Source organism: Mobula birostris, chromosome 8 (assembly GCF_030028105.1).
Source record: "Mobula birostris isolate sMobBir1 chromosome 8, sMobBir1.hap1, whole genome shotgun sequence".
NCBI lineage: Eukaryota > Metazoa > Chordata > Chondrichthyes > Myliobatiformes > Myliobatidae > Mobula > Mobula birostris.
This window is the reverse complement of record NC_092377.1, coordinates 142734453-142859226: the sequence shown is the minus strand read 5'-3', so window position 1 is coordinate 142859226 and position 124774 is coordinate 142734453. Positions and strand designations below refer to the sequence as shown.

General features: G+C 41.9%; 1 protein-coding gene across 1 annotated transcript; it reads right to left on the bottom strand.

Moving 5' to 3' along the window:
- Positions 1 to 39040: 39040 nt before the first annotated feature.
- On the bottom strand, positions 39041 to 80620 carry LOC140202079 (scavenger receptor cysteine-rich type 1 protein M130-like). The gene is made up of 8 exons (XM_072266940.1): positions 80539 to 80620; positions 78702 to 79001; positions 71489 to 71521; positions 70570 to 70869; positions 55222 to 55407; positions 44881 to 45195; positions 43393 to 43707; positions 39041 to 39315 (listed from the first exon to the last, which is right to left on the bottom strand). The coding sequence occupies exons 1-8, from the start codon at positions 80618 to 80620 to the stop codon at positions 39041 to 39043; spliced, it is 1806 nt and encodes a 601-aa protein (XP_072123041.1).
- Positions 80621 to 124774: the final 44154 nt, after the last annotated feature.

The window sequence follows — 124774 nt, the reverse complement described above, 5'->3', positions numbered from 1 at the left end:
CTGACATGACAAGGCTATGCAACTGTGTTTTGCGTTAATTCACACACAACTAAAAATTAACTGTTCTTAATTTGTTCATGAGGTCGTTACGTCTTCTGACATCTTGATGGAAGCTGATTGCACAGTAATTTTATGATTCTAATTGTCATCCTTTTAAAGCATCATGGTCATTTACTGCAAGAAACGTTTGGATCAGCACTGAGAATTATTGGATTAACCTGCATCTGAAAATGGGGCATAGGCTTATGTTGCTACATCCAGAACGGAGTCAGCGACACTTGGCAGCAACGTCTGTCTTCTTGATACAGTTTGATGTGTTGAACGGTGTGCCAGGGTGGAAGGCCGCACTCCCCCACCCCACCCCCACCCGAGAAGCGGACACTCTGTTTGGCCACAGCTGATGTTAGAAAGACCTTAGTCATTGTCAACACAGGTAAAGCTGACGGGCCTGTCAACGTCCCTTATCGGATGCTGAAGGACTGTGCGGCCCAGGGGGCAGATGTCCTGACTACAGCTTTCACATCTCTCTGAAACAGTTCACTATATCTGCACACTTAAAGGCCCAACCAAAATCCCAGATACCGCCAGTAAGCTGTTTACAGACTATCATCCAGTTGCACTGAACTAAATATTAATGAAGTGCTTTAAGCAGCTGGTCACGAGCTGTATGAAATCCTGTCTTCTCACTGTATTGGACATCTACGAGTTTACATATTGCCCGAATCAGGACAGCAATAATAAAACAGTCTCTGACTTCTACTGACTCCTGTCCCACCTGAAGAACAGTGCCTTATGCTTCAGAGTGGTGTTTATCGAATTCTGTTCAGCAATCAATCAATCATTCCGAAGAAACTGCTGGGGAACTTTTGACATTTGGCCTCCAGAGCTCCTCCTGTGACTGGATTTATCCTACCCAGGCATCTTACAGTCTGCAAGCCTCAGACAAGAGATAAAAGTACCTACTAGCACCACCTTGCTTTGCTTGCAACTGTCTGCTATTTCTCTACAAAGACGCCACTCTAAATCTCACTTACATCTGGAAAATCCAGAAAATAATCACACTAACCCAGTCATACCTTTTTTCAAATTATTTCTCATTTGCACACATATACCCTTCGTTGTCGAGCCCTCCCAGCACTGCTGTCTGAGCGCTACCATGGCATTTTCCGAGATGAATGGTGCTGAACCTCCCCCTTTAATATGTCACATTTCGTCATATCTAAAACAACGGAACCAGAGAATACCTATTATCTACTTTCCTCACAACAACAGCACCAACTGTCCCAGTGCTGTCTCGCCCAACACACTACATTTCTAGTTTGAATCTCCCGGGGCATCAGTAGCAAAAATTTCCTGTAATATTATTGGACCCGCACCAGTTTAGTTGCAAACCGTACCGCTTCCATAAATCCCACCACCCCTAGAAGAAGTGAAATGGGCTTGACTGGCTGAGGGAGTCAGACGTCAGTCACACAGAAATTTCCAGACTTTCAGTCGATTTGTTATGTTCTGGAATCTGTTCTTTTCTTCTGAAATGGCACCCGGCTAGTCATCTCAGAAACATCTGAGACATTGTACAGGTATCATATGTTATTGGAGGAATTCTTGAATGTGAAACACCTGCAGAAATGGTTGAAAATATCAGTGATATGTTACGGACCCGCAAGTTTCGTTTACTGTGGACTGTCACTTTAAAAGAGTGCTTCAGTGAAGTAGGACTATGATATTGTTCACTGACTGACTCGCAGCTTGTTTAGCTTTAAAACAAGGACACAGACAGTCACAGTGAGAAGTCAGACGACAAGGAGAGAGAGAGAGGAGCGAATCTGGAAAAGGGTAGCAACTCCAGCTTGTCGGAGCTGGGGATTTGGAACTCTGCTGTACCCAAATGGGTGGGTTGATTATCGATCCAGTGCACATCGAATGTGTGGCTGTCACTTCGTATAATCCATAAGAGTGGATTAAAGAATGTCCTGTGGGACCTCTCGAAGTTATCCCTTGCCTGGGTATGTTATGTGTAAGCCCTTGAAGACGACATCCCTGTGACAGGTCACTCTGGTGGTAATTCGTATGTAGATTTGGAACAGCTCGATAGAGGATCTTCGATAACTGATATTTATTAATTACTATCGTGGAACCTGTGGAATTCGACATAATTGCCTTCTGTCTACATTTACCCCGGATTACAAATACCTCTCTCTCTTACCACTTATTCTGTGGATGAACTGAACTTTCATACTTTACCATCTCAAGACGTTAAGCCTTGTTCCCCCGAGCACAATAGTTTGGGTATTATGTTAACACACACACATACACATAACACTGTTAACTTTTGCTTAACTTGGTTAAGTTGCTATATTATAAGTAGATACTAATAAAGAAAGTGGGTTTAACATCAAAGCCAGACTCCAGTGTGAACTCTATTGCTGCTGTTTTTTTTTTTTTTTTAAATTTCTAAAACGTTACAGTTCGTAACAGATGTGTGTAGAGATAAGATGGATTTAGTCCTAGTTGGAGGGCAGTAAACAAGTGGTTCTTATATAATGAGTTTGACTGCGTCAAATCAATGAGCAGAAGAATGATGAGAGGCTACGATTTCATTTAGGGCTACGTCTGAAGATTTAAATACTGTGCAGCAGACTTTCTCATTTGGGCTGCACCTAATCAATAGAATTTGGAAATTTGGAGCGGCCATTGTCTGAGTGGACCAATGTTGCAGTGGATTTAGCTCATCTGGTTTTGATGCGATCCAGGTTTGGCAAGGTAAGTATCTGATAAATGTCTTCTTCTTCTTTATTCATCATTACTCGTCTGATAGGTTATACTTAGTTCAGCAAGAATCGTTCCAAGAAAAGGGCTTTGTTCTGTGCGTGACATTTGAGATGTATTTATCTCCCGCAAAATGCAGTTGCAACAGGTGCTCTGGGCTGCAGCTACAATAAGAACATTTTAAGGAACTGGAACTGCAGCTCGACTCATACAGGAGACTGACCAATGGAGAGATCAAAGCTACAGGAGGGTAGTCATCCCGAGTTGGTAGGATGTAGATAGCTGCGTGACTTCAAGAGAAGGAAGGAAAATGGGCATAAAATGCAGAGTACCTCTGTAGCCGTTCCACTCACCAACAATTTGGATAACATTGAGGGAAAGGGCGAACAAACAGGTGGGGGTGGGGGGGGTCATGTGCTATTGAGGTTGAAAATATGATGACTTATGAAATGAATCTCTGGATGTTGAACTGGCACGGGAGAAGGTGGGGGAGGCAGAAGTTCAGATTTCTGGATAATTGGGATCACTTCAGAGGAAGGGAAGACTAGTACAAAATAACGAGTAACATCTCCATTCAATAACAATGCGGACAGATTTTATCAAACTGATTGGGGAGATAAAAATAACTTATTGGAGGAATGGGGACTTGACTGATAGGGCTAAGGATTGAGTCATTGTTTTCCAATCCGATGCCAAGTCTAGTGAAACCATAAGCAACGCAAGGCTGATGATTGAACCAAACGGCAGTCAACTAGAAGAGTGGCAATGTGGATAGGGGACAAAATCGAAAAGGGCAAGGAATACAGGACAAATGTGTAGTACTTGAACGGACGTAATATACAGAATAAGATAAATCAACGTATAGTACAGTTATGGAATGGGATGTATGACACTGAGGGCATCACTGAATCGTGGCTGAAGAAGAATACTGCTGGGAGATTAACTTCCAAGGATACACATTGTATCAAAGGACAGCCAAGTAGACTAATGAATTCCGGTGGCTCCACTGGTAAAAAAAAAACATGAAACTAAATCATTTGAAAGCGGTGGCATAGTATCACAAGTTATAGAGTCATTGTGGATTGAGTTAAGAAACTGCAAGTAGAAAAAGACGCTGATGGGAGATGTATGCAGACCTCCGAAATGTAGGAAACGTGTGGTATAGAATTATAATGGGAGATGGAAAGCATTTCAAAAGAGCAATGCTATGACTGCAATGGGGTATTTCAATATGCTGGTAGTTTGGCAAAATCCCAAGAGAAAAAAAAATACAGAATGCCTCTTAGGTGTTTTTTAAGGACAGTCCGTGAATGAGGGGGGGGGGGGGGGGTCAGCAATTTGGGATTGGGTGTTGAACACCGAACTGGAGATGATTAGAGAGCATTAGGTACAAAAATCCGAATGATACAGTAAACACATATGAAAGAAATCATATGCAGTTTGAAAAGTTATATGCCCATGGTATTTCAAGAAAGATACTAGCATGGACAGAGAATTGGCTAATTGGTAGGATGTAAAGTAATAGTCTAAAGAACACGTTTTCTGGTTGGCTGCCAGTGACTACAGGCGTTCCACAGGGGTCTATATGGGACCACTGCTTTTTACATTATATGTCAATTGCAAGAAGGAATTGATGGCTCTGCTGTCAACATTTCGTACGATATGAAGACGGGTGAAGAGGAGGTAGAGTTGAGGATACAGAGACGCTACAGAAGGACTTAAACAGACCAGGAGAATGGGCAAATTAACGGCCGATGGAATTCAGTGTCAGAAAAAGCATGGTCATACACTTTGATCGAGGGGAAAAAGCACAAAGAATATTTGTTGAATGGAAAGAAAATGAAAATCTGAGGTACACAGCAAATTCTGAGTCTTCATGCAGGATTGCTGAAAGGTCAATTCACAGGGCGTGTCGGTGATGATAAAGACAAATACAATATTATCATTCATTGACAAAGGGCTGGAATATATAAACAGGGACCTGGTATTCAGGCTGTAGAAGGCGCTGGTAAGGTCTCACTTAGAATATCGTGAACATTCCTGGGCACTCTTTCTGAGAAAGGACGTACTGACATTAGATGGGTTTAAAGGTGATGAACAAAATTCATTGTGGGTTGTAAAGACTCATCTTATGGGGAGTGTTTGACGGCCTGTGCTCATTGGCCTCTCCTCGCTCTCTCCTTCCCCCCTCTCCTTCTCTCTCTCTCTCTCTCTCTCTCTCTCTCTCTCTCTCTCTCTCTCTCTCTCTCTCTCTCTCTCTCTCTCTCTCTCTCTCTCTCTCTCTCTCACCCTCCCCCTTCCTCACTCTCTCCCCTCTCTCTCTGACCATTCCCTTCTCCAGACTTCTTGATTCCACTTATTTTTTCCGTAATCTGCTGATGACAACTTTATTTTTCAGTTTCACTCTACTGTGCCAGATGGCAACTTGCCAGAACTTATGGCAAAACATAAGAAGGTCTATGATAATAGTATGAATCTCTGGTTCATATTGGAATTCTCGAGGAAACAGTGAGGTGTTCTTTCAATGTCCCTGATTCGGCTTGCCTTTCGGACATAAAGTTAACACATTAATAAGATGATATATGTATTTAATTTGCTTGAAACTTCGCGGAACAATGCAAAAATGAAACACCGACTGCCAACAAACATAACAAAATGAAACGCGAAAAAGCCATAAATCTATTCATCTGAACACCTGGGAAATCTTTAACAACTGTTAGGGATACTGGAAAGGCAAACAGAGGGAAATTGCTTTTAATAATAATCGATAAAAATATCTGTGGTCTTTCTTGTCGATGTATATTCTGACATTCTTCTCCATTTCTCCAGATGTATTTGCATTCAATGAAACAAAGATGTTTTCTTCCAAGTAATAAAACAAGAGTCAATCCAAGTATACACAAACATTTCTTCAACTGGTAATTTTGCAACAGAAGAAATCAAGACGAATATCTGCATGCTCATCTTCCTTGACAGATGAAAGGATAGCTAATCGATATAAGTCAGAATAGTTCCATTCTCTTCAAGACTTGCATTAGCATATGGGATCGTGGAGTTTATGCTAATCTACCTGAGAATGAAAACAAAGTTGACATATTATGCTGGCTAAGAGTGGACTGGAAATAAATAACATTTCAAATATTAGTTGGCCTTTTCCATTTCATTGACGAAATTGTAAAGTATTGTCTATCCTCAGTGAAAGGATTAGTCTTCTGCAACTAAATAGACGTAACATTTAAAATGAAATTGGCGACGACAAACTATTGAAGATCAACGGCAGTGATTTCATCAGCAGCACGGATTTAATGCATCACCTCTGTATAGGAGGAACAGTTGCTGGGGAGAGATGAACGGAAACAGTTACAATCTCTGGAAGTATCGTGTATGCAGAGAAACAGGCGTGAACGATATAAAATCATAGAGTCACGTGTTTCGGATAAGACACCGAGATGACAAATTTGTCTGCGTGAGAACAAAACTGCTCCTGAACCACTTTCCCAGGACGTGTTTTTTTTTTTTTTTGAGAAATATCAATAGAGATAGCATTTGTTGAAATCATAAGCAAATCATAAGCCGGTGAATAATTTGTTAACCTAAAGTTTTGGTTACTACGGATATGAAGGCGACTGAATGTACCATCATTTTCGTGGTCAGCTTGGGAAACTGTGAGCATCTTCAGATTGCCGGTACGGCGGCCATCCGGACCAGAGCATTAGGGGAATCAATCGTTTTACTTTCAGCACCGGGAACCAGATCTAGAAGGAAAAATAAATGAAATCGATATTCCCGAAACCACATGCTGAACAGCGCACCCTGCTGCACGTGAGATATTGCTTTTGTTCTGTGTATGATGGGCATTTCAATGAAGATTGGATGTTTATCTGTGCTCTGGCTATGATCAACGTATTGCGCACAAACACCACGCTCTTATTATTCCAAAACCTCCACATGGAAATGAGCAAAATGTAAGGAATAATGAAATAACATTTCATCAATTACACACCTGGCTACAGAATTTTTTTTTTTGTCACACACATCAATAAACTTAAATCTCTCACAGAAGTACCAGGTCTCAGATCAATTAACGTTCGGCATGCCTGTATAACTTCCTTGGTAAGTTTATATTCGCCACCAGCGTGAAGTAGAGGGAGAATATAAAAACAGAAACAAAACATGTACCAACCGGGAACACAGGGGTTTCCTTCACTACGTTCCAGTCCATGAGCGGTGCCGTTAAAAGGGTCGCTGGTGTAATAGTCGATTTGACTGATAGAATCAATTGAACCAGAACCTGGAAGTCAATGAAAGGGATCGCTGATGGAAAGATATATTTTACATTTCGAACAGAATTCAGAAACTGTACCTCATCTCACTGATCATACCATAGAGTATGGTGGACATTTAAAAGCAGATACGGGCACTGCTACCAGCAACTTCAGCTCTGCATTGTAGCAGAACCAGCATCAGTTTTCTATCCATCACTCTCATTTCTTTACCCGTATCATAACCCTCAATATAGCAATAGGAATGTCTGCTAGATAATGAAATCGAATACACACGTTCCATGTCAGCTGAAACCACACCCTCAGCAAATTCTGAGTGAAAAAAAAATATCTTCGCTTTCTCCTTAAACAGTTCATCTTTCACTCTTACCACATTAACTTTAGTTCTCGTCTCAACCAACCTCAATGGGAACTGCCTGATCGCACTTACCCTATACACTGGCTTAGTTTGGAATCATCATCCTCCTCATCATTATTATCGTCATTTTCTACCGTGTCGAATGACATGGGCGATCATGGTCTTATTCAGTACCACGACTGTTCTTGGCATTTTTTCTTCTTCTGATGTTTTTTGTCTTTGCCTTTTTCTGCACTGTGTCTTTATAAGAAGGTTACCCTAGCCATTATCAATACTCCTCAGGGATTTTCCGCTTGGCATCAGTGGCAGAATATAACCAGGGCTTGTGATATGCAGCTGCTGTTTATACGACCATCTACCACCTGCTCCCATGGCTTCTCGTTTCTGCTACTGGGGAGTTGCGGAGCGGGGAGGGGCGGTGGACTCCACTGGGTAGGTGCTACACTTTGCCCAAGGGGGTCTTGCACGCTAGCGGAGGGACGGAGTGCCTAACACCTTCATTGTTAGAGACTTATCTCCATCCTTTTATATCTCTGTTAAATCTCCCTCATTTTTAAACATTCCAGGAAATGAGGAACTAACTTGTTTAATCTTTTCCTATACCTCAATTCCTACAAGTGTTTTGCAATTTGTTTCTGCACTCTTTCAATCTCCTTGACATCTTTCGTGAAGGGAGGTGTAGAAACCTGCACATAATACTCCGAATTAGGACTCAATAACTGCTTACATAAATTCAAAACATCACCCCATCTCCTGTACTTAGCACTTTGATTTATGAAGTCCAGTGTCCCACAAGCTTTCTTTTCGACCTAATCTACCTGTGACGCCTCTTTCACAGAAGAATGCATCTGTTTTCCCGGATCCCTCTGCCCTACAGCACTGCTGGATGATTCACCACTCATGGTGTAAGTCCTGCCAAAGTGCAACACCTCACATTTGTCTGTATCATTCCATATACCATTCACAGCCCATTTTTCCATCTGCTCAGGAACTGCTACATGCTTTGAAAGTGTTCCTTGCTGTTCACTACACCCCAATTCTTGCTGAAATCCACAGATTTGCTAATCCATTCGACTAAACTATCATCGAGATCATCAATATCTATGACAAACAGCAACGTACCCAGCAACGACCTATATGGCACACCACTGGACAAAGAAGTAATCAGAGAAGTAATCTCTTATGACCAGTTCATGGGTTTTCCCGTGAAGTCAATGGTTATTCAAAATTACCACCGCATGTTGACTGCCAAGATGTCTCAGGGAAGACCTTGTCAGGGCTTCGGAATTTATTGACTCTAGGCAGCAAACGCATGCTGCTATGTGATATAATACCTCAAGTTGGATTAGCTTAACATCCACAAAACCCTTCTATGTCGGGAGTAAATAATGATGCAAAACAAAATCATTTAAGACCTCCGCCTCCCTCTGGGCTCCATATGAACACTCTGATCTTTCAGAGGATAAATTTTGTCCCTTGCTACACCGTTGCTCTTACCATACCTGTAAAGGTCTTTGGATTCGCTTTCAACTTTACTACTTGAGCAACCTCGTGCCTTCATTTAGTCCTCCTGATTTCCTTCTGGTGTGCTCTCTCGTATTTCTTATACATCTCGAGTAACTCATTTGCTTCATCCTGATAATTTCTGTTATGCATCTCTTTCTTCTTAACCATGGCCTGAAATGCTCTCGAAAAAAAAAGTTTCCTAAACTTGTATTTTCGCCTTTTATTCTGATAGCAACATACAAACACTATACTCGTCAGCATTTCACTTTTGAAGGCTTTGCACTTAAAAAAAAAAAAAAAAAAAACTGCTCCTTTGCCAGGAAACAGCGTGTCCCATTCCACACTTTCCCGTTCCTATTTGATACCATCAAATTTGGTCTTTCTCCAATTTAGAATCTCAACTGGAGGACCAGATCTACCCTTCTCCACAATTATCTTGAAACTAGTGACATAATGAGCACTAGATGCAAAATTCTAAGGTCTTCCCTGGCATACACTTCTGCCACTTGCTCTGTCTCATTCCTTAACAGGAGACTTAATATCGTTATCTTTCTATATGGGACTTCAATGCACTGATTAGGGAAGCTCTCATGAACACATTTGATAAACTCTGTCCGATCCAGCCCTCTACAGTATGGGAATCTCAGTCAATATGTGGAAAATATAAATCACCTGTCATCACTTCTTAGGTGTCATGCAACGGCCTGTGATTTCTTCAGAAATGTGCCCCTCTAAATCCCGCAGACTGTTGGGTAGTCTGTAAAATTGTCCTACAAGTTGACATTCCTTTTGTATTCCACAGTTCCACCCACAACACCTCAGTAGATGTCCTCTGTAGTCCGAATATTCTCCCTGAGAGATATCGCTCACGCTTAATTATGTTCAAGACAACGGAACCCGAGAATTTGAGCTGCCAGATCTGCCCCTACTTTTTTTTTTCTAAGAACAATGGCAAATTGAAGGACGGAAGCGTGAGAAGACAAAATTCACTTTGGTTGGCTTCAGGCTTCAATTTGCGCAATTTAGTGTTTCGAACAGCAGTTCGGATTGATCGGCAGACGATATTAAAATAAGGCGGATATGGTTAAGCCTTCGACAGTGTCAGGAAAAAAAAAAGTTGATCATAGGGTGAATTGCTCTGAATTACACATATTTCAATGCGAGTAGTATCGTAGGAAAGGCAGATTAGCTTTCTCCATGGATTGGCACATGGTATTATGGCATTGTAGCCATTCGTAAGACTTAGTTGAGGGGGCAAGACTGATTCCATAGCATCAAATGGGTCAGACCGGGAACAATTAGAAGAAGAGGGCTGGCTTTACTAGTCAGAGAAAATGTCACGGTAGTGCTGTCATGACAGATTGGTGAACTAGTCTCATGGGGCGTTAGTGATGGAACTGAGAAGCAGATAATGTATGGCCATATTAATGGGACTATGTTTTAGACTACCCGACTGGAATTAGAGGAACAAAATTGTACAGACATTGGACAATGCCGCCAGAAACATCAGGCCATTAGAGAAGGTGATTTTAACTTCCCACAGATTGACCAGGATTCCTATACTTTAAAAGGACTAGAAGAGATAGAGATTGTCAATTGCGTTCAGGAAGGCTTCCTTCATCAGTGCTTAGAAGTCCCAGTGATAGAGTGTGCGATACATGATCTTTGATTACAGAAAGAAGCAGGGTAGCTGATGGAAGTTTGTGTATCAAGAAGGACCTGGCCTGTATGGACTGGGAAAGGCTGTTTTCTGACAAAGATGTACTTGGTCACTAGAAAGACTTCAAAAGTGAAAATTTGAGAATACAAAGTTTTTATGTGCATGCCGGAATAAATGAACTTGGAAACCTACCCCTTCAAGGGGTATTTAGGCTGTTTCTGAGGGATATTGAGAGAAAAAAAAAGAGGTGTTTCACAGGAAAAGGGTGATTAGAGCAAATTAAGTATTTGTGGTGTGTAATAAATTGAAGACAACACTGAACAATGAAAAATAAGTACGAAAAGAAGGTATGAATTTTCCCAAGCAGACAATGTGAAAGGTCATCCTAAGGCATTTAACGGATATGTTAAGAAAAAAAAAAAAGATTGGTCCTCTGGAAGATAAGATTGGCAATCCATGCATAGCACCAAAAGAGATCGTGGAGCTGTCAATTGAGTTTTATCACCCGTAGTTAGAAAGGAGACGAACACAGAATCTATCGAAGTGAGGAAAAACTGCATCGATTTCGTGGAATATATACAGATTACAAAGGAGGGGTCATTTGTTATCTTGAATGTATATTAGCGTTGATTCACCTTACAGCCTGAACATGTGTTCCCTCTGACTATATGGGAGACAAGTTAAGAAACTGCAGGAGCCCGAGCAGAGATATTTAAATAGACAGGTGAGGTACCGGCTTGGAAGATAGCTACTGTTGATCCACTGCTCGTAAATGCTGTAAAGATAAACCAGGAAATTATAGGACAGTGAGCTTCACATAAGTAGCGAGAAAGTTATTGCAAGGTATTCTGAGGGACCCGATATCAGAGCATAGGCATGGACAGATTAGGCATAGTCTTCATGGCTTTGCGTGTTGTAAGACAAGTCTAACCTACCTTAAAGAGATTTTCGAAGACTTTACCAGGAAATTCAATGAAGGCAAGGCAGTGAATGAATTAGAAAGACATTTGGCAAACTCCTGTATGGGGGTTTGATCAAGATGGTTCAGCTGCATGGCATTCAAGAGAAGGTGGTAAACTGATTTTGACGTTAGATTTCTGGGAGAAGCCAGCGTGGCCGAAGATTGTTGGTTGTCTGACTGGAGGTCTATTACGAGTAGAATGCCTCAGGGATCAGTGCTGGACCTGTTCCTATTTGTCATCTCTATCAATGATCTGGTTGAAAATGTGGTTAACTGCCTCAGCAAATTTGCAGATGACAATAAGTTTGGAGTGCGGCAGCAGCGAGGAAGATTATCAGAAATTCCAGCGAGATCTGGCCCAGCTGTAAAAAAATGGGATGCCAAATGGTAGATTGGTTCCAAGTGCAGACGAGCGAGGTGTTGAAATTCGGTAGGAACAACCAGGCATATCTTACACAGTGATCGGTAGAGCATAAAGGAGTACTGTAGAACAAAGACAGCTAGGAATACAGGTACAAATTGCATTTAAAGTGGCGTCGCAGGTGGAGCTTTTGGCACATTGGCCGTCATAAATCAAAGTATTGTGTACAGTATATGGGCAGATATGTAGAAGGAGCAGAAGAGTTTGATGATACCTGAATTGAAATATTGTGTGCAGTTGTGTTCATATACCTGCAGGAAACATCTAAATAAGATTGAGTGGGTACAGAGAAGATTTACAAGGACATTGGCGGGATTGGAGGCCCTGCTTTGTAAGGGAAAATCGGATAGTTTCGGATGTTATTCCTTGGAATGTGGAATATTGCGTGGACTTTTAATAAGACTTGTACAGTATTATGGAAGGTATAGAGAGGGTAAATGTAAGCAGGCCTTTCGACATAGGTTGGGACTTCAACTAGAGAGCATGGGTTAAGTGTGAAAGGTAAAATATGTAAGGGGAACATGAAGGGAACCGTTTTCACTCAGAAGATCCTGAATGCGTGAAATGATCTGTCAGGGTAAGTGATGAACACATTAAGCCTTTAAGATAAGATTGGATATGTATGTGGATGGTGGAATTATAGACGGTTATGGGTCAGTGCAGATAGACGGGAAAAGGCAGTTTAAACGGTTCGGCACGGACTAGATGTGCCGATCGGCTGATTCTCTGCTGTACGTTTCTATGACAATGACTACTGCAACCATGTCTCACTGAAGGCTGCAATGTCACCATCCCACATGCTCACCCACGATCAAAGCTCTTACACCCTCACTGCAATGATCCTTGCATTTAAGTATAAGCAACTGAGAATATTAGTCTCACCTTACTCATATTTTCGATTTGCTGACTTTGCATATTGGCTTTACAACTTCTACCTGCAGCTACTCCACGCTCTACACGTGTGCCCTTGTTCCCATTCCCCTGCAACTGTGGTTTAAACTACAACCACCAACATCTGACCGCGCCCCTCCGTTCAGCAAAAGCAAACATTCCATGAACGTGCCACGGGCAGCAATCCTGTGATTAAAATCATGGAGACCATATCCTTCAACCTAGCATGCGACTCCAAGAGCTCACTTTGTTGGAGCACATTGCGCTTTGTACCAATATTTTTGATGCTGACGTGTAACATGATGTCTGGCTGTTTACCCTCCCACCTAAGAGTGCTTCGACCATGATCCCTGAAGTCCTTGACCCTGGCACCTCTGACGAACATACCTTCCCTTAATTTCATTCTCGTAGACACACCGTCCTTTCTGCTCGCCTAACCAATGAGTCGCCTATCGCTACAGCTCGTCTCTTCACTCCCTTTCCATTCTGAGTGAAACAGACCTGACCATTTTGGCTTTCTTCCGCAAGGATATCCCCCAACATTACCCGAAGGGGTACTCCTTTTGTTCATGGGAACAGCAACAGGGGACTCTGCACTGCTCTTCCCCCGAAGCCTGTTAATTGTGTCCTGAAACTTGGGTGTGATTACCTCCTTGATAGTCTTATCGATCCTCCCCTCAGCCTTCTCAATAATCACCTGGTTGGAGCTCTAATTCCTTACCAAGCTCTGTAGTAAGCTGTACCTCTTTCAGGTGTAGTCATCAGGGACAATGGATGTCTCTCTGCCTTCCCCTATCCCGCAACATGAGACTTGCCCTGTCTTGTCTAGCCTAATCACTGCTCCAACTGTGCAATTAAAAAAGGCAGAACGTTTCAAAAAAAAAAAAATATATATATACGTACACGCTCCACATCTCTTGGCCAAAAACTGTAGGAGATAAAGTTGAACTCCTCACTCTAGTCCCACTCACACATGTTATCATGGTACATTCTATAACTAGTTATATCTGAATTTTAATTTCAACCTGGAGGTATGCTTTGTTATCTTTTCGTGGTATTTGTTGATCTCCAATACCTTGTGGATGGAAGAAGTGGATATCGCTTGAGAAGTCAATGACAATCTGTAAAACACACCTGAATCTCCTGTATTATCCAACTTCTTGATGTGAGGAATAGTCTCAATCTCTTCATAAATTGCTTGGTAAAAGATATCGGCTGAGTCTCCGCCTCTTAACACTGCACCTGTCGAAGTGCGAGGATGGGATATCAAGTTCATTTACAAGTTTCTACTTGAAGAATAACCCCTTTGCCATTTAAATTAAAAATGGGAAATAAATCATATGCTACTGCTGATGCACGAGAGTTAGAGGATCCTCTCGACAATGTTCATATGTGCAAACATGTGCAGATTACAGTAAAATCAGAAAGATTGGATGCAGAGTATATCTGCATGCATAGAAATAATTGCTGATTGTCCTTCCACTGTAGTTATAGTCATAGTCATAGTCATAGTCATACTTTATTGATCCAGGGGGAAATTAGTTTTCGTTACAGTTCACCATAAATAATTAAATAGTAATAAACCCATAAATACATTATACATTACATTGTTATACAGTTATACGTTACATTGGAACTGATGACACGTTTATCTTTTTCCCAAGGCCGTGTTATTATTGGTTACCATACGGACATCATCCATATAGTAACCAATAACAACACGGCCTTGGGAAAAAGAGCAGTCATTGCTCATACCAAGATATGAAATATTATTCTGAAAGATAATAAAGCACACAAATTGATTCTTACCTCTTCTTGCTGACTGTATCTTTATTATCAACTTCACGGCAAAAAACTCAGCCACGAGTATGATCCCAAGGGTAATGCAGACAGCAACGAATACTTAAATGCAAATTTAGTAGAAAAATTTAAAAACTGGACCTACATTTTTTTGGGTGCTGACATTTACAAAGTGTAATAGTTAAATTTAAGCGCTGAGATAAATCTGCATAATGCCAAATTACCCGTAGAATATGAAATGCAGACAGATGATAAATGTTTCGTGGAAAGCTCCGGAGGTGAATAATAATATGGGTTGTTATGACGTTGGAGAAAACACAAGTGGCTGCATTTTCCAGTCATCCGGTGCGGATATGCCCCAAGTGCTGAGTGAGAGACACTGACTCAGGTCGATAGTTCACAGACTTTAATGCGAACAATGTTTGAAGGGGAAAGAAAACAATAAATGCTAGGCCAAACAGGGCTGTTAACTAAACACTCAAATGGAAAATGAAGCCTACACTACGGCTGAAAAGAACAACTAAGTATAAAATGAATACCGCGAGTCTTCAGAGACAGTTGACTCGACAGTCCAATTTCTCAGGCTGGGGGAATGTAGATAATGAAGGGTAGCTATGTTCTAGGTTCTGGACTTGACAAAAATTACGACGGAACGATGGAATTAAATACTACCACAATTAAATAATTAGCTGGCATATTGACGAGCGCAATTGCCGAATCAGCCGCACTGCCAAATCTGTGGTTGTGACATTTCCATTGTAATAAGAAAGAAACGCACACAACAAGCCCAAGGATATTTGGAGAGAAAAAAAAAAACGCGCTATTTTTTGTAAAAGAGGATTTTATCCTCGAAAGAATGTGCACTGATCCAAGTTTGCCTATGACTTTCTATCTTTCATAACCATCCCAATCTCCCTCCAACCACAACAACCATCCTTTGTTGCAACTGGACATGTACTGAAAGTACGGAAAGCAACATAGTGGACTTGCAAAAGTAAGCTTCAACGGAAAACACACCATATGGGCCAGAAGAATTTCCACTTTTACCTCATCTGATCGACTGCTGGCTGCCCCTACTACAAGTTATAGGATGGTTTGTATGCTGTTTCCAAACATGTGGTTATGGCAACTTGAGCTTCCAAACTATGTTGGAAACTGGTCTAAAGTCGTTCCAGCTATGCCGATCCGCGTTATCAGGCCGCATCTTATTTATATCCTAATTAGAGTAAGTGGCAAAAAGATGTCCTTGATCACTCGCCCAATTTCATAATTATCTCCGAAGGCGATGTGCATTCTCTCCTGGCAAAAGTAAATCACAGCCCTTCAGGATAAACATGCTTGAAGCAAACTCAAGGTGAATTCCATGATGCATTGCTGTGTAATCCTGGATTTGAGCTCTTCGAAATATCTTTGAGACAAGCCAGTTTTGGCAAAAGGCTCGATGACTTCAAGGATCACCAGCAACCCTCTCGCCAATGCACCACTGGGTCTGAAGTACACATACAGTATGTGTAAGGTCTCCGGTTATTCTGGTGGAAAATATACGAATGGCATATTGCTCGGAATAGCATTCATACTCAAATTCTGTTGTTTTTTTTTTACAATGGGATAAGGGAGGATCCAGCTATGTCGACTGGGACCAGTCAATATGTTGGGACGGTTAAGGAACAGTGGAAGACTTTGAAAGAGAGTTTTCACGGTGCTTAACAAAGTATATTCCATTTTAAAGCAAGAGGAGGAAGGGTAAGGAGAGTCTGTCTTGGATAACTAAAAAGAAGAAGGCATCAAATTGAAAGCTTGTACAAAAAAGTCCGGTTTGGTCGCCGGCTGCTCGACCATGGTTTTCTGTCGGGCGCTGGACGCTCAGAGAGACCCGGCGGGGGCCATGGTCGAGTGGTCAGCGACTTGGCCGGCACCCCCACCGGACTTATTCTGGTGAGGAGGGTGTGAGGACACCCAGCAGGACTGAAAACAACAGGACCTGACAAAGAGCGGGTGAACTCCTTGTGAGCCAACGGCCATCTTCCATGGAAGAGATTAAAGCCTCAGAACGTAACTGCGAATTGCAGGCTATTTACCTAGTTAGAGGAGACATGATGAACTTGGACGCTCCACCGTGGGCCTGGACCTGCCCGGGTCCTCCGTCCAGGAAAAGGCCGAGTTCGAAAAGGCAGCCGCGGCTGGAGGCCGACACGGCCTCGGGCTCGAATTTGGCGAGGATAGCGGTGGGCGTTGCCAAGGCGGCCAGCGAGAACAAACTGGAGAGAAATCTGAGCACGGGGCTGTCGTGGGATCGAAGCAGATGGTGGTTCATAGGCACCAACCCCGGATTCGGGACTGCACCCACTGACTGACCACTGACATATAAAGTTGCCAACAGTAGTGGGAAACTGGAAGATCGGGAACCACTGATCGAGCAATAAAGAGAGGGAAACTAGGTATGAAAATAAACTACCACAAAATATAAAAACGGATAGTAAAAAAAAATTATTATAAAAAGCGGAAAAAAATTGGCCAAACTGAACGCAGATCCCTGAAGGACAAGAAGGGGAAATTGATATCGGGTAATGAAGAAATGGCCGAGTCTTTGAATGACTAATTTGTTTCGGTCTTCACGATGGAGGACATATCTACATGCCAAAGAGAGAAGTTATGGATGCGTTTAGAGGTAAGGACCTCGATACGATAGCTATCACTAAAAAGGTAGGGCTAAGAAGACTTGTGGTGCCGAAGATAGATGCGCTTGTCCTGATGGAATGCATCGTAGAGTACCAAAAGAAATGGCAGAAGTTACAGTAGAAGCTTTGGTGACAATTTACCAAAATTTCTGGATTCTCGACAGATCCCGGCGGATTGGAAGACGGCATATGTAACGCCAGAGTTCAATAAAGGATATAGGCAAAAGGCAGGTAATTATAGTTCAGTGATTGAACAGCTGTAGGTTGGAAAATGCTTGAGCAATCATTAAATAAGAAACAGCAAGGCACCTGAAAAGAAATGGATCTATAAGGCAGAAAAAGAATAGCTTCATCAAATGCAGGTCCTGTTTGACAAACTTACTGTAGTTCTTTCAGGATATAATGGCTGCAGTGGATAGACAAGAACAGATGGACGTTATTTAGTTGAATTTTCAGAAGGCGCTCAATAAGGTGCCTGGAGTTGGGTGATGTTTTTAATAGATAGAGGAATAACTAAGCAATAGAATGCAGACAATTAGGAGAAATGTGTGGTACTCTGAATGGCAAACAGTAATGAGTGGCGTGTTGCAGGGATCGGCGATGGGCCCGCAAATGTTCAAGATATACATTATGAACTGGAAGAGGAGACTGAGTGTAGTGTATCTATATTTGGTGTTGATAATAAATTGAGTTAAAAAGCAAATTGTGCAGAAGATACGGAGAGCCTGCAGAGAAATATAGATAGGTTAAGCGAGTGGGCAAGGTTCTGACAGATGGAATACAATGTTGGTAGTTGCAAGGCCATCCACGTTGGATAGAAAATGAAAGTGCACATTATTATTTGAATGGGAAAAAATGCAGCATGCTGCTGTGCAGAGGGACTTGGGAGTGCTTGAGCATAAATCACTAAAAGTTCGTTTGCAGGTGTGGCACACTGTCACGAACACAAATGGATGTGAGGCTTCATCTGTAGAGGGAATGAATTTAAGAATATAGAGTTCACGCTGCAACCAGAGAGTTATGAATCTGTGAAATTATCTGCCGAATGAAGCAGTGCAGGCTACCACAGTAAATATATTCAAAACAGGATTTCATAGCATTTTACACGGAAGGGAAATTAAGGGTTATGGGGAAAATGCAGGTAGGTGGAGATGAGTCCATGGACAAATCAGCCATGATCTTATTAAACGGCGGGGCAGGCCCATGGGCCAGATGACTTACTCCTGCTCCTATTTCTTATGCTCTTATGTCATTGTGCTCTCTGTTGCCCATAAGTACTGCACTGCAGTTTTGTGGGCAAAATACATTATGAAAACAATGACATTCTTCAACGTGTTGTATGGAATGGAGTGAAAGCAGAAGATACTTGTAAGATCTAGATTCACCACCAATATTAACCCACAAAGAGCAGCCCAAAACAACACTCTTGGGTAATATGCTTGCAACACAGTCTGACTGCAGACCGTATTTGCCATGAAAATTAAATCAGAGTAACTATTCGGAGATGGAAAGACATACAACAAATATTCAGTTCTTCCTGCACGGGCGCACGCTGACGAAAAGGTGAACATTATGGAACTCAAATTCGAATTGTTTTATTGTCGTCACTTGTACCAACATACAGTACATTGAAATTCGTGTTTTGCATTTTGCGCATAGAGCACAGGCCATTAGATGGCGAGGTGAACAAACTAATACAATAATAGAATTCAGAATAAACTGCAACAGCTACAGGGAAAATGAGGGTAATAAACAAAAGAGGGCAAGATCATAACGAAGTGAAATGTAGGGTCAAGAGTACATTATGTTGTTTCGGATATCTTTTTTAAATAGATTATACGATCTGCTGAGGAAACAGAGGCATTGTTAAGCTTCCTGAGACGTGGTATCCACGTAATTGGAACAGGGTACACTGCTGGTGACGTTTGCTGTTTGGAACTCAAAGTTTTCACCGGTTCATGCTCAGTATTGATGAAGTAAACAAGAATATGCGGACCGGTGGAAAAGTTTGCTGCATATACACGATGCCACTTAACGTCCTTTTCTACTTCCTGTATATTGGCTCACTGTTATCATGATATGGCCTACTAAGATGATATCATCCACAGACTTGTGGATGGAGTGAGAGCAGAAGATGGTCACGCAGACGTTGAATGTTCAAGGAAAGAATAGGGGCAGAGGACCCAATCTTGTGAGTATCGCTGGTTAGATTGCAGTCTGTTGATCGGCAGGTCACGGATCTAGCCGCAGAGGGAGGGATTATACAATTGTCTCCGGAATATGGTGATGGGTTTGCATGGAATTACAACACTGATACACAAGATAAACCATATGTGACTCATCTATATGACACCGATACTAACTTCCAAAGCTGAAAATGTTTCCGCATTGACATATCAATGAACTGACTGCTTATATTTATTCTTCAAATCAGAGATAATATTAGTTTACAGCACATCATGTGAATCAATTATTACTACTTGATCAAAGATCAGCAATGCTCCATCAAATGTGTAATCGTAATTCTTCAAAGTTTCAATACTAACACCTTTTCACAGTCCTTTCTGAATTGTTAATAATGGGACAATGACCCCAATGACCACATCCGCTAATCTCCTCAAAACATTTAACTAGAGTTGGATATATTATTTTTAAGCATTTTGCAACATCCTGGTTCAAATAATTGATGAAGCAATAAGGATTACAGCCAGTATATGAAACACTCAATGCGGCCTTTGTAATTGACAAATTGTAACAAAAGAACATCACTGCTATCACTCTAAATTAGAACTGGAATAATAACTTTTTTAAAAATTGCTTTAAAATCAAATACCTGAGTCGGTGGCAATAGCGGAACGACTGGCCATTTCTGTGAAGACAATTATTGGACACATTTTTAGGATTTTATTTTTCAGTGGTTCGTAATTCCGAAATCCTAATTCAACAGATCAGTTGAATAGAACATAAAATTTGCACAATAATACCTACCAGAACAAACAACAAAGACATCTTCCTTGTGATCACAGTCATGTTGACCGAGTGGAGAGGAAGAACAACTGGACAAATGAGTTTCACTCCCTTTGCATTTCACTTCATCCAGCCAGATATCACCGACGCTCTGAATAATTTCATCCGGCACTTGTGTCCAAAGGGCAGAGCCACAGCCCAAGTCCCTGCAGACGACACTGGCATCGGCCAGATCCCAGGAATCATCACATACAGTTCCCCAAGTATTATTGAACAGTATCTCCAACCTTCCTGAACAATTGGCAGTGCTGCCAAAAAGACGCAACTGCAATTCTTAGTGAAATAAGAAAACAATTATAATGTATCACTCACAACTTTGAAACCAACTTTACACTGATAATGCAACTTGTAGCATGGAACAGCTGCTAACCTTGAGAAACAGGTATATTTCGTGAATCGCAGGACTTTACGCTACAACTCTCCGGTATTCCAGCTTCTGATAATAAGAGAGAAAATAATACCGGTTTATTTTTAACACCTGCGCTTAAAATGCAAATCATAAGGTAATGTATTTCTTCTGCTACCTTCACATACGACTCCTGCATCCTCCCTGTGGTCACAGTTGTGTTTCCCCCACGGATCAGCACGACACTGCCAAAAGGTCGACTCGTACGAAGAACATTTTAACTCGTCCAGCCATATTAGACCAGATCCTTTTCCATATGTACTGGAGTCATGTTTAATAGATATCAGGGGTCCGCATTTCATTTGCTTACAGATCAAATTCGCAGCATTACTATCCAGTGTCTCGGAACAAACTGTTCCCCACGTCCCATTGTACCGCACTTCCACTCTGCCTTCACATCGCCGACCTCCATTCATCAGGCATATTTCTTTGTGTTCTGAGAACAAGGCAGTTAAAGCAAAAGTCATCACAATGATCCCATACAGCAACAAATTTAAATTACTTTTGTAAAACAGAAAATTAAATGCGATATATATCAGCAATACATAAAAAAATATAAATCCCGGGAAACACTCATAACAGAATTGAAAGTATGGAAGGATAATCAAATCAGGAATAAGATAGAGAAGTATTCCAATAAAATTGTGGAATATGGAGAAGGGAAAGTGTTCTGTTGGTTATATTGTGTGACGTTTTCGGGGAATTGTGAAGGATCATGTACTGAATCCGGGTACTGTTTCCCTGGAAGAAGAGGAACAAGATTTTGTTTGAGCATGATAAGGTAAGTGAGGCGAGAGCTAGAAATAAATGGACGGAAATAAACAATAAAGGTCCATTGAGAAGTTTATAAATAACGATCAAAGGTACAGCTTTTCGTCGGATCGCCCCCTCAGTGTATCATCTGTCCATTCCCCAGACCCCATCTATTAAATTGCAGACCGCTTTGTAATGCCAGGCATGAGATGTGACTACTATCTTCCCTCCTTCATGGACTCAAACAGTCTCCTAATTTTAAGCAAAGATTCTGCTACACTTCTTCGAATCTGTATATCTTGCGATATTATTGTGTGTGTTCACTATTTGGTCTCACGTTAGCAGCTTGTTCGCTCTGATCAGCATCTGCCTTCAATTCGCAAAACTGTCGCTGAGGTGAGCTTTTGGTTCCTTATTAACAACGCCGATCTGCTCCTACTCTTTTTTTGGACCCCGTGCCGTCCGTTAGTTCAACAATCAAATGCAACAGAAGATGGAGAAACAATGCCTTAACTTTATTCGATATTTCATTTATTGATCAAGAAACAACATCGTAGTGTCCAGACATAGGTACTTACATGTTGGCATCTAACTGTATAAGAACTGATCCTTCATCTTTCCTATTTTTGCTTCATTTTTAAAATTTAACACCGGAGCTATTAGCTTAATGCTTTTTTCCGAACCAGCCAACCATAATCAATACCGCCGCTGTCCCTGAGGATTTTGTACGTTCTCCTCGTGACCACCTGCTTTGCTGTGGCTGCCCCAAATTCGCTCCACATTACAGGGCATAATATATACTTGCCGAATGTCTATAGCTCACAATCTTACTATAAGCAACACATCGGGTAAAAGAACATGGCATAATCCGATCTGGTTACTCGAACTGCTATATTAATTTATACGTCTTCACGCTATCAGTGGGTTGCCATTGCTCCAAACACCAACCCCTTTATCTTCTTTGCTACTCAAAACTGTATGGCCCTTCTCTATTGTAGACCTGATGAAGGTACTTGGACGCAAAATATTAATTGTTTTACTACCTAGTTGCAGAAGGAAACATTACACAGACAATCCTTTGCTAATACTCCATCTGGGTCCAAAATTGTTTCCCACATTTTCAAACTGAAAACTGACATACCGCACGGCAGAAGATCAGCAAGGTGGAAGTAGCCTTACCGGAACACTTAACTGTCACATCTTCTTTATGGGTGCAGTCATGTTGGCCCCATGGAGCTGAAGGACATTCCCAAAGATGCGATTCATTACCCGAACAATTTACTTCATCCAACCAAACTACTCCGGTACCTTGACCACAGTAATCAAGAATTGTTTTATCCTCCAAAGCATATCCACAACCCAGTTGCTTGCAGACCACATTAGCATCAACCAGATCCCAGGAGTCATCACAAACTGTTCCCCAGGATCCGTCATAATACATCTCCAGTCTTCCTGCACATGCATCATCACTTCCAAACAGCCTTAATTTCAAGTGGCCTGTTGAACAGAAATGTATGAGTTTATTCTTTCCATAATAAATTGATCTAGTCACATCGTTCGAATTTCTGCAAGTTTTTCAGAAATCATATTTTGAAAATAGTTGTACAATAATATCACCAATTATTTAATGCTACCGATATGCAAGTACCATTTTTAAAGACAAAAGCAACAAAAAGGTTGGAAGAATCAAATATGTCATAGAGCGCGGTTCTGAGTTTTCCACAAAGGCAGGAAACCAGACAATGATTTATATCTGAAGCAGGTAATTGAAGTCCACGTTTGTGCCCAACAGAAAATAAAGCCGGTCATTGAATCTGCCAGGTGCTGTTTTCTTTGGCAACGGCACTGTTTTCAGGACTATACATCAATCATGCTATCAAGTATTCGCTATTGTGTTCTGGAGTTCCATATCTTTTTTGCTGGATATTTTCACTGTGTGTCGCATATTCACCTACTCAAAGGATTCCTTGCAGCTTGAAGGGTTTTGTCCCCTTCCTGGGCAATGGAAAGATCAGTGGATCAGATGGTAGGAGAATGATTTTCTTACACTGTCGCTCGAGACGAAAACCCCCCGGCTGCCCAATTAGAATGACTTTCGGGACAATGTGAAATTGTGGGATAATCCATTTGTCCCTATTGCCAGCATCTGATAAGAAATTGATGAACATGTACATGTGCCTTCCGATGTATGTCATCCTCACTGTCACACGAGTTTCGTCCTTATTTAAAATGCGACAATATAATCTTGTGGATGGTGATGCATCTTTGTCGCCTGCATTTTTCTACCAGCCTGTCTCATTATTCGTACTGATAGGGTATTGGTTTAAAACCCACTGATTAATGAATGCGAATGGATGACATTACCAGTGAAGAGAATTGACATCAAGCAACAGAGCAACCGTAACATATGGATATTGGGTGTTATGAAATGCACGTTTGATTGTCAGATGTTAAGCTGTAGATCACACTTCCGCAGAAATGGACTGGGAAATGAATGTCACGTTTGAATGACCAAATCATCACAAACTACTTCACCTGACTATTCCTCTGATGTAGTATTTATTTATAATGGGAACAACGGTTAAACATAATTATCATTCCCAAAGACTAGCACACACAATTGTGTTCACCTTCTATGGAAATCTCAATATTTCTATCAGTTACACTGAGACTTCACCAAGTTGCAGTTGGAAATGTTTTGCAGAATTATTTTTTTTCATCTGCAAAATAGTATGAAATATAGTTCTAAGTTTCAATCTTACACCATCTCCCCCCCCCCCCATCTATTCTGTCGTCACCTCTGTTCAAATTCTGGACTGGACAATGTCAAATTACTGTACTGCCATGTATTCATGAATTTCCAAGGATTCTGGTTTAAATGTTGCAACAAGAATCCATTCAAAACAAATCTACGGTTCGACAGTACAGGGATGTTTCATTAGCACGGAAAGCATCGTACATCATTCTCATCGAAGACCAGAAATCGTGAGTTCAGCATGATACGTTCAGATATATGGATGCGTTTTTGTTTGTTTCTTCATCATGGGGTGATAAGCACTGTGATGATACAAAATGGAAAATTGCCATTCATCCTGCCATGTCTGTGCTCACAGAAACCAATCCACCTGCACTCACCTCAACTCTCACTCCATTTTCCGTCTCACATTGCCATTAACTTGGCCAGGCCTCCATTCTACTCTTGCTAATTTTCACGGTGGTCAGATTATAAAGTGTGAATTAATCTGTCTATCTGGATGCCGTTGATATGTATTGCACAGAAAAGCAAGAACAGTGCCCTGTAAAAACCGGGTGGAAGCAGGGAATACATGGAAATTCTACCAACCAAGGACTCTTTCAGTTTAAGTCCTTTACTTTAATTGCCATTATCCTTCATATTTATGCAAAATAAATGTAGGATGCACTGATTTAAGATGCCCATATTTTCTCTATTCTGTCATCAGTTTTTTAAATTCAATTTTTTATTATTTATTCTTATTTTACAAAGCTGCTCAGCATATCACAGAGCAGATACAGTACAGCATATTTACAAAGCCATCCCATGACAGGAAAATAAATAAAACTTAGAGACAGAAAGAAATTTTAATTTAAGTTTAAATTAGATGGCGGCGCATCGCAGCTTGCAGCAACCACTTCGGTGAATGATATCTGTTATCTGTCAAGTAGGGTGCAGTGCACAATCCTGATTTGATGGAGACAGACGTGAGATTACGGAGCAACATCTGTGAAATTTCTGAAATGCCTGCTTGCTGCCGCTGCTACTGTGTGATCCAGAATCTTCGGAGGGGAAGGCCCCGAGTCCTCGGCTTTGCTTGTAGCTCGGCGGCCGGGGAGGAGTCGAAGCGCTCGGCAGAGATGGAGCTCAGTGCTCGGTGTCGGAGGGCTGGACGGAGGCTCGAGGTTGTAGGACGGACTCAGAGTCCGCTGCGGTCGGGTGCTTCCAATGCATCAGCAAGTTTTGCGGCGCTTGGAGTTCATGGCAGGGATTGTTTCTCCCTTCTACCGTCTGCGTGAGATGATGGTGTTATCGGGACTTGACACTTTTTTTTCCGTGCCCATGGTCTGATCTTTATCAAATTACGGTATCGCTCTGCACTGTTGTAACTATATGTTATAATTATGTGGTTTTGTCAATTTTAGTCTTGGTTTGTCCTGTGATTCTGTGATATCTGTCTGGAGGAACATTGTATCATTTTTAATGCATGCATTTCTAAATGGCACTAAATGAGGACTGAGTGTCCTCATAATCTAATCCAATCTAATCTAATTAACATACAACCAAAATTGGTCCCACGCATCTTGCACTTTTCCCTCACTGTTAATTCTTCCCAACATGTGTTCATATGATGAAATCTTAATCATTTCCTCAGTCCATTCTTCACAGTGGTACATCTGTTTTTTTTTTTCAGTATTGCAATATAATTCTTGCAACTGTGATGACACCCACCTTTAAAATAGTAAATTTGTCATTGTTTACATGAGGTATCATTGTCCTATCACTCAAGAGGCAAACCTGTGGGAATTCTGTCATCATTAATTAAGTCTAATAAGAACACAACGTCCAATTAAAGAGGCGTAAAATTAATTCACCATGCACCTTAAGACTGTTCCTCTACAAAACACAATTATGGGTCATCTATACAATCCGCAACACTTCTTCTATTCCTGTTCTCTTTAACCCTCAGTTCAAACATCCAATTACCTCCACATGAAACATTTATGTACTTCACGATAAATATCTAAGACCATAAGACCACAAGATAAAGGAACAGAAGTCGTCCATTCGGCCCATCGAGTCTGCTCCGCCATTTTATCATGAGCTGATCCATTCTCCCATTCAGTCCCACTCCACGCCTTATCCCCATAACCTTTGATGCCCTGGCTACTCAGATACCTATGAAACTCTGCCTTAAATACACCCAATGACTTGGCCTCCACTGCCGCCCGTGGCAACAAGTTCCGTAGATTTACCACCCTCTGGGTAAAAAAAATATCTTCGCGTCTCTGTTCTGAATAGGCGCCCTTCAATCCTTAATTCATGCCCTCTTGTTCTAGACTGCACCATCATGGGAAACAACTTTGCCACACCCACTCTGTCCATGCCTTTCAACATTCGAAATGTTTCTATGAGCTGACACCTCATTCTTCCAAACTACAAGAAATACAGTCCAAGAGCAGGCAAACGTTCCTCATATGTTAACCCTCTCATTCCCGGAATCATTCTAGTGAATTTTCTCTGTACCCTCTCCAACGTCAGCACATCCTTTCTTAAATAAGGAGACCAAAACTGCCTGCAGTACTCAATGTGATGTCTCACCAGCCTCTTATCGAGCCTCAACATCACATCCCTGCTCCTATACTCTATTCCTCTAGAAATGAAGGCCAACATTGCATTCGCCTTCTTCACCACCGACACAACCTGGAGGTTAACCTTAAGAGTATCTTGTACGAGGACTCCCAAGTCCCGTTGCATCTCAGAACTTTGAATTCTCTTCCCATTTATATAATAGTCTGCCCGTTTGTTTTGTTCTGCCAAAGTGCATAACCATACATTTTCCAACATTGTATTTCACTTGCCACTTATTTGCCCATTCTTCCAATCTATCCAAGTCTCTCTGCAGACTCTGTTTCCTCAGCACTAGCGGCCCCTCCACCTGTCTTCGTATCCTCAGCAAACCTAACCACAAAGCCATTTATTCCATAATCCAATTCGTTGATGTACAATGTCAAAATAAGCGGCCCCAAAACGAACCCCTTTAGAACACCACTGGTTACCGGCAGCCAACCAGAATAGGATACCTTTATTCCCACTCTCTGTTTGCTGCCAATCAGCCAACGCTCTATCCACGTATGTAAGTTTTCCGTAATTCCATGGGCTCTTATCTTGTTAAGTTGCCTCATGTGTGGCACCTTGTCAAAGGCCTTCTGAAAATACAAATATACCACATCCATTGCATTTCCCTTGTCTAGCCTACTTGTAATTCCCTCAAGAAACTGTAATAGGTTTGTCAGGCAGGATTTTCCTTTCAAGGAATCCATGCTGAGCTCTGCCTATCTTGTCACATGCCTCCAGGTACTCTGTAACCTCATCCCTGACAATCGACTCCAACAACTTCCCAACCACCGATGTCAAGCTAACAGGTCTATAATTTCCTTCTTGCTTCCTTGCCCCCTTCTTAAATAGCGGAGTGACATTTGCAATCTTCCAGTCCTCCGGAACCATGCCAGAATCTATTGACTTTTGAAAGATCATCACTAATGCCTCTGCAATCTCCACAGCTACTTTCTTTAGAACACGAGGGTGCATTCCATCTGGTCCGGGAGATTTATCTAACTTTAGTCTATTCAGCTTCCTGAGTACTTTCTCTGTCGTAATTGTGACTGCGCACACTTCTCTTCCCTGCCACTCTTGAGTGTCCGGTATACTGCTGATGTCTTCCTCAGTGAAGACTGATGCAAAATACTCGTTCAGTTCCTCCACCATCTCCTTATCTCCCATTCCAATTCCTCCAGCATAATTTTCTATCAGTCCTATATCTACTTTCATCTGTCATTTATTTTTTATACACGTGAAGAGGATTTTAGTATCCTCTTTGATATTATTTGCTTGCTTCCTTTCATAGTTAAGCTTTTCCCTCTTAATGAACTTCTTCGTTTCCTTTTGTGAGCTTTTAAAAACTTCCCACTACTCTGTCTTCTCATTAATTTTTGCTTCCTTGTATGTCCTCTCCTTTGCTTTAACTTTGGCTTTGACTTCTCTTGTCAGCCACAGTTGCATCCTTTTTCCATTTGAAAAATCTTCTTTTTTGGAATATACCTGTGTTGCACCTTCCTCACTTCTCACAAAAACTGCAGCCACTGCTGCTTTGCCGTGCTTCCCGCCAGTGTCACTTTCCAATCAACTTTGGCCAGTTCCTCTCTCATGCCACTATAATTCCCTTTACTCCACTGAAATATCGACGCATCAGATTTCGGCTTCACTTTTTCAAATTTCACAGTGAACTCAATTATGCAATTATCACTGCCTCCAAAGGGTTCCTTCACCTCAATCTCCCTAATCACCTCCGGTTCATTACACAATACCCAATTCAGTACCGCCGATCCCTGAATGGGCTCAACAACAAGCTGTTCTAAAAAGCCATCTCGCAGACATTCTACAAATTATCTCTCTTTAGATCCAGCGCCAACCTGATTTTCCCAATCCACTCGCATGTTAAAATCCCCCACAATTATCATAACACTGCCTTTCAGACAAACCTTTTCTATTACATGTTGTAATTGAGTAGTCTACATCACTGCAGCTGTTTGGAGGCCTCTATATAACTGCCACCAGGGTCTTTTTACCCCTGCGATTTCTTAGCTCAACGCATAAAGATTCTACACCTTCCGATTCTATGTCACCTCTTTCTAATGAATTAATTCCATTTCTTACGAATAAAGCCACGCTTCCGCCTCTGCCTACCTTCCTATCCTTCCGATACACCTTGTATCTTTGGACGTTCAGCTCCCAGAGACATGTATCCTTTAGTCACGTCTCATTGATGGCCACAATATCATACCTGCCAGTCTGTAGCTGTACGACAAGATCATCCACCTTATTCCTTATGCTGCGTGCATTTAAGTATAACAGCTTAAGACCAGTATTTGGTACCCTTCTCTTTGATTTCACTGCAACTTTATCGCAGTGTAACTCATCCCAATGGCTACAAATTTGCCCCATCACCCGCCTGTCTTTCCTGACATCTTTACTGCTCACTATCTTAGATTTATTTCTGTTTTCCCTTCCTCCGCTCTATCATTCCGGTTCCCATTCCCCTGCCAAATTAGTTTAAACCCTCCCTAACAGCTCTATTAAACCTTCCCGCCAGGATATTGGTCCCCTTCGGGTTCAGGTGTAACCTGCCCTTTTTGAACAGGTCATACATCCCCCAGAAGAGATCCCAATGATTCAAGAATACGAAGCCCTGCCCCCTGCACCAGTCTCTCTGCCACGCATTCAACTGCCTGATCCTACAATTATTGCCCTCCGTAGCAAGTGGCCCAGGTAGCAATCCCGTGATTACTACCTTGGAGGTCCTGCTTCTCAGCTTCCTTCCTAACTCGCAGAAATCTCTCTTCAGCACCTCCTCCCTTATCCTTTCTATGTCATTGGTACCAGCATCTAGCAATACCACTGGCTTCTCGTCCTTTCCCTTCAGAATATTCTGGAGCCGATTCGAGACACTCCGTACCCTGGCACCTGGGAGGCAACACACCATGCGGGTATCTCTATCAGGCTCACAGAATCTCCTGTCTGCTCCCCTGACTATGGAATCCCCTATGAGTACCACATTCCTCTTCTCACTCCTTCCCTCCTGCACAACAGCGCCAGGCTCAGTGGCAGAGACCCGGTTACCGTGGGAGTCCCCTGTCAGGTCAGCCCCCTGCACAGCATCCAGAACAAGATTTTTTTTTTTTTTTTTTTTTTTTGCTGAGAGGGACCGTCACAGCTGTGCTCTCCACTATCCGGCCATTTTCCTTCCCTCCCCTGACAATCAGCATGTATTCTGACCCCTGTAGCCTAGGGATGACTACCTCTATGTAGCTCCTATCAATCACCTCTTCACTTTCCCTGATTAGCAGTAGGTCATCAAGCTGCAGCTCCAGATCCCTAACACGGTCTCCGAGGAGCTTCATCTCGGTGCACTTGGCGAAGATGTGACCATCAGGGAGGCTGCAGCTCTCCCGGGATTCCCACATCTGACATCCTGAACAAAGCACTAACACTGCAGGCATGCTATCTAATTCTACAGGAATCAAACAGTAAAAATACGTCTTCTCACCCACTTACCTCGCCAAACAGACGGACTTTTTAAACTGTTAGCTGTGTGAGCCCTGCTGTTTCTGTCTGTCCGGACCGATTCGCCAAGGGCGGGAAAAAGAGTTTGTGTCTCGCTCTCGCCTCTTCCCGTTATCTAATCACATTGACTCCTTCAGCCTGTGTATCCGTGAAATCTAGGCATTACTACCTTATTATAGGAGAATTTATCTGAGCCCAGAAATAATTCACTGATCCATATCTTTTAGCCATGTACACTGATCTATGATTCTTATCAGTGAAAATTAAACTACAATGACCGTGGTTGGCTCCCACTGGATATTCTATATTTGCATAAGTCACGGCATTTTACATCTCCAAGAAAATTTCAATCAGTACAGCCAGTTTGTACAGATTGTTATTGGACTACCCAGGAAAAAAGATATTGTACAGATTTATTCCACTGTTATGAAGAAGTTGTTGAAATATAAATTTTAAGCTGTCGCCTTTTCAGTCACTAGTTCAAATAAGCAAACTTTACAGAGTGTAAATTGTACAAATCTGACTCTTTTATGGAGGGCTTCTTATTGTTCCCCGAGGAACAATGATGTCTACGTTCTCAGTTCTGACGCAATTTGCATACTCTGTCCGATCTATTATGGAATCAAAGGCTCATGGAGATTCGTAGCATAGAATAAGGCTCTTCGGCCCATCTAATAGTAGCCTAACTATTATTTTCTGAGGTCACATCGAATTGTATTCGGACTATTTCCCTCCATACCCCTCCCATCCACATATGTATTCAAATTTCTCTTAAATGCTAAAATCAAACCCCAATCAACCATGGGCAGTTCTTTTGACAGTGTCAGTCCCTTCTGCGAAGATACCCCTCCGTGTCTACTTACATATTTCTCCGTTTTACCGTTAAACTCTTGCATATAGTTTTAGTCTCACACAATTTCAGTGTGAACATACTGCTTTCATTTAGGCTATCTATAATCGTCGTAAATTTGTTTGGTTTTACAAAATCACTTGCCATTGTCCAGAGCTCCAGACCCTGAAGTTCTGACGTATTCAACGTTTCCCTAAAACTCTTCAAGTTCTGGTAACATTATTGTAAATTTTCTCTGCACTCTTACAGTCTTATTAATATGTTTCCTGTAAGCAGGTGAGCAGAAAAAGACATAATACTGCAAATCATTACTCATAAATGTCTTAACTCATCAACATTCTGATCACCTGATCACCATCCTAGCTAATGAGTTAGGATGAATATCGAGATCCTAACCGGCCTCAACGACCGGTTGCAGTCTTCAGCGTGGAAATGCTCGGGCACCGGCCTGCAGACCTGGTCCAATGCGTTATCCAGTGCTTCATTCGACTGTCGGAGAAGGAGGGGCAGGCAGAGAAACGGCAGCCCGGCGTTGCCGATGCCTGTGCTATGCAGACCGAGTCCAATGGCAATAACGGTGACACCGAAACCAGGAGTAAGTCGGACTTAGAAGAACTGGTTGTTCAGAAATTGAACAGAAGAGTGTAATAGATACATGGAAACATAAAAGTCGACAGGACATTGCAAACTCTTTGGCCCACAATGTTGTGCCGACCATGAAACCGACTCTGGAAACTGCCAAGAATTTCTTAACTCATAGCGCTCTATTTCGTGAAGCTTCATGTACCTGTCTAAGAGTCTTTTAAAAGACGCTATTATATCAGCCTCTACCAGTATCACTGGGAGTTCATTCCACACATCCACCACTGTCTGTGTGAAAAATTACCTCTGACATCCCCCTTCTACCTACTTCCAAGCACCGTAAAACTATACCTCCTCATGTCGCCATTTCAGCCCTGGGAAAAAGCCTCTGGCTATCCACACGATGAACGCTTCTCATTATCTCATTACCTCATACGCCTCTATGAGGTCATTTCAAATCCTCCGTCGGTCCAAGGAGAAAAGGATTCAAAAGGATTCAAAAAACTTTATTGTCATTCTAACCATATATCAGTTCTGCAGGGCAGAATGAGACAGCGTTTCTCAGGGTAAGTGCAATCATAATACAACAAATGCCAACCCTAAATAATAAACATAGCAATATATAGTAAAGCACAACGGCCACATGTCAGTTAAATCAGTTATAAGTGTCCAGTGCAAGTTAAAAGTGTCCAAAGCAGAGTCAGGTGGAGCAGCTATTTAGCAGTCTGACTGCCTGTGGGAAGAAGCTGTTTAGTAGCCTTGTGGTTTTAGTTTTGATGCTCCTGTAACGTTTGCCTGATGGCAGAAGAACAAACAGATCATGGAGAGGGTGTGAGGGGTCTTTAATGATGTACCGTGTCTTCTGGAGGCATCAACTCTGAAAGAGGTCTTGGACAGAAGGTAGGGAGACCCCAATAACCTTCCCTGCTCCCCTAACCACCCTCTGCAAGGCTTTTTTTTGTCGACAGCACTGCAGCTGGAGTACCAGGTTGTGATACAAAAGGTCAGCATACTCTCAATCACGCCTCTGTAGAATGTAGTTAAGATGTTAGTGGAGAGTGATGCTTGTTTAAGCTTCCTCAGAAAGTGCAATCTCTACTGGATCCGTTTCACAATCCCAGTGGTGTTCCTAGACCAACTGAGATTGTCCGAGATCTGCACCCCAAGGAACTTGATGCTTTCCACCCTCTTCACTGTGGAGCCGCTGATGCTGAGGGGTTGTGCTCAGGCTGAGACCGTCTGAAATCGACGATCATCTCCTTGGTTTTGGTGACATTAAGCATCAAGTTGTTATCCCTGCACCAGCTCTCTAGGTGTTTGACCTCTTTCTTGTATATAGATTCATCATTTTTGCTGATGAGCCCCACCACTGTGGGATAGTCTGCAAATTTAATGATCAGGTTCTCCTTGAATCTGGCTGCACAGTCATCTGTTAACAGTGTAAACAGCAATGGGCTGAGCACACAGCCTTGTGGGGATCCAGTGCTCAGTGTGATGGAGTCCGAGATGTTCCTGCCAAAACGGACTGACTGTGGTCTCTCTGTCAAGAAATCCAGAATCTATCGACAAATGGCTGTGCTAAGGCCAAGCAGCGACAGTTTCTCCAACTTGTCTCTGCAGGATGATGGTATTGAACGCTGAACTGAAATCAATGTGCAGGATTCTGGCATAAGTGTCTTTGTTGTCCAAGTGAGAGAGAACTGCGTGCAGTGTGGTGGATATTGCGTCCTCCGTACAGCGATTTGGACGATAAGCAAACTGTAGGGTATCCAATGATGAGGGGAGGCTGGCTGTGATATGAGGCTTGACAAGCCGTTCAAAACATTTCATCACTATGGAGCTCAGGGCAAGGGACGGTAAAAGGCTCCTTCATTCAATTTATTCTCATAAGGCAAGCTCTCCAATCCAGGCAAATTTTTTGTAAATTCCCGCTGCACACTCTCGAAAGTATGAATATCCTTCCTATAATGAAGTGACGAGAACTGAACACAGTACTCTAAGTTCTTACATATCTGTAACATTACCTCACGGCTTTTGAATTCAATCTCACGGTCGCTGAGGGCAGCACACCATAGGATGTCTAAACAACACTGTCCACTTGCGCAGCAGCTTTGAATGTCCCACCTCTGATCCTCCATACTGCCAATAGTCTTACCATTAATACTATATTCTGTCTTCAAATTTGACCAACCAAAATGAACCACTTCAAGCTTATCTGGGTTGAAGTCTATCCGTCATTTCTCAGCCCTGTTATGCATCATATTTATGTCAAACTGTAACCTCTGACAACCTCCCAGACTATCCAGAACACTCCCAACTTGTGTGTCGTCAGCAAACCTTCCAACCCACCCCTCTAATTCATCAACTCGGTCATTTATGAAAATCACAAAGGGGAGGGGTCCCAGAACAGATTACTGCGGAACACCACTGGCACTGTCCTCCATGCAGAAAACGAACCATCTACAACCACCCTTTGCCTTCTCTGGGTAAGCCTTTTCTCGATCCACAAATAAATATCCCCTTGGATCCCATGCCTCATTACATTCTGAATGCGTCTCACATGGGGAAGCTTATCAAATGCCTCACTAAATCCATATACACAACACCCATTTCTCGACCTTCATCAGTCTGTATTGTTACATCCACTTTCAATCAGGTTCGTCGTAAGACATGACCTGTCCTCGACAAAGCTATGCTGACTATCCTTAATCAGATTATGTCTCTCCAAATGCTCATAAATTTGCCTCTCAGGATCTTCTCCAATAACTTGCCTACGCTGACGTAAGACTCACTTGTCTATAATTTCCTGGGTTATCTCTGCCACCTTTATTACACAAGGGAACAACGTTTGTAACCTTCCAATCATCTGGTTCTTCTCCGGTCCCTATTGATGATTCAATGATCATCGCCAGAGGCTCAAACACTGCTGCACGAAGTAGCCTAGGTATTATCTCGTTCGGTGCATAAGACTATAAGACATAGAGCAGAATCCTGGGTGATCATAGTTTTCTCCTCCTCAACCCTAGTTCCTGGCCTTCTCCTCGTAACAGTTGATTCCATGTCCAATCATGAATCCATCAATCTCTGCCTGAAATGCAATGAGCGACCTGGCCTCCACAGCAGCATGTGGCAACAAATTCCACAAATTCACAACCCTTTGGCTAAAGAAACGTCTCCATATCTCTGTTTTGAATGCCTCCCCCGCCCCTCTATCCTAAGGCTGTGCCCTCCTCTCCTAGACTCTCCAACCATGGGAAAGATTCTTTCCACATCTACTCTGTCTTGGCCTTTCAACATTCGAAAGGTTTCAATGAGATCCCCCCTCATCCTTCTGAATTCAAGCGAGTACAGACGGAAAGCCATCAAACGCTCCTCGTATGATAAATCTTTCATTCCTGAAATCATAATTGTGAACATCCTCTGGACCCTCCACAATGCCGGCACGTTTTTTGAAAGATGAAGTGCCCAATACTATTCACAATACTCAAGGTTAGGCCTCACCAGTGTCTTATGAAGCCTCAGCAAACATCCTTGCTCTTGTATTCTAGACAGCTTGAAATGAGTGCTAACATGGAATTTGGCTTCCTTATCACCAATGCAAGTTTACCTTCAGGCTGTTCTGCGCAATGTCTCCCAAGTCCCTCTGCATCTCAGATTCCGGGATTTTCTGCCTATTTAGAAAACATTCCACACATTGAGTTTTACTATCAATGTGCTGGGTTATGCATTTTCCAGCATTTATTTCATTTGCCACTTTCTTGCTCATTCTCGTTAATTGCCTAAGTCCTCCTGCATCCTATCTGGTTCCCCACCACTACCTGCCCCTCCACCAATATTTGCATCATCTGCAAACTTGGCAACCGAGCGATCTATTCCCTCATCTAAATTATTTATATACAGCATAAAAATAAGTGGTCCCAACACCGACTCCTGCAGAACACTACTAGTCACTGGCAACCAAACAGAAAAGGATCCTGCTATTCCCATTCGCTGCCTCCTATCAATCAGCCAATGCTCAAACCATCTTATTAAATTTCCTGTAATACTATGGGGTTCTTAACTTGGTAAGAAGCCTCATCTGTGGCACATTGCCAAAGGCCTTCTGAAAGTCCAAATAAAGAACGTCCACTGCATCACCTTTATCTATCCTACTTGCAATCTCCTGAAAGAATTCCAACAGGTTCCTCAGATAGTATTGTCCCTGAAGTAAACCATTCACCTTTGTAATATCTTATCATCTGTCACCAAGTACTACATCACCTTATCCGTAACAATTGTCTCTAACATCTTCCCAAACACTGAGGTCAGGCTAACTGGTCTATAATTTCCTTTCTGCTGCCTTCCTCCTTTGTTAAAGTGTGGAGTGACATTTGCAGTTTTCCAGTCCTCTGGCACCATGCCAGAGACCAATGATTTCTGAAAGATTATTTCTAATGCCACCACAATACCTAACGCTACCGCTTTCAGAACACTTGGATGCAGTTCATCTGCTCCGGGTGACTTATGTACTTCTGCGTATTTCGGCTTTTACAACACCTTCTGTCTTGTAATAGTAACTACACCCACTTCTCTTCCTTCACACATTACAACGTCACGTATACTGCCAGTGTCCTGCACCATGAAGACTGATGCAAAATACTCATTTGGGTCATTAGCCATCACCTTGTCCCCCGCTATTATTACCTCTGCCTCATTTTCTGCGGTCTTATATCCATTCTCATTTATTTTATTTTCAACATACTTGAAAAACCGTTTACTATCCACTTTGGTATTATTTGCGAGCTTGGTTTCACATTTCCTCTATTCCCTTCTCATGGTTTTTTAGTTGCTCTTTGCAGGTTTTTAAATGCTTCTCAATCCTCTATCTTCCCAGTAATTTGTGCTTTGTTGTATGGCATTTGTTTTGCTTTTACAATAGCTTTGACTTCCCTTGTTAGCCATGGTTGTACTATTTCATATGAATATTTCTTCACTTTTGGAATGCATGTGTCCTGCACCTTCTCATTTTCCCCAGAAACGCATACCATTGCCGCTCTGCTGACATCTCTGCCAGCAGCTGCTTACAGTTTACTTTGGCCAAGTACTCTCTCATACCACTGTAATTTCCCTTACTCTACAGAAATACTGCTACTTCGGACTTTACTTTCTCCTTAACAAATTTGAAGCTGAAGTAATCATATTGTGATCTCTGGTTCCAAAGAGTTCTTTTACATTTAGCTTTCTAATCGCCTCTGGTTCATTACATAATACCCAATACAGTATAGCTGATCCCCTAGTAGGCTCAATGAGAAACTGCTCTAAAAAAAGCTATCTCTTAAGCATTCAACAAACTCACTCTCCTGAGATCTATTACCAATCTGATTTTCCCAATCGAATTGTATGTTAAAATCTGCTATGACTACAACGTATTGCCCTTTTAACTGGCCTTTCCTATTCCCTGTTGTAACCCATGGTCCACCTCCCAGCTACTATTGGGACAACTGTATATAACTGCCATCCCCTTTACCCTTGCACTTTTTCAACTCAACCCACAAGGATTTAATACCGTCCAATCCTATGTCTTTCTACTTATTTGTCGCCATTCTTTACCAGTAGAGCCACACGAACCTCTCTGCCTACCTTTCTACTTTTTCGACATAACGTGTAACATTGGACATTTATTACTATTTATAAATATTACTATTTATTATTTATGGTGCAACTGTAACGAAAACCAATTTCCCCCTGGAATCAATAAAGTATGACTATGACTATGACTATGATTCTTCCGAAATATAATCATCCACGATCCAGTGATGGCCACAACATCATACCTGGAAATCTGTGGTATTGCAACAAGATCATCCAGCTTATTTCTTATAGTATGCACATTTAGATACAACACCTTGAGTACTGTGTGACTTATCTATCTTGGAACATTCCAAATGCCCCGGGATAACGTCTTTCTTAATATCCATAAAATCAAGCATTTCCCTCCGCTGCAAGTCATCTCCATATTTGCGAAGGTCCTTTTAAATCGTGAATACTGAAGCAAAGTATTCATTAACTACCGACACTACCTCGTCCGGCTCTGTGTACATGTTTCACTATCGCTTTTGATTGGTCCTATTTTTACACGGCTCATCCCCTTGTTTTTCACATACTTGTGGAACACATGGGGGTTTCCCTTAAATCTGCTCGGAAAGGGCTTCTCATCCCCGCTTCTAGCTCTCCTAATTTCATTCTTGAGCTTCTTCTTGGCACCTTGCAATTTTTTACAGTTCTAACAGTCCTTAATTTTGTCTTAAGGGGGCGCTGGTGTGGGACCCAAATGCAAGACACAGGCACTGAAGTACTATGAAACGGACTAGGAGTGTGAAGAAGGCAAGCGAAGTCGGGAGGAAACGATGCTCGACATGGACACAGCCACTGGACGAGACAAGGTCACCGGGACTGGGCTAGGACTTGACTGGGAGCGTAGGACCTGGGCAAGGAACTTGAAACTTGGAACCAGGAGTTGAACTCCGAACCAGAGACTGGACAGGAACCCGGAACATGGGTCTTGACTCGGGCTTGGAATCCGGATCCAGACGAGGACTATGGACTAGGAACAGACGAGACACAAAAATAGTACAGGGAATACGAAGCCATGACATGGACTGGACGAGGCTTGGACGAGGAGAGGTTCTTGGCCGTGACAAAGGACTCCAGGACGGGACGAGAAATTCCCAGCACAGGACAAGGTACTCCAGCACTGGGCTGGGCGTGGAACTCCGGACTCAGCGGGCTCGGCTCTTGACTCTTGGACTGGACGAGGTACTCCTGGACGGTACGTGGCTTCAGGACCCAGCTTGGCTTGGCTTGGCTCTTGGTTACTTAGCAGGGCTTAGCCTTTTGACAGGTCTTGGCTCGGCTTCTGGATACCTGCGTAGGTTCGGCCGTTGGTCTGGGCTCTTGGATACTTGGCTGGGCTCTGTAATTGGACTGGGTTTAGCTGGCTATCGAGTACTTGGCGGGGCTCGGAGCCGGGAATCCTTCTTGGGGCTCGGGGCCGGGACTCCTTCTTGGGGCTAGGAGACACCGCAATCCTTCCAGGACGCGGGGCCGGACCCTTTCCAGGACGCGGGGCGGGACCCATTCCAGGACGCGGGGCGGGACTCTTTCCAGGACGCGGGACCGGACACTGTCCAGGACGCGGGGCCGGACACTGTCCAGGACGCGGGGCCGGACCCCTTCCTGGACGCGGGGCCGGACCCTTTTCAGGACGCCGGGCCGGGGTGGCCGCCGAGGGGACTTGCCCGGTTAACAGCCGAGGGGACTTGCTGTTGGAACCGCCGAGGGGACTTGCCGTGGTAACCGCCGATGGGACTTGCCGTGGTAACCGCCGAGCTAAATGCCGAGGTAACTTGCCGTGGTAACTGCCGAGTAACTTGCCGTGGTGAATCCCGAGGTAACTTGCCGTGGCAAATGTCAGGGATACAGAAGGAAGGGAACAGAGGGGAACAGTCCAACAGCGAAAGGCTGAATCCTGAAGCTATTTATGAAGTCTGCCCAAACGAGAAATAGCTGCCTCAACAGAAACTGGGAAAACCGGAAAAACTGGAATAAGGAACGATGGACCGTACCATGAACCGGAATACGGCTTCACGGACCGGAGCATGACAAACTTCTTGAAACTTTCGTAAGCTCTTCTTTTTTTTTTTTTCTTAACTACATTTTCTACATCCTTTGTAGACCATAGTTGTTTTCTTGTTACCTTATCATCCTTTTCGTGCCTCAATGGAACATAACAATGCAGAAAGCCATGAAAAATTTCCCTGAACATTTGTTCCACGTCTTCCGTGCATTTCCTTGAGAACGTCTCTTCCCAATTTATCTTACCAAGTTCCTGCCTAAGAGCATCATACTTCCTCCTTCCCCAATTAAATGTTTTCCCAAGTTGTCTATTCCTATGCTTCTCTAGCATCACGGTAAAGGAAATCGAGCTGTGAACACTACCTCCAAAATAGTCTCCCACCGAGAGATCGGACATTTAACCATGTTGATTTCCCAGTACCGGATCAGGAACATCCTCTCCTCCAGTGGATTATCTATATAGTTCGTCAGAAAACCTTCCTGAACACAGCTAACAAACTCCATCCTGTCTAAACCCCTTGTGCTCAGGAGGTGCTAGTCAATATCAGGAGAGATAAAATCACCATTCGCAACAACCCTATTATTACTGTACCATTCCATTAACTACCTCTCTATCTGCTCCTCGATGTTTCTGTTAATACTGGGGGGAGCTGTATAAAAAAAATAAACACCCAGTAGAGTTATTAACCCCTCCTGTTTCTGTCTACCACTCACAATGACTCATTGGGCAATCTCTCCAAGATTTCTCCTTTTCTGCAGTCGTGCTACTATCCTTGATTAGTAGTACCTCTCTCCTAACTATTTTGCCCCCCTCCCTGTCTTTTTCTAAAAAAAAAACATCTAAAACCTGGCACACTCAGCAGCCATTTCTGCACCTGGAACATCCAAGTTTCTCTCATGTCCACAACATCATAGTTCCACATATTGATCCATGCTCTACGTTCGTCCGCCTTGCGTTAAAATTGAATCATCTCGAACCACCTAGATGAATATTTCTTTACTCTGTCACCTGCCTATCCATTCTCATAAACTCACTACATGCTGTCACTATTTGTGCACCAGCTGCCTCATCCTCTGCCTCTTCACTTCGGTTCCCACCCCTTGTCTGAGTTTACAGTTTGTGCGAAAGCATTTAATCCAGATGTAGACGATGAGGATGATATGGAACTCAGGGTGGTTTATCCAAAAACAGTGATCAGCGATCCATATTACAGGAAACCTGCAAGGGTATTATTCTGTCTGAAATATCGTGGCTGTGGTAGAAAGACTCGAGGAGTGGTAGACTCCATAGATACATTGAAAATAAATCTACTTTCAATCTTCCAATCCTTTTTATCCGATGTTAATATAACATTGCAACGGCCAAAATCATTTATGAAAGGCACAGTGCCCAAATCAATTTTATGACCCTATGTGACTCTGACACCACTTTCAAGAAATTCCGGATCTGTATTCCCAGATGACTCGTTCTAAGGCACTCCTCGTCGTCCCGCGTTCACTATGCTAGTCCTACCCTGGTTTTCCTACAAACGCTTAGCCCTTCAAACCATTCTGCAATAAATTCCATCTGTCATTGTTGTCCATTTTTTTCCAGCTGCTCTAAATTCTTCTGTAAGTTTCGATGGCTTCCTTCAATATCCGCTGATCCTCAAACCGTAAATTTGCAAATCGAATTACTACATTATTATTCAGATTGTTGATTTATATACGGCAAGCAACAGCGGTTCCACCCCTGATTCCTGTGGCGCAACACTAACCGCAGGCCTCCAGTCAGAGAGACAACAACCTATTGTCATTTTCTGCCTTCTCTCTCGAACATAATGACACATCCAATTTACTACATCACCCCAAATGTCGAGAGAATCAACTACCTTGATGAATTCACATGCAAATTTTATCAATTGCCTTGCTAAAGTCCCTATTGCGCATATTCACTGTCTTGCTCTCATCAACTTTCCTGGTAACCTCTCACTTTGGTTACACAAGACCTGCCCCGCAGACAGAGATGTTGACTACTAAACAGGCCAGGTCTATTCAATGATTTATATATCTGGTCCCTTGGAACACCTTTCAATAATGTAGACAGACCGAACGGTCTAAAATTTGCTGGCTTTTTCTCATAGCCGTTTTCAAACAAAGGAGCAAAATTAACTGTTAATAATTGAACATATCTTTACCCCAGTTGAGCATAAGTGCTGTTTTCAATTTCATTGTTCAATCGGCAGTTTTCATTTCACGTCCTCAATGGGTGACACACTATATATGAATTCAAGGGAAATATCAATAGGACAGCTGCATTCAGTGTGAAGCCTGGACTGACTGATCAAGCCAGATAGGCATCAGCTGCTGGTATAAAATGAGGTTGTATGTTTTCAATTGTATTTTATTTTGTCTTGTTCTTTCTGTACCTGTCACACCCTGCGTACTGCACTGGAATAAAACTGCTGTTGCAGGGATATACCAACGTCGTTTAAGCAGGTATGAGAAAGAAAAATAGACTGCATTTGGCAAGACAATTGCAGCTGATTTTCCCTGTCAATTTGCCATTTGTACATAGTTCACATTCCCTTATAATACACTTTTATATTCAACATATTTATGCACCCAACTATACTTTTTTTTAATAACAACAATTTCATCTGCATGCAAGTCGCCAATGACCTGTCCTGCACTACAGTAAGACTACAGTCTAGACAAACCTTCAGAATTTATCAAAAAAAACTCATTTTGATTCAGGATTAATACGACAATGCGAATTTGTTCCCACATCGCCTGTGATATACACTGATGCACTAACAAAAAAGTTCATTTGAAAACATCAGTGCGCACGGACACAGATAACCTAAACTCGCTGATGTACTTAGCCGTCAGATCCACCAACAATTAATGGATAAAGTGTGATAACGCTTAGCATCGCATTTGCCCCTTTATCTGATTATCTCATCCATTATATAACAGATCGCAAATGATCCAGTGCCTCAGTAGCACTGCATTATGCTGCTCCTAACTCGGATCATCTGATTTTGAAACGCATTTGCTTTATTTACTTGTCTGACTTCAATATCTGAGTTTTCTTTTCCTTCCCTTCCAGTTGTGCAATTTCTTCACTCAGCATTTCCCCTGCATCAGTCTGAAATGTGGCCGACTACCTAGTATTGACAACTCATCAGAGATTTACCATGCTTCAGTATTTTTTAAAAAAGTCATATTTTGACATATTCCAGCGAGCTCCAACATGCATTCTCCTGACTTTGATACTTCAGCAGTCGTAATTGTGATTAATCAACAGTTCTCTAAAGTTCACAATATCTTGCTCCTCGCACCACCACTTTGCAAGCTCTCATTCCCTGAATTACTCCAGTGTTTACTTAGATGCTTGACATCCGATTTCAATTTCAAGGTGTGTTTCCTATTATTAGATATCACTTGAAAGCTCTGCGAAAGATCAGATAAATGTCGTAGCAATGGGTGATTCAATCTATGGTAACGGATTAATCAAGTTCCCCTCATTCTGTCGCACTGCAGGGCACACACGTTCGGCACACAGTCCAGTGGTGAATGAAAGTGCGAAATCGTGCACTCGGCATCGGAAGCTGATACTCACAAATACAGTGAAGCAGATTAAATGCCAAATCTGTACGAATTTTGCATTTTCTTGCCCGAAAGTTGTGGCTTTCATCTCGACTTAGGACTTTATTCACCTCCCAAAGTTCTGTATTGTAAAAACCCTCTGATATCCAAATAAATTGTAGAGCCTGCGCGGCGGTGCTCCAGATGGATTTGTGTGGGTGTGTAGTGAGGTGTAGTTGTAGTACAAATTGGAAACCCTGAAAAAGGGGAGTTGATTGTCACTGCCAACATGACCAGTTATCCAAATACATATTTGTATAACGCAATGACTATGCATTTCTCCATTTATTATTAATCGCAAACACCAGTTGAGATATTTCCATGGCCACCTTTTAACAACCTTTACCTGAACACAGGACTCCAACGCCTGGGATGTCAGAGGAGGACCTTTTCGACACGGAGCTCTTGCAGTTTCGGAGATGCGACTCGTTTCCTTCACATTGAACTTCGGTCACCAACACGGGCCGTTCATTCTCTCTATAGTTTGAGAAGTTGTAGGCAGATATCGCGAAGCCGCAATGCAGTTGTCTGCAGACAACATTTGTTTCATTTATTGTCCAAAATTTATCATGCACTCTACGCCAGGTACCATTAACATACACCTCTACTCGGCCATCGCACCGGCTTCCCCCATCATTCAGTCTGAAGGACCAATTTTCATCTACCATATCGAAAAAAACGGTAAAAAAAAAAGTTAACAACAATCCAAAGGATTCTACACATTTTCAGCCATTAAATGGAAAGTATGTTTTATACATGAATTTCCCACATTTTACTTAGAATGCGAGAGATATCAGAAACGCCATCGGTCAAAATTAGAGCTATAAGAACTATTTCTGTAGTTTATGGCAGAAAAATATACTGAAGACATGTGACAGACTGGTTAAACTTTGAATGCACTGATAAACTCCGAATGTATTAGATATTCAAAGAATTTACCGACTCTTCTCTATTGACGAGGGAGGGTCTTTCGGAAGTTTATTTACTTTTTGTTACCTAAGAGCAAAGCCAAGCATCCCAGAAGCGATTTGCTACTTCTCCCTGTGTTGTGTTAGGTTGGGGTGGGGTGTAAGGAAAAATCACACAGATAAAACTTTGCCACGAATTTTCTCTTTGAAAGGAAGCGGAATAAGATGTGAATCGATAGATGTGTACGGGATGGCAAGAGCGTTCTGTCGTGCCGATAGACAGAGAATTTTCACAATGGACGAAATAGCGAATAAAAGCAGGGCGAATTTTAATGTAATTGGATAAACGCATAGCGGGACTGAGGGAGTTAAATCCTTGACACACAGAGTGGCGTGTGCGTGTGTGTGGAACGGCCGGCTACCCGTGTTGATAGAGACCGATACTCAGGGACATTTAAGAAACTCTTAGATAGCCACATGGATGATAGAAAAATAAACGTACGTTCGTACAGCAAGGAACGATTGTACTAATTTTAGAGTAGGTTAAATGAAGTCGGGAAATATCGTGGGCCGAAGGGAGAGTGCCGTGCCGCACTGTTCTATGTTCTACGAAATAATATCGGATTTTCTTCTTACTTAGCTTGTTTAAAAGCGTCGTCCCTTTTGCATTACCTGTCATCACCCTTTCAAACATAATCCGAAAAAAATCACTCTGTTCTAAAGTTTTGTCTATTTGTAATACAACGGAAATAACCTCATGGACTATCATTGGGAAACAAGGAAACGCCAATCATCTTAATCAAATCACAGTCATGCATGGTCGCCACTAAACGACAGATATGTTAAATTGGTTAAAAGTTCACCGTTGTGAATATCTCTACGACCAAATAAAAATTTGTTTCAGTCATACATTCATTGTGACTTACCAGTGCAGATAAGACTGGCGTCATTACCATGTGAGCAGCTAATCTGACCCCAGGCTGAGACTGGGCAATCTGCTAATCGGGATTCGTTTCCCTGACAGCGGTAGTTGTCCTTCCACATCGGCCCTTTTCCTTCGCCAAAGTAAGCACTCTTGGGAGTTGCTTTTACTGCACCGCACTGTAACTGTTCGCAGACCACGGTTGCATCTTCCAGACGGAAGTACTCATCACAAAGTGTCCCCCACTGGTCTCCATGCTGGACTTCCACACGGCCAGAGCATCTGTTCTCCCCGCCAACCAGTCGTGGTCCATCCTTCCCTGTTTTAGTAATAATTGAAGACAGTTAATTACTCCCAATAACAAAGCAGGGGAAACTAATACAACAAAGCAAGTGCTTCATGTTTGACCAACTGCAGGGCTGGAACGCCTTCCAACTGTGACCGTGCAGTATAAGTGAACGAAAGGTAATGCACTGAATGCAGCCATGATTTTCACCTCGTTGGCTCTGGATCATCTATTCCCAATACATGAAGTTTAATTAAAAGTTTAAATATAGTATAGCTCTTCAATTGCTAAACTATATTTGCGATTGTAGTAATTTCCTGATATTTGAGAATTGCGCTTCTGGAAATTTAGTGGTGTGTCAGTTTTATTTGAATCGCATATGCTAGCTTGACGTCCTGAATCGTGTTTCCTTGATGCATATATATTCTCAGAAGTGTTAGCTGACTGTTCTGTATTTTTATGTCTGTTATTCATCTTTCTCCTTGTACTTTGAAGTGTTAAGTTCGTATGTATTATAATTCATTTTTTCTCAAAAGGTGAATGTTTTTTGCCACTTGATTGTGCCTGTATAAGTAATCAGATTGAGTTAAACTGCTGCAGAATCCTGTTACATTTTGTAATACCTCTGGTTTCTCAGGTCATTTTCTTCGTTTATCGTCTTGAATTTGTTGGTGTTTTATCATGCATGCATGTTTGATAATACTTTGTGTAGCAACCTGGTCCTGCATTGCTACAATATTATTAATAAGAATTATACTTATTTTTCTCAGCTGAATATGGTAAGCTTGAGGTACCAGCTTAATCAAACAGGTCCATTTGTCAATTGTTGGGAACTTCTGGACAATTCCAATGGGCATGTGGCTTTCTGAATATTTACATACACATTCTTCTGTAACCTTAATTGTTGAATTCTATTGTGCAGTGTCTTTGGGATGACACCAGTTGCAGATATTACTATCAGGACAATCTATACTTTCCTCATGTTCCAAAGATATTCAATTGCCTCTTGTACTTCAGCGTATTTCTGGTATTTTACTTAAAAAAAAAAAAAAACTGTGTTTGGAATGGTTATACCTTAAATATTTTTGTTTGTTTATCCTGTATTATTATATCCAGAAGGATATTATGGATTGTCCTAGCGGTAACAGCTGATTGGTCATAATGTACTTCGTGGTATTCTGACTCTAAAACTAGATCAGGATGGAATATGTACTAAGGTGTGATTGTATTAATAAAATGAATTTTGAAGCAAGATTTTGATAAACGATATTTGCTACTTGATTGTGACTGTGTAAGTAATCAGTCTGTGTTAAATAGCTACAGGATCCTGTCATGTGTTAGATCATACCTGTTTTTTTTTCCAGGCACTTTCTACATTTGCCATGTTATATCTGTTGGTCAATTATTATGTTTTCTGTTGTTGTTTTTTTATAAACACCTGATCCTGTCTTGCCACAAGAAACCCTTCTGTTCCTGGAAATAGGTCTCGAACTCTGAGCCAGGCTTTCGACATCTAATTGGGTCAGTTTGTGGGGATTTTTTCCATGCAGGGTCATGCTCTATCATTGGGTAATTTTTTCTTCAATAGTGATAATGTCTTCAGTTTTTGAGGTGGAGTCTTATTTACTTTAAATTTTAAAAGTGAACTTCAATGTTCATGTATTTCCCAAGAATCACCTGCTTTGGTTCCCTTTCTGAAGCAATTTTTGTTGATGGTGTATGTGAAGTTGCTTCTTAGGAATAACTGCGACAATCCCAGAGTGAATCAGATGTTCTGCATTTTGTTCATTTGTTAGAAGCCTGTTCGATCCATATTGCTGTAATATTATATTGTGCTTCCTTCATTCTGTGATGCCAGCAAGCTCCTCTGTGGGCCATTGCAAATAGTCTAAGTATTAAATGCACTGTATTCTCCCCAAGCCTCTTCCCAAGTGGTAGACATATGCTTACAGATCATCAACTGATTTATCAGTCAAAGAGTTAAATTGTACCACATATGCAAAATTCAAAAAGGGTGAAGAATGAAGGACTGAATGTGCTGTATATAAACGCAAGCAGTGTTTGGAGTAAGCTGGATGAAATTCTGACACAATTAGAGATTTGTTGGTATGGCGTGGGTATCACTGATCTGTAGATGAAAGAAGGTTGAAGTTGGAAGCTTAATATCCAACGATATACTTTATATCAAAAAGACAGGTAGGAATGCATAAGTGGCTTTGCAAGTAGATGTAATTACATTGTAAGAAAGATGTGACATAGGGTCAAATAATGTTGAATCCACGTGGGTGGATTTTTAGAAAATGCAAGGGTAAAAGACAGACATTATGGAATCATATATAGGCCTCAGAATAGTTACAAGGATGTGGGGTTGAGATTTCAAATGCAGCAGGAATAGGTATGTAATAAGTGCAATGCCACAATTGTAATTGGGAACTTCAGTATGAAATGGGATTGGGAAAATTAGGTTGGTGTCAGATCACAAGAAAGGGAGTTTGTTGAATCCCTACGAGATGGTTATTTTGAGCAGATTGTGTTTGGGCCTACTGAGGGAAAGGCGATCTTAGATTCGGTGTTGTGCAATAATCCCCATTTTATTGGGGAGCTTATGGTAAATTAACCCTAAGGACGTGGTGATCATAATATGACTGAATGCATACTGCAATTTGAGCGGGAGAACCACAGCTCACATGTATCAGTATCGCAATGTAATAAAGGGAATTACAGATACATAAGAGAGGAGCTTACCCAAATAGATTGGAGAGAGTTACTGGCAGGGATGACGGCAGAGTAGACAAGTTTCTGGAAATAATTCATAAGGCGCAGGATGGCTATGTCCCACAAAGGAAGTTCCCAAATGGCAGTGGTATCCAAGCGTGGCTGACAAGGGAAGCTAAGGACTGCATTAAAGCCAAGGAAATGGGATTTAATGTAGCAAAAGTGAGTGGGAAGTTGGATGATTGGGAAGTTTTTAAGATCCAACAAAAGGCCATAGGAAATCCAACAGAAGGTCATATAACCCATAAGAAGGGAAAAAGGTGAAATATGAGGGCAAACTATCTAATAATATAAAGTGGTATACTATTTTATTCAGTTATATGCAGAGCAAATGGGAGGTGAGAGTTAATTTTGGACCACTGATAAATTATGCCGGTGAGATGGTAATGGTGGACAATGAAATGCAGATGGACTTAAAGGTTACTTTGCAGCAGTCTTCACTGTGGAATACACTAGCAGTGTGCCAAAGGTCCGTGAATATCAGGGAGCAGGATTGAATTGCATTGCTCTTTCAAAGGCAAATGTATGAGACAAACTGAAAGGTCTTCAAGTACATAAGTCACCTGGACTAGATGGACTCCATGCCAAAGTTCTGAAAGAGCTTGTTCCTGCCCAGCTGAACTCATATTTGCTCAGCCTGTTTCTGCCCCATATCTGCATATTTCGACTCTGTTTATACCCCAAGTTCAGTCCCTTCCTGTCGATATCCATGATACTTCACACGCTCTCAAACTTTTTAATGAATTTAAATTCCCTGTCCTGCATCATCTTCTTTTCACTCGTATTTTCCAGTCCCTATACACCTCTATACCCTACCAGGAAGGCCTCAAAGATCTACATTTCCTTCTGCGCACGAAGCCCAACCAGTTCCACTTGACCACCACTCTCCTCCGTCTGGCGAAACTTGTCCTCACACTTAATAATTCTCCTTTGTCGCCTCCCACTTCCTTCATACAAAGGATGGAGCGGTGGGCACTCCCATGTGTCCCAGCTATGCCTGCCTTGTTGTCGGCTACGTTCAACAGTTTATGCTACAAGGCTGCACTTGTCCCGGTCCCCCACTTTTCCTATGCTACATTGACGACTGCATTTGTGTTCCTTCCTGCACACATGCAGAGCTCGTCGACTTCATCAAAATTCCAACTTCCACCCTGCCCTCGAAATTACGTGTTCCACTTCCAACTCCTCCATTTCCTTTCTCGATTTTACTCTCCCTCCCTCCCTCTCTCTCTCTCTCTCTCTCTCTCTCGAGGTAGCGCATCTACTGATGTCTATTATAAACCGACGGACTTTGACAGCTGCCTCGACTATACCCCTTCCAACCCTGTTACTTGTCAAAACACCATCCCCTTCTCTCAATTCCACTGTCTCTACCGCATCTACTCTTGGGATTAGTATTTTAATTCTAGAATTATGGAGATGTCCTCATTTTTTTTTCTAGAAATGGGCTCCTCTTCCTCCACCTCAACTACGGCTCTTCCATTGCACGGAAATCTGCTCATAATCTATCCTCCCGCCACCCTACTAGGGAGCGGGTTCTTCTTGTCTTCACCTACCATCCCAATAGCTCCGAGTCCAGTACATAATTTTCCGGAACTTCTGCCATCCCCAACGAGATCCCACCAGCAAGCATATTTGTCCGTCCACTCTACCCCTCCCCCACACTTTCTGCTTTCTACAAGGATCGCTCGAATACGAATCCCTTTTCTATTGACCCACACCACTCACTTCCCACCTGGCACTTATTTTTTGCAAGCGGAACAACTGCTAGCCCTTCCCCTACACCTCCTTCCTCAACACCATTCAGGGTAAAGCAGTTCTCCTAGGTGAGGCAACATTTCACCTGTTACTCTGTTGAGAATAGACACTGCCTGTTGCTCCAAATGATGCCCCCTGTTTATCGGTGCGATCCGACGTAGATTATGAGGCGGCTTCTTTGAGCAGCTTTGCTACATCCGCCAGAAGAAGCCCGATCTGCCATTTTAATTCCACTTCTCATTCCCATTATCATATAGGATTCCATGGGCGCCTCTACTTTTGCCATGTGAGTTTAGAGGAACAACAATTCATATTCCATCTGGGAAGCTTCCAACCTGATGGCATGAACATCGATTTCTCGAACTTTCAGAAATGGCCACCAATAATTCAGCATTTTCATTCCCCTTTTCCCTCTCTCACCATACCTCCTTTCCTGTGCATCGCCTCCCGCTGTTGCTCTTTCTTCCTTTTATTTCCTCCATAGACATTTGTCATCTCCAGTCAGATTCTCCATTTTCCAGATCCTGTGCCTCCTTCACCATTCAACTTCCCAGATCTATACTTCATCCCTCTCCCTCCCAGGTTCACCTATCACATTGTTTCTCTCTCTTCCTTCACCCCCTTTTACAACTTTCAACTCCTTGTCTTCTTTTCTCCAGTCCTGCCAAAGGGCTTCGGCCCAAAACGTCGACTGCACTTCTTTTCCGTAGATGATGGATGGCCTTCTGTGCTCCTTCAGCATCTTGTGTGTGTTCTGACAGAGGGTTCTAAATAGATAGCATAATTCCGGAGGACTGGAAATCTGTGTATGTCACTCCACTCTTTAAGTAGAGATGAATATAAAAAAAATGGACATTATCGGCCAGTTAGCCTAACCTCAGTGGTGGGAAAGTGTTGGTATCCATTATTAAGACCAGATTTTCGTGGTACCTGGAGACTAATAATAAAATATGCCAAAGTCAGCGTGTTTCTGTGAAGGGAAATTTTCCCTGACAGATATGTTAGATTTCTTCGAGGAAGTATCGAGCATAGTGGATAAAGGAGAGCCACTGTATGTCTTTTACTTGAATATTCAGAAGGCAGTTTTTAAGTGCCACATATGAGGCTGCTTAAGACAATCACATCCAATGGCATGCAAGGAAGAGACTGGCACAGATACAAGACTGTCTCACAGGCAGAAGGGAGCGAGTGGGAATAAAGGATGCCTTTTCTGGTTGGCTGCCGGTGACTAGTGGTGTTCATCAAGGGTCAGTATCGGGATTGCCATTTTTTACGTTGATTGTCAATCATTCAGTTAATAGAATTGATGGCTTTGTGGCAAAAATTGAAGTTGATACGAAGATAGGTGGAGTGGTAAGTAGCGCTGAGGAAACAATGTAATTGCAGATGGACTTCGACAAATTGGAAGAATGTACAAAAAGTGGCAGATGGAAAACAGTGCTGGGAAATGTTTGATCTTGCATTTTGGGGAAAAGGAAAAGGAACAGAAGTGTAGAAGTGCAGCGGTGCAAAGCGGCTTAGGGGTCCTCGAGGAAGACCCTAAGAAGGTTAATTTACAGGTTGAGTCTGTGGTAAAGAAGGCAAATGCAATGTTGGCATTTATTTCAAGGGTAAAACAAAGAGTCTGCTATAGGACGCTGGTCAGGCCACACTTGGAGTATTGTCACAGGTTTGTGCCCCGTATCTCAGAAAGGACGTCTTGTCACTGGAGAGAGTCCAGAGGAGCTTAACAAGGATGATTCCGGGAACAAAGTGGTTAATATATGAGGAGCTTTTTCCCAGAATTTAGAAGAATGCCGTGGAGCTGGGGGGTGGGGGGGGCGGGGACGGTGCTTTCATTCAAATTTACCGACTATTGAAAGGACTCGTTAAGGTGGTCACGAAGAGAACGCTTCCTCCGGCGGGAGTGTCCAGCCCGAAAGGGCACAGACTCAAAATTGAAAGTTGACCGTTTAGGACAGAGGTAAGGAGAAGTTTTTTTTTTAAGTCAGGGAGCAGTGAATCTGTGGAATGCTCTGCCACAGAAAACGGTGGAAGCCACAGCTTTATTTATATTTAAAGCGAAAAATTGTTAGTTTCTTGATAGGTCATGACCTCCAAGATTATGGCGAGAGGGCAAGGTATATGTATTTGAGTGTGCCCAGTATCAGGCCTGATTGGAATGTCAGTGCAAACTCGATGGAATCAATGGCCTATTTCTGCTCATATTATTTTGGTCTTATCAAATATAACATCAATTAGAACAATGAGCGGAGTTCAATTTTGAAAGCTTACGGAAAGGTAAAATGGAGCTAGTACAAAACAAAACCAAGTAGCAAGATATAACACAACCGATGGATGAATATGCAGCATCTCCAAGTTTGCGGATGACACGAAGCTGGGTGGCAGTGTTAGCTGTGAGGAGGATGCTAAGAGGATGCAGGGTGACTTGGATAGGTTGGGTGAGTGGGCAAATTCATGGCAGATGCAATTTAATGTGGATAAATGTGAAGTTATCCACTTTGGTGGCAAAAATAGGAAAACAGATTATTATCTGAATGGTGGCCGATTAGGAAAAGGGAAGGTGCAACGAGACCTGGATGTCATTATAAACCAGTCATTGAAAGTGGGCATGCAGGTACAGCAGGCGGTGAAAAAGGCGAATGGTATGCTGGCATTTATAGCGAGAGGATTCGAGTACAGGAGCAGGGAGGTACTACTGCAGTTGTACAAGGCCTTGGTGAGACCACACCTGGAATATTGTGTGCAGTTTTGGTCCCCTAATCTGAGGAAAGACATCCTTGCCATAGAGGGAGTACAAAGAAGGTTCACCAGATTGATTCCTGGGATGGCAGGACTTTCATATGAAGAAAGAATGGATGAACTGGGCTTGTACTCGTTGGAATTTAGAAGATTGAGGGGGGATCTGATTGAAACGTATAAGATCCTAAAGGGAATGGACAGGCTAGATGCAGGAAGATTGTTCCCGATGTTGGGGAAGTCCAGAACGAGGGGTCACAGTTTGAGGATAGAGGGGAAGCTTTTTAGGACCGAGATTAGAAAAAAGCTTCTTCACACAGAGAGTGGTGAATCTGTGGAATTCTCTGCCACAGCAAACAGTTGAGGCCAGTTCATTGGCTATATTTAAGAGGGAGTTAGATATGGCCCTTGTGGCTACGGGGTTCAGGGGGTATGGAGGGAAGGCTGGGGCGGGGTTCTGAGTTGGATGATCAGCCATGATCATAATAAATGGCGGTGCAGGCTCGAAGGGCCGAATGGCCTACTCCTGCACCTATTTTCTATGTTTCTATGTTATCAGTTTCTGGTCTATCAAGAAGCGAAGGAAATATATCATATTGCTATGAAGGGGAAAGTTTCAATAGAATTTACTTCAAGAATCCTATAGATTAATTGTTAATATGATGAGCATATTAACTGAATATATTAATTAATATATTGAACGGCTCCCAGCATTATCAAATGGTCCTTTTCAAACAAAACTAAGCTAAATTACATGTGCATACTTGTAGGTAACAGAAATGCTGCTGATACTTCTTAAATGTATAAAGAACACATTTCTCTCATTATCTTTTTTCCGGAGAATATGGGATTATTCTGTTTTGTTGTAATATATTTGGATGTTCATTAAAATTTCCAATGATAATTGCATTTTTTTCCTGTTGGAATGTATTTATTGGTTGTCCGATTGATTCATTGATCGATTTATCTAATGACCTCTGTTTATTAATTTATCCTAGCACAGAAAGCTTTCTCACAGCCTCTTTAATGAAAAATTGGCAATGATAAAACTATCCACACACCGTTATTTTCCAACTACTTCCCTTACGTCGATCAACTTTGAATATAGGTTTCGGATATTAAGCGATCATATTCCATACTAAAAGGAGAAAATACATACTGTACGTGGTTTGAGTTTTGATCTATTTTAGTAGACACAGCACGTATTCAGATTTTGTTTTTTACTGTCGCCACTTTATTGCAAATTAATTTGCAGGTGATTTGTGTTTGCAGGACTTCTGTATAGTCTTGATTTTTTTCTATGGTGTATGTCCACGTGTATTCCCTTGTCTGCCAACTCGTTTCTTCGATTCGCATGCCCGTTTCAGGTGTTTCGAATGTTTTGCAATGAAATCAGCAAAGTGTCCCGCCCTGGACTTAATCTACAGAGAATTAAGAGGCCATCTCTTGTTCGCGTATTGACTATGTCACTTATTTCGTTTTCTAAGCGAAATGTTTCATCATTGTAGACGGCATTATGCTAACGTCTGCAGCACCAAATTCCGATTGCAATGCCACAGTATGTCTCGACGTGATAAATCCTCTACACTAGAGTGGGTAGATGGTTGATTTTTTTTTTCCCAAACCAAGGCTATCCTTTTCTCCCTCAATGTTCTCTTGTGTGGTTCCCAAAGACGGCCAAAGTTATCCAACGTTATTCAAAAATCAATGCATTCATTGGCATACAAAATGAATATACATGTATTCGCTGGCACCAGCACTGAAGAAAGGCAACGAGGTTACTTTTTAGATCACTTTCTCTGGAAGCATTACGAAGTCTGATGAATACTTCAGCATTAAGCCTATTTTACAGCTGTTGTCGGCGGTTTATCAAACTTTTCGGTCAGTAGTGATCTTCCAACTGTTATTTTGTTTACTTCATTTTGTCATTATATACTCTCTGACATAAATAGAATAATGTTCTCTAAAGATGTTCGCCATTTGTTTCTCGTCTAGTGCATTACAATTTCTGATGTACAAGCATTGGTTAACATCCTACAATTCTCTTATGCTGATTCTCTGTGGTTTGTTTGTCATTTATGATAGTGTTGCAGGATTGATATTGTTTTCCATAAACCTATAAACCCAGAATATACTTTTTTTTTCGTTTTTTTTTATTTTACGTATTTACATTCACTCATTTCTATAAATTTTACTGATAATAATATCATCTATTATTTCTACTGATTTGTGTATGTCGCCCAAATCTCTCAGTCATGCACCCATGCTTGTTTCCTTTCTTTTTTTTTCAGGCAAATTCCCAATGATTATAGAATTTGTTGTCCTGATGCTCATATAATTTGCTAATGTACCAACTTCCATTATTGTAAGCTATCATAATTTATGAGTCGGGCTCTGATGGGTGAAACCTGCTTCATCACAACGAAGTTTCTAAATATCGGCATTGTTAAATTTCTCCTTCAAGACTCCACATGGAACTCAATCATTAATGTTGAACAATGGGAAATTCTTCACGTTCACCCGCAATCCCCAATCTACAGATTATTACCACATCAATATCACAATGAACGTCCTTAATAAGAAGAACGATAGTTAACTGACTTTTGATTTACAAGTGCCATCAATATTTAATTCTGATTTGTCCTGAAACCTGGTACTCACCAGAACAGATTAGACTGACATCATTCGTATGGTTGCAACCATGATTCCTTGAAGAAAATGGACAGTCCAGAACGCTTGATTCGTTACCCCGACAGTTAAGTACTCTGCTCTGTATAGATCCATTACCCGCTCCAAAATGGGCTCCACCGAGCACAGAGACAGCGACTCCGCATTGAAGCTGATGACACACCACATTGGCATCTTCCATGTCCCAGTGCAGGTCACACACCGTTTCCCAGGTTTTACCAAACTGCATCTCCAGTCTTCCCGAACATTCATCATGCCCGGACAATAATTTTGGAAATCTGTGAGCTGAAAAAAAAATGGCTACAGTCATGATCGGAAGTATTCTAGAATCAGAGTTCTTTCTATCATAAGTGCATTCAGTTGGTTTGCCCATTTGTTGACTTTACCGACTTTCACATCAGGACATGTGTTCTCAGTCGGCAGCCGCATTTCTCTTTTTCCAAATTAATTAACGCCAGATAATGATCCTTAAACAAGCCAGTTCGCTTGCAGTACGTCAGATCCTCTGCTATCCCACGAGTGGGGCCCCGGCGAGAGTGAATATGCGTGTTCCTGATTAAAGTTCAATGAATCCCTTTCCGACGATATACGCTGCTCTGTAATATAAGGAAACACTCCCTGTGTTGCTCCACCAATTCTGCTCAGATTGTGACACCACATCATATCTTTGTATCCAAAATATCGCTAAATCTTCTCTGTACTCCCTACAGACTAAGACCTTTGGTCCTTTAGCATGGAGATCGCTAATGCACACGACACTAAAATAGAATTCGCAACAACAGCGCAGACCAATAATCTGGTGACCTACAACTGTTCACAAACCCTCGACCGATGAACATAAATCTGTCACATGGCTTCTTGATAACCCTGTATATTTGTGTTGCCACTTCCATTGAATTAAGTCCCTGAGTCCTCGCTCTGTCTGCTCAGCAGCTCCCCTCAAGATCGACTGAATAATTATGTGTATATATATTATGCTATATATATGACACAACCAGCCTATCTAAGTTAAATTTCAACTACCATTCCATTGCTCACCTTTGCTTTTGATATAGATCCTGGTGTGACCGCGGACAACTTTCTCAACAATCCACCATACGTTCAATTTTGCTGTCATACGTAAACTCATGAATCATGGCACCTGGTTTGTTATCCATGTCGCTAATATATCTGACAGACACAAGGGAAATAGTGCCTCTATTCAGAAAATTGAATGAACAACTTTCCATTACCACCTTCTCTGTCCTATAGCCAATTAAAATTTGGACCACATAGCTATCTCTCTCTTTAACCTCCTGGAGCATCCTGTCATGCAGATCATTGCCCAAGAATTAAGTAAAGTCCAGAGAGAATACTCTTACCGCTTTGCACTTGTCAATCGCTTTGATTAGCTTTTCCGGAAAAAAAATCAATCAATTGCATGGCACACAGATTTCCAACGGACAAAAACAATCTAATTATCTCAAAAGCACATAGTTGTTGTCTCTGAATCCTCTCCTAGTAACGCAGCTCTCGTTAATGTTATGATCACCAGTTAGGATGTTAGGAATCCTTGGCTTAACCTTGAGTCCTTTGTAATAAAGGGTCATTGTTGGACACAGTGCAATCTCCTGCTGCCGCACAAGAGGGAAACGAAGGTACACAAATATTTCCCAGGAATTTGCAATTTCTTCACGTTACCCACAACGGGCAAGCGAAACGTTCGAAAACTTACGAAACGTGTTTATATAACGAATCATATCAGGAGTAGAGGACAGCTATCTTCCTCGGAAGTGGCGCGGGGTGTTAATGCTGTAAGCAGAAAATCCGTTGGATTCTAACATTTGTCTTTTGTAACATGTTTATAATGTCGGTAACACCCTGTCAGGGCAACTTTATTCTCATATCCATTTTAATTTCAATACTACCTATGTGTCCTTGAGAGAATTAGAAAATCGAACTGGATTGTCCTTACATATTTTGTAAATTTCTATCGGGTCACATGTATCCGTTGTATGATTTGGGGTGAAAGAATTTAAACTTTCCATTCTTTCTCCTTAAATAAAATCCTCCTTTGCAGAAAAAAAAAAATGCTCATCTATTCTGCTCCTCCTCGTGCAAAGTCATATACTGCTTATAAAATGTCTGCAAAATTGCACTGTTTGCCGCAATGTGGCCTAACCAGTGCGGGTAGTTTTATCACAATACACCAACTCTTCTGTGCTTTATTTTGCACTCTAATGGCAACAATGCCACCTGACCTCTGCCACTCCATCTCAACCTCCGGTTCCATTTCATCGAACTATGAAGCTCTGGATCTCAAATTCTTTTTTTGCTGAAAAGCATTCTATCTTCCATTAAGCTCTGTCTCCTGTCGCGCAGCATATGATCGATGCAATTAGCTAGCTCTCCTTGGAACCTATATGTCTGCCTGTTCGGAAATTCTGCAATGCACAGCCCCGTAAAAAAACACTGCCAAGGTTTACTACTCTGTCTTCAGCAATATTCCACTCCCTCCTCAAATACCCAAAGTAGTGACACGGGTTACCCCACACAAAGCCATGCTGAGAATCTGTAATCAGAATCTGACTTTCTAAATATATATATTTTTTTCTGGTTGAATGCAAATACCGTCCGCCCAAAGTCTCTCCCTTTGTGGACTGTGACAAACTATAGGGATGGATTCAGTGCATGGTTTCCCACGAAACTCAATGACATTAACGGCATTGGTAAAATGTGTTTCATATTTCGGAGCCAGGAAAATAATTAATATAGGCTAATTAACATCGAACACATACAATAACACATCGGTTAACTCAAAGAAAGGCCAATTTCGATGGTATCAGAAGGATCTGGCAGGTGTAGATGGGTCTGGCAGGTTTCTGACAAAGGTGCACGAGGTAAGTGTTAGGCTTTCAGAAATGCAATTTTGAGAGTGCAAAACTTGTGTTTGTGAAAATAAAAGGTAGAGATAACAGGCTTAGCGAAAAGGAAATATCTGCAGATGCCGGAAAGCCAAGCAACACACACACACAAAGCTAGAAGAAATTAGCAGGCCAGATAGCATCAATGGAAACAAAATGCAATCAACTTTTCGGAACGACACATTTTACAGAGTACTGAGACCTGGAAAAGATAAAGAAGTGGTGCATAGCATGGTCAGGCCGATATGAACAAATGAAGTAGTTATGGGACGTAAGAGATGCAGGACAACGCTTCAGAGAAAAAAAAAACATGAAAACGGAACAAAATCACGAGTTTTCCCTAGAAGACAAGGTGAAAGAGAATCCTAAGGAATTCTACAGATAAGTTCAGAACAAACGAATTACAAGGCAGAACACTGGACTCGTGGAAGTTCAGAATGGTAATCAATGCGTGCAAACGAGATGGGGGAGATCCCTATTTAGAAGACTGAAACAGAGTCTACAGATGCAAATCAAATTGGATTTAATGAACCCTATACATATTACAGAAGATAATTACATAGAAACATAGAAACATAGAAAATAGGTACAAGAGTAGGCCATTCGGCCCTTCGAGCCTGCACCGCCATTTATTATGATCATGGCTGATCATCCAACTCAGAACCCCGCCCCAGCCTTCCCTCCATACCTCCTGATCCCCGTAGCCACAATGGCCATATCTAACTTCCTCTTAAATATAGCCAATGTACTGGCCTCAACTGTTTCCTGTGGCAGAGAATTCCACAGGTTCACCACTCTCTGAGTGAAGAAGTTTTTCCTAATCTCGGTCCTAAAAGGCTTCCCCTTTATCCTCAATCTGTGACCCCTTGTTCTGGACTTCCCCAACATCGGCACAATCTTCCTGCATCTAGCCTGTCCAATCCCTTTAGGATTTTATACGTTTCAGTCAGATCCCCCCTCAATCTTCTAAATTCCAACGAGTACAAGCCCAGTTCATCCAGTCTTTCTTCATATGAAAGTCTTGCCATCCCAGGAATCAATCTGGTGAACCTTCTTTGTACTCCCTCTATGGCAAGGATGTCTTTCCTCAGATTAGGGGACCAAAACTGCACACAATACTCCAGGTGTGGTCTCACCAAGGCCTTGTACAACTGCAGTAGTACCTCCCTGCTCCTGTACTCAAATCCTCTCGCTATAAATGCCAGCATACCATTCGCCTTTTTTCACCGCCTGCTGTACCTGCATGCCCACTTTCAATGACTGGTTTATAATGACACCCAGGTCTCGTTGCACCTCCCCTTTTCCTAATAGGCCACGATTCAGATAATAATCTGTTTTCCTATTTTTGCTATCAAAGTGGATAACTTCACATTTATCCACATTAAATTGCATCTGCCATGAATTTGCCCACTCACCCACCCTATCCATGTCACCCTGCATCCTCTTAGCATCCTCCTCACAGCTAACACTGGCAATTGTTTGCTGATTTGCAGCAGATCTCCAAGTTGTTTCTTCGGACCCTCTGTCCGGCAAGTAAATAATTTGCAAGGCCCTAACAGAGACATTTGCATAGAAACATAGAAAGCCTATAGCACAATACAGGTCGTTCAGCCCACAAAGCACTGCCGAACACGTCCTTGCTATAGAAATTACCTAGGGTTAACCATAGGCCCCTATTTTTCCGTTCTCCATGTACTTATCCAGGAGTCTCATAAAGGATCCTATCATAGAACATAGAACACAGAAAGCCTACAGTACAATAAAGGCCCTTCGGCCCACAAAGTTGTGCAGAATATGTCCTTACCTGAGAAACTAGCTCAGCGCACCCATAGTCCTCTATTTTCAGAGCTCAATGTACCTATCCAGGAGTCTCTAAAAGGACCTTATCGCTTCCGCCTGCACCACCGTCACTGGGAGGCCAACCCACGCACTCACCACTCCCTGTGGAAAAGAACTTACTCCTAACATCTCCTTTGTTCCTACTTCCAAGCACCTTAAAACATTGCCCTCCCGTGTTAGCCATTGTAGCCCTGGAAAAGTTACCTGACTATCCACATGATCAATGCTTCTAATCATATTATACACCTCTATCAGGTTACCTCTCATCCTCCGTCGCTCCATGGAGAGAAGATTTAGTTCACTCAACCTATTCTCATAAGGCATGCTCCCCAATCCAGCCAACATCCTTGTGAATCTTCTCGGCACCCTTTCTATGGTTTCCACATCCTTCCTCTAGTGAGGCGATCAGGACTGAGCAGAGTACTCGACGTGGGGTCTGACAAGGGTCCTATATAGCTGCAACATTACCCCTCGGCTCCTAAACTCAATCCCACGTTTGATGAAGGCTAATGCACCCTTTGCCTTCTTAACCACAGAGTCAAACTGCGTAGACGGTTTGAGTGTCCAGTGGAGTCGGACCTCAACATCCTTCTGATCCACCACACTGCCAAGAGCATTACCATTAATACTATATTCTGCCTTCATATTTGACCTACCAGATCGAACCACCTCACACTAATCTGTACTGATCTCCATCTGCCACTTCTCAGCCCTATTTTGCATCCTATCACTGTCCCACGGTAACCTATGACAGCCTTCCGGACTATCCACAAAACCCCCAGCCTTTGTGTCATCAGCAAATTTACTAACCCATTCCTCCACTTCCTCATCCAGGTTATTTATAAAATTCACGAAGATTAAGGGTCCCAGACCAGATCCCTGAGGCACACCACTGGTCACCGACCTCTATGCATAATATGACCCTTCTACATCCACGCTTTCCCTTCTGTGAGCAAGCCAATTCTGGATCCGGAAAGCAATGTCGCTTTGGATTCCATGCCTCCTTACTTGCTCAATAAGCCTTGCATTAGTCACCTTCTCAAATGCCTTGCTGAAATCCATATACCCTACATCTACTGGTCTACCCTCATCAATGTGTTTAGTGTCATCCTCAAAAAATTCAATCAGGCTCGTAAGGCACGACTGGACTTTGGGAAAGCCATACTGACTATTTCTAAACATATTATGCCTCTCCAAATGTTCATGAATCCTGCCTCCTAGGATCTTTTCCATCACCCTACCAACCTCTGAAATAGGACTCACTGATCTATAATTTCCTGGGCTATCTCTATAAACCCTTCCTTTATTAAGAGAAAACATCTGCAACCCTCCAATCCTCCGGAATCTCTGTTTCCCCCAACAATGAGCAAACTTCACCCCCAAAGGCTCAACAATCTCCTCCCTTGCCTCCCACAGTAGTCTGCGGTACATCTCGTCTAGTCCTGGTGACTTATCCAACATGACGCTTTCCAAAAGCTCCAGCACATCCTTTTTCTTAACATCTATATACTCAAGTTTTTCAGTCCGCCCTAAGTCATCGCTACAATCGCCAAGTTCGTTTTCCGTACTGAATACTGAAGCAAAGTATTCATTAAGTACCTCTGCTATATCTTCTGGTTCTAAGCATAATTTTTCCCTGTTACACTTTACTAGTCTTATTTTGACCATAAGACCATAAGACAAAGGAGCAGAAGTCGGTCATTCGGCTCATCGCTTCTGCTCCGCCATTTCATCATGAGCTGATCCATTCTCCCACTTAGTCCCACTCCCCCGCCTTCTCAGCATAACCTTCGATGCCCTGGCTACTCAGATACCTCAATCTCTGCCTTAAATACACCCAATGACTTTGTCTCCACTGCCGCCCGTGGCAACAAATTCCATAGATTCACCACCCTCGGGCTAAAAACAAATCCTCGCATCTCTGTTCTGAATGGGCGCCCTTCAATCCTTAAGTCATGCCCTCTCGTACTAGACTCCCCTATCATGGGAAACAACTTTTCCACATCCACTCTGCCTATGCACATTCACATCTTATCTTTTTGCTCTTCACTTACTTGTCGAGTGCCTTGGGTTTTCCTTAATCCTGGCCGTCACGGCCTTCTCACGGCCCCTACTGGCTCTCCTAATTTCATTCTTAAGCTACTTCCTGCTCGTCTAATAATGTTCCAGATAAACATATAGCCAATTACAGAATGGAAACAGGCCATCTCGCCCCTTCTAGTCCGTGTCGAACTCTTACTTTCACCTTGTCCCACCGATCTGCATGCAACATGAGGAGCGCATAACTCTACATCCCTTTTCTGCCCATATAGCTGTCCAATTTAACTTTAAACGACAACATCGAACCTGCCTCAACAACTTCTGCTGGAAGCTCGTTCCACACAGCTACCACTCTCTGAGTAAAGAAGTTCCCCCTCATGTTACGCCTAAACTTTTGTCTTTAACTCTCAACTCATGTCCTCTTGTTTGAATCTCCCCCACACTCAATGGAAAAAAAAAAAAAACTATACGCGTCAACTCTATCTGGCCGGCAGATCCGCCTTTAAGACTGATACTACCCTGACGTTCACACAGTGGCACTCACCCAATGTCATGACAATGTATCCAATATAAATACAAATCTGATCTAACCCCTATTCTCTGGAAATACATCTCAGGCAGTGATGCACATGCAGGCTGCAGAAGTTCTATTTATTTTTATACAAAACCTCATGTTGTAGCAGGATCAAGGTGGAAAAACAGAAGGAAAGTAGTTTATAAAGAAGGTGGAGCTAAGTAGTTGTTAATACTGCTTCTCGCTATACAGTTACTGCTCAAGTTAAGCGTTAATTGGAATATTTAAATGTCTTATTTCATATTTTCAGCATCTGATTTTCGGAAGTTTCAATTCCCTATTTCCAAATTTGGTTTAGCCGGCTGTATTGCAATTTGGAGACGGGGGGACATATGTGACTTAAACAGCAGCGTGAATCATGACAATACACACAGCTATTTGTAAGAATTAAAAATAAATTAGAAAACCTACGCCACAATACAGGCCCTTCGCCCCACAGAACTTTGCCGAATATATTCTTACTGAGAAATTACCTGGAGTTACCGACAGCCCTCTATTTCTCAAAGCTCCATGTACCCACCCAGGAATCTCTTAAAAGCCCCTATCGTTTCCGCCTCCACCACCGCTGCCGGCAGCCCATTCCACGCACTTACCGCTCTCTGCGTAAAAAAAAAAAAAATTACCCATAACATCTCCTCTGTACCTACTTCCAAGCATTTTAAAACTATATCCACTCGTGCTAGTCACTTCAGCCCTGAGAAAAATCATCTGACTATTCACACGATCAATGCCTCTCATCATCTTGCACATCTCTATCAGGTCACCTCTCATCCACCGTCGCTCCAGGGAAAAATGGCCGAGTTCACTCCAGCTATTCTCATAAAGCTTGCTCTCCAATCCAGGCAACTTCCGTGTAAATCACCTCTGCACCTTTTCTAATGTTTCCAGAACCTTCTTGTAGTGAGGCGACCAGAAATGTACACAATTACCAAGTGAGGTCTGACCACGGTCCTATGTAGCTGCAACATTACCTCTCGGCTCCTAAAGACGATCCCACATTGATGAAGGCTAGTGCATTGCATGGCTTCTTAACAACGGAGTCAACCTGTGCAGCAGATTGAGTGTCCTACGGACTCGGACCCCAAGATCCCTCTGATCCTCCACACTGCCAAAGGTCTTACCATTAGTGGTATATTCTACCATCATATTTGAACTACTAAAATAAAACACCTCACTCTTATCTGGGTTGAACTCTATCTGCCACTTCTCAGCCCAGTTTTGCATCTTATCAATGTCCCACTGTATTCCCTGACAGCCCTCCACACTATCCACAACACTCCCATTATTTGTGTCAACAGAAAATTTACTAATTCATCCGTCCACTTCATCATCCAGGTCATTTATAGAAATCACAATGAGTAGGGGTCCCAGAACAGATCCCTGAGGCACACCACTAATCACCGACCTCCATGCAGAATACAAACCTACTGCAACCACTCTTTGCCCTCTGTGGGAAAGCCAGTTGTGGATCCACAAAGCAATATCACCTTGGATTCCATGTCTCCTTATTTTCTCATTAAGCCTTCGATGGGGTACCTTATCAAATGCCTTGCTGAAATCCATCTACACTACATCTACGCCTCTACTTTTATCAATGTGTTTAATCACATCTTCAAAAAAATCCAACCAGCCTTGTAGGGCACGACTTGCCTTTGACAATGCTATGCTGACTATTCCTAATCACATTATGTCTCTCCAAATATTCATAAATCCTGCCTCTCAGGATTTTCTCCATCAATTTACTAACCACTGAAGAACGACTCACTGGTCTATAATTTCCTGGGCTATCTCTACTTCCTTACTTGAATATGGGAGCAACGTCCACAATCGTTGAATCCTACGGAACCTCTCCAGTCGTTATTGATGAGGCAGAGGCTCAGCAATCCCCTCCCTCGCGTCCCACAATAGCCTGGGGTACATCCCGTTCGGTCCCTGTGACTTATCGAACTTAATGCTTTCCTAAAGCTCCTGCACATCTTCTTCGTTAGCATCTACGTGCTCAAGCTTTTCAGTACGTTGTAAGTCATCCTTATAATCGCCAAGTTCGTTTTCCGTAATGCGTACTGAAGCAAAGTATTCATTAAGTACCTCTGCTATCTCCTCCGGTTCCATACACGCTTTTCTACTGCCACACTTGATTGGTCCTCTTCTCTCACATGTTATCCTCTTGCTCTTCACATACCTGCAGAATGCCTTAGGGTTTTCCTTAATCCTGTCCACCAATGCCTTCTCATGGCCCCTTCTGGCTTCTTAATTTCATTCTTAAGCTCCTTCCTGCTAGCCTTATAATCTTCTAGATCTTTATCATTACCTCGTTTTTTGAACCTTTCGTAAGATCTTTTTTTCTTGACGATATTTACAACGGCCTTTGTACAGCTCGGTTTCTGTACCTCACCATCCTTTCCCTACGCACCTATGCAGAATTCCAAGCCAATATCCCCTGAACATTTGCCAAATTTCTTCCGTACGTTTCCCTGGGAACATCTGTTTCCAATTTATGCTTCCATAGTCCTGCCTGATAGCCTCATGTTTTCCCTTTCTTAAATTATACTTTTCCCAACATGTCTGTTCCTATTCCTGTACAATGCTGTGGTAATGGAGATAGAATTGTGATCGCCATCTCCAAAATGCTCTCTCATTGAGAGAACTGATACCTGACCAGGTTCATTTCCCAATACCAGATCTAGTGCACACTCTTCTCTTGTAGGATTATCTACCTATTGAATCAAAAAACCTTCCTGAGCACACCTAACAAACTCCACTCAATACAAACCCCTCAATCCCGTCATGACTATCCCTCGAGTTCGAGGATGATCGTCTTCGTTCTGTTTATCAAGTGGCCCAGAGAGCGAAGACGCCTGTGCGTGTATTTGTTTAACGTGTACTGGATGTGGCACTCCAAGAAACACACGATACTTCACAAATCAACCAACTGATTCTCATGGCATGGAAACCACGACGGTTGAGCTGGTGGAGTTGTTGCAGCTTTCATCCACCTTCACAGCCGTTCAGTTCGAAGTACCTTCGTCAGCCTGTTCCACCGTTGGGGTCTTGGTTGGATTGTTCTTTGTCAGGGACCTCACCCTCTACCTTACCGCCATGGGTTACACTGCCAGGAACATAGCTCCAGACGGCATCGCTCACTGGACCTCAGGACCACACAAGCTTCTCCACCGCGACAAAGTGACAATCCACGGAGAAGACCCCTCAGTCTAGGGAGATGCCAATCAAGATTTGGGAATTTAATATCTCACACCACAACAACCCTATTATTATTGCTCCTTTCCTGTTCTGTCTCGCTATCTGCTCCTCGATGTCCCTGTAACTATTGGGTGGTCTGAAAAAACACTCAGCAGAGTTATTGATCCCTTCCTATTCCTAACATCCACCCACAGAGACACCATAGACGACCCCTCCATAACTTACTCTTTTCTGCAGCCTTGACACTATCTCTGTTCAACAATGCCACTCCCCTAACGCTTTTGTCTCCCTCCCTGTCCTTCCTGAAACATCTAAAGCCTTGGAATTGAAGTAGCCATTCCTGCCTGTGCATCATTGAAATCTCTGTAATGGCCGCAACATCATAGCTCCGAGTTCTGATCCACGCTCTAAGCTCTTCTGTTTTGTTCACAATACTCCTTTCATTAAAGTAGACACATCTCAGAACATCAATCTGTGCGCGTCCCTTCTCTATCGTCTACCTATCCTCCCTCTTGCACTGTCTCCAAGTTTTCTCTATTTGTGAGCCAAGCGCCCCTAACTGCGTCACTTCAGTTCGGTTCCTACCCCCCAGTTATTCTAGTTTAAATTCTCCTCAGTAGCTTTTGCAAACCTTTCTGCCAGGATATTGGTCCCCTTGGGATTGAAGTAAAGCCGGTTATTTTTGTTTAGGTCCCACCTGCCCCAAAAGAGTTCCCAATGATCCAGAAATATGAATCCTTCCCCCCGCTCCAATCCCTCAGCCGTGGGTTTATCCTGCACCTCATTCTGTTCCTATACTCACTGTCAAGTGGTACAGGCAAAAATCCCGAGACGCAAAACAGCCCGGACCTTGGCACCTGGGAGGCAAACTACCATCTGCGTTTCTTTCCTGGGTCCACAGAATCAGCTATCTGACCCCTTAACTACTGCGTCCCCAATCACTGCTGCCATCATCTTCCATCGCCTACTCTTCTGAGCTACAGGGCCAGACTCTGTTTGTACATTTTTTAAGGGGGCAGCCACTGGGGCACTCTCTAGCATCTGCCTCTTGCCCTTCCCTCTCCTGACTGTTTTTACCCCAAAGGAAAAACAATAAAAAAACACTGCTGTGGTTCAAAACAAGAAGGTGAAACATTTCAAAGCACACGATGGGGCTCTTTGACGGTACGTGCATGAGTGACCTGCCGCAGGAAGTGTTTGAGGTAGGTCAATGGAAAACAACTGAAAGTTCTTTGGACAGTGTTTACATAGAGAATATGGTTATAGGTATGTGGAACCAAATGTAAATAAATGGAATACAGTAAACCGACATTTTCATCTTGGTCAGCCTTGATGAATTGGGAGAAGAGGACTGCTGTCATCGGCCATTGTTGTCAGTATTCGGAGTGGCGTTGGCTCACCTGGCTTAGGTGATGTTGAGTATCTGGTACGTTTCTCTTCCTGTTCTTAATTCTTTATTACACGGATGTTAGGGCATAGTAGTGTAGTCAGAATGGTTCCAGGGAACATGTTTTGTACTGCGTGTGAAATGTGCGAATTCTGGGAGACTTCCAGTCTAACACACAAACAAAATTGCAAATGGTACACTGCGCTGCAGCTGCTGAGAGCACTTATTAAGGAACTGGAGCATCTGCTCGATTATCTTTGGCTCATAGAGCAAAGTAAGGAGGTGAAAGAAAGCAGTTGCAGGGATGTGAGTACCCCTAGGTTTCAGGAGAGGGGTAACTTGGTGACTGTCAGGAGAAAGGCGGGAAAATGTACAGCCAGTGTACCTGCCAGAGAGATACCGTTGTAATTGGTCGTCTGGTACTGCGTCCGGTGCTGTTCCTCAGAAGAGAGGAGAGATGGAGAGAAATGCAGTGCTGATTGGATATTCGTCCATGGGACATTGCATCGAAAAGAAGGCATATCGACACAGGTGGTGGGGTGGTTCTGCTGGTCTTGAATATTTGTGGGTAGGTCTAAGGAACTGCAAGAGTAAAAAGGCTTTGCTGGCAGTGAGACTCAGACTCCAAAATAATTCTAACTGTATGGTCTACAAATGAAAACGGGAGATATAAAATAGAAGGATAGAAAGGTGCAATGCATAAACAGGTCCTTCGGTCCATCTAGTCAAAGCCAAAATTATTAAAACTGCCTAATTAAAACTGGGAGTAGGGACCAAAACTGCACTGGGACCAAATCCCGGCGATGCCACATTGAGCAAGCTATTGACCTGTATTCCCAGATCCCTCTGTACTACCATACTCGTCAGTGTCTTACCATTTACTGTATAAGATCTATCATGGCTGGTCCTAAAGAAGGGCAAAATCTCGCACTTGCCTTTTTTGTTCAACGTACCAAATTCAGCTCATCTTTTTTTTTTTTTCAGCTGAGGCAGATCTCTCTGCACTCCATGACCCTTCTTCGTTGTACACTACACCCACGAACTTAGTGTCATCTGCAAATTTGCTGATACAGTTAACCACATTATCATCTAGATTATTGATACAGATGATAAACAACAAACAACACAATACCGATCCCTGTCGCACACAACTAGTCACAGGAATTGAGTAAGAGAGAGAACCCTCGACTTCGTTGTCTACTATCACTCTCTGACTTCTCCCAAAAAGGCAATAATTTCTCACATTTGATACCTCATTTTGAATGCCGAGCAATTAAACCTTTTTGACCAGCTTCCCATGTGTCACCTTATCAAATGTTTTACTAAAGTGCTTATGGACATTATCAACTGCTGTGCCTTCAACTACTCCCCTGGTAACATCCTCCAAACATTCTCTGGGATTGGATCAACATAACCTACCACGAACGAAACCATGATGGCTATCCTTAATCATGCCTATCCAAATATTTATGTATCAGGTCCATAATAATACCTTCCAACGACATTTCCACAGTTAATATCATGCTCAACGACTTATAATTTCCTGGTTTGTCTTTAAACCCTTTTTAAACAGCGGTGTAATGTTGACTACCCTTCAATTCGCTGATACCTCTCCTGTCGCTATGGATGACTCAAATATTTCTGTTATTTCTGCACTCGCTTCACGTAAGGTCCGAGCGAACACATTGTCAGGCCCTGGTGATTTATTGACACGGATTCTCCTCAGGAGAGTAAACACCTACTGCACTGAAAAAGTAACAATCTGACGTCCAAATGGAAAGTGGAGTCCTTTGAGTTATTTTGCAGGTTTCCCTGAAGTGTTCTTTGCAGGTTGAGTCCATGGTGATGAAGGGAAATGTAATGTTAGCATTCATTTCAAGAGGACTAGAATCTCAAAGATGTAAGGTTGAGGCATTATATAACACTGGCGTGGCCTCATTATTCTGAGCTGTTTTCGGGTCTTTATCTCAGAACGGATGTGAATGCACTGGAGAAAGTTCAAGGGTGCTTCACGAAATTGACTTCGGGTTACAGAAACGTGATATGGATAACGTTTGATGGTCAGGGCATGCACTCACTTGAATTCAGAAGAACGAGAGGGCGTCCTCGTTTAAAAATATCGAATGTTGAAATGCCTCTATAGAGCTTATGTGGAGAGGATAATTCCTATGGTGGGGAAGTCTTAGGCTATAGACGCAGCACCAATGTAGATGTGCGTCATTTTTGACCGGACATGAGAGGAACTTATTTAGCCAGGGAATGATGAATGAGTGGACTTCGTTGTTGTAGGCTACTGTGGAGACAGGCATTTCGTATAATGTTAAAAGTCAAGGTCTATAGATTCCTGATTTCACGTCAGTACTGGCACGGATCTGGTTGTGACTCATTGATAATTCCGCTTCCACGGCAGATGATATACGTACATTATATTGAGTTCACAATAGCTCCTTTGTAATTGCTCCGACTTCCATTATTTGCATCGATACGGCCATGTAATTATTTTGCACGCAAAGACTCCATAAAACGGGGAGAAGGCAGAAGATTGGGGATGAGAGAAAAAAAAAAATGGACCAGTCATGATGAAGTGGCCAAATACCCTATCCTGCTACTAAACCTTTTGGTCTTATAGACTCTTTGCGTCCAAAATAAATACATGACTCTATCGATGCCAATAGTGGAAGTCGGAACAATTACAAAGAATCTATGATGAACTCAACATGATGTACATACATCATCTGTGCTGGAAAAGGAATTATCAGTAATTGAGACTCAGATGCGTGCCAGTACTGACGATGAAATTTCTCTTCAACCTCAGACGCTGCTTGACCACTCAGCCTCTCCAATAGCTGTGCCCATTTTCGAGTATTATGTATGATGTTGACTATTTTCTAGATGCAGAAAAAATACAAATAAAAATGAGATGCAAAGGAACATTGGAGTCATAGTACAGGATTCCTTAAAGTTTAATTTGCAGATTGAGCCTGTGGTGAGAAAGGGAAAGACAATGCTAGCGCTTATTTCAAAAGGACCAGAATATAAAAAAATAAGGGCGTGATGTTGAAACTTTGCTGAGGCCATACTTGGAGTGTTGGAAGCAGGTTTCAGACCCTTATGTTAGAAATGATGTGATGAAACTGGAGATGGTTCAAAGGAGGATCATGAAAATGATTACAGAATTGAATAGCTGGCATTATGAAGATTACATGATGGGTCAGTGCCTATCTTCATGAGAATTCAGAAGAATAACGGCTGAACTCATTGATACCTCTCGAGTGGTGGAAGGCCTTAACAGAGTGACTGTGGAGAGGATGTTCCCTATGGTTAGAGAGTCGATGGCCAGCGGGCACAACCTCGGAATAGATTAGGGGTCTGTGTAATTTCGACACAACCCCGATTTAGTTTCACATCAGCGGCAGAGTGCTGTTGGTCCAGATTATTTTACAATCGGACATGAGAGAGTTATGAAATCAGCGGGACTGATGAGTCAAAACTGGGACTTTTACCTGCGCAGATAACGCCAACTTCCCGGGAGTCAGAGTAGGCAATTGATTTAACCTGACATTCCCGCAGAGAGGTCACGCTTCCATGACAATGCAAGTACACATAGGGTCGCTTAACTCCCCCGAAATGGATATCCAGCGGTGCATCCAGCGCGTCGCCGCAGCCCAGCTCCTGGCACACGATAGTCGCGTACCGCTCTTCCCAACCATAAACATACGCAGTCCACCAGTATCCATTGTAATGAATCTCCAGTCTCCCAGCACATCGATCGCGCCCATTCACCAGATTCGACTTCAGGATTTCTGGAAAATATCAGAAAATGAAAACTCAGACTTCACCGCTATTTAAGATTGCGGTCAGCCGGTGCTCAGCACACGTTTACACCTACCCACCTCCCCCTAAACATTTAAACCCGGCATGTATGGCGTGATCATCAACCGAAAAAGTCAGGCAACGATTGAATTGTTTAATGTGACAAAATCAAGGCAATGATCATCCGGAGAACCGAGAGTCACATCGCCGTTCCTGGGAACAAGGTGACTTCCAGGAAAATCAGGTAAGGTTCTCGTTTGTTTTCCATTTTCTGAGAGCGGCTGGAGACTCGCTGCACGAAGCCCTCATCAATTCAGTAACAGAACCATAGTTGTTTGCAGGTGAGGAGGCAATTCCGGAACTAGAGGTCAAATGAGGAAGACTGAAAATCAGACTTAACGTGATTTCAGCCTCAACACGCAAAAGTGGAATGAAGAGTGGGAACACCTTTAAGCTCTGGGACAATGCCAGAGTAGTAATTTATCTGCTGAATCCCTACAGCCAGCTTAAACATTTTCGCTCCGCGTGAAGACAGCAGTCACCTATCAGCTTGATCCTCAGTGACAATCAGACCCAGCAAAACGCGCAATGAAAATTAAGCAAGATTACCTGATGCGTCAAGCTGACTATCCCCGGGAACACCTAAAACAAGAATTGTATTATTAGAGTTGGTTGTATGCGGCGTGCGGAGCTGTAGCGTTGTGCTTTAGAAACGGGTGGTGTGCAGGGGAGGCGTGACATTAAATTTATAAAACTGTAAGCCGGGAATTTCCAAACAGTAATGTACGGCGGTGTAAAACAAACTGTTGTAGAAAAGTAGTTTCACTTTCACATCTGTTTGTTTTAACTGACAGTATAATCACGAGTTAATTCATATTTGTTGCTCTTGTGGTGAAAATACTTTTTAATTTCTGCTGACATCTGGGCACAGACATTTTCGCACTTGCGGTCACAGCACTTTAGTCCTCTATGAACCCTGTCGATAGTGAACGATGGGTCCGCCACTACGATTGTACGGGCCAGATAACTGGGCTTTTCGGACTATGTCGTCCGCCGTAGCCAATGAGTCAACCTTCATGACTCATTGAATGTTCGTGATAAAGTCAGTCTGAACAAATTAACTGACTTTACCAGGAACATTCAATGAGTCATGGAGCACTGCAGCACAGAAACAGGCGCTGCAGCCTATCTAGTCCGTGCCGACCGAACTCTCTGACTGGTGCCATCTATCCGCACTCGAATCACAACCCTTCATAGCCCTCCCATTCATAATCCTATTAAGACCTATTTTAAATGTTGCAATTAAACCTGCATCCACCACTTCAGCTCACTCTCCTTTCCAAATTCAAAGCTTCTTCTGAGTAGAGAGCTTTCCCACTGATTCCCAGTAAATATTTCATCCTTCACTCAAAACCTATTATCTGTATATAAATACTCACCCTACCTCAGGAAAAAAAAACATATTTACCCTATTTATTCCTTGCAAAATTTGTGTATCCCTCATCATCTCTATGCAAACATGCTCCACAGAATAAACCACTAACCTTTCCCTATAACTAAAATCCACAAGTCCTGGTATCACATTTATAAATTTTCTCTGCACTATTTCAAGTTTATTGATATCTTTGGTGTTTGAAGCTGAACAAAACTGCAATCAATATTCCAATTTCGGCCTCACCAAAACCTTCAACATGACATAATGTCCTGTACGCTGGCTCTATATTATTACGGCCGATATGCCACAATGTCTCTTTAAGATCATTGCTACCTGTAATGCCACTTTCTGGCAAGTAAAAAAAAAGTATTTCCTGATTCCTTTGTTCCCCTGTTTACATCATACCTCTGTAGCAAACTCAGATTTTTTTTTGTTTGTTTCATGGATTCAAAAGCCAAAGTTATTCTAAGTTATACCTTTTTCTAGATCCGTTCATTATATTACCCTGTTCGCTGGAACTCGTGTCACTTATTCAGTGGAAATAACGTGATGATATTCCCTCCGCTGGAAATGCATAACACTTCCCTCTCCCAACATTTTCCACTGCGTAAAAGACAATTGATCTGATACCAGATCCTCTCGCTGAAAATTGTATGATTCCGTCGAAAGACGAGAAAATTACAGAAGCTAGAACACTAAGCAACACGCGTAAGATACTAGAGGAACTCAACAGGCCAAGCAGAATGTATGGAAGAGAGTAAACAGTCGATGTTTCGGGCCGAGACCATTCATCAATCCAGTTTACACACTTCCATCGATGCTGCCTGGCCTGCTGAGGTCCTGTAGAAGTTTATATGTAATGCTTTCCATTATCCTAACTTAATTCCATACTAGGTAGGCCTAAAGGTCTGCTTCTGTGCAGTAGTTTACGACTCTCTGACAGCACGGGGGTTGAAAACAGACCGCATCATCACAAATGGATTGCTACAGCAAGACCATAATTGTCTAAAGGATATTTATCGTACCTTTAGGTCAGACAGCAGTACAATCAAGAACCAGTGCTCTGGTTTCAATCATGTCCTCTATTGCTGTCTGTGTGGCGTATGGACATTATCATTATGACATTCTAGCTTTGCCCACTTCACAAAGACGAGAGGTCAAAGTGAAATAGCCAGTGTAAATTTACATGTTGATGTGGGTGAATGGTACAATCTATGGGCGCAGGTCGAGAAAGTAGAAAATAGCAAACAGGTTTAATGTATAAAAGTTTTGTTGCTGATTGGTGCAGACTCTGTGAGCGAATGGGGATGTTTGCATGCTGCCATGACGATATAACTATTTTCTGACAGGGGAATTAAGCCATCATTATTTGTAGTGGGGAATATCACAGTCCTGAACTGCGTGTGAAATATGTGAATTCTTGGAGACCTCCAGTCTCACGAACAAAGAATCTGCTACAAGTACACTGAATTGCAGCTCCTCAGAACACTTATTAAGGAGCTGGAGCTTCTGCTCGATTACCTTTCCTCATAGAGAAAAGTAAGGAGGTGAAAGAAAGCAGTTGCAGGGATGTAAGTATTCCTTGGTTTCCTAAGAGATGTAACTTGTTGACTGTCAGGAGAAAGGCGGAAAATGCACAGCGAGTGTAGAGTCTGCCTGTAGCCGTGCCTCTCTATAATGACAAAACTAAATCAGATACTGTAGAAGGGGATGACCTGCCAGAGAGATACCGCAATAATTGGTCCTCTGACACTGTGTCCGGTGCTGTGCCGCAGAAAAGAAGAGAGAGATGAGGAGAAATGCAGTGGTGATAGGATATTCTATAGCCCGAGGAAGACAGACCAGTTTCTGTATGCGTGATAGGACACCCGGTTGGTATGTTGCTTCCAAGTCTTCGGTCAGGGTCGTCTCGTATCGCGTATATAGTATTCTAAAGGAGGAAGGTGAGAAGACAGAAATCTTGGGACATATTGGCACCAGTGACATACAGTAAGTAAGAAAGAGGTGCAAGTCCGGATGAGATATTTAGTGGAGCTAATTAGAAAGCAATACAAAAACAGTACCTCCAGGATAGTGATCTCCGGATTATTGCACTTGGGTCGTGATAGTAGGGGTAAGAATAGGACGACTCGACAGAGTTAAGGAAGTGATGCAGGGAGCAGGTTTATGGATTATTGGGATCTCTTCAGGGGAAGGTACAATCACAACAAAATTGAGAGTTTATAATTAAAACAGAGGGGGACAAATAATCTTGCCGGCAAGTTTGCTAGTGTTGTTCCGGAGAGGTTAAACTTGATTTGGCCAGGGGATGCGAAAGAAAATGATAATGCTGAGGATGAAGTAGTTAGTATAGAACAGAGGCAGTGTGTCATGAAACTGCCAGCAAGCGGAGTCCAGTATTAACGACCTGGATGTTGAGGTAGAAGGGTGGGTTGGCAAGTTTGCAGACGACACAAAAGTTGGTGGTTGTGTAGATAGTGTAGAGGATTATCAACGATTGCAGAGAGACATTGATATTTGCAGAAGTGGGCTGAGAAGTGGCAGATGGAGTTCAAACCGGAGAAGTGTGAGGTGGCACACTTTGGAAGGACAAACTCCAAGGCAGAGTACAAAGTAAATGGCAGGATACTTGGTAGTGTGGAGGAGCAGAGAGATCTGGGGATACGTGTCCACAGATCCCTGAAAGTTGCCTCACACGTAGATAGGGTAGTTAAGAAAGCTTATGGGGTGTTAGCTTTCATAAGTCAAGGGATAGAGTTTAAGAGTCGCGATGTAATGATGCAGCTTTATAAAACTCTGGTTAGGCCACACTTGGAGTATTGTGTCCAGTTCTGGTCGCCTCACTATAGGAAGAATGCGGAAGCATTGGAAAGGGTACAGAGGAGATTTACCAGGATGCTGCCTGGTTTAGAGAGTTTGCTTTATGATCAGAGTTTAAGGGAGATAGGGCTTTACTCTTTGGAGAGAAGGAGGATGAGAGGAGACATGATAGAGGTGTACAAGATAATAAGAGGAATAGATAGAGCAGATAGCCAGCGCCTCTTCCCCAGGGCACTACCGCTCAATACAAGAGGACATGGCTTAAGATAAGGGGTGGGAAATTCAAGGGGAATTTTAGAGGAAGGATTTTTACTCACAGAGTGGTTGGTGCGTGGAATGCACTGCCTGAGTCAGTGGTGGAGGCAGATATGCTAGTGAAATTTAAGAGACTACTAGACAGGTGTATGGAGCAATTTAAGGTGGGGGCTTATATGGGAGACAGGGTTTGAGGGTCGGCACAACATTGTGGGCCGAAGGGCCTGTACTGTGCTGTTTCTATTTTATTTTCGATGTTCTATGTTCTATAATATGAACAAATTGAAGTAAACAGAATGCGTTGCAAGGGAAAAAGCAGACACAATCATAAACGGTGAGTACAGAACAGAAATGCTATATCTGAATGTGAGCAGTATACGAAATGAGTTAGATGAATTTGTAGCACAGTTAGAATTAGGCACGTATGACGTTATTTAAATCATCGCATTGTTAGTGAGAGAATGATCATAACTGGGAGCTGAACTTCCATGGATGTTGCATCGAAAAGACAGGCCTACCGAAACAAATGGTGCGGTGGTTCTGTTGGGGAAAATGAAATCAAAGTAAGAGAAAACGGTGACATTGGGTTCTAAGGTCTTGAATCTCTGTGGGTAGGGCTAAGGAACTGCGAGTGAAAAAAGACCCTTCTGGGAGTTAGACACAGACACCAAGGCAATACTAAATGTCTGGTCTACAACCGGGCGATACAAAATAGAGGGATAGAAAGATACAACGCATAAACATGTCCTTCAGTCCATTTAGTCGAAGCCAAAAATATTAAAACTGCCGACTCAAAACTGGAAGTAGGGACCAAAATTGCACTGGAACCAACTCCCGGTGATGCCATATTCAGCAAACTATTGTCTGTATTTCCAGATAGCTTGGTTCTACCATACTACTCAGTGTCTTACTGTTTACTGTATAAGATCTATCCTGGCTGGTCCTGACGAAGGGCAAAATCCTGTGCTTGCCTGCCTTGTTCAACTTACCAAATTCAGCTCACCTTTTCAGCTGATGCAGATCTCTCTGCACTACTTGAAAACCTTCTTCCTTGTATAAGACACCCCCAAACTTGGCGTCATCTACAAATTTGCTGATACAGTTAACCACATTATCATCTATGTTATTGGTACGGACGAAAAACAACAAACAACACAGTACCAATCCCTGTCACACACCACTAGTCACAGGACTCCAGTCAGAGACAGAGCCCTCGACTTGGTTATCTACTATCACTCTCCGATTGCTCCTATAAAGGCAATGCCTTATCACATTTGATACCTCATTTTGAATGCCGAGCAACTGAACCTTTTTGACGAGATTCCCATGTGTCACCTTTTAAAATGCTTTACTAAAGTACTTGTGGACAATTTCAACTGCAATGCCTTCAATTACTTTCCTGGTAACATCTTCCAAACACTCTATGGGATTGATTAGACATAACCTAATATGCACGAAGCCACGATGGCTATCCTTAATCATGCCTATCCAAATATTTATGTATCAGGTTCTTTTTAATAATGCTGCCATGCTCACCGACTTATAATTTGCTGCTTTATCGTTAAAGCCTTTATAAACAGTGGTGTAACATTGTCTACCCTTCAATCCATTGCTGCCCCTCCTGTCGCTAAGGATGACTTAAACATCTCTGCTATTTCTGCAGTGGCTTCACGTAAGGTCCGAGCGAACATATTACAGGCCCTGGTGATTTATAGACTCTAGATAGCAAACACCTCCTGTTCTGAAAAGTTAACAAACTGACGTCCGAAGGGAATGGGAGTCTTTTGAGTTATTTTGCAGGTTTCCCTAAAGTTTTCTTTGCAGGCTGATTCCATGCTGATGAAGGCAAATGTGATGTTAGCATTCATTTCAAGAAGACGAGAATAGCAAAGACTTAAGATTGAGGCATTATATGACACTGCCGAAGCCTCACTATTGTCAGCAGCTTTCGGGTGTTTATCTAAGAACAGATGTGAATGCATTTTAGATAATTCAAGTGAAGTTCAAAAAAGTGATTTCGGGGTTGAGAAACTTGTCATATGGATAACATTTGATGGCCAGGACATGTACTTACTTGTATTCAGAAGGGCGAAAGGGCGTTCTCGTTAAAATATGTCAAATGTTGAAATGCCTCGATAGAGCTGATGTGGACAGGATGATTCCTATGCTGGGGAAATCTTAGATTATGGACGCAGCACCAATATAGAGGTGTGTCATTTTTCACTGGACATGAGAAGAATTTCTTTAGTCAGGGGTTGATGAAAAGGGGATTTTGTTGTCGTAGTTGACTGCGGAGACCGGCATTTGGTATATTGTTAATTTGAGGTCGATTGACGGGAATAAGAAGGGAAGAAGGCAGGAGATTGGGGATGACAGAGAAAAATCGATCAGCCATGATGAAATGACCAAATGCCTGTTACTATATCGGATGCTCTTATAGATTGTTTGCGTCCTATATAAATATTTGACTCTATCAATGCAGATAATGTAAGTCGGAGGAATTACAAATAAGCTATGGTGAACGCAACATGATATACATACATCATCTGTGCTGGAAGAGGAATTATCAATAGTTCAGACCCATTTCCGTGCAAGTACCTACGATGAAATTTTCTCTTCAACCACAGACGCTGCTTGACCGCTCAGCCTCTCCAATAGCTGTGCCAATTTTCCAGTACTATGTATCATGATGACTATTTTCGAATTGTAGGGAAAATACAAAGAAAAATGACGTGCAAAGGGGCATGACAAAACTTGTACGGGATTCCTTAAAGTTTCATTTGCAGGTTGAGTCTGTGGTGAGAAAGGCAAAGGCAATGTTTGCGTTCATTTCAAAAGGACTAGAATATAAAAGTATGAGCCTGATGTTGAAACATTCGTGAGGCCCTACTCGGAGTATTGGAAGCATGTTTGATACCCTTATGTTAGAAATGATGTGATGAAACTGGAGAGGGTTCAAAGGAGGTTCACGAAAATGATACCAGGATGGAATGGCTGGCATTATGAAGATCAATGATGGGTCAGTGCCTGACTTCATAAGAATTCAGAAGAATAACAGCTGAACTCATTGAATCTTCTCGAGTGGTGGAAAGCCTTAACAGAGTGGCTGTGGAGATGATGTTCCCTGTGGTTAGACAGGCTAAGACCAGAGAACACAAACTCTGAATAGGTTAGGGGACTGGTGTAACTTCGACAAAACATCAATTTAGTTTCACATCATCGGCAGAGTGCTGTTGGTCCCGATTATTTTACAATCGGACATAAGATAATCACCAAACCGGGGAAATGACAACTCAACATTCTGACTTTTACCTGCGCAGATAACACCAACTTCCCGGGAGTCGGAGTAAGAAGATGATTTAATTTGACATTCCCGCAGAGAGGTCACACTTCCATGGCAATGCAAGTTCAAATAGGGTCTCTTAATTCCCCCAAAATGGACATTCAGCGGTGCATCCAGCGCATCGCCGCAGCCCAGCTCCTGGCACACGATGGACCCGTACCGCTCTTGCCAACCAGAAACATATGCAGTCCACCAGAATCCATCGTAGTGAATCTCCAGTCTCCCAGCGCATCGACTGCGCCCTGCCACCAATCTCGATTTCAGGCTTTCTGGAAAATATCAAGAAATAGAAATCAAACTTCACCGCTGATTTAAGATGGCGGTCAGCCGGTGCTCAGCACACAGCTACCCCTGCCGACGTACTGCTAAGTATTTAAACTCAGCATGTATGGCGTGATCATCAACCGGAAAAGTCAGGCTATTATAGAAAACGGTTGAATTGTTTAATGTTACAAAATCAAGGCACTGAGCGGGAGATCATCCGGAAAACATTGTCGTTCCCGGGAACAAGGTGGCTTCCAGGAAAACCAGGTAAGGTGTTAGTTTGTTTTCAATTTTCTGAGAGCGGCTGGTGACTCGCTGCACACAGCCCTCATCAATTCAGTAACAGAATCCAAGTCATTTGGAGGAACTAGAGGCCAAATTCCCGGAACTGGAGGCCAAATGAGAAAGACTAGAAATCAGACTTATCGTGATTTCAGCCTCAACACGCAAAAGTGGAATAAACAATGGGAACTCCTTTAAACTGCGGGACAACGCCTACGGAGTAATTTCTCTGCTAATCCTCTACAGCCAGTTTGCAGGTTTTCGCTCCGCGTGATGTCAGCAGTCACCTATGAGCTTGATCTACAGTGAAACTCAGACCCAGACCAACACGCAATGAAAATTATGCAAGATTACCTGATGTGTCAAGCTGACAATCCCCGGGACGATCTGAAACAAGAATTGCATATTTAGAGTTAGTTGTTAGCGGCGTGCGGAGCGGTAGCGTTCTGTTGTAGAAACGGGTGGTATACAAGGGAGGCTGGACATCAAATTTATAAGACTGTCAGCCGGGAAATTCCAGGCAACAAAGTAAGTCGATGTATACCAATCTGTTGCAGAAAAGTAGTTTCACTTTCACATCGATTTGCTTTAACTGACACTATAATCACGAGTTAATTCATATTTAGTGTGCCATGTATGAACCAGCAGAAATGGGAAACACTCGGGAGTCCAGTATTGTTATTAACTAATGGTATTTCTTCGTAACTACGCAACACAGTAATATAAAATCAGATATATAAAACAGAGTAGCAATGATTAGATATGTATACGTGTGGAGATATATGAAAACCAAGCTTCTTCAAGTCTAGGGGTAAATAGATAGTCTTACGATGATGAGTAAAGTTCAGTTCTGTTCGCGGTATTGAATTGAGTAGTGATGGAGAGAGAGTGAGAGAGAGAGAGAGAGAGTGAGAGAGAGAGAGAGAGAGAGAGAAGTTTGAGTCTTCAGGTGAGTTGACGTCGTCGATCTTCCCCTTGTCCTCCGAAATACTTTAGAAGTCAGGCCTGTGACCACAACAAAAAGGACCGTTCTTCAGTGGTGGAATTATCAATCCAGGCAAGAGTCGGACACTCAAATTGCTCCCCACAGGTAACACCCTATTCGTTCTCCGAGAGCCACTAATCAATCCGCCTGATCGATCCTCCAAGAAAACACTGTTTCTGTGGGCACAACAAAGCTCATTCAGTGTCTAAAACCATGGGTCTGTCAGTCTATTAGCTGACCTTCTATTTATTTCACCGAGATGAACAGCAGCTGACCATCAAGTAGCTCCTCATTCTGTAAGAACACAGAAGCGGACAATGTCCTTGCAAAAGTGTAAGCATGCTTCAGCGAAACCATAACGCCATCTCAAAGCAGTCTCTCTCTGACGTAATAACAAGGTGTTTGTGTTGTACAACTCTCTCTCTCTCTCTTTTTTAAAGGTATAGTCCATAAAAAGACTATGTCCCCTCGGGGTACACAACAGGTGCTCTTGTGGTGAAAACTATGTTTTTTCATTTCTGCTGACATCTGGACATAGGCATTTTCACACCAGCGGTCACAGAAGTTTAGTTCTCTATGAAACCTGTGGATAGTGGACGATGTGTCCACCTCTACGATTGTACGGTAAAGTTAACCCAGATAATTAGGCTTTTTTGGACTGCATCGTCTGCCCTAGCCAATGAGTCATGGAGCACTGCAGCACAGAAACAGGTACTTCAGCACATCTAGTCCGTGCCGACTGAGCTTTCTGCCTGGTGCCATCTATCCGCACCCGAATCACAACCCTTTATAACCCTCCCATCTATGTACCTATTCAAACCTCTTTTAAATGTTGCAGTTGAACCGGCATCCACGAATTCAGCTCACTGCACCTTCCAAACCATACCTTCTTCTGAGTGTATAGATTTCTCACTGATTCCCAGTAAATATTTCTTCCCTCACTCTAAATCTATTATCTGTATGTCTAGACTCACACTACTTCAGGAAAAAAAAATCTATATATGTACACTACCCATACCTTGCAATTTTTTTTGTATCCCTCTTCATCTCTCCCCAAACACGCTACACGGAATAAACCCCTAACCTTTCCTTATAACTCAAATCCATAAGTCCCAGTACCATACTTGTAAATTTTCTCTGCACTATTTCAAGCGTATTGATATATTTCCTGGAGGAGCTAAACTAAACTGCAAACAATATTCCAAGTTCGTCCTCAACAAAGTCTTCAACATGACATAACATCCTGTATTCTGGCTCTGTATTATTAAGGCCAATATGCCACAATGTCTCTTTACAATCATTGCTACCTGTAATGCCACTTTCAGGCAAGTTTGATTCTTCATTTCCTGATTCCTTTGTTCCCCTGTTTGACATCATACCTCTGTCGCAAACAGTGATTTTTATGATGCACGTATTGAAAAGCCAAAGTCATTGAAAATTATATATTTTTTAAGATTCGTGCATTTTATTACCCTGTTCGCTGGAACTCAGGATACTTATTTAGTGGAAATGATGTGGTGATATTCCCTCTGCAGGAACTGCATAGCACTTCCCTCTCCCAAATTCCCCCCCTTCGTGAAAGACTTTAATCTGATACCAGATGCTCTCGCTGAAAATTTCATGTTTTTCGTTGAAAAACGAGAAAATTGTAGAAGCTACAACACTAAGCAGCACGCGCAAAATACTGGAAGAACTCAACAGGCCAGGCAGCAGGTATAGAAGAGAGTAAACAGCCAAAGTTTCGGGCCGGGACCATTGATCAGTCCAGTTTACAACTTTCCATAGATGCTGCCTGGCCTGCTGATTTCCTGTAGAAGTTAGTATGTAATGTTTTCCATTATCTCAACTTAGTTCCATTCTAGATAGGCCGAAAGGTCTGTTTCTGTGCAGTAGCTTATGTGTCGATGACAGCACGGGAGTTGGAATCGAACCGCACTATCACAAATAGATTGTGGCAGCAGGACCCTAATTGCCTAAAAGATATTTATGTTACCTTTAGTTCAGACAGCAGTGCATTCAGGAACCTGTGATCTGGGTTCAATCATGTCCTCTAGTGCTGTCTGTATGGCGTATGGACATTATCATTATGACATTCTAGCTTTGCCCACTTCACAAAGACGAGTGGTCTAAGTGAAATGACCACTGTAAATTTGCACGTTGATGTGGGTGAATGGTACAATCTACGAGCGCAGATCGAGAAAGTAGGAAATAGTAAACAGGATTAAAAGTTTTGTTGCTGATTGGCGCAGACTCGGTGAGCAAACGGGGATCTTTGCATGCTGCCATGACGATATTACTATTTTCGGACAGTGGAATTAAGTCATCATTATTTGCAACGGGAAATACCACCGGAGAAAATGTCGCCAATTAACGTGGCAAGAGGGAGTACGTTCAAACGCAGAAAAATTTGAAATCCATTAATAGTGATTTCACTAAGATGTTAACTTAATTCGAACCTCTGAACAATAATTAAGGTGTAATTTGGAGTGTCCAATTTCTACTAATGTTTCGCGCATTAAATTAGAATTTTGTTCTATAATGATTTGCATGAGTTATCCTTTAACACAGGGAATTAGAAAGATATTGTAATCCCAAGGAGAAAGTATTTATGGTTAAAAACTTTATAAATACCGTGTTAGTGTTCTTGTTCCTAAGTGTGAAATATTTGTGAAACAGACCGGCGATTAAAATCTGATCTGCGTCTTGCATCTTTTTGAAAAGAAGCAGCTAACGAAAGAAGTACTCAATAAAGGAGTTAAAAGTGAAACAAAAGCACCAGACAAATTTCTATTTCAAAATCAGATTGATATATAATGTGACATAATTGAACACAACTGATCACGAATTAAACACTGTATGGACATTTCAGTGTTACCATCCTTCGAGTTATTTACGAATAATAACAATATTAATATTAAGTGTTCTCTGTATCACAGAATGATTTAGTGATGAATTTTAGGAAAAACCCTGTCCAAAACCTGAATCTAAATACATTGTTCAAGCACATTTGATTCACTGTGCCACATGATGGTAGAAAGAGCTGTAACTGCTAATTAACTCTAATAGGAACGGGTCAGTGCGTTCCGCTAGGATCGGTTCCAGCGCTGGCTGCCGTTCACATTAATACATTATGGAAATTGTTTCCGCTGTGCTATTTCCTAACAGTAATTACTATCCAGTTCTGAAAAGCTCCGATTAATATTTTTTTTGGAGTATTGTTTCAGTTCACCCTCTATTTGCGGATACGGGTGGGAGTGGTGGTGGTTATGAGTCTAAGAAGTGAACTTCATCGTTTAGGTGCTAGCTCACGGTGAACCGTTTAACAGAAATTTTAAGGGAAGTTCAGAAGAGCAATGTCTGCCTTAATATTATTCCCCTGTTGTAGGTGTAGTCTTAAAGGTTCCCATTACATGACAGACAAAGAGGAAAGATTTAACATAAAGGTTCTGAAAAGAGATAAAATTAAAATCGCATTTTCCCATAGAATTCTACGGCGAAAGTTTTACCGGGACGGAGGGAATAAGAATGTGGCGAAAAGTTTACGATCATGACAGTTGTGATTCATCGCATCCATAGATTGGAACTTGGGAAACTGCACTGAGGGAACAGTATATTTGTTTGTATTTTTTTCCGGGCGCACAAAAGTGAGAAATTCAAAATCAGTATAAACTAATTAAATTCCATAGCTGCTCGGAAGTATACGTGTTTGCGATTTTCAAATATTGCACTGAAGAATAATAGCAACTGTGTTAATTTTAACAGTTTTCGTTACGTACCAGAATGATTTGTTAAAGATTATCAGTGTAAACAGCCTTTTGAAAGCCTGAATATAAATACATTCTTTAAACTCCTTCACTTCAAGATGTCACAAGCTGGTAGAGAGCTGTGTAACACATAATATTCAGAGATAGGAATGTACGCGACGTTCAGGCTGCAATGGCTGCACCGATGACTGTTGTTCAAAGTCAGTTAATTTTACACACAGGACTCCGATGTGCTGTAGCCCAACGGTGCTTAATCGCCAGTTCTGATGAATTCAGACTAATAATCGAATTCGAACGTCATTTCACAAGTGCCGCTGATGGACTGTTTTTGAGGAACTCAGCCACGGACGGTCCCCAGGTCTTAATGTCAGGTGAAGGATTGAGCATAGGGCTAGCAATTTAATCCCTTAGAAACCCAGTGCTAGAGAAACACCAACAGAAAATGTAAAAAAAAAACTCATCTGGGTTCCAGGCCTCTGGCGAGCTGCTATTGGCTGCGTATTCCCCAGTAGGTGTGATGGGCTTAAGTAAATAAGCTGGTATTTGAGACACTGAAGAATGCAACTACGTTGTTCAGATGCTATTTCACTGTTCACTTTTGATATAAATCTCAATGGAAGTCCATGCAATCTATTGGAAACACTTATAAGGAGCCAAATATATATGAAGTATTGCTAACAAAATAGAATGTGGGGAAAAAAAAAACTCTTTGCAAGATAACTATTTAATTTTACTGCAAGTTTAATACTAAATTTCAGTTTTCAGTTGTTATTGTTATGAATTAGAAATACGTCAGCCCGTATCCTGGATTTTTTTGTCATTTGTCTCGAATTATGAAATCACATTAAGATTTGATTAGTACAGGTGAGTAATTAGCAGGAGAAAGCTATTTTCTACGATTTTAGCTATAAACATTATAGTTGTTTATGAAATAAATATTCCTCAAGGATTGCTATCAGAGTGATAAAATTAAACAATTTTTACTGTAGACTTTAATAATAACGAACATGCCAATTAATAATGGAATGCTCTCGATGTTCTCAATAAACTCACGGTTCCAGATTGTCAACAGCACCAGTCCGAAAAAGCACGACATCATTCTTCTGGGAGTCAGAGATAGCGAGGACTTCAAAACTTTAATCGATCAGGAAATGCAGATATAGAATGCTCTTCCTAAAACCTTCTAACACTCCAATTGATCTGAAAGCTAACTCGTTGACACTGCTTTCTAAGAGTATCTTCTGTGTTTCCTGAAACAACCAGCACCTTCTCACTAAATTTAGGCATGGACTGCAGTTTGCAGAAACGCTCCAATGAGAAAGAACCTTCCCTTTATGGACTTTTCAAACCCAATGAACTGAGAACATATGAAAATTATTCAACCGGATATTTGCACTGTAAAAAAACTCGTGTAACTTTGCCGTCCCAGAAGACATTATTCAGCCAATTACAACGACTGTGTTTTATCAGCAGCCGCTTGAAAATACCTCTCCGTCCTGAATGCCGCAGTATTCATGTTTTTTTTTCCCATGAGGACAATCAACAAAAAAAAAGTCTTCTTGTCATCGCTCTTTATCTATGTATGTTTCCCGATGTCATACCAAATGTTCTGTTATATCCTTACCACATGCCTGAAGAAAAAATTAATACTCCATATCGATCTCCCAGACGGGAAGAATATTATCCAGACTTTGTATGCTCTACCAATACGCATTACGTCTATCATTGTGAGTCGCCGGCATCTCTTCATCGCGACCATCGTCTTCCAGTCTACGTAATGTGTTTATTTCACTGACACTCTCGGTCACTCTGACACATACCCTTGGTAAAGATTTTAATATGCTCCCACTTCACTAAGATCTCCTTTTTGTGTTCTTTTTTTGAGTATCGAGATTCTACCACAGTAAGTTATTTTTTTTTCAAAATGGCCGGCTCTGCATGAATGAAACTCCAGCTGCAAGGAGGCAGATGCTCGAAAGCAATGCAGAGCGATGAGTGACAGAGCAAGTGCTGCGAAGTGAAGGAGCAAAGCCCACTTGAACGTTTTGTTTTTGCCGGTAAGTCTTGTTATGCAGCGATAGTGATGACATTATGGTGGAAGTACACCATAATGGTATTTTAAAACTACCAGGCTCCTGTGAACATACCGAACAAGTGCAATATAAGCACAAGGTAATTAGTTTGCTCTTCCTAAATGCACTAGATTGTTTTTGTTGGATGGGAAATAATGCCAGTCAGTGGAGAGATGTGCTTTGGTTCAGCGTATCCCTGCAAACATTGTAGCATTTTGATAGTAATGATAAGGCACTAGGAGTCGTGGTTCATTTTGCAGCGAAGACAGAGGCAGATAGACAGCTGTGGTTCTGCAAACACAATTTAAGAAGTTAGGTAGGAACTATAAAGCAGAGTTCTCATCATAGGGTTACTACTCTGTACTAATGCGGAAAGAAATTTAGAGAGAGAGAGAGAGAGAGTACAGTTAATACAGGGTTATGTAGTTTGTAGGATCTGAGTCACTTCCGATATGTGGGTACTTGGGCGTTCTTCTCGGGCAGCTGTAACGGTACAGGAGGCAGGAGTTGCATCTAAACAGGAAAACTACTAATAGCATTGCATGGAAGTTCATTTGTTGCACCTGGGAAGGTTTAAACCAGAGAGGTATTTGTTGGATTCTGAACTTTCAATTCAGAAGTTGCACGGATTGATCGAGAAATTAATAATTAAATCGGAAAGGAAGAACACACAGGGAGATGTTCATGAGTATTTTGGAACTTAAAGGCTGAAATGTGTACATTTCAAATTAAAGAGGCTAATTTTAAGACGGTTGAATATTGAGCATGGATCAATGTATTGTCTATTATGTTGTGTCATTGTGGCGAGAATTATGTTTGTGAACGTTACTGGACTTGCAGCCCAACTTTCTAAGATTTCAATATTGCACAAGTGATAGGGAGGGGATTAAAAACACAGTTACAAAAAAAAATACAACACACACACATTACGTTACTGATGAGGGAGCATGCTGCAGCTGCTCTGATAGTGGACGTACTGGAGGGCTTTTTCACTGAGGTAATACAAGTAGAGCTGCAAACTTGGAAAGATGCAGTCACTGTGATTGGAATTTTTTATTGCCATTCTAATAGCCAGTACGAGACGCAGGGACTGACTTGGAGGCAGAGCATGAAAATACATATCGAATAACTCAATGTTATTTCAGTGAATGACTTTAAGTTATCCCATATTGATGGGCACTGCACTAGTGGAAGAGGCTAAACTAGAGCGAAATGTATCAGGTGTGCCAAATCTGTTTCTTGAAACAACATGTGGATTATCCAGATCGGAAAGTGCCCAGAAAGGACATTACATTGGTGGTTGAACAAACTGGACATGAATTAGGCTTGACAAATTAGATTAAAAATAATCCAAAACCATTTCCATTCCAAATTCAATTTGAAAGGGTACAAGTGAGTGGTTACGATTGCACATCCATAAGAGGGACAATTTATGCTTGGAGATAGAGATCGTTGGGAAAGTACTAAACAGATATTTTGCATCTCAATTCACTAATGAAGAGTGTGAGATCAGTTTGACCTACTCGAATAAACTAGGGCATGTTGAGATCAAGAAGTTGATGGTACAGAGTATTTTGAAGGGCATTCATATGAATAAGTCCCCAGGATCTGATGAGATTCATCGCAGTTTAGGGAGAAAAGCGAAAGGGGGGATGGTTATGGCTTAGATGAAAATCGTCTCTACCGCCAAACAAGCTTCCGAGGGAACTTGTCATCAGCAAATGCTTGTATATGCATCTGAACTGGGATATCCGAGAACTTCTGCTCAGGTGCGCCTCACCGCTGTGGTCGTTAAACGTTTGTAGAAGATTCTGAGTAATAGGGTTCATTGGATAGCAGTTTAAAAAATAATAGGACATGAATGGCAGTTCACATGATTTTTTGAGGCAGGCCATCAACTTACCAACTGCACAAACATTTTCAGAAATTGACCCAGAATATTATTGACGGTAGGCCAGTGGATGCTGTTTACATGGACTTTAATGAGCTCTTTAAACGGGCACGATGGTGAGTTGATCAGGAAAATTAAGTTGAACGAACGCAGTTATTCGATCATTTGGATTCACAATTGACTTGCCCATTAATGACCGAAGGCTGTGACTGAAACGTAATCGTCTGTCAGGAAGGGTGTACCATGTGGTGTTCCCCACCGTTTGGTGCTGGGAGCTCTGCTTTAACATGGTATAATTGATGTGTAAGTTTATCTATGATACAGTTATCGATAAAGTGTGGAGGGTGAAGACAGTTACCAAACTAAAATACACGATAAAGATGATTTCTACTTCTCAGTGGAGAAAGGGCAAATCAGATGTAATCTGTGCAAGTGTAGGGTTTGCATTTTGGGAGGTAAATTCAGGGTGACATACTGGAGAGGAAAGCACATGGCATCCCGGCTCTAAGTGCTGGGGGCATCCAGTATAGGATACAGGAATTCATGACACGTTTGTACAAGAGCTTTGCATGGCCGCACATGAAGTGCTAAGTTTCATTATAGTCGACCAGTTTAAGAAGATGCGGAGATTTTAAACAGGATGCACAGGACTTTTACCGGTAAACTGCCTGTGTTGGATTGGATTACCAGTAAAGGGAGGTCAGACTGATGTGAATTACTTTGCCTTATGTGACAGAGGCTGTGGCGAGACCTGATTGGAATGCATTCAATTGTAAGAGACAGCCAGAATATGTATTATATGGCATTCATATCAACTTTTAGAAAATGTAAAGCAGCTTGAAGGTGAGGAGGGGGGTAGTTTAATGTGAACGTACCGCGCAATTTGTTTTGGGAGAGCAGTGGGGGCCTGGAACGCGCTGACAGGTTTGCAAGTGGAAGTATATACTGTAGCTGTTTTCAGTGGATCTTAAGATGAGCAGATGAACCTGCAGAGCTCGGGAGAATTATGAAATGTACTGGCAGAAGGGATTAGTTTCATTTGGTGCCCTGTTCAGCACAGACATCGTCAGAACAGGCGCCTAGCCCTGTACTGTTTCGTAGTCTATTTTCTCTGGCTAAACCAGTCGCTGTTTTCATTTCCTATGTCTTCTGTATCTTCTATTTCTTAATCATTGTTTTGTTGTTGTTATCGGACATGCAAACAGGCTAATGTTCCAAGACTGATTACTTTCTTTTCAACTGTGCCTCCCACTGGTGGTATTTAAGAGTTCTCCGTAGTATAGTGCAGGGGTGCTGAATTTTTATGAGAGTGCGTGTCCGTATTGACGAATGTTCTGTCGCACGCCATGGTATTTTATAGCAGTGATTATCGTTGCATAATGAAATAATAACAATAAATACGGACTTTATTTTTAAAAGATACGTCGTGTTGCTTATGTGCGTGTATTCAACGTTTTCTACAAATCAAAGAATAACTTAGACAGATTGAAAATAAATTAATCCGTTTAGAAAACTTGTTCCTAAGTTACTAATATTAATTTTTGAAAAGAAACTGGAGAATACAAGCAGTTCTAAATCATATTGTTATTGCAGCCATTTAATATCCAAATACTAATGTGCAAACCAGCCCCGCGAGGATTCCAAAAGTATCATCCAACATCACATGTTCTCAGAAACATCTATCTGGTGCCATGCCATCGAGAGACACTTCCTGCTGGAACATCACAGTACACTGGGGTAATGCCTTTGCTTATTTACTGCTTTATTTGGTCATAAAAATGAACGGAATTCATCTTTTTCGTACAGGTCCGGGTTTAAAAACTAGAGGTGCAGTACTACATATCGCTGACATAATTTTCCACGTGATATTTTGGTCAGGCATGCCAGAAATTTGCAACCCCTGATGGGAATTCCTCTCTAGAGGGTAGTAGAGCATCATTATTCCTCTGGATATTGGGAATGAGTGATATGTAGTCATGCTGCCAGCAGCAGTCTCCAGTGAATAATTGAAAAGAGGGATCTGTCGAGCCTTACTGAAATTCATTGCAACTAAAAGGGAGAAAAAATGATCTGAAAGATTCAGCAGCATTTTTCACCTGACTTTAAACATGCAATACACGAATGGATAGATGAGGTGCTGATCCTTGTCCTTCCGGAGATCTTTTCAACGTAAGGAGCATATAGGGGCATATAGCATATATTTATTCAAATTAAATATCTTATGTGCAGTATTATCCTTTTAGGAAATAGTGAGGGTAATATGCTGTGTAAAATGAAATGGTACTGGGCCCCAGCATGGAAGTTAAATTTGCATCTATTCTGCGCCAGAATCACTTGATAATGCTTCTGCTAAATGTTCTTCCCATTGTTTAACTTTCATTAACTTAATCACATTGATATAATGGATTCCTACTGACTTATAAGTTGCCTTGATTGGATCATGTTATTAAAATTAATTGAGAATTATGCAAATAACATGTTTGACAAAGGCCTTGGAAGCTTCCAGCATTTCACAAAATGAACTATCCTTCACACAGACAACTTCCCCATGTCATGTGCCAAATCCTAAGATGTCTCTTATCTACACATTCCACGTCGCCACTGTTTATAATGAAAATTGCCACTCGACTGCATTTCTAAAACACAAGGCGTAATTTTATTTTCAATGTGTTAATATCATACATTCTCTTATCGAACAAACGACTGGATCCAACCCGCACAACAACCAATGACCCAGAACTCAAATGATGTCACACCGCTTTTTTTGTTTGTTTTAATGATACTTCAGCATGAAACAAGTATGTTCTGTTAATTTAAGTCAATAAGACCGTATGATATAGGAGCAGAATTAGGCCATTCGGCCCAACGAGTCTGCTCCGCCTTTCAATCATGGGCTGATCCAATTCCCCCAGTCATCCCCACTTCCCTGATTTCACCCCATACCCTTTGATGCCCTGGCAAATCAAGAACTTATCTATCTCTGTCTTAAATACATCCAATGTTGGGCCTCCACAGTCGGTCGTGGCAACAAATTCTTCAATTTGTGCCCCAAGTAGTTTCTCCGTATCTCAGTTCTAAATGGACTCCTTCAATCCTGAAGTCGTGCCCTCTTGTGTCCTACCATGGGAAGTAACGATAAAATGAGTAATAACGAGAGGTTAGATTAATGGGTTGTTTTCTCCGAAGCAGCAGAAGCTGAGGGGAGATCTGACAGAGTTTTCTTCAGAGGCATAAATAGAGTAGACCGGGAGTATATGTACCCCTGTGTTGAAATGTCTAATATATAGGGCATTCGGGGAGGATGATAGGTTCAAAGAGGAAGTTTGTTTTTTTTTTTTTTTTTTACTCAGAGTGTGGTGAATGTATGGAATTCGCTGACTGGGAGTGTGGGAAATGTAAGTACATTAGAGGCGTTTAAGAGACGTTTAGATAGGCACATGAATGTGAGGAAGCCGGAGGAATATGGAGACTGTATGCGAAGGGATTTGTGTTTCTGTGTTTTTGATTTGCTTTTTAGCCGGTTCAGCAGAACATTATTGGGCTAAGGGCCTGTTGCATTTTCTACGTTAACCTTCTAGACTATTCTGCTCCATTTATCCACTTGGAGTAATACGTTTGTCATCGTCAGGTTTTATACCCGAGTTTATTGTGTTTGGTGGTAGTAGATATTATGTTGACTCTGCAAATTTGCATTGCATTTGTTTTTACCTTAACGTTGACTCTCGGAAACATTTCAGAACAGCAAACCAAATATAGTCTATTTGAATACTCATGGAATCTAGCGAGATATTTCAGGAAATATAAATACTCTCCTCATGTATTCTGGCTTTTCAGACTCAGTGAGTTGTATCTTTTTCCTTACAAATAATAAGAAAAAGATACTGAAACAGTGGCCATTAAGCGCTATTTAATAGTTCATTCCTTGTATATATGAAGTTCTTGCTACATTCCACATCAATACAAGAAAGTCTCAGCCAAACTTGCTTCCTTGTTGAACTGACAGGAAATACCTACCATCATGGCATATACTGAAAATATCATTTCTTTATCATTTCATCTGAAGTAATGATATGCCAGCTCTATACTTTGCAGCTGACTGTGATCGGGCTAAGAGGTTTATGGGTTTAATTTCTATCCAGAGATTAAATCCAAAAAGCCAATATTTTAATTTTATTTACTTGTGAAAAAAAGCAGGAATGTAAATTGTAACAAGCTGCAAATGCTAAACTAAACGAAAGGTACTAATGTGTCCAGACCAAAATTCTCACTTGATCAATAAAATCAAATCATATTGAGACCTTTCAAGCATTCTGAATAGTATTTACTCAGCAGGCGTTGCTTCATCATAGGAGATAGGAATAGTCCAGAACGGTGTGGCCAAGCATTTACATTCCATGCGTCATTTTTTAACGCAAGAGTTCAGATGCACCATACAACTCCTGTACCCCCACAACTCTTGTAAAAATATGTTAATATTGAACTCGTGCGTGAAAAAGAAAATGACGCATGGAATGAAAAAGGTTGGCCACACTTTAAAGTCCAGACTTTAAAATATTTCTGTTCTTAAAAGGTTAACTCATTCCCAGCCTTATTCTTCAATTGGTTAAATTGTTCGACTACTGTCCAATGCCTAGAATATTATTTCAAAGCCTGTCCCTGCAGATGGGATATTATAAATGGGGCAAAATATGTGAGAGCTACTAGATGCGCTCATTAGGCCAGATAACAATTGCTCACTCAAAGATAATGTTCATTTTCCTTGCGACTTTCTGTTTGTACAGAAAAAAAATTGACTAATATAGAAAAATTTCCAAATAAGGGCAAATATGAAACAAATGGAAAATGAAAAGGGAAGAGTTAACTTAAGTTCAGGAGTGTGGAAAAAGAAGGCAGAGCAGAAGATATTGTGTTAATAATATCATCTTTGATCTGAAAGATTGAGCTGCATTTGCCACCTAAAACTTTTGAATTTAGTGTTGATTTATGCGCCCAACGAGTAGACCAGGTGCTAATCTTCCAACTTTCAAAAAGCTTTTCAATGAAAGGAGCTTTTATGATCGATGGAAAATTGTATGGAACTTATATATCCTGATGTGCAGTACTATCTGTTAGGAACTATAGAGGGTAGTACGCAGGATAAATAATAAATCGAGGTGGTACTGCTCCCAGAATGGAAGTTGAATGTGGATCCATTTATGGGAATAGCCTCTGACTTCTCTACACCAGAGTCACTTGATAAGGCTTCTGGTAAATGTGCTTCCCATTGTCCTACTGTCATTAGTAGAACACGTCGATATAAACGATGCCTACTGACTTACCAGTGACCTTGATTGGCCTACGTTATTAAAATCAACTGAGAATTATGCACACACGATATTTGACAAAGGCCCTGACAACTTCCACCCATTCCACAAATGAAACTTTCCTTTCACACAGAAGACTTCCCCATTTCATGTGCCAAATCGTAACATGTCTCGTATCCACAAACTCGACAACACTACAGTTTAGAATGAAGATTACCACACAAATTCTGGAACACCTTGTGTAATATTATTTTGAATTTATGAATAAAAATTATTCTTGCATCAGCCAAGTCTCTGGATCTATCTCGGACAAACACAATTAATCCAACATTCAACATGATGTCACAACGTTTTTATTGCGTTCATGATGCTTCAACATGAAACAGAATTTCTGTTAATTGAACATGAGACATCCAAAAAGACTGGATAAATAAGCAGTTTTCTCTTAGCTTGAGCTCTGGCAGACGTTTTTCGTTGATAAGAGGCATAGATATAGAAAGTGAGTATTTTTTTTCCCCGGGTTGATATGTCTCATACCAGTGGGCATTCATCGAAGGCCAGAGTGGGTAGGTTCAAAAGGCTGGTCAGGAGTAAGCATTTCACTCAGACATTGTTGAGTGTTTGAAATAAGCTGCCAAGTCTGGTGTTAGAGGCAAACAACTTAGAGACTTTTACGAGTCGTTTAGATAGGTGCATAAATGTGTAGTAGACAGTTCTGTTTGGGTGCTTATAATTTGAATTTTAGCTGGTTCAACAAAATATTTTGGGCCAAAGGCCTGTCGTACGTTTCATCCAAACATTCCAGTCAGTTCTGCTGCATGTATCCACTTGAAGTAAACTCTTCGTTCATCGTCAGGTTTTATATTCAAGAGGTCCACTCCAATCCTTTTGCCGAATGTTGACTCTTGAACCCCCTCTCTGGCAGAGAAGGGGTGCGCTCAGAATGATGGTTTGAAATGCGTGTATTTCCATGGAAGAAGCATCATGAACAAAGAGGATGAGCTTAGAGAGTGGAACAGTACTTGGAGCTATGATGTTGTGGCCATTACAGAGACTTGGATGGCTCAAGGGCAGGAAAGGTTATCTAGTGTGCCAGGCTTTAGATGTATCAGAAGGGACAGGGAGGGAGCAAAAGTGGTGGGTCGTGGCACTGTAGATCAGGGATATGTCACGGCTGCAGAAAAGGTGGAAGTCATGGAGGGATTGTCTACTGAGTCTCTATGGATAGAAGTTAGGAACAGGAAAGGATCAATAAATCTCTTAGGTATGTTCTATAGACTTCTTAATAGTAACAGATACATCGAGGATCATAGAGGGAGACAGATTCTGGAAAGGAGTAATAATAACAGGATCGTCGTGGTGGGAGATTTTAAGTTCCCGAATAGTGATAGACATCTTCCTAGAATACGGAGTTTAGATGGGATGGAGTTTGTTAGCGGTGTTCAGGAAGGTTTCCTGACACAATATGTAGTTAAGCCTACAAGAGGAGATACTGTACTTGACCTGGTATTGGGAACTGAACCTGCTCAGGTGGCAGGTTTCTCAGTGTGACAGCATTTAGGAGATAGTGATCACAATTCTATCTCCTTTACCATTGCATTGGAGAGGAATAGGAACAGAGAAGTTAGCAAACCGTTTAATTGGAGTGAGGGGAAATATGAAGCTATCTGGCAGGTACGTGGAAGTATAAACTGGGAACAGATGTTCTCAGGGAATTGTACTGCACAAATGTGGCAAATGTTCAGGGCATATTTGCGTGACGTTCTGCATAGGTACGTTCCAATGAGATAGGAGAGGACGGTAGGGTACAGAAAATGTGGTGTACAAAGGCTGTTGAAAATCTAGTGAAGAAGGAAAGGAGAGCTTACCAAACGTTCAAATAACTAGGCAATGATAGGACCAATCAAGTGTGACAGTGGAAAAGTGTGTATCGAGCCAGAGGAGATAGCAGACGCATTCGCTTCAGTATTCACTACGTGAAAGGAACTTGGCGATTGTAGGGATGACTTACAGCGGACTGAAAAGCTTGAGCATATAAGCAGTAAGAAAGAGGTTGTTCTGGAGATTTTTGAAAGCATCAAGTTGGATAATTCACCGGAACTGGCCGAGCTATAACACTGGCTACTGTGCAAGGTATGGGAGGAGACTGATGATCCTCTGGCAATGATCTTTGCATCACCAGTGCGGTTGAAAGAGGTCCTGGAGGATTTGACGGTTGCAGGTGATTTCCCTTATTCAATGAAGGGCATAGAGATAGTCCAGGAAATTATAGACCAGTGAGTCTTACTTCAGTGGTTGGGATGTTGATGGCGAAAATCGTGAGAGGTAGGATTTATGAACATTTGATGAGGCATAATATGACGAGGAATAGTCAGCATGGCTTTGTCAAAGGCCGGTCGTGCCTTACGAGCCTGGTTGAATTTTTTGAGGATGTGACTAAAGGCATTGATGAAGGTAGAGCAGTAGATGTCGTGTAAATGCCTTTCAACGAGGCATTCGATAAGGTACCACCTGTATGGCTTATTGAGTAGGGAGATATGGAATTCAATGGGCCTTGCTTTTTTTAAATCAAGAATATGCTTGCCCGCAGAAGGCAAAGTGTGGTTGTAGATTGGTCACATTCTGAATGGATGTCGGTGACCACTGTTGTGCCTCAGGGATCTGTTCTGGGGCCCATTCTCTTCCTGATTTTTATAAATGACATGCATGAGGAAGTGGAGGGATGGGTTAGTAAACTTGCTGATAATATAAATGTTGGGGGTGTTGTGGATAGTGTGGACGGCTGTTAGAGGTTACAGCGGGACATCGATAGGATGCAAAACTGGGCTGAAGAGTGGCAAATGGAGATCAACCCAGGTAAGTGTGAGGGTTTTCATTTGGTAGGACAAGTATGATGTCAAAATATAGTATTAACGGTAATATTCCTGGCAGTGTGAAGGATCAGGGGATCTTGGGTCCATGTCCATAGGGCATTCAAATCTGCAGTTTGACTGTGTGGTTAAGATGGCATACGATACATTGGTCTTCCTCAACTGTGGGATTGAGTTTAAGAGCCGAGAGTTAATTTTACAGTTTAATAGGACCCCGGGCACTCCCCACTTGGAGTAATGTGCTCAGTTCTGGTCATCTCACTGCAAGAACGATATGGAAGCTGTAGAAACAGTGCAAAGGAGATTTACAATGATGTTGCCTGGATTGGGGAGCATGTCATATGATAATAGGTTGAGTGAACTTGGCCCTCTCACTTTGGAGTGACGGAGTTTGAGAGGTGACCTGATAGAGGTGTACGAGATGAGGCTGAGTACAGGGCTACGGTAGGAAACTTTGTCACATGGTGTGAACAGAATTATCTGCAGCTTAATGTGAAAAAGACTAAGGAGCTGGTGGTAGACCTGAGGAGAGCTAAGGTACCGGTGACCCCGTTTCCATCCAGGGTGTCAGTGTGGACATGGTGGAGGATTACAAATACCTGGGTATACAAATTGCCAATAAACTGGACTGGTCTAAGAACACGGAGGCTGTCTGCAAGAAGGGTCAGGCCGTCTCTATTTCCTGAGGAGACTGAGGTCCTTTAACATCTGCCGGACGATGCTGAGGATGTTCTACGAGTCTGTGGTGGCCAGTGCTATCATGTTTGCTGTAGTTTGCTGGGGCAGCAGACGCCAACAGAATTGACAAACTCATTCGTAAGGCCAGTGATGTTGTGGGGATGGAACTGGACTCTCTCACGGTGATGTCTGAAAAGAGGATGCTGTCCAAGTTGCAAGCCATCTTGGTCAATGTCTCCCATCCACTACATAATGTTCTGGGTGGGCATAGGAGTACATTCAGCCAGAGACTCATTCCTCCGAGATGCAGCACAGAGCGTCATAGGAAGTCATTCCTGCCTGTGGCCATCAAACTTTACAACTCCTCCCTTGGAGGGTTAGACACCCTGAGCCGATAGGCTGATCCTGGAGTTATTTCATAATTTACTGGCATAATTCCCATATTACTATTTAACCATTTATTACTATTTTCCTATTACTATTCTATTACTATTTATTATTTCCATGACTATTACTATTTACTAATAGTAGTATTACTATTACTATTTCTATTGCTATTTATTATTTATGGTGCAACTCTAATGAAAACCAATTTTCCCCGGGATCAATAAAGTATGACTATGACTATGACCATAAGATGATTTGAGGAATTGATCATGTGGATAGTCAGAGTTTTTCCCTAGGGCGAAAGTGGCTAACACGAGAGGGCACAGATTTAAGGTGCTTGAAAGTAGGTACGAGTGGATGTCAGGGGCAAGTTTTTTTTTTGTTTCCGTAGAGGGTGGTGAGTGCGTGGAACTGTCTCACGGCGACGGTAGTCGAGGCACATTCGATAGGGTCTTTTAAGAGACTCTTGAATACATGGAACTTAGAAAAATAGAGGGCTATGTGTAACCCAGGTAATTTCTATAATACGTTCAGCATGGCATCGTGGGCCGAAGGGCCGGTATTTAGCGGTAGGCTTTCTATGTTTCTATCAACAAGCCAGGTATGGTCTTTTCTGAGAATTCGTTGCATCTTGCCAGGGATTTTTGAAAATATATACACTCACCAGATGTACTGCAGCTTTTCCACCTCAGTGACCTGCTTGTTGATTTTCTAGTAAACAATAAAAAAGGAGATTTTGAAACAATTAACATTAAACGATGTTTAATATTTTATTGCTTGTATATATGAAGTTCTTGCCACGTTGCTGCATCGATACAAGAAGGCATCAGCAAAACTTGGTTTTCTGTTGAGCAGGCAGGAAACACCTGCTTTCATGGCGAAAACTCAAAATATAATTTATTTATCATTTCCTCTGAAGTATTGATATACCAGCTATATACTTCGCAGCTGAATGTGCACTGGCTAAGAGGTTTATGGGTAAAATTTCTATTCCAGATACTAAATCCAAAATGCCAATGGTGGAATGTTAAGATTGGTGTGAAACGAATTCTGGAATATAAATAGCGAAAGGCTTCAAATCTTAACCAAAACAAAAACTATATCTCACCTTCCTTAATATTGATGAAACACCATCAGTACCCCTCCACTATGATTTCAGAGCAGAATATACACTCATGTGTTCAGACGGAATTTCGCACTTGATTAATATAATAAAATTATATTGAGTCCTGATAGCTTTCCTGAGCAGCATGTTAGTGAACCTGCAAGAGAAAATACTATCTTAGATCTAGTCCTGCGCAATGGGACAGGTAAGATTAATGATCTTGTAGTCAGGGGTCTTCTTGGAAAGAATGATCAGAGTATGATTGAATTTCGCATTCAGATGGAGGATGAGATCGTTAGATCCAAAACTAGTGATTATGTTTGAACAATGGAGACTACAATGGGATGAGGGAGGAGTTGGCTAATATGGATTAGGAGCACAGGAGATTTGATAAAACAGTTAAGGAACAGTGGAATACGTTCAAAGAGATTTTTCACAGTGCTCAAAAATAAGCGCATTCCAGTCAAAAGTAAGGACAACAAGTATGGGGAGAGCCAGCCTCAGTTAACTAATGACATAAAGCATAGTATCAAATTAAAAGCTTATGTGTACAATGTCCAATGAGTAGTGGGAGACGGGAGGATTCGGAAAGCTTTATAAAGCAACAGAGAACAACTGAACAAGAGATAGGGAAAGGGAAGATAGTGTATGAAAGTAAATTAGCACAAAATATAAAAACAGATATCAAAACTTTTTTATAAATATATGAAGCGGAAGCTGGTGGCTAACTTCAACGTAGGTCTTGGACGACGAGAAGGGAAAATTGATATTGGGTGATAAGGAAATGGCTGAGGCATTGAAGAACCATTTCATTTCGGTCTTCACGGTGGAGGACACGTCTAATATGCCAAAGAAAGATGTTATGGACGAAATGGGAGGTGAGGACCTAGTTAAAGTCATTGTCATTGAAGAGATAATGATGAGCAAACTCGAGGTCCTGAAGGTAGATAAGCCCGCTGGTCCTGATGGGATGCATCCCAGGGTGCTGAAAGATTTGGCGGAGGTTATAGTAGTTGCGTTGGCAATCATTTATCAAAACTCTCTGGACTCTGGGCAGGTCTCGTCGGATTGGAAGACTGCAAATATCACGCCACTTTTTTTTTAAAAAAAAGGATGTCGGCAAAGGAAGGGCAACTGTAGGCCAGTTAGCTTACATCTGTAGTCGGGAAAATGCTTGAAACTGTCATTAAGGAAGAAATTGCGAAATATTTACTAAGAAGTGGTTCCAGGGGACAAGGGAACATTGCCTCAAGATTCAGTGGAGACGACTTAGGACGGAGATGAGGAGAAACCTTTTTAGCCAGAGAGTGGCTAATATGTGGATTTCTATGCCCAGGGAAGCAATTGAGGCTTCTTCACTATATATATTTAAGATACAGTTAGATAGGTTTTTCTATAGGCATCCGTTAGTCTCGGGAAACCATGGATTTGTGCCTTGGGAGGTTTTCAGGGCGCAGGCCTTGACAAGGTTGTAAGGAACACTGGCAGTTGCACATGCTGCAAGTCTCCTCTCGCCACACCACCAATGTTGTCCAAGGGAAGGACACTAAGGCCGATACAGCTTGACACCGGTATCGTCGTAGAGCAATGTCTGGTTCAGTGTCTTGCTCAAGGACACAACGAGCTGCCTCAGCTGAGGCTAGAACTAGCGATTTTCAGATCACTAGACCAACACCTTCACTAGTTGGTCACGCCAAGTACGGGAATTAAGGCTTTGGGGAAAAGGCAGGTAGATGGAGTTGAGTTTACCGACATATCCGGCATGATCTTAGTGAATGCCGTGGCAGGCTCGATGAGCCGGTTGGCCTGCTCCTGCTCCAATTTCTTATGTTGTTATGCTCTTATGAGACTTTTCAGGCATTCTGGAGTGAGCTTATGAGCTGTAATTGCTACTTCATAGAATATAGGAATAGTACAGAATGAGAACTGTTTCTATTCTTGAAAGGGTAAATCATTCGCAGCCTTATTCTTTAATTGTTTAAATTGTTAATCTGTTGTCCACAAGCCTAGATAAATATTGAATATTCTTTCATAGCCTATCCCTGCAGCTCCGCTATTGCAATTCAAGAAACCATATAAACATGGAATTAAACCTTTGATACAGCAATAAGAATTTTGAATCTACAAACCTGGTGCACCAAACCAACTTATTCAATGATACACATAATGCAGTATGTGGCCTGCTCTTCTCAGAATTCCCTCCTTACCGTGGAATGCAACTTTCAGTGCAATAACTAATAAGGGTATATAATTAAATTATAACTTTGTCAGTATGTTGAGATACTTTGCACCAAGAAACATAGCTGGATTTGACTGAGCACTATAATCCCATAACCAGGATCTCAATGGAGGGAGATATTAAGCAATGCCCTGAGCCCATGCTTCTTCATAGCCATCGCAATTGGGAACTCCCATTTTCAGGCAATTTTACCTCCTGTTCCAATGTCCACATTGAACAATGTGCACTCGGCCTCCTCCACTGTCAGGGTGACGCAAAATTCAAACTAGAAGAACATCATCCCACGTTGTCCCAGCTATTCTGCAAGTAGACGCTATGGAACGTGAATCCTGCCATTTCAGGTAATCCTGCTCCTGTGTATTTTCCTTCCAATCTAGTCAATTCTTATACGCAAAAATCGGTTATTCCACAGATCCTACCCCTCATCTGTCCAGCACCCACATACTCCATCCACGAGGTGCCCACTCCTCCTACTCCGATGTGTGCATTCTAACTTCCTGATGCATCAGTCCCTAAGCTTTGGATTGTGCACACAATTCACCGCCAGAACATTGACATCCACTTCTCACAAAGGTTTATTTTTCCATCATCTGCCCACAACCCACTTACTTCTCCCACCAGTTGTCCTCTCCTACTCTCGCCATGTGTAATCTCTAATTAGACAGCAGTCTTTAAGCTGTGGATTATACAAAGAATTCACCACAAGTACAGTAAGATCCACGTCTTGCATGTTGTTCAGTGTGCCAACTCAAAACGTTGACATCTAAGGGAATCTCAGTTGCATATCATGAACTGACACTTGAGTAGAATTTTTTTCTAAATTTTGTTTAGCGATAGGGCGCGAGATAGGCCCTTCCGGCTCTTCTAGCCACATTGATTTACATACTGTGACAAACCCGGGTTAATCCTAACCAAAACACAGGGCAACTTATAAGGACCAATTAACCTACCCTCTAGAGAAACCTGGAGGACCTTGAAAAACCTATGCATTCCATGGGGCGAACAGAAAGACTGAGATTGAACTCGAACTCCGACATCCCGAGCTGTAACCACACGACACCATGGCAGCGTTTTGGAGTTATGAGCAGAAATGTTTGCTTCCCTTTATTAATAATAAACAAAAATACAAAGAATGAATATTTCTCCAAACACTTGAACACATTCCTAATCTCAATGTATGTTTCTGCATGAACAAGTGTCTTCATTATCTCAGGACCTGCTGCACGGCTAGTATTGCTATGATAGATTAAATATTATTTGATAAACACTACGAATATTTCTATATACTTTTTGGGATGAAAGTCAGCTACAACAATGTTAAATTTTCCACAAACCAAGAGCAAAATGTCATATTTCTTATTGTGCTGCTTCTATGGATATCCCGCGTCTCTATTACTTTCACATTCATGGAAACATGTTTATATTTGGTAGTAATCAGAATATCGAACATTACACCACAGGAACAGACCCTACCGCCCATGACTATCCTCATGGACTCTATGTCCGGGCCAAACATAAAGCCATACAAATTGTTTGGGATTTTCTGCACAAGGTTCATTTCCTGCATTCTATGCATGTGTCAGGATTAATTTCAGCATTTACTCACCAGTCTTCAACCATACGTTCTGGCAGCATGTTGCAGGCACCTACAACCTTCTGTGTAAGGCAACAATACAAGATATTTACCTAGTGAATCAACTTTCTACTTTCTTCCTCGCACTTTAAACCTCTGAATTCCAGTGCTAGATATTTCATTTTGATCATTTTCTCTGTTCAAGTCTCTCATCATGTTATATCAGGTCGCCTGTTAGCCTCCCATGCTCAAATGAAAGCAATTTGATAATCCCGGTCAATTGAAGACAGAATAAAATTAATCAAGGTAACATAACAGCGAAATCTACACTTCCTGTCGCTTTAAAACAATTGACTGTCTCAGTAAGTGCACGATGCAATGCATGATTGTTTTATAGATACAGTCAATCCAAACAACCACAGTTTACAAAATCAATAAGTGAAAAACACCAGGATTGGAAATTAAAAGAGGAAATTGGAAGTCCGAAAGTTCCTAGCAATTGATAACTGAACCTGCTTGGCCATGCCCGCATCTCAGGTTTTACTAGCATGAGCTGAGAAGAAATGCGTTTTATAATAATAATAATGATTATCTGATATTAGTGTGTTCTTTTGGCATACTATATTGGCCTGAAACTAATCTGGAAAATTTGCAAAGCAGAACAATAACTAATATGACAAATTTCAGAAAACATTTTGTACACTCGAATGCGTTTAGGTTGACACTACCTGGGACAGAAGAATTAAGAGGAATAACAGAAATTAAACATCTGCGTGAGAGTCAGTTCAAAATTCTAAGGCTATATTTTCACTAAAGCAAACAGGATTCAGCTCTCTACATGAGCATATGCAATTCTAATCAGAAGTATACACCACTAAAATTAAATGAGAACACAAACCTGAAAATGAAGAAATTATCACTATTGAAGATAATGTTAACTAATGGAACATCATGACCCTGCATGGAAGAATCCACAGATTTGAGCATACTCGATGTGGACAAGGAAGCGGTGAATGTCTGGCTCAGATTTGGAGACATATTCTCAGAAACAGAAGTGCCCCTTATGTCGATGCTGGACCAGGTGGTTGTAATATAGAATATAGAAATCTACAGCACATTACAAACCTTTTGCCCCACAATGTTCTGTGACCATGTGACCTACAACAGAAACTGTCTAAAATTTCCTTACCTTTATTTTTCGAGGCTGCATGTACCTATCTAAGATTCTCTTAAAATACCTTCTTGTACCCTCCTCTACCAACTTCTCTGGTAGTGCATTCCATGTACTTAGCACACTCTGTGTGAAAAAAATACCTCTGACATCGCCTTTGTACCTACTTCCAAGCACCTTAAATCTATGCCTCCTCCTGTTAGGCATTTTATCCCTGGGGTGAGAAAAGCTTCTGATTATCCACACTCTCAATGTCTTGCTTCATAGTATACATCTCAATCAGGTCACCTCTTATCCTCCGTAGCTCCAACGAGAGAAGGACAAGTTCAGTCAACCTACTCTCATAATGCTTGCTCTCCAGTCCAATCCAGTCCATAGCCTAGAAAGTTTCCTCAGCATTCTCTCTGTATTATCCACATCCTTTCTGTAGTGAGGTGACCAGAACTAAACACAGTACTCCAATTTGTGTCTAACTAAGGTGTTTATAGCTGTCACATTTCTTCATGGCTGTTGAACTAAATCCCACGATACAGTTGATAAAGCCAACACACCATACCCCTTACTCACAGAACTGTACACCTGCGCAGCAGCTTTGAGTGTGCTGTGGATAGGGACCCCAATACAGCGATGATCCTCCGAACTGCCAAGAGTTTTACCATTAATACTACATTCTGTCTTCAAAGTTGACCTACCGAAATTAACCACTTCACATTCATCGAGTTTGAATTCCAAATAATGTGTTTATTCCGATCCTCACAACTTTCTGAATGATCCTTGCTTGGGTAACCTTATCAAATGCCTTACTGAAATCTTTTTTCGGTACGTCGACTACTCTGCCTTCAGCAATGTGTCTTATTACATCTTCCAAGAAATCAATCAAGTTCATAAGGCATGACATGCGACATGCTTTGATAAAGCAATGCTGGTAATCCCTAATCCTATTATTCCTCTCCAAATAGTCATAAATTCTGACTCTGGGTATCTTCTCCAACAACTTGCACACCACTGAAGTAAGACTCATTGGTCTACAGTTTCCTGGGTTTTCTCTACAGCCTTTCTTTAACAAGGGAATAACGTTTGCAACCCTCCAATCCTCTAGAGCCACTCCCGTTCCTATTGATGATGGAAAAAATCATTGCCAGAGGCTTAGCAATCTCCTCCCTCGCGTCCTACAGTAACCTGGGGTATAAATCGTGCCGTCCCGGTGACCTATCTAAATTAATACCTTTCCAAAGCTCCAGCAAACCCTCCTTCTTAATGTCTATGCACTTTGGCGTTTCCAGCCGCTGTAACTCATCTGCACAATTTCCAAAGTCCTAGTCGCTGTTGATTACTGAAGGAAAGTATTCAGTAAGTACCTACACTACCTCCTCCGGTTCCATGCACATGTTTCCACTCTCACTCCTGATTGGTCCTATTCTCACAGGGCTCATGGTCTCCCTCCCCAAATACCTATAGAATGCCTTGGGGTTTCCATAATCCTGCTCACCAAGGCCTTCTCACGGGCCCTCAATGCTCCTCTAATTTCATTTCTGGCATCCTTATAATGTTTTAGAGCTCTAACAGTATCTAGCTTCTTGAACATTTCGTAATCTGTTCTTTTCTTCTTAACTAGATTTTCGACATCGTGGTTTGGTACATTTTGTGCACCGTGATTATTTTCCCCTACCATGCTTCTGTGCTTCAGTGGTGAACATTTGCTGCATTTCTGCCGTGCATTTCCCTGAACGTCTGCTCCCAATTTATGTTCCGAATTTCTGCCTCACGGCATCATTTTTCCCCCTACAACTTTAAAATGTTTTCTCTTTTCCAAATTGTCTTCTCCTATCGCTGTCCAGCGCCATTGTAAAGGAGATTGAGTTGTGATAACTTCATCTAAAATACTCTGCCATCGAGAGATCTGCCAGATGACTAGTTTCATTTCCCAATGCCAGATCAAGTGCAGCCTCTTCGCTAGTTAGGTTATCATAGTGAGTCAGGGTACCTTCTTGAACACACCTACCGAACTCCACACCATCTAGACTTCTTGCTTTAAAAAGATGCCCGTCAATATTAGGAAAGTTAAAGTCACTCATCACAACAGCCCTATTAATATTGAACAGTTTGAGAATCTGCCTCCCTCTATGCTCTCTGGTGTCTCTACTGCATTTCGAGGGTCCATAAAATCGTCCAGTAGTGTTAATGTTCTCTTCCTTTTTCTGTCGCCTACCCACAATGACTCAGTAGACTATCCCTCCATGTCTTCCTCCTTATCTGCAGCCCTGATGCTATATCTGATTATTAGTGCTACTCCTCATCTCCTTTACCTAACTCTCTGTACTTTTTGAAACCTCGAAAACCCGGCATACTCGGCAGCCATTTCTGCCCCTGAGACAACCAAGTCTCTGTGATGGCAACAACATCATAGCTCCGCATACCGATCCACGCACTAAGTTCATCCGTCTTTCTGATGATAATCCTTGAATTAAAATAGACAAATCTCAAAACATCTGACTGACTGTTTCATTGCTCTATCATCTACTCAACCTTCATTGTCAACTCCGTACAAGCTGTCACTACCTGTGTGCCAACCCGCCCAACCTCTGCCTCTTAAGTTCGGTTCCCACCCACCTGTAAATCTCTTTATAACAGTTCCCAATAGAATCAGCAATCCTCCATCCCAGGGTATTGGTTTCCTTCCAGTTCAGATGCAGCCCACCCCACTTATATAGATCACCCCTTCTCCAGAAGACTTTCCAATGATTCAAGAACTTGAAACCCTGCCCTCTGCACCATCTCCTCAGCCACTCATTAATTGCGCTATCATCCTGTTCTGACCTTCACTAAATCGACACTGGGAGATTAATTGGGCGATTAGTGCACTGGAGGTCTTGCTTTCAACCTCCTTCCTAACCCCGTAAATTTACTGTGCAGGACCTGTACCCCTATGCTGCCTGTGTCTTTGCCACAAACATGTCCACGACCTCCAGCTGCTCACCCTCCAGAATATTCTACAACAGCTCAGATATATCCTGGACCCTAGCACGTGGCAGCGGACATACTACCCTGGCGTCTCTGTTGCTGCCGCGGAATCTCCTATCGAACGCCTAACTATCAAGTCCTCTATGACTATTGTTCCGCCTGACTTCACCCTACACTTCTGAGGCTCAGAGCCGGCTACAGTGCTATTAGACTGGCTGCTGCTGCCTTGTTCAGATAGGTCATACCCCTCACAGTATCCAAAGAGGTATACCTGTTGCTGAGGGGACTGACCACGTTCGGACCCTGCACTGACTCCCGTCTCCTTTTACCTTGTTCGGTGTTAACCCATCTACACCCCGAGTTCGGCATTCTTGATATAACCACTGCTCAAACATCGTATCTATCAATTTCTGTGACTTTCGATTATCCTAATTAATCCAACTCCAGCTCAGGCTGCTGAATGCAGTATTTCATCAGCTGGGGTTGGCTTTGTTCCCGCAGGTGTAGTCATCTGGCAGACTATCAGGTTCCATGAATTCCCACATCCTACAGGAGGAGCATTCTACTGCAATATCTGGCATCCTGCTTGCACTGTGCAATCTGTACACTAGAACAGATCTTATAATTTATATCTTTGGCCGCAGCCTATTCTTGTCGAAGACTTTTGAGACAAAGTCTGACACTCACCGCATGCCTATTCCCACAACAGCCGCTCCACTTGGTCCTTCTGTACTTTGATTGAATTCGCAGCGCTCTGCTGTCGCAGCTGATTGGACCACTGTAGTGTCCGTATGCCCGTGAAGCTATGCTTTTATTCAAACTTCGCCGAGCTGAGAGTAACCTCTTCGAAGTGCTCTGCTCCCGATGCTGATTGGACCTCTGGAATATCCGAAAACCCACGAAGCTATCCTTTATCAAACTACAGTGGTTAAATCAAAGCACCAAATACACACGATAATAACCCAACACATTCAAGGTGATAAATGTAGAAATTGGCAAGAAAAAAACAGGAACAATTCAAAATATTCAAGGATCCCCCAGCAGTTTGATTACTTATATGGACACAATACAGTGTCCAACATCCCTCACCAATCTCTTGCTTCATATTACATACTCATAAATCAAATCTCACCTTTCTATAAATACAAGGCTGATCCAGTGTTAGAGTCAGAATATCACAAATTATCTCATGAAAGATCCGTTGTTTCAAATTGGACCATCTATAATAAGAGTCTGGAAATAATAATTCTGTACTAACAAGTAAGAAAAACTTACTTAATGGAAATAACAATTCCAAGCACTCATAACTTACAGGGGGAAAAAAAAACAGGAATATTAGGACTAAAACGTTAAAATTGAAAAACGTTGGAACATGGACAGGGTATGCACTGTACCAATGGCGTCATCTACAACTGTTATCACCCTGAAGAAGCTACGCGATAGCATTAGACAATTATGGCTACACAGCGATACCTATGTAAACATTCAGAAAGCCACAATTCTAAATACTACGAAAATACTCTGAAAATCCTTCGCAATTTAGAAATGAACGTACTTGGCTCTGTCCCCATCTCAGGTTTTTATCAGCTTGACCTGAGAAAAAATTGCTTTCAAATAATAATAATAATAATAATAATAATAATAATAGTAATAATAATAATAACAGTAGTTGTCAATAAAAATAGATGCCGACAAGAAAGCATTAAACAAATGGCTAAGAGTTGTAGAATTCTCCTTGAAATAGAACGGATCCTAATGACAATACAGCACCAGGTTGACAACACAACACATTTTCAAAGAAATGCATAATAAACGACTAACAAACTCAACGTGATAAATGCACAAAATGTCAAGAGAAGCAAGGAACAAACCCATCACATGACAAAATCTTGCAGCATTTTCTCTCACTGTGATTACGTACACAGGCAAAAACAAGTGGAAAATGCCATTCACCAAAATCTGACTTGAAATTAGAAACTCTTAAAGAACAACTTATCTGCTTATAAATACAAACATGATCAAATTTTAGAGTCAGAGACCTACAGATTATATTATGTCCGATCCATTCTTACAGGTAGGATAATCCATAATAATCGCCCGGATATAATATCACGCAACAAACAAGGAGTAGTATAATGGATGTATCAATTTTAAACACAAACAAAATACAGAAATCAAGAAGGAAAAACCATCAACAGAAAATGCTGAATTAGAAGAGAAAATTGTAAGGCTACGGAGCATGAACAGATATACACTACCCATGACTATTATCATCAACTTGTATCATCCCAAAGTCACTACACGACAGCATTAAACAATTAGGCCAACACAGCAATGCTATTGTCACTCCCCAGGAAGCCACACTACTAAACACCTCTAGAATAGTAAGTTCCTCGCAATTGAGAAATAATTGTGTTTGGCTCTCCCGTTCCTTAGGATTTACCAGCTTCTCCCCTCTATTTCAAGAGCACAATGGATTCGGGTTGATAACTGATCATGAACTTGGCGGTGCAAGTCCTGAATCTTCTGTACCTTCTTCCTGATGGCCATACTGAAGAGAGATTATCGGCTAAATGGTGTGGTCCTTGATAATGGACGCTGTTTTCCTGTAACGGCGCTGCATATAGATGTGCTCAATGATGGGGAGGATTTTACCTCTGATGGTCTGGTTGACCTCCATTACTTTTGGTAGTCTTTTCCATGCAAAGCATCAGTGTTTCCGTAAAAGATCGGGATACGACCAGTAAATACACTCTCAAGCACACATCTATATCAGGTTGTCAAAATGTTTATTGACATGCCAGAGTTTCGCAAAGCTCCAAGAACGTAGCGACGCTGCCGTGCTTCCTTCATAATGGCACTTACGTGCTGGACCCGGGATAGATCCTCTGAAAAAATAATAACGAGGAATCTAACGTTGCACATTCGACTTGTTGACTCTGAGTATGCGGTTATTGTTGTGGTGCCCTCAAAGCCTCATTTTCAATTTTCTTCCTATTGCTGATTTGTCTCCACCTTTGAGTGAACCTGAGTAGACGCCTTGGCAAATTACTTATGGCTTCTGAGCCGTGCTTAGCCTCATAGTCGAGAATATAAGGCAGATAGAACAGGGGGCTAAGCACGAGCAGTGTAGTGCAGCTGTAGTAGAGGGAGATTGTGGAAGAATAGTTTTGAATCTGAACCATCTGGGAACTGAAAGTGAGGAAACTGGGGAATCAATTGAACAAGGAGATATTGAGTCCGAGGACATGAAGCTTCTCAGTTGGTTTTACGGAGATAATTGTATTGAACTTTGAGCTACAGTTAATGAAGAAACTTCTGATGCATGTATCTTCGCTGTACAGATGTTCCAGGATTGTGTGAAGAGCCGAAGAAATTGCACCTGCCGCTGACCTATTCTGTTAATAGGCAAACTGGCGTGGGTCCAAGTCGGTTCTCGTTCAAGAATTAATACTGTATGTTTCATGATCAGCATCGCATAGCACTTCATCTTGGTGGATGATATACATACTGGACGAGAGTGCCTGAGGTAGCCTAGTACGTTCTTCTTAGGCAACGATATAATTAAAGCCTACACGATGTAGGTGAGTACCTCAGACTGCCAAAGCAAAAGGATAAAGACGGTGAAAATTCCAGCTAGTTGATCAGCCCAGCTTTTTGTAGTCGACTAGGTAAACCATTCGAGACACATAGTTCCCGTAGGTGTACCCGCCTCTCACATCAGCCTCAGAGGCTTAGTTCAGAGGGTTATCAAGGGCTATCGGTGTTCGTGAAAGTGCCTCCATTTTTGATCGTCAGCGTAAGCATAGAAGATATTGAGCTGATTTGGGAGCAAGCATTTTTATCACCAATGTCACCTTGTTTTAACTTTGTAGGAGTTGTCAGCGTTCAGCCCTTGCTACAGCAGTATTTTTTTTAGATTATGAGAACACTCAGTCTTCTTTTATTGTCATTTAGAAATGTATACATGCATTAAGAAATGATACAATGTTTCTCCAGAGTGATATCACAGAAAAACAGGACAAACCAAAGACTAACACTGACAGAACCACATAATTATAACATATAGTTACAGCAGTGCAAAGCAATACCACAATTTGGTGAGGAACAAACCATGGATACGGTAAAAAAAAAAAAAGTCTCAAAGTGTCCAGTCAATCGACTCCCGTGTCCCCGATAGCAGGCAGCAAAATGGAGAAACTCCCTGCTATAAACCTCCAGGCACCGTCAACTTGCCGATGCCTTGGAAGCAGCCGACCACAGCCGACACTGTCTCCATCCATCTGAAAACTTCGAGCCTCCGACCAGCCTCTCCGATGCAGCTTCCCGAGCGCCATCCTCTTCCGAGCGCCCTCGAACTCGCCCCAGCCTCTAAAACAAGCAAAACGAGGATTCGGGGCCTTCCGCTCCGGAGATGCCGGTTACCACACAGTAGCAGCGGCAGCGAAGCGAGCATTTCAGAAGTTTCTCCAGATGTTCCTTCGTACTCTCACGTCTGTCTCCATCAAATCAGAATTGTGCACGATTCCCTACTTGAAAGATTACATATATCATTCACTGGAGAGGCCGCAGGCGCTGCCGTCGTACTGCCATCTTCTTCTCCTATTTAATAGATATGCCGGAAAATGTTAATCCCTTGTTCAACACCTATCTCCATTTCCACTCCCCTAAGCTTAAACATGTGCATGCAGCATATACAACATGTAAGATGTTCGTAAGTTTTCTGTTGAAAATCTTGTTATTGTCGAAATTGAGGAGCATATATTTGCTTACAGAAAGATATTGATCACATCATGAGATTGGCATGAGAATTTCAACCTAATTTCAGTCCTGTTAAAATTAAAATTGAAAAAAATTGTGAGGTAAAAACAGCACAGTTGTCAGGAAAAACATTATTTGCCATGCACTGGGAAATGTGGTGGAACAAAGGGACCATGTTATTGAACTTCAAAGGTCCTAAACGTTGTTAGCAGAGCTGTAAATTTGTTTAGAGTCTGGTACCAAACATTGGAAAAAATATGATAGCACTGGTGACGATGAAGATGAGACAAACCATGATTTTACATGGGTTGTAGTCTTGCCGTTGTAGGAGGCGTGCACAGGCGACATTTCTTTTCCTTGAAGCACAGCTGTGTCAGAGGGAACATGATAGAATTGTACTGAATTATGACTGTGTTTGATCAGAAATTCATTCCACGGCAGCCAGAGTTTCTGCAGATTTGGTAAAGTGCCTGCAACCAGACAGTGTATGATCAAAAGTGATGAGAATGTGGTTTGCAGTTGTACTGAGGAAGAATTTTATTACCTGGAGGGCATGGAATTAATAAGCTGGCTTTGCGGCTTGGGGAGGCAGTGCGATCACAAAACTTATACTATGGTTGAATATAGCTTCTTCAAGAAAAATAAACCTTTGTTTCAGATCATGATAGCAGCAGCCTCCTGACAACTCTATTCACTCCCCGCCTCTGCCCTCCAGTTGTCAGCATTGGAATAACAGTTCTATTTCCAAAGGCAGTTCCCAACCATGGAACTTTACGAGCAATTTCCCAAATAAACAAAATTAGAGAATTATTTTGAAGAAGATCAAAATATATATAAAAATGGAAAAAAAAAAACATATAATAAGTGGTACTCCTTAAACCCATCTACGATGCCACAATTTGTCATGTGGAATGTTTTGTGAGCTGTAGAGAGAGATAAAATAATTTGTTCTCACTTTGTCATGAGTGTTACATTGAGAGTGATTCAGAATTATTTTCCCATACACAAAAAAAAAAGAAAATTCCATTGTGCAGCTGTAACGACTTGGATAATTTGACTGGATTATAGTTCGTAACTAACGCACCTAATTACCTGACGGCTCATAACTAACACATTTCCGATTGTTATTGGCTAACCGCTTCTGCTCATTAATCTCTGACCCTGTTGCAGTCGGGATAGTTGTCTTTACTTATGGTATGAACTCGAAAAGTATATCTTAACCTTTGCTTCCTGTACTCTTAGCAGAACAACTTGTCTTGTGTATGGGTCATTTTTGCATTGAATGTCTTCGGCATTTTTTCCAGGGCTCTTCCATTATAAAATGGAAATAAACTGCAACCTGTTATATTTAATAAATTTACAACTGTTTTTTGCACATAATTTCAATATCTTGTACCAATTACCTATCCCTTGAATTTAACAGTCCACTGAGCAGGCAAAGGCTCTGACGGAACACAGGAATTTATTTATATCTACCATCAGCGACCAATCCGAAAAATAGAAGTTTGAGAGGAAGAGATTTCGCGCAGGTCGACTGCCCGAACAGACAAATTTGAATGTTTCAACTTTTCGTAGGAATCGCTCCCTCTGTGTATCAACTGTCCATTATTCAAAGACGGGCTGTTAAATCCCAAGTCGCTTTCTGATGCAAGTTCTTTAGATGTAACTATTTTGTTTCCTTTATACCCGACTCAAGCAGTCTTCAAAGTTACAGGAAAGACTCTCCTGCACTTCTTCGATTCCATGTATCTTGCAGATATTATTTTCCGTGTTTGAAATTAAGTCCCTTTAGCGGCTTCATGGCTCTGGCCAGCACCTGCATCCATTTGGCAAAACTGTCGCTCAGATGGGCTTCTGGTTCCCTATTAACTAATATTGCCAATCTGTTCCTAGTCGTTTCTTCCACCTCGTCCCGTCCTTCATTTGAGAAAATCAAATGCAACAGAAGCTTGAGAAACAATGCTTTATTCTTCTTCAAATTTTATTTACGCTTCAAGAATCATTATCGTATTATCCAGAGCCAGGTATGTGGCTGCACAAGGAAAATACTTTTGTGTTTGTCATTTTTTTTTCATGTTTATTTCGGTAGCGCAGCCGTTAGCAGCCAGACACCCAGGATCAATACCATCGCTCTCTGTAAGGCGTTCATATGTTCTGCCCGTGAAGACGAGGTTTATTCCAGCTGCGCCAGTCTCCTTCCACATTCCAGGACGTACTTTGGAGGCTAAGCGGTTACTTATTTTGTTGTAACTGAAAGGTATAATACAGCAGTCTACCTCTAAATAAAAATAATATATACTAGCCGACTGTTAATTGCCCACAATCTTAATAAACAACATATCAGCAATAGAACATGGCATAAGCTGATCTGGTTGCTCTAACTATCACGTTAATTAATACATTTTCACGGTGTTAGTTGGCCTGCCATTATTCTACACATCTACCTCCTATCCCCTTTGCTCTCAAAACTGTATGCATTTCATCTTTTGCAGTCCTGACAAAGGTACTGACACCCAAAATGTTCAATGTTTTAGTTCCGATTTGCTGGAATGCTGGGTGAAAACATTAAACAGACAATTCGTTGCTAATAGTCCTACTGTGTACTATTTGTTTCCCTACTGGGTATAGGTTTAGCTAATAATGCTTTGCAGCATCCATCGCTTTTGGGAGTGAAGTTTCCGTTTGGAACTGTGATTTAAACGTTAATATACAGTATATTTTTGTATGTGCATTGGTTCATATTGTTATTACTTTGCTCTTGTTTCTAATGGATATCGAAAGGCTTTTCTGCCTATGAATGTTCGTGTACCACATGCCTTTCGAATTTTCTTTTTTTTTGTGTGTGATTGTATTTGATTTCCTTCTCTGATGTTTCGCTTAGATATTATTAACTACCGTTAAATTCGTTGATATCATGTGTGAAATTGAGCACATTTCTTCATACTTTCGTTCTGATAATACAAATAAATCTTCATCTTTATTATTTGAAGTAGTCGTGAATGCTGGTTTTCTTTTCAAGCTAAATTCCTCTTGGCGTGCGGTCAACATAGTTAATAACGAGCGAACTTCGATTAATTAGGAGTCTTACAGTGAATTTCCAAACCACGTTCCGTTGCCAAACGATCAACAGATAAATGAATCATTTGACCAATATTGAAATACACTGTGGGAAACTGCAGAAAACATGCACAGCACTGTTATCTACTACAAGTGAGAGAAGAGCTGGGGGGGGGGGTGCGGAGGGGATGTCGAAAGGTTTGCTTTCATTTTAAGAGGGTGACAAAGAAAAAAAAACTGAGAGTTATCTAAAAAACGGCCAAGAATCATGAATGAGTTCAAAGGACAATTACGAGTTTGTTGCCGGGATTCAGACAATCTGGTAATAGAGAGAAATCGAGGAGATTGGGACATTATATTAAAGTATTAAAGCAGAAGAATTTGAGGGACAATGAAACATATGTTTATAAAGTTACGAAGGACAAGGTAAGACAATCATTACCAATTTTTTCCCACAAATAAGGAATCAAGAAGTAGAAGGCAAATGGTTAACGTATGGCTAACAAGCAGTGTGAACGTTTAAGGTGAACATGGGGGGGAAGTTACTTCACGTAAAGGGTCTCGCGAGTGTGGAGCAAGCTGCTAGCGCAAGATGTGCATGCAAGCTCGATTTTAATGCTTAAGAAAACTTGGATAGATACATTGATGATAGTGGTATATTGGACTATGGTCTAGAAGCAACTTGATGGGAGATGGTGGTTTTATTGCTTCGGAACGACCAGATGGTGCAAAGACCAGTGTCTGTGCGTGCGGTTTTCTATTTCTCTATAACTCTATGACAGATACTTCGATTCGAAAGGTTTAGAGGGATATGAGATAAACGCGAGTTTGCGGGACTGTGTTAAAGGTAATATTGCCGAAAGTTTCCGTTATGAAGGAAAGACCCGAGACAGGTGAAGCCAAAATTGGAGCGCTCCGTAACCGTTATTTGATCTCTACAAAATCAGTCTTAGTTTATGTAGTCCAAACAAGAGAGCCCGTAGATCGTTTATTTAGGGCTGTTAACGGAGTGCCCATTAAGCTGAAGTTCCTGATGAAGTCTGGTTAACTGTCGGCAATTCCCAGGAAGCCCTGGACTTGTATTCTATTGGGTGACTGTAGCCATTCTGTGATTCTCTCTGCCTTAATGGAGTCCATTTTCATATCGCCATTGGAAATGATAAAATAACAAAAATTCAAGTGCTAGGAATATGCCATGCGGATATCTCCAGCTTCATAAAACGTCAAGGATATACAAGCCTCTTTAGCGGCAGACCAATCGATTTGCAGAGAGACAGAGAGAGAGAGAGAGAGAGAGAGAGAGCGTTTTGCATAGATCGGGAAGCAGAGTTGAAAGAAAGAGATCGTTTCGCGGGGTTTGGCGCATCAGCGGAAGACCAATTGACTCGCAGAAAGAGAAACAGGCTCGCACAGGTCGGGGGAGAAGAGCTTAAAAAAAGGGTGTTTCACTGGGCTCTGCAAATTTGTTAACAGCAACAAATAAAAGTAAAGCCGGATCAAACCGGAGCGACCATTACGTGAGTGTGCCAGAGTAGGAGTGGGACGTGAGGCTTTGGTTCAAGAGGTTTCGGCAAGCTGACACAAGGGAGTGTCAGGTAAGGCTTTTGTAATGGTTGAAGAAAAAGTCAATACATTACAGCTAATTAAATAAAGTAGGAATGATGCAGCATTAGGGGATGTGCAGTAGCTGGATGATCTGGGAGTGTTGCACCCCATTGCGGCTCCTAGTGCCCACATATTCAGCAAGATTTGGCTGCTCAAGGAAATCAGCTCAAATTTGATAAGTTTGAATCTGAGCTACGAACACTGATGTACATCAAGTCGGGTGGGGAGAGTTATCTGGACGCTCTGTTTCAGGAAGTAGTCACATCAAATTATAATAACTGCTTCAAATTTGGTCTGTAGTCTGCGACAAGATGTGAGTGAGGTGGTTAGTTGGATTGAAGAGACAGGCCAGGAGGAACCTTAGTTCTTGTGATTGACAGAGATAGCTTCCGCGAGGATTTAGCAACCCGAAGGCTGTGCTGCCTGCCTTGTGCCTGGTATCCGGACATTTTATCTGACCTGCAGTGGCATTTGTATTGGAGGGGTAAGTTCTGGATACTGTTGTCTATATGACATAGGTAGAACGAGGAAAGGGGTTCTGCAGAGGGAATTTGAGCAGCTGGGCATTAAATTTAAAGCAGACCCAAACATGTGGTAATCTCTGTATTTCTAGTGTATGGCACGTCGAACATGCCAATGAGAGATGCTGTGGATGCGAAGGGTAGTGACGACGTCGGTACAATAAATATCACTGAAGAGTTAGTGCTCAGCAAACTTTTGGTCTGAAAATAGGTATTTCCCCTTCTCCTGATGGAATGCATCCCACGGTACTGAAAAAATTGGCAGTTTTTGCTGATAGTGTTCCAACATTCTCTGTGGGCAGATTCCGGCTGATAAAAAGCAGTTCAATGTAACGCCACTGGTCAAAATAGGATGTCAGCAGAAGGGAGGTAACTGTAGGCCAGTTGTCTTCCCATTTGCAGTTCGGAAAATGCCTGGAACTATTATGAAAGTAGAAATAGCAAGACAGATGAAAAGAAATAGATACATCAGGCAGTGGGAGCATGGCTTCAGCAAAGGCAGTTCTTGTTTGACAAACGTACTGGAGTTCTTTGAGGATATGACGAGCGTAGTGGATAGAGGGGAACAGATGGATGTTACATACCTGGCTTTCCAGAAGGCGCTCAATAAATTGCCACATGAAAGCTTTCTCCATTATATAATGAGGAATAGAGTTGGGGGAAGACGTGATGTGTTAGCGTCGATAAAGGATCGTTTAATCAATAGAAAACAGTGATTCGGGATACATGGATGTGACTATGGTTGGCAATCAGTGGTGAACGGTGTGCTGAAGGGGTCGGTGATGGACTGCGACTGTTGACCATATACAATAACGATCTCGAAGAGGGGACCGAGACTAAGATAGCTGTTAGCACCAGATTGAGAGGAACAAAAAAATGTGCAGGAAATACAGAGCATCTGTATGAAGCTATAGAAAGCTTAAGTGAGTGGACTGAGGTCTGTCATATTAAGTACAATGTAGGCAAATGCGATTTCATCCACTTTTAAGAGCATGAAAGAGTCGATTATTTTTTAAATAGGAAAAAAAAATGCAGCATGCTGCTGTGCAGAGGAAATTGGGAATGCTAGTGTATGAATCATAAAATGTTAGTTTGCATATCTAGCAGGTTATAAAGAAGGCAAATGGAATGTTGGCTTTCATTGCTAGAGGGATTGAATTTAAGAGCAGGATTATGCTGCAACTATACAGGGTACTGGTCTGGCAGTAACTGGAGTACTGCGTGCATTTGTAGTCTCCTTACTGAAGGAACGATATATTAGCTTTGGAGGCGGTGCAGAGGAGGCACCTCAGGTTGATTCTAGAGATGACAGGATTATACAATGAGGAGACATGGAGTCACCTGTGACGATGCTCGCTAGAATTCAGAAGAATGAGTGGAGGTCTTATTGATACATATAAAATTATGAAATGGATAGATGAGATAGAAACAAGCAATTTGTTTCCACTGTCAAGTGGCACAGGAACTGAGGACATACACTCGAGATTCTTGGGGGAGGTGCGGTGGTTGATAGGACGTAGATCAGGAGGAACTGTTCCTTTTTTCAACCACAGAGAGTGGAGAATCTCTGCACAATGAAGCAGTAGAGGCTACATCAATAAATATATTTATGACAAGGTTTGCATATTTTTCACATAGTATGGGAATTAACGGTTATGGAGAAAATGCAGGTAAGTGGAGCTTAATCCATGGTCAGATGAGCCATGATTTTTATTGAAGGTGGGGCAAGCTCGTCGTGCCACACGGTGTACTGCTGTTCTATCTCTTATAGTCTTATGTTTCCTTTATGATATCTCTGACGTAAGTGACGTTTTCTTCGAAGGACTTCGGGAACATCAGGTTATCATCCAAGCAGATGAAGGCGTACATTTGGAGAGGAAACCGGAGCACATATTTTCAAATATCTCGAAAACTGCTGGCTCATTCGCGAGGTGGAGCGCATGACTAGCTACTCACAGTGTGGTGATGGTGTCTTGAATGTAGTCTTCCACTAGTCGCCCACTATTTTAAACTTAAATTCAATAACCACACCACAAACAGTTCTTTACTTTATCCTTTTCATCAGTTTTTTTGTTCAAGCTCAGCCGAGAGAAGAAGTTCGGAGCCAAGCATCAGAGAGACATATTTCCTCTCCCTCTGGCGGCTCGTGACTAACCTTGTCTAACATGCAGAAACCTTACAATTTATAGAACTAACGAAACAAAGAACAGAATATCAACAGATATTCCCGCAAACTCAGTTAGAGCAAAACTTAATTACTTAGATAAGAGAGACCACGAAAGCAAAGTTTAAATTACAAACAAATGTCCATTCTTTGTCCTGATCAGTGCGTTCTCCCGTTTTCCCTAAGCAAACAAAGGAACTTAGATCAGTGGTGCGAAACCGTAAGGTATTGTGTGTGCGACATGTGTGAACCTAACCCCCATATCGTTCTCATCTGAGACATCTGTGAGACGTTAATCTAAACAAGCTAAACCAGTTTCCACAGTGAAGGGGAAAAAAAACACTATCCAGAACAGCACACATAAGTTCGCACTTAATTTTAACCCATTATTTACAAGAGTACAAATAATCATTTCTTTTATCCCAATACGCTTAAAACTTCGTCATTTTCACCGGGCTGAGTTGTTCGCAATGCAGAAATCTAGCTACGAGAATCATCATAATGCTTTACAAGGCGCGAAACGAAAGACTGTGTGGCGCGCAACTCCTCACACAGACAGCAGGTGGCAGTTGAATCACAAAGAGTTCATCCGCCCTTTGACAGGTTTTGTTTTTAGTCCTGCTGGGTGCCTACACACCCTCCTCCCTGGTTAACCGAAGTGGACCAGGGGGTGTGCCGGTTGAGTCGCCGACAACCCGACCCGAGACAGGTAGAACTGGGCTACGTGGTACCAGTAGCAAGGCAAGGCCCTGTCTTGTCCTGACCATTCTCACGTACGGATGTGAGACGTGGACACTCACCAAGACGTCGCGAAAGTCTCTAGCTGGTTGCTATACACGAATGCTCCAGATGGCTCTTGATTTGAGTTGGCAACATCACATGACGAACGTTGAGGTCTATAACAACCTACAGATGCTCTCCACTAAAATCGAGGCCAGAAGACTGCAACTATCGGGGAACTGTCCACGCCACCACGAGCTACCTGCCAGCCTAGTCATCATATGGGAGCCCAAGCACGGGAGGATGAACCCTGGGCGCGCTCCCAAGACTATATGGTCAACATGCTCCTAGAAGTCAGCGGCGTGGCTAATGTAGGTGAACTGAACACACTTATGAGGGAGAAGGAGAAGTGGAGAGGGCCCGACGCCGGCCCCCTAGGCCTGAGTCGACGTAGTAGTAGTACGAGAATGCTATTGCCATTTGGCAATCTCGACGACAGTGTCGAATTGTGGAACGGGGTAACGAATCCCGGACGTTTTTCGATTCGTCCCTCCATAATCAATTCATGACTTGTGGCTACGGGGGTCAGGGGGTATGGAGGGAAGGCTGGGGCGGGGTTCTGAGTTGGATGATCAGCCATGATCATAATGAATGGCGGTGCAGGCTCGAAGGGCCGAATGGCCTACTCCTGCACCTATTTTCTATGTTTCTATGTTTCTATGACAGTGGGCCCCATACCTCTTTTGCTTGAAGGAGAAGACTGCGCTGCCTGGCTAGGTGGAGGACAGAATTAATCCCCAAGGGAGATTGTCCTTTATTTCCTCCTCCATAGAGCTTCACTACGGTTCTTACCGTGTGGAGGACAAATAGCAGGCAGCAGATCTATAGCACAATCATAGGTTCGGTACAATGAAAAATCATAGGCTTTTTTCTTAAGTGGATAAGACAGAGGAACAGAATTAGGCCATGTTGCGATCGAGTCCGCTGGATCCCATGCAACCCATGTACCTGTTACGTCTCCATATCCCTCGATTCTCTGAAAAATGAGATATCTATCAAATTCTGTTTTATTTCGCAGAACAATCCACAGGGTCACCAAACTTTAAAATAAAAGAACATACAATAAATGTCCTTTCCTCTGTTCTAAAAATTTGGCCCTCAAATTTGAGGCTGTATACTGCGGTACTGAATATCCCCACCGGAAGTTTCATCCTCTCCACTTCCACATTTTCTAGTCCTTTCAGTGTGAGGCATATTTTAATAAGATCGCCACACTTCCTTCAAGATTCCAGTGAGTAGAGACACAAAACAACCAATCGTTCCTCATATGTTAATCCACTTCCTGCCAGGAATCATCCTTTTGAACCTCATCTGCTCTCTCTCCAATTACAATACATCCTTTCTGAGACAAGGAGTCCAGAACCGTTGTCAGTAATGCAATTGCAGCCTGACTGGCGCCTGCTAAACCTTCAGCATTATATTCATGTTCTATATTCTATTCCCCTTGAAATAAAATGACAACCTTGCATTTGTCTTCTTTCCCAAGACTCAGCCTAGAACCATAGAACCGTAGAACACTTACTGCACAGAAAACAGACCATTTGGCTTTTCTGGTCTGTGTCTAAACTTTATTCTGTTAGCCTCATTAACCTGTACCCAGTCCACAACCCTCCAGCCCTCTCCCATCCAAGTACCTATCCAATTTATTCTTAAAACTTAAGAGTGAGCCCGCATTTACCACGTTCGTTCGACACTCCCACTACTCTGAGTGAAGAAGTTACCCGTAATGTTCCACCTAAACCTTTCCCCTTTAACCATGAAGCCTTCTCCTGTCGTATTTATCGTTCCTAATCTAAGTGCAAAAAACCTAGTCGCATTTACTCTGCTGATACCCCTCATAATTTTGTCAACCTCTATCATTTCAGCCCCCGTTCTGCTACGATTCAAGGAAGAGTCATAGTCATAGTCATACTTTATTGATCCCGGGGAGAACTGGTTTTCGTTACAGTTGCACCATAAATAATAAATAGTAATAAACCCATAAATAGTTAAGTAGCAATATGTAAATTATGCCAGGAAATAAGTCCAGGACCAGCCTATTGTCTCAGGGTGTCTGACCGTCCAAGCGAGGAGTTGTAAAGTTTGATGGCTATAGGCAGGAATGACTTCCTATGACGCTCTGTGTTGCATCTCGGTGGAATGAGTCTCTGGCTGAATGTACTCCTGTACCCATCCAGTATATTAAGTTCTAACCTGCTCAATCTTTCCCTGTAATTCAACTCCTGTAGACCCCGCAGGATTCTAATAAATCTTCTCTGCACTCTTTCAATCTTCCTGCTAACCTTCCTATATTTAGGTGACCAGATTTGCACACCATACTCCATATTTGGCCTCACCAATGTCTTATACAACCTCACCATAACATCCCAACTCCTATACTCAGTACTTTGATTTATGAATGCCAGAATCTGATTTGAAAAAGGGAAATACCCGATTATTTTGTTTGATTTTTCTGTGGGTGTATTCGGCAACAATGAATATTGACGGCTTTCTGGCAGCGCCAGACCCGGAGGTATTAGCGAAGGCGAAAAAGAGTACTGTATCCTGGATTGCTAAAAGGTTGGACCTTAAAGAGATATCGAATGTTACAGCAAAGCTCGTAATTTAGAGGAAAATAGCAGATGAATATATAAATCTGGTTATTTTAATGAAGATGTGTTAGATGTTATTCCCATGAGTAAACTGGAGATGCAGTTACATATCGAACAAATAAAGTTAGAACAATTTAAAATGGAGGTGGCGGCTAGAGAAGCAGATAAACAGAAGGAGTTTGGAGTTTTTCGAGGAGGTTACCAGGAAAGTGGTTGAAGGGAAGGCAGTGGATATTGTCTACATGGACTTCAGTCAGGCCTTTGACAAGGTCCCGCCTGGGAGGTTAGTTAGGAAAATTCAGTCGCTAGGTATACATGGAGAGTTGGTAAATTGGATTGGACATTGGCTCAATGGAAGAAGCCAAAGAGTGGTGGTAGAGAATTGGTTCTCCGAGTGGAGGCCTGTGGCTAGTGGTGTGCCACAGGGATCAGTGCTGGGTCCATTGTTATTTGTCATCTGTATCAATGATCTGGATGATAATGTGGTAAATTGGATCAGCAAATTTGCTGATGATACAAAGATTGGAGTTGTAGTAGACAGTGAGGAAGGTTTTCAGAGCCTGCAGAGGGACTTGGACCAGCTGGAAAAATGGGCTGAAAAATGGCAGATGGAATTTAATACAGACAAGTGTGAGGTATTGCACTTTGAAAGGACAAACCAAAGTAGAACATACAGGGTTAATAGTAAGGCACTGAGGAGGGCAGCAGAACAGAAGGATCTGGGAATACAGATACAAAATTCCCTAAAGTGGCGTCACAGGTAGATAGGGTCGTAAAGAGAGCTTTTGGTACATTGGCCTTTATTAATCAACGTATTGAATATAAGAGCTGGAATGTTATGATGAGTTTGTATAAGGCATTGGTGAGGCAGAATCTGGAGTATTTTGTTCAGCTTTGGTCACTAAACTACAGGAAGGATATAAATAAGGTTGAAAGAGTGCAGAGAAGGTTTACAAGGATGTTGCCGGGACTTGAAAAACTCAGTTACAGAGAAAGGTTGAATAGGTTAGGACTTTATTCCCTGGAGCGTAGAAGAATGAGGGGAGATTTGATAAAGGTATAGAAATTTATGATGGGTATAGATAGAATGAATGCAAGCAGGCTTTTTCCACTGAGGCAAGGGGAGAAAAAAAAACAGAGGACATGGGTCAACGGTCAGAGGGGAAAAGTTTAAAGGGAACATGTGGGGTGGGGGTTCTTCACACAGAGTGTGGTGGGAGTATGGAATGAGCTGCCAGACGAGGTGGTAAATATAGGTTCTTTTTTAGCATTTAAGAACACATTGGAGAGATACGTCGATGGGGCGTATATGGAGGGATATGGTCTGTGTGCAGGTGAGTGGGACTAGGCAGAAAATGATTCGGCACAGCCAAGAAGGGCCAAAGGGCCTGTTTCCGTGCTGTAGTTTTTCTATGGTTTCTAACGATGGAGAAATTGAAGTCCGAGAATAAGGCGTCTGGTTCCAGGAAACCGTTTACTGTTAGGCGAAAAACTAAATTAGTTCCTCCATTTGATGAGGCAGAATTAGATAAATATTTCCATCATTTTGAAATTTTTGCTCTAATTTCAGAATGGCCTCAACTTAAATGACCAGTGCTGTTACAAAGTGTAATTAGACGTAAAGCGCAACAAGGTTATACAGCCTTAACTGCTGAGCAAGCAGTTGATTATGATATTGTGAAGCAGCCTATACTGAAAGCGTATAAACTGGTTCCAGAAGCTTACAGAGAAAGATTCAGAAATTTGAAGAACTCCGTGGGAAAAAAAAAACTTACGTGCAGTTTGCTTATGATAAATCTGTGTGTTTTGAGCGACGGGTTTCCACTAAAAATGTGAATGGGGAGTATGATAACTTAAAAGATTTGATTTTAATGGAGGAATTTAAAAGGTGCATCCCTGTTGACGTAAGAATATACGTAAATGAGAGAGACTCTGCTACATTGCAGGAGTCTGCTAAATTAGCAGATAAGAATGCTTTAACCCATAACAATAAATTTCCTCCGGGTAGATCTTTTAAAAAGAAAATAGCATGGATAATCAAGGTGAATCAGAAGTTAGAGAGAAAGGTAAGGATAAAGAGAGACATGTGAAGGAAAGACATCTTGGTCCTAATTGCAACTATTGTAAGAAATCTGGTCACTTGATAGGTAAATGTTTCCGAATGAAGAAGAAGGAGAAGGAAGTAGTCCCAGATGCCTGTGTGGAACATATTGAGAGACCTGTAAATCCACAGGGTTGGATGAATACGAAAGAATCTCTGTTAGAGTATGACCAAGTTAAGAGGGGATATGATCATTATTACCAAAGCATATGTTTTCTTGAAAGAGAAGTCCACTCCAGTAAAAATCCTTAGGGATACTGGAGATTCTAAGTCACTTATATTAGACAGTGCTCTAATGTTTAGCGATTAGACTGACATTAGTAAGATAAACTATATACGAGCTGTTGGGAGTGCCCTTATGCCTGTACATTTGCATAGAGTAAATTTAAGGTCAGGGTTAGTTACAGGACCTGTTAAAGTAGAACTACAACTCAGTTTACCCGTGAATAATGTTTCTCTATCGTTAGGGAATGAGTTTGCAGATGAACACGTTTTCCTGAACTGCATTTGACGATTAGGCCCATCTCTAATGGACCAAAGATGGACTCGTCCTGTATTGTAACCCACGATATGGACAACAAGATTGCACAGTTGAATGTGTCTGTGCAGGATGAAGCTGCTACCCATAACCGCTCAACTGGGTATTCGAATTTTGAGGATATGTCAGAAAGTTTCTTACCTTCATAGTTTGATCAAGATTCTTGTAGTAGGTCTGACCATGAAGATTTGTCTCTGTCTTGGAAGGAGATAATAGCAGAGCAGAGTAGAGACCCGGGGATATTCAAGTTAAAATAGCAAACTCTCCCAGATAGTGAAAATAAGAAGGTGCCAGTAGGATATTATTTTGAGAAAGGGAATATTAATGAGGAAGTGGAGATCACCTACAATTCCTGCAAGTAAAGAATGGGAGGTTATTC

Coding starts and splice junctions, on each gene's coding strand:
- LOC140202079 (XM_072266940.1), bottom strand. CDS start 80,620: ATGGTTTCGCTGAAGCATGCTTACACTTTTGCAAGGACATTGTCCGCT. Junction 70,870..71,488: donor TAGTCAGCTTGACGCATCAG/GTAATCTTGCTT, acceptor GATATTTTCCAG/AAATCCTGAAGTCGAATCTG. Junction 43,708..44,880: donor CGCCAGTCTTATCTGCACTG/GTAAGTCACAAT, acceptor TCGATATGGTAG/ATGAAAATTGGTCCTTCAGA.